At 49.4% G+C, this 140922-nt stretch overlaps 4 protein-coding genes and 1 long non-coding RNA gene across 9 annotated transcripts; 3 read left to right on the top strand and 2 right to left on the bottom strand.

The window, feature by feature from the left end:
• The first annotated feature begins 12978 nt into the window (after positions 1 to 12978).
• Positions 12979 to 17032, top strand: PYCR2 (pyrroline-5-carboxylate reductase 2). Its single transcript, XM_043924214.1, has 7 exons — positions 12979 to 13199; positions 13480 to 13550; positions 14606 to 14785; positions 14881 to 15102; positions 15292 to 15384; positions 15570 to 15733; positions 16300 to 17032. The coding sequence occupies exons 1-7, from the start codon at positions 13133 to 13135 to the stop codon at positions 16463 to 16465; spliced, it is 963 nt and encodes a 320-aa protein (XP_043780149.1). The 5' UTR covers positions 12979 to 13132; the 3' UTR covers positions 16466 to 17032.
• Positions 17033 to 48313: 31281 nt separating this feature from the next.
• Positions 48314 to 51457, top strand: LOC122707525 (left-right determination factor 2-like). The gene is made up of 3 exons (XM_043923050.1): positions 48314 to 48563; positions 49841 to 50528; positions 50829 to 51457. Exons 1-3 carry the CDS (start codon positions 48314 to 48316, stop codon positions 51190 to 51192), a joined length of 1302 nt encoding a protein of 433 aa, XP_043778985.1. The 3' UTR covers positions 51193 to 51457.
• Positions 50807 to 54651, bottom strand: LOC122707526. Its single transcript, XR_006344836.1, has 3 exons — positions 54515 to 54651; positions 51453 to 51615; positions 50807 to 50904 (listed from the first exon to the last, which is right to left on the bottom strand). It is a non-coding gene; the product is annotated as an uncharacterized LOC122707526 (long non-coding RNA).
• TMEM63A (transmembrane protein 63A) lies at positions 53840 to 89925 on the top strand. Of its 2 annotated transcripts, none has more exons than XM_043923044.1 (24): positions 53840 to 53992; positions 57306 to 57474; positions 59308 to 59507; positions 61934 to 62013; positions 64339 to 64402; positions 65363 to 65400; positions 70428 to 70570; positions 71528 to 71579; positions 71962 to 72070; positions 73068 to 73138; positions 75721 to 75801; positions 76047 to 76170; positions 76263 to 76396; positions 77671 to 77808; positions 79240 to 79393; positions 81920 to 82026; positions 82169 to 82255; positions 82746 to 82808; positions 83772 to 83934; positions 84855 to 84960; positions 86116 to 86283; positions 86992 to 87107; positions 87467 to 87529; positions 88956 to 89925. In XM_043923044.1, the coding sequence occupies exons 3-24, from the start codon at positions 59322 to 59324 to the stop codon at positions 89118 to 89120; spliced, it is 2412 nt and encodes an 803-aa protein (XP_043778979.1). In that variant the 5' UTR covers positions 53840 to 53992; positions 57306 to 57474; positions 59308 to 59321; the 3' UTR covers positions 89121 to 89925. The 2 variants fall into 2 exon arrangements, with proteins under 2 accessions (XP_043778979.1, XP_043778980.1); XM_043923045.1 differs by lacking the exon at positions 53840 to 53992 and adding an exon at positions 56882 to 57016.
• A 542-nt stretch (positions 89926 to 90467) lies between these two features.
• On the bottom strand, positions 90468 to 127687 carry EPHX1 (epoxide hydrolase 1). 4 transcript variants are annotated; one of them, XM_043923048.1, is made up of 10 exons: positions 110682 to 110827; positions 109638 to 109781; positions 107610 to 107797; positions 105056 to 105236; positions 99503 to 99730; positions 98815 to 98944; positions 98109 to 98314; positions 95805 to 95913; positions 91791 to 91907; positions 90468 to 90971 (listed from the first exon to the last, which is right to left on the bottom strand). In XM_043923048.1, the coding sequence occupies exons 3-10, from the start codon at positions 107790 to 107792 to the stop codon at positions 90770 to 90772; spliced, it is 1356 nt and encodes a 451-aa protein (XP_043778983.1). In that variant the 5' UTR covers positions 107793 to 107797; positions 109638 to 109781; positions 110682 to 110827; the 3' UTR covers positions 90468 to 90769. The 4 variants fall into 4 exon arrangements, with proteins under 4 accessions (XP_043778983.1, XP_043778981.1, XP_043778982.1 ...); XM_043923046.1 differs by lacking the exons at positions 109638 to 109781; positions 110682 to 110827 and adding an exon at positions 127535 to 127687; XM_043923047.1 differs by lacking the exon at positions 109638 to 109781 and having other exon boundaries at positions 110682 to 110831.
• Positions 127688 to 140922: the final 13235 nt, after the last annotated feature.

Raw genomic sequence — 140922 nt, 5'->3', positions numbered from 1 at the left:
GCCTAACAAATGTAGGTGAATTCTTCCCTTTTTAAGGTCTCAAAAATTCCTTGAGATTTTTGTACCTGTTAGTGAGATAACCTTCCTATCTCATTTGATACATTTACTGGAAACCTAAGAGTTTCAAATCTTTGGAGGAGTCAGATAGAAAACATAATTGTTTTGTTTATAATGTATAATTTTACCAAATTATTGTCATAATTAGTTTGAGAGGAAGGTTTTCCCTACTCCCGGAAAACACAAGATTCAAACCTGTAATTTTTCAGATAGAAACCATAAAAGTTACAAACATATTCGCTGGTTCATTCAGTTCTTTGTTAACTTTTGTGACATCATCAGGTTTTCCATTACAATACCAGGACATATCAGAATGTTAAGAACTCCATATAATTTCTAGGGTATCTGTATTAGTAATTTTACCCTACATTATAACATGAGCAGATTTATTACTCATTTGATAATCTTTTTCATGCAATTTAACCAACCAAATAAACACAGTTTAATATCTATCTTTGGGATGTTTCAGGGGCCCTCTGAAGCACCCAAAGTTGGCTAGAGGTCAAAAGAACTTCAAAAGAATTCGATTTAGGAAGTTTTAATGAAAAGATCAATTAAAAGGGTTTAGAACATTTGGTCAGCTTTAGTTAATGTTGATGGGTGTATCATTTAGCTTGTTGATACCTCACAATGGGCGTAAATACCAAGGGTCAAGGTCTAGTGAAAGTCAGTTCCGCCATCTTGGACCTAGTTGGCTCTAACCAGTTTTCTTATGGCTGTGTCATTTCTAACAAAATCCATTTATCTAACTAATTGTAATCCAATTCTAGAAAATACTGATCATGCATTGTGAAATGTGAAACCCAAAAGACTCCATTCTAGGATAGCACCGCCATTTTGAGTAAAACCCCCTCCCAAGGAGAGAAAATGAAATTTAAAGAGAAAGAAACTCAACGAGCCAATCAGGGGAGGACAGGAAAGTCCCTCACCCCCCCTTACTCTAACCCACCAATCAGTAGCTAACAAGACATCCTTACTTGAAGAATTAACCAATCCCCTTAAGCTTCCCTTCCCACTTCCCCTGCTGCACAGTATGAATTAGCCAATCCCCTTAAGCTTCCCTTCCCGCTTCCCCTGCTATACAGTATAAAAATGATTTGCAGCTTTCACTGGGGGCTCCTTCACTGTTGTGTGAAGAGAGTCCCTGCTTGAGCTTGTAATAAAGTTCCTCACTGTTTTTGCATCGATCCGCGGCTCCTGTGGTGTTTGGTGGGATTCCGCGATCCAGGTACAACATTTTGGGGGCTCGTCCGGGATCCCCTGGACCCTCCAGAACCCGCGCTTCGGAGGACGAACGGCCGGTAAGCAGTAGCAGCAGCTGCATCTGTATCTGTAAGGGGCCCCGCTCTGTAGCTGGACTTAAACCTAGGCGGACGCGCCGGTACGGTCTCCAGCAGGGAGCAGGAAGAGACGTCTTCCAGCTCCCACTCAGTAGTCCCATATATATATATAGTCCCATATATATATCTGATATACATCTGATATACTCTGTACCTTTTGTTCTCGGAATTGCGCGCTCTGTTATTTGTCTGGTGTAGCGTCTTGTTTGTTCATTGTGTGACTGACCGACGATGGGACAGACCCAATCTGGATGCTCTCCGCTTACCTTAATAACTGACCATTTCAAAGAAGTTAGAGCTCCAGCTCATAATCTGAGTGTAGAAATTAAAAAATCTCGGATGGTTACTTTTGCAGTGCTGAATGGCCCAGCTTTAACATAGGCTGGCCTCCTGAAGGGACTTTCAACTTAAGGACTGTCCGGAGAGTCTGAGAAATCATCCTCAGACCTCAAAGCGGACACCCAGACCAGGTCCCATATATCCTGGTTTGGGAAGATCTAATAGTCAGCCCAACCCCATGGATCCAACCCTTTTTACCTCCACAGGCAGCAGCAGCCATGGAGATCCTAGTGGCTGAAGAAAAGAAAAAGCCTCCGGCTGCCCCCTCTGCCCCTGTTTTACAGGAAGATTCGACTCTTCTTGACCTCCTTATCACACCTCCACCATATTCTCTCCCTCCTCCTATTCAGCCCCAACCCCTACTTCCCCAACCTTCTCCAGAAGCGGCTGGGGGAGGACCTGTAATGAACACTCGAAATTGTAGGGCCGCCTCCCCCGGGGGGCCTGCCGACTCTACTTCAGCAGCTATTCTTCCTCTCAGGGCTCTGGGTCCCCCTGATGCTGATGGAAATCAGCCCCTTCAATATTGGCCCTTTTCTACTAGTGATTTATACAATTGGAGGGCCCAGAACGCCCCATTTTCAGAGAGACCTAAAGAGCTTATTAACTTGTTAGGAACTGTTCTGTTTACTCATCAACCTACGTGGGACGATTGTCAGCAGCTACTCCAGATATTATTCACCACAGAAGAAAGAGAAAGGATCCAGCTAGAGGCGCGGAAACTGGTGCCAGGAGATAATGGGCAGCCCACGGCTAACCCTGCAACGATTAACTCTTCCTTCCCTTTGTCTAGGCCACAGTGGGACTATAACACGGCGGAAGGTAAGGAGCGGCTCCAGGTCTACCGCCAGACTCTGTTGGGGGTCTCAAAGCGGCCGCTCGCAGGCCCACTAATTTGGCTAATGTAGGTAATGTACAGCAAGGGAGAGAAGAGAGTCCTGCGGCGTTCCTGGAGAGACTGATGGACGCATTCCGTCAGTACACTCCCATGGACCCTGAGGCAGAGGATACTAGGTCAGCCTTAATGATGCATTTTATTCATCAGTCAGCCCCAGGTATAAGGAAGAAGTTACAGAAGATAGATAGATTAGGTGAAAAATCTGTTCAAGATCTGATGGCAGTAGCAGAGAAAGTTTATAATAACCGAGAGACACCTGAAGAGAAGCAGACTAGAGCCGCCAACCAGCAGACCCGAAATATGGCTCGCATTCTCCTGGCTGCCACCAGTGCCCAGCTGAACGAACGAGAGAAGAAATTGAGACAACTGGCAGAAGGTAAGCCAAAACCTAACCCCCAGGGAAAACCAAAGTTAGGACAGAACCAGTGTGCATATTGTAAAAAAGAAGGACATTGGGTTAAGGATTGCCCTAAAAAGTTCAAACAAGGAACCAACGTTTTGGCTCTGGGGGACCTGAGCGACTAGGGGAGATGGGACCCGGAACCCCTCCCCAAGCCCAGGGTAACCTTAAAAGTGGAGGGGATCCCAATTGAGTTTTTAGTGGACACTGGGGCCGAACATTCTGTCCTGCTTGACCCACGGGGAAAACTCTCTTCAAAGACTTCATGGGTGTAGGGGGCCACTGGTATAAAAAAATATTCATGGACTACCTGAAGAAACCTAGATCTGAGCACGGGCCGGGTATCCCACTCTTTCATGGTCATACCAGACTGCCCCTACCCACTGCTTGGCCGAGACTTGCTAACCAAAATAGGAGCCCAGATCCATTTCTCACCTGAGGGGGTGAATGTTACTGACCCGGCCGGTAAGCCGGTACAAGTTCTAACCATGCAAATAGAAGATGAGTACAGATTACACCAAGGTCCCTCCAAAGTAGCCCCTGAGGCTGACATGCAACAGTGGCTTAATGAATACCCACAAGCCTGGGCAGAAACCGGAGGATCAGGCTTAGCCAAACATTGGCCCCCAATCTATATTGAATTAAAACCAGGAGCAGAGGCCGTCAGAGTCAAGCAATATCAGATGCCACAAGAGGCACAAAGGGGTATTTGCCCTCACATACGCAGGCTGTTGGCTCAGGGCATCTTACGCCCATGCCAATCCAACTGGAATACCCCCCTTCTCCCAGTCAGAAAGCCGGGGTCCAATGACTACAGGCCAGTGCAGGATTTGAGACAAGTTAACCAACGGGTGATGGACATCCACCCCACAGTACCAAACCCCTATACTCTTTTGAGCTCTTTGAACCCCAATCACCAGTGGTATACGGTACTGGACTTAAAAAATGCTTTTTTTAGCCTCCCCCTGGCACCCAAAAGCCAGAATATTTTCGCCTTCGAATGGTCAGATCCAGAGGAAGGCATTCATGGGCAACTAACTTGGATGAGACTACCACAAGGATTCAAGAACTCGCCCACGATCTTCGACAAAGCATTACATGAGGACCTGGGTGAGTACCGTATCCAACACCCACGGGTTACCTTGCTATAGTATGTGGAACTACCTTTTATTGGCCACAGAATCCCAACAAACTTGTCTGAAGGCAACCAGAGACTTCCTGTATACTTTAGGTGAGCTGGGATATCGGGCCTCTGCAAAGAAAGCACAAATTGGCAGACAAGAGGTTCATTACCTGGGATACATATTAAAGGAAGGACAGCGGTGGCTGTCCAAAGCTAGAAAAGAGACTGTGTTAAAGATCCCTAAGCCCCAGAGTCAACGCGGAATTAGAGAATTTCTGGGGTCCGCTGGATTCTGTAGATTATGGATCCCAGGTTTTGCTGAAATGGCAAAACCACTATACCAGGCAACAAAAGAGACTATACCATTTGCCTGGACAGAGGAAATGGATAAAGCCTTCCAGGACATTAAGGCAGCCCTCCTGTCAGCCCCTGCCCTAGGTCTACCTGAAGTCACTAAGCCCTTCCTTCTCTATGTAGATGAGAACAGAGGGGTAGCCAAAGGGGTGTTACTCCAGAAACTGGGACCCTGGAAAAGACCAGTGGCATGTCTTTCAAAAAAACTGGACCCAGTGGCTAGTGGATGGCCCCCCTGCTTGCGTATGGTGGCTGCTGTGGCCTTGTTAGTAAAAGACGCTGGCAAATTAACCCTGGGACAAGAACTGCAAATAACAACCCCACATGCCATAGAGGGTATATTGAGACAACCTCCAGATCGATGGATCAGTAACGCTAGACTGACCCATTACCAGGGACTACTACTAAAGCCTACCAAGATCATTTTTCAGCCGCCAACTACTTTGAACCCAGCCTCACTCCTGCCGGATCCAGACCTGGACGCTCCACTACATGACTGTGCTGACATCCTGGCTCAGGTATGTGGGATCCGAGCTGATCTGAAAGACGTCCCCCTTCTGGATGCTGAACTGACTTGGTATGCGGATGGGAGCAGCTTCGTACAAAATGGACAAAGGTATGTGGGTGCGGCTGTGACCACTGAGACAGAAGTCATATGGGCTGCCCCTTTGGCCCATGGGACTTCGGCCCAAAAAGCCGAACTTATAGCATTGACTGAAGCACTCAAAAGAAGTAGAGAAAAAAAACTGACCGTTTATACTGACAGCAGATACGCCTTTGCCACAGCGCACATACACGGGGCCATCTATAGAGAGAGAGGACTCCTGACGGCTGAAGGAAAGACTGTAAAAAATAAAGAGACAATTCTTGAGCTTCTACAAGCCCTTTGGCTGCCCAAGAAACTGGCCATAGTCCACTGCCCAGGCCACCAAAGAGGCGACTCCCCTGTGGCAAGGGGCAATCGACTGGCTGATCTTTCAGCCAAGGAAGCTGCTCTAGCATCTGTTACCCCGGTTTTGGCAGTTTGACTCCCTGATCCAGGGACCATGACTCTACCTGATAACCCCGAATACAGTGAAACAGATATAGAATGGATTAACTCCTTACCTATGACACAATTTAAAAATGGTTGGTGGAAAGACGCTAAGTCAGCGCCTATCCTACCAGAACAACTGGGGACAGAACTGCTCAGGAAAATTCATAATGCAACCCATTTAGGGGCGAAAAAAATGCAGAATCTCGTCAGAACTGCAAAGATTGTCATCAAAGACTACCGGTTGAAAATAGAAAAAATTGCCTCAGACTGTAAGGCTTGCCTGCTAACAAACCCAACAAAGACTTCAGGAGCAACTAAAGAAGCCAGAGAAAGGGGAACATGCCCTGGAGCCTACTGGGAAGTAGACTTTACTGAGGTAAAACCTGGACAATACGGATATAGATACCTGCTAGTCTTCATTGATACTTTTTCTGGATGGGTAGAGGCCTATCCAACAAAAAAGGAGACAGCCCAGGTAGTAACAAAAAAACTCTTAGAAGAGATCCTGCCGCGGTTCGGATTCCCTGCACAGGACATTTGGAAACAGCTAGAAGCCCTATACCTCACCAAGCCACCGCCTGAACCGCATCGTTTTCGGCCAGGAGATTGGGTCTATGTGCGGAGACACCACTCAGGCACCCACGAACCACGCTGGAAAGGACCCTACTCTGTCATCCTAGACACACCAACGGCCCTCAAGGTAAATGGTATCTCAACATGGGTCCACTTCTCGCATGTGAGGCCTGCTGATCCTTTCACCAACCTCCACGAGGTTCTGCCACAATGGAGAGTCTCCAAACATCCGGGCAATCCACTCAAGCTAAAACTCTGGAAATGCCCCAAAGAAGCATCTCCCTCTTAAGGTACTTTGTACTCTGGGCAGCCTTCCAGGGGATTACCTCAGCCAATCCTCATCATCCGGTTAACATGACCTGGATGGTCTACAACCCTGAGACTGGAGAAATACTTAATTTGAGTTCCAACGTAGCCCCCAAAGGGACATGGTGGCCCGTATTGACCTTTGATTTGTACGTCCTGGCGGCCAACAATAACGGCTTCCATGGTCCCAGCCAACTGACCAACTTTTTTGCTCATGGCTCCTATGGTTTATTCACCCGTAACTGTGAGGGTAAGGGCCCACAGTATTTAGAACAAGTGCCTGTCTATGTCTGCCCAGGGGGAGGAAGGGATCGGAACCAAATTGAAAAATGTGGGGGAGTTGACTCTTTTTATTGCCCCGCTTGGGGATGTGAAACCTCGGGAACGGTCCTTTGGCCCATCAATCCTGGCAACGACCTCATTCAGATAAAATTACCCCAGAATACCCCAAAATGCAGGTCTCAGGGAATATCGTCTAAACCTGGACAATGTTTTCCATTACAGATTAAGTTCACAGATAAAGGGAAAAAGTTTACCAGGTGGGATGTAGGCTGAGCCTGGGGCTTATGTCTTTATAAGACTGGGTTTGACAATGGAGTCCGATTTGAACTTAAATTAAAGATGGGACCACTCTACTTGACCCCCAAGGTAGCTTTGGGACCAAACCAGGTGATAGCCCCAAAACCTTCCTCCCAGGTGGTAACCCCAAAACCTCCCTCCCAGAACCAAAGTCGGGATACTGGGCCTACTCCACACACTCCTCCCATAGCCGACATGTCTCCACCTACAGACCCCCTTATAAAGATGATCTCTTCAGCATATCTTACCCTTAATGCCTCTCGTCTGGACTTAACAAATGGTTGCTGGCTCTGCTATAATGTAAGGCCTCCTTACTATGAGGCAGTTGCTTTTTCTTCAGGATTCAATGTGGCTGCCGATATCTCAGCCTGTAGATGGCAGCAACAACCTGGTACGGGCTGCCTGACAGTAAGCTCCATTACGGGTATAGGCACCTGCATAGGGGCCATTCCTGAGACTTATCAACACCTATGTAATCACACAGTCCCTATGACCAACCTCATTAATTCCACCCACCAGTGGATCACCCCACCAGAAAATGGATGGTGGGCTTGCTCCGCTGGACTAACCCCGTGTGCCCACCAGGCGGCACTAAAAACCTCTCAAAATTTCTGTGTCCTAGTCCATCTAATCCCCCAGCTAAACTATTGTTCAGAAGAACTGCAACCAAGGTTAGAGACACCAGATCAGTATAGGCTAAAAAGAGAACCAGTCACTGCCCTAACTTTAGCTGTCCTGGTGGGATTAGGGGCTATAGGAACTGGAAGTGGAATTGCAGCCTTAACGCTCCAAAATAAGCAGTATAATCAACTGAGGGCTGCCATAGATGAAGATATTGAACAGCTTGAAAAATCCATTTCCCACCTCCAAGAATCCTTAAGTTCTCTGGCTGAGGTAGTGTTACAAAATAGAAGAGGTTTAGATTTGCTATTCTTACAACAAGGAGGACTATGTGCAGCCCTAGGAGAAGAATGCTGTTTTTATATTGACCATTCAGGAGTAGTACAGAAATCTCTACAGAAAGTTAGAGAAGGCCTAAGTAGGCGAAAACAAGAAAGAGAAAATGAACAATCATGGTTCGAGTCTTGGTTTAATACTTCCCCTTGGTTGACCACCCTGATTTCTTCTCTATTAGGACCCCTCATTCTACTGTTATTAATCTTAACTGTAGGTCCCTGTATATTAAATAGAATTATGTCCTTTGTAAAAGATAGATTTAATACTGTCCACCTAATGTTACTCAGATCTCAATATTTGACTGTCTCCACAGATGATATAGTTGACTCTGTAGAAGACCCATGATTGGGCCTTCCATAGGAACTAGAAGAGGGGGAAATGTGAAATGTGAAACCCAAATGACTCCATTCTAGGATAGCACCGCCATTTTGAGTAAAACCCCCTCCCGAGGAGAGAAAATGAAATTTAAGGAGAAACTCAACGAGCCAATCAGGGGAGGACAGGAAAGTCCCTCACCCCCCCTTACTCTAACCCACGACATCCTTAGTTGAAGAATTAACCAATCCCCTTAAGTTTCCCTTCCCGCTTCCCCTGCTGCACAGTATGAATTAGCCAATCCCCTTAAGCTTCCCTTCCCGCTTCCCCTGCTATAGAGTATAAAAATGATTCGCAGCTTTCACTGGGGGCTCCTTCGCCGTTGTGTGAAGAGAGTCCCTGCTCGAGCTTGTAATAAAGTTCCTCACTGTTTTTGCATCAATCCGCGGCTCCTGTGGTGTTTGGTGGGATTCCGCGATCCGGGTACAACAGCATAACTCTTTTTAGTATTTTTTCATACTTTTTTTTTTTAACTGAAAACACACTTCCTACTTTCCTTTAGCAACCAAGAACTAATTTTATATTAGCATTTTATAGATTGGTGAGCATAAATATCGGTGATAATTTTTAAAACCCTTGCTTTCTTAGAACATTTTAGGATGACACCAAATATAATTCATTTATAGTTCCAAACCTCTTTGTTTCTCTGTAAAAGGAAATTAGTGTTTAGTAGTAAATGTTTCAAAATCTTATTTTATTTGAAAATGACCTAACTATTCAACAGACTTCCAACACTTTGCTTAGGACAACCCTTAGAAATTCAAGTTATGACCATCTGGAGAGACTGTTTTAGATAGATATTTCTAAAGAATAATTATTCTTAATAGAGTTTATCCAAAAGTTCATATCTCATTTACATTTTTTTTTAGAAGTTTCTTCACTCGAGGTAATTTCCTTGTTGACAAACTTGCAACAGATATGATAATATTTAACTTATATTAAACCTAGGTACAATGAGAATATTCCACTTAATGTTAATTACTCTAAGACATGTTTACATTAGATAGGTCAACAAATAAACATTAATATCAGGTATTTAATACTAAATATTTCCCAGTTCACATGAACTTGGAATTTATTGTTTAATTTAGAATTATTTGATTTGTAAGCACTTACTTTTCTTTAAGCCATTTAAATAGAGCTCATTTACAAATTAACCTCAAAAATATTAGCCAGAGACAAAGACATACCAAGACATCTTTAGACAGACACAATGCAAGATCTAGCTTCATTTTTTAAGCTTAGTCATGAATTAGATATTACAATATAAAATTTACTAGTTTAGAAAAAACAGTTGGAATAAATAAAATTTTTAAAGCCTTTTTCCCATTTTCCCTCAGTCTCAGGGGTTAGAGATGGTCTAGATAAGTGTTTCTGAGGACAGAGCCAGAGCCCTGGTCTCAAGGCACAGGGAAAGAAAATCAAGTTCTAACAAAATGGCAGCAGGTGTAAACCAAATGTTGGCCAGACAAAGCAAAATGGCCATCAAAAATCAGAACACAGAGTTAAAACACACATATAGACCTGGCAGTCCTCATCAGACACTCCCTTAAATACAAGAATACAGTCTCTCAGAAAACCTTCTATTAGGACACAGAACTTTAGATCCAAGTACTAACAAAGTAATGGAAAATATCTCAGGTCTTCAAACATTTCAAAGGGAGGAAAGGAAACCAGGTTGAAAGAACAAGGGGGAGGAGGCGGGGGGGGGGGATGGCAAAAACGGTGGCCTTACAGATGTTTCCTGCCACCTGAAGATACCCAGGCGTTATGGGACTTTACCCTGGGCCTCCAGAGAAGGGAGGATTGTAACTCGGCCCTACCAGAAATCAGACCAGAATAGAATCAGAATTTGAGTTCTCTGCTAAGAGGAGGTCATCCTCAGCTCAGGCTGAGGCCCTTCAACCAGATTCCTGCAACCAGGACTGGGGGACTAGGAAAAAGGGAAAGGATAGGAAGGGTTAAGCAGAGGAAAGAGAGAGGGCAGGGGAGAAGGTCAATAAAGTCTCTTGTTCCTTACCCGGTTGGGGCACTCTGGTCAGTTGTCCCCATCAGGAGGAGACCAGGGACAAAAGAGTCCCAGTTGTGGCCGCTGGGTCTGGTCCATTGGCAGGCAAGCTGGCCCCTGAGTACCCCGAGGGGTCAGGATACCAGTTGCAGAGAAGAGTCCTGCCAGAGTCACCATTTGTTGCAAGAAGGGGGACCCCTTCCGGGGCCCAAAACTGGGCTCTTGTCTAACAGTTGGAAATGAATTGTTCAAGGAGACACATGTGCTGACAAAGCAAGTTTTACTGGGAAAGGGCACCTGTGTGGAGAGCAGGAGGGTAAGGGAACTCAGGAGAACAGCTCTGGCTCGAAGCTCGGTTTTACGGTGATGGGATTAGTTTCCGGGTTGTCTTTAGCCAATCATTCTGACTCAGAGTCCGTCCTGGTGGTGCACCCTTGTTCAGCCAAGATGGATGCCAGAGAGAAGGATTCTGGGAGGTAGTTGGACATGTGGTGTCTCCTTTTGACCTTTCCCGAACTCTTCAGGTTGGTGGTGGCTTATTAGTTCCGTGTTCCTTACCAGGACCTCCTGTCGTAAAACAACTCATGCCAATAGTTACTATGGTGCCTGGCCAGGGTGGGAGGTTTCAATCAGTGTGCTTCCCCTAACATTAGGACAGATGACCCTACTATCCAGAGACAGACCAGGAAGGCCTTGAGACTGAAAAATGAAGCACGGTTCGCTTTTTTGGGACAGCTAGAGGGGAACAGGGGGGTAGGACTGTGGGGGGTGAGAAGGGAGGAAGGGAAGGAACAGCTGAACCCACCTGACTGGTAGATGAGAGGATCAGAGGAGAGAAGTGAGGTGGGCGGTCCTGGAATCTTAGTGAACTCCCTGCTTTCTTTCTGGGCTTCTCTGTCCCTTCAGATGGAGTAAAGGAGTAGAGTAGGTACCCAAGAAGACAGGTGCCAGACAAGGAGCGTGTATGTCTGTGGTTGAATAGAAGCATCAGCCTGTGACCTTTCCTGAGGGTGTGTCCTAAGTGGCTGGGTTGGTGAGGAGGTCCTGTTCTGTTCCGTCCCATCCTGTCCCATCCCATCCCATCCCATCTCATCTATTCAACACTTACGCCCAGGGCTTCTGGGGCGGCTCAGCTGGTAAAAGAATCTGTCTGCAATGTGGGAGACCTCCCTGGGTTAGGAATATCCCCTGGAGAAGGGAACAGCTACCCACTCCAGTATTCTGGCCTGGAGAATTCCATGACTGTATGGTCCACGGAGTCGCAAAGAGTTGGACAGAACTGACTGACTTTCACTTGTTACTTGTTTTTATACATATAAACACTTGCCTCCAAAGGAAATTCACAGGCACCAGACATAATGGTCATGAGAGCCACATCAGGGGCCACTGCACAAACAAAATGGATCTTTAGTCAGCAAGGTCATCATAAGAAAATAAAATCTAAGTGACTGAGCATCTGTATAATGGAATATTAAGTAGTCACCAAATGTTATTTTAAGTAACTTTACAGTAACTTTGGAAAATATTTATTGTATATATAGCATAGAAATTTCAAAACCATATGTGATTCATTTTATTTCCAATGATGGAAAAGGTCTGTATGCACAGAAAATAATGTGTAAGGAGATATACCAAAAATGCCTGCAAGAAACGATCCTTAGGAAGTATGACTATGGGTGATTTTGACTTCTTACTTTTATTTTTTTGTATTTTCCAAATTTTTCTCAATATGTATATATTACTTCCTAATCAGAGAAAGTTACCAATGAGGCAGTTCTTCGCATCAGGTGGCCAAAGTATTAGAGTTTCAGCTTCAGCATCAGTCCTTCCAATGAATATTCAGGACTGACTTCCTTTAGGATGGACTGGTCTCCTTGCAGTCCAAAGGGACTCTCAAGTGTCTTCTCCAACACCACAGTTCAAAAGCATCAATTCTCTTAAATTTATTAGTGATGAAAAAGTAAACTCACATTTATGAAACTTTTGAAAGCAAGTAGCATGGTCGGGGGACACCTTAGTCAGGTCTTAAGGAGCCCATCATTTTCTAAACTGAGGAACTGGTTCTGTTTGCATAACTAGTTAAAAAACACCAATCGCGTAAACTATGTAAGTTCAAGTAAATAACCGGGGCTTCCCCACCGCCTCCCCGCGCGCGCGGAGAGGGTGAGGGCGGTAATGAGGGAATTCCCAGCTCCAACCTAGATAATCCCCGGGTGCACGGAGGAGCCTGCAGCCCACGGGCCTCCACGCTCCAGTCTAAAGCCTCACCAGGAGCGTCACATTCGCCCCCTCAAATCAGCAACCTGGAGAGTTTCTCTAGCTTTCGAGAGGCGGCTGATGGCCAGCGCCACAAATAATATGAGCCAGACCTCGCCGCCGGCCTGAACCTAGTGCCGCGCCGGGTTGCCAGCGGCAACCTCCGTTCGCAGGTAGGGGCGGGTCTCTGGGGGCACCCAGGGAGGGGGCGTCCCTGACGCGGAGATCCGTGCTTCGCGCGCTGTGACGGAGCTTCCGCCCACCAATCCCGTGTCAGAAGGCGGGCACACGGCCCCGTCCCGGCCGCGGATTGGTCTCTCTGGCAGGGCGGGGCCGTTTGGAACCCTGCGGCATGGTTGGGTGAGCGTGAGAGAGGCGGGGTTGTGGAATCGAGGCCGGAAGCTGCGCGCGTTTCCCCGGATCTGGCGCCTCGTCTCCGGGCCGACTACGTTCTCGGTTCTCCACGTTTCTCTCAGGGCTGCTCTGAGCGGACTCCTGCGGCGGCCGGGCAGACGCAGAGCCCGGATAACCATGAGCGTGGGTTTCATCGGCGCCGGCCAGCTGGCCTGCGCCTTGGCGCGGGGCTTCACGGCAGCAGGTAAGCGCCTGAGGGCGGGAGGCGGGTGCGCGGAAGGTCCCCAGCTTAGCTTGTGACCGCCCCCCGCCGCACGAACGTGAGGGAATGAAGAAAGGGGAACTTGCGTTTGCTAGGGAATTAAGGATTCCCAAATCCCTAATAAGGGATTAAAGGGCAGGGGGGCACCAGCGACCGCCTCCACAACGGTCGGAGTGGCGTGGATTTTGACTCTGCTCTCCCAAGGAAAACATGGGAACCGGGTGGGCCATGATCCCCAGTTGAAAAGCCCTGTCTTCTGTAGGCATCCTGTCGGCTCACAAAATAATAGCCAGCTCCCCGGAAATGGACCTGCCTACGGTGTCCGCTCTCAGGGTAGGTGGGGCATGAGGGTGTGGGGAAGGCGGCGGAGACCCAGGAGAAGGGTGGCCTGATTAGCTGAACCCCTGTGCTGTTCCGTGGCCGGCGTTGACCTCACCACCATAAGCATCACTATCCTCCATCTTTTCTGGGGCAGCTCAGGGTGGTGCGAGCAGCCAGGCAGACCGACTTGGGTTCCAATCCAGACACTGGGGTGATTAGGTTAGTTGAGGTTTTGATGTGTGGAAAGCACCTAGCACATAGTAGGTACCCAATAAAATAGTCACTTTGCTTCATCCACTAGCTCAGTTAAGGTACTTAGCTGAGGTACTTAGCTTAAGCAGTTAAGGTACTTAGCTGCTCTGAGCCTCAGTTTCCGCATTTATAAAATGAAGCCCACAGTAGTCACTTTGCTGAGCTATTCTGAGGTGTAAATGAGCATGTTGGGAAAGAACCTGGCAAGTTAGTTGTTGCTCTTTTTAAACAAAGAATATCCCAAGTCTTCACCCAAAACCTGAGCAGTGTGGGAGAGGATGGATTATGAGGCAGGCGGCAGGTAACAGGCAGTGTCTGGGCCTGGGATGGTAGGTGTTGCCATCACTGGAGGGCCTTGTTTTTTAGTGTGAAGTCTTAGAGGGGTGTCCTCCATTACACCTCTGGACCACACAGAGACCAGGCACCCTGATGCACACGTGTCCAGGGTTGGGATAGAGCCCTGCTTCTGACCATTGGGCACTTTCACCTTTCACTTTACCTGTGCCACTTTTCAGCCATGGAGACGTCTTACCCGGCAGAGGGGTGCCTTGGGTGCCAGAGAACTGGTGGGGATGGGAGACAGCGATTTCCTGTTTGCCATGAGGAAGCTTGTCCATGTCCAGCACTCACTTGCCCAGTAGCAACACTGGAAAACGTCGAGGCAATGGGGGTAGGGGCAAACTCTGAGGGGAGCAGGGCAGGGAATTCCAGGCTGCCCTTGGCCATGTGAGCTTGGAGGGGTTCAGCTGCTCCTTGAGAGGGCCGTGGCTCATGAGGCTGCCACACACTGTAAGCCTGGTGGTCTTCTCCTGCAGAAGATGGGTGTGAACCTGACCCGGAGCAACAAGGAGACGGTCAGGCACAGTGACGTCCTGTTCCTGGCCGTGAAGCCACACATCATCCCCTTCATCCTGGACGAGATCGGGGCCGACGTCCAGGCCAGGCACATCGTGGTGTCCTGTGCGGCCGGCGTCACCATCAGCTCTGTGGAAAAGGTGTCCAACTCAGCCCCGGCACCCCTGTGTGATGGGAGGCGGGGGTGGGTGCTGGTGGGATTGGCAGTTCACTCGGCCCTCTGCCTTCACCCCAGAAGCTGATGGCGTTCCAGCCGGCCCCCAAGGTGATCCGCTGCATGACCAACACACCTGTGGTGGTGCGGGAGGGCGCGACAGTGTACGCCACGGGCACCCACGCCCTGGTGGAGGACGGGCAGCTCCTGGAGCAGCTCATGAGCAGCGTGGGCTTCTGCACGGAGGTGGAGGAGGACCTGATCGACGCCGTCACAGGGCTCAGCGGCAGCGGGCCTGCCTACGTGAGGCCCTTTGGGGACTCTGGGATGCATGATGGGCTGGCGAGCAAGCCTGGGCTGGGGGTGTCGCCCACCTCTTGGGTGAGGCTGTCTAGTGGAGGAGGTTGACCCTTGGAGCTAGTTGTCAGGAAAAGACCTTTGCGCGTGCCCCTGAGTGCCTGCAGCCCTGGGGCTCAGTGATTGTCTTCACAGGCATTCATGGCCCTGGATGCGTTGGCTGACGGTGGGGTGAAGATGGGCCTGCCGCGGCGCCTGGCCGTCCGACTGGGGGCCCAGGCCTTGCTGGTTAGTATCGTCTCCCTGCGTGTTCTGGACCCTGGTGTGGGGTGGGTTGGGATTCTTAGGGCTCTCTGAGCCAGGACAGGGCTTGGTGGGGAAGCTGGGATAGGGATTGGGGAGGAGTGGGTGTGGAGAAGCTTATCCCAAGGGGCACCAGCAGTTTTCTCCTCTGATGGCCCTTCCTGCCCTAGGGAGCTGCCAAGATGCTGCTGGACTCAGAACAGCATCCAGGCCAGCTCAAGGACAATGTGTGCTCCCCTGGGGGGGCCACCATCCACGCCCTGCACTTCCTAGAGAGCGGGGGCTTCCGCTCCCTGCTCATCAACGCGGTTGAGGCCTCCTGTATCCGAACACGGTGGGTCTCTCTCCTTTTCTGCCCAGGCCCTCCACTTGGAGCCAGTCTCGTGTGGGCTGTCAGTGTCTTACAGAATCTGCCTTCTGTGTCCCATTAGCACTGCTGGAGTCTGTGCTGTGTTAATAACCCACTTATTAGACTCTGTTAGCCTAAGGGTTTGCAGGCCTTACTTCATGTAATTCTTACACAGTTCTGATAACTGGGGTTAGCTTTGATTTCCAGATGAGGAAGTTGAGGTTTAGAGATAACAGCTTTCCCAAAGTCAAACAGATAGTAAGTGATGGAGGTAGGATTAGACTTCAAGTCTTTGACCCCCAATTCTGTGATTTTTTTTTTCCCCCACTCTCTCTCCCTCTAGCTGATCACAGATACCACTTGAAGCTCTGCCTGTGTGTAGTAAGCCATACTTAGTTAAATAGCACTTCTGAGAAGCTTAGGACAGTGTTTGGTTTGGGGTTCTAAGTTCGGGTGGTATCAAGTCAGCAAGGGTTGGGGTTAAGTGGATGGGGAGATCTTGTGTATCTAGCTCTAGCTCCTCCTTCAACCTCTTGGGACTTTGCCTGCAGAGAGCTGCAGTCCATGGCTGACCAAGAGAAGATCTCCCCAGCTGCCCTCAAGAAGACCCTCCTGGACAGAGTGAAGCTGGAATCCCCCACAGTGACCACACTGACCCCAACCAGCTCAGGGAAGCTCCTCACGAGAAGCCCAGTCCCAGGAGGCAAGAAGGACTAAGGCAGCCTGGGTCTGCCCTCCCCTGTGTCCAGAGCCCTTGGCTGCGGGGGCCATGCAGGGCGAGCTGACAGAGGCTCAATCAGCTTCAGGTCCTCATGATAAACCATCTTCCGTCTGTTAGACCCAGCAGCACTGGTTTCCCCTCCTGTCTCGTGTTAGAAGATGCTCTGAAGGGGTGGCTGACACTGGAAACCAGATGCAGACCTCACACAGTTGGAGGAGAGGGAGACTGGGACTCCATTCAGAGCCCCAGCTCCGTAGGCAGGCCTGGAGACCCTCAGTGGATGACCTCTTCAACTGGGGTCCTCCCACTGGAGCCCACAGCAGGGTCAGTTTGTTGCTGAGTCAAGGTGTATGAAACATGACAAGGACTTTTCGAATTGGGGAAAAGAAGTGAGTGACTTAGAATTATCACAATCAGAAATGCACATCTTAGACTGTGTTATATATATATATATTTTATTAGACTGTGTTATATTTAACTCTTGCTTCATAGGTGTACCATTGAAAATGTGTTATTCAATGTTGCTAAGTTTGGCTGCTTTAATAAAGTTTTATTTTTTATTACCTTGCTTTTCTTACGCTTAATCTCAAATCATCATCTTAGAGAACTCGAGGCCCTTGCCAGGTGTTCCTGGCTTCAGCAGGAGGGCACTGAAGTAGGGATGAGAAGAAATAAGGGGCCAGGCCCTGACAGCAATGACACTCTGCTCCAGCCCAGCCCCTAGGGTCAAGTGGGCCAATGCTCATTTCCACTTTGTGGGGTTGGGGAGCGGGCAGCATCCTAGATGGAGGAAGCTGCCTGCCTTGCAGTGGGCCAAGCACTGCATCAGACTCAGACAAGTGCTCTCCGAGGGAGGAACTATTCTTTCCCTCACTTTACAGAAGATACTGAGGCCTAGAGGGGATCAGCAACTTCGCCCAGTTGGGTTGCTGGTTACTCCTGCGGTTTCCCTGTGCAGGCTGTGTGCCTGGTGCTCTTCCCCAGCAGCTCCTGCCTGTGGCTTTGGCTGCAACAGCAGCTCTGAGTTCACACCTTAATTTCCACCAGTTTTAACTAGGTGACCATGGAGAAGTTACTAAGTATCTCTGACCACAGGAGTTCATCCCTGTAAATAGAGGTCATCCTTCATCAAAAGGTTCTGGTGAGTATGAAATGATGAAATGAGACTGTGTGGAATGGCTCAGTAGAAACATCTAGAACATGTGGACCCTGGTGCTGGTGGAGCCTGTCCTAAGAGTAAGACGTTAAATAAGTGGCCCCTAAAGATGTTAATAGATATTTCACCAAAGGAGATTTACAGATGCCAAATAAGTTCATGAAGAGATGCTCAACACCATTAGTTACGAAAGTCAAGTGTTAATTGCTCAGTCATGCTCAACTCTGACCCCACGGACTGTAGCCCGCCATTCTATGGACAGAAGAGTATGGCGGGCTACAGTCCGTGGGGTTACAGAGTTGAGCAAGCAAACTGGTCCAGACAAGCAAACTGGAGTGGGTTGCCATTTTCAATCAAAGCCCAGTGAGATAGTACTTCACACCCACTAGTGTCGTGCTTCACTAAAAAGGATGATGACGAATGTTGTCAAGGATATGAAGTTAGAACTCTTAGTATCTCTGGTAGGGATGTAAAATGGTGCAGCAATTTTGGAAGACAGTTTGGTAGTTCCTCAAAAAGTTAAGCATAGAGTAGCCAGGCAATTCCACTTGCAGGTACCAATCTGAGAGAAGAACATGTATCCAAGACAAAAACTTGCACGTGGATATTATGGCAGCATTACTCAAAATAGCCAAGAATCGAAAATAACCCAAATGTTGAAAAACTGATGAAAGGATAAAATGTGTAATACACACAATGGATATTATTCAATAATAAATGGGAAATACACATGCTACAGGCCTTCCCAGGTGGCTCAGTGGTAAAGAATCCACCTGCCAATGCAGGATACACAGATTCGATCCCTGGGTGGGAAAGATCCCTGGAGGAGAGCATGGCAACCCACTCCAGTATTCTTGCCTGGGAAATCCCATGGACAGAGGAGTCTGGAGGGCTACAGTCCATGGGATCGCAAAGCGTCAGACACAACTGAACCACTAAGAATGCAAGTAAAATCAGATTATGGCGATTGTTGCACTAACCTGTACATTGTCAAATTGTACACTTAAAGTGATGAATTTTATGGTATGTAAGTTATACTTCATAAAGCTTTAAAAAAAGGAAATACGTTGCCCTAGTTTAATTAGCTAGGAAGTAGTTCAGTTCAGTCTCTCAAGTCGTGTCCGACCCTTTGTGACCCCATGAATCACAGTACGCCAGGCCTCCCTGTCCATCACCAACCCCCGGAGTTTACTCAAACTCATGCCCATCGAGTTGGTGATGCCATCCAGCCATCTCATCTGTCGTCCCCTTCTCCTCCTGCCCCCAATCCCTCCCAGCATCAGGGTCTTTTCCAACAAGTCAACTCTTCGCATCAGGTGGCCAAAGTACTGGAGTTTCAGCTTCAGCATCAGTCTTTCCAATGAACACCCAGGACTGATCTCCTTTAGGATGGACTGGCTGGATCTCCTTGCAGTCCAAGGGACTCTCAAGAGTCTTTTCCAACACCACAGTTCAAAAGCATCAATTCTTTGGCGCTCAGCTTTCTTCACAGTCCAGCTCTTACATCCATACATGACCACTGGAAAAACCATAGCCTTGACCAGATGGACCTTTGTTGGCAAAGTAATGTCTCTGCTTTTTAATATGCTATCTAGGTTGGTCGTAATTTTCCTTCCAAGGAGTAAGCGTCTTTTAATTTCATGGCTGCAGTCAGCATCTGCAGTGATTTTGGAGCCCAAAAAAATAAAGTCTGACACTGTTTCCACTGTCTCCCCATCTATTTCCCATGAGGTGATGGGACCAGATGCCATGATCTTAGTTTTCTGAATGTTAAGCTTTAAGCCAACTTTTTCACTCTCCTCTTTCACTTTCATCAAGAAGCTTTTTAGTTCCTCTTCACTTTCTGCCATAAGGGTGGTGTCATCTGCATATCTGAGGTACCAGGACTCAAATCCATGTCTGATACCAAGTTCTGTCCTTTCTGCACTAAGCCTGCTGACAAGCTGTCTAAGGTGATAGGATGCTGTCCCCTTATCTCCTCCACCCCCTTCCCAGGCCTAAACCCACCAACATACATTTACTAAGGACCTCCTAACTGCCAGGCCTCGGTCATGCCTTGGTATGAGTCCACCTGGCTCAGGTGAGTCCTCACCTGTTCAGGACCTCCCTGCCCTTTGCTTCTGAGCTTTGACCAGGTATGTACGGTCAGGACTAGGTTTCACCCAAGATGGCTGCAGCCCCAGTCCTCCAGGGCATGATTAAAGAGGGCCTCTCAAGAAAAACTGTTCCGGTCACCTTTCCACAGGGCCTCAGGCCTGCCCCCTCAGCCATCCGCCTTCTTACAGGGCTGACCGGCCAGGGGCGGGAGACACAGGCAGGCAGAGCCAGGGGCCGGCAGCTCCCAGTGGACACCCTGTCCGGAAGGTCTGGAGCGTGTGGCCTGAGCCAACAGGAGAACACCCAAATGCCCCCTGCAAGCCTTTAGGAGTAAGAGCTGGCGTTGGAGGTCAGGGCAGCCTTTCAAGAAGCGTGCTGAACGCCCTCTGTGCTGAGTGCCCTGTGAGGCCGGCATGTGCCCTAGTCAGTGAGACTCAGTTCTTGTTCTGAATTGCACAAGGGCCAAGGACAGATGTGGACACAGAGAGGAGAAGTGGAAAACACGAGAAGGCAGAGGAAAAGGCAGCATGGAGACAGGTAGAGTGAGGAAGGAGCCAACCAACCCTCTGCCTGCACTGAGCCCTCCCTGTTCCCCCAACTAAACTCTGGGAGCAGCGGGGCCTAGAGCAGGTGCAACCCCCAGTTCATAACTGGCTTCTCTCAGGACACCAACCCCCAAGCACTCCCGCATCTATTGCCTCAGTTTCGCTCTCCTGTGAAATGGGGGCATGAACCTCTGGCCCAGATGTTAGCAATAGTTACTTTGGGGAAGTGGGATTGAGGTTACTTTCTTGCTTGATTTCTTTATTTATTTTGCTTTAGATTGTTGCTTATGATAAGCAGGCAGGATCTCCATGGTTGAAAGACTTACAAATGTTTTTACCAATCCCCACCGGCAGGCCGTTTGTGGGACACAAACATACCCTCCTTCATCCTTGTCCCCATGTGACCATAAGTTACTAAGCAACTCTCTGGAGAGCCTGACTGGGCCTCTTCCCTCAGCATTCCCGTGGTGTAGACAGGCCCTCCTGTGTATCTAAATAAGTTCTTAAAGCCTTGACTTGTGCTTGCTTTCACCAATAAACCAGAACGTAGGCAGAACGGATATCGTGTCAATGTGAGATCAGGAGTGCTCTGAAAATAAAATGCACCTCTTTTCAAGGTCCAACCCAGAGTGGATGGTGTGCTACCTTGTGTAAGAGATGGGGAGGGAACTTTGCTGGTGGTCCAGTGGCTAAGCCTCTGAGCTCCCAAGCAGGGGGCTGGGTTCAATCCCTGGTCAGGGAACCAGATCCCATGTGCCATAACTAAGAGTTTGCATGCTGCAACTAAGACTTGTGCAGTCAAATAGTTTTAAGTTTTAAAAGTTTTAAAATAAGTTTTAAAAGTGAAATAAGTTTTAAAAGTGAAAGTGGGGATACAAAATTGGGTGAGGAAACTCTCAAAGGCTACACAAGACACCAAGAAGAGGGGTACAGGGGGGACAGAGGGAAGACGGCAGATGGGGGCAGGGGTGGGAGTAAGATATCTCATTATAATCCTTTTTGTACTGTACTGATTTAGGAATCATATGAAGGTGTCACCTAGTCACCAAATACATCCTGCAAACCTTCAGGGGCTGCCAGGCTGCTCTGGCTGTGCAGTGCTCTAGCATGACACATCTCCCCGAGGTGGTCAGTCAGGGCTGGCACTACCTAAGTGCCCCACTCTGGTCTTAAACTGCATTCAGGAACACTCTGGGCATGAGCGTGTCCTCCTTGGCAAAGGTAGACAGATGGTCTTCTGGGCATCAGTCTCTTTCCTCCACCTCGCCACCTTCTGGGTCACGAGACCCCAGGATGGGCTGGAGCCTGGCTCTGGGCTCCTATGAAAACTCTGACTCCTCTCTAATGACACCATGTCTGTCGTATGATGATCATCTGTTTTCCTGTCTGGTTCCCCCACCAGTTTGGGTGCTTCCTGTGGTTGGGGGCGGGCTGGGTTGTAGAACATCCCTCCTGGTCCTAGTGCTTGACACCCAGTAAATGCAGCTGAATGAATGCCTGCAGTCGTGAATGAATTAATGATATCTATCTTGCTTCAGTGTCAGTTTTGGCCGTATAGTACAGGGAACTATAGTCAATATCTTGTAATAACTTACAATGGAAAATAATTTTTAAATAATATACATGTATGTGTATAACTGCATCACCTTGCTGTGCATCTGAAACACTGTAAGTCAACTATACTTCAGTAAAATATATATATTTTTAAAAATGTCAGTTTGGGCTATTTCTTGCTGTGCCTCCTGAGGCATCTGCTTTACTGAGGTGAAAGCCCCGTGCAGCTCCCAGCCTGTCTTTGGACCTGGTAATCCACTGTTTGTTGGGTTACCACTTGCTCTTATTCGATCAGTGAGTGTTTACTGAGCACGTGTGAGATGCTCTGCTTGTGCTTGATTGGCTGGGATGTGAGGGACACAGTGAATTTCTATCCTTGCCACTCTGTCTTGAGGGCACCTCAGTTACTGCACCCTGTCCCTCCCCCAGGGCTACCTGAGAGCTTTTTCAGCACGAGGACACCTCAAAGGTATCAGCCATTTCATACGGCTTTGGAGTCCTTTAAGTAAGGTCAGTCCTCGGGAATGTTTAAGTAAAAAGGGACAGGAATGGAAATCAATTTTCTAACAGTTTTCAATAGGACTTCCCTGGTAGCTTAGACGGTAGAGAGTCCTCCTGCAATACAGGAGACGCAAGTGACGTTGGTTTGATCCCTGGGTCGGGATGGTTCCCTGGAGAAGGGAATGGAAACCCCCTTCAGTATTCTTGCTGGAGAACTACATGGACAGCGGAGCCTGGCAGGCTACAGTTCACGGGGTCACAAACAGTCGGACACGACTGAGCGACTAACACACTTTCTACATGGAGAAATGCTCTCTCTTCCTTGAAAATAAAACCAGAAATGCACTTGGTGGGCTGCAGCAGCAATATTTTTTATCAGACATCAGAGACTTTTCCTGTCAATCAAGATACGTTGGTAGTGGTGACCCGGAGATGCTGAGAAACCTCTGTACCTCTCAGTTACTGGTCACCCTGAATCAAAGGTCTGCATTCTAATCTTCACTGGCCAGATGAGTTCATGTAGGTCATTCATCTGCTTTGATTTCAATTGATCATTATTCCATTAAAATGGAAAAATAACACTAATTGTCTGCGCTTCTCCCACGGTGGTCTCTGCTTCGGGTAAAGCCTCAGTGAAGCCTGAGTCACAGAGCAGTCTGGTGGCACCTCGGCAGATGACAGCATTGCCCTGACACGGAGGTCTGTGTCCCGCCCCCCACCTCTCACCCCCAACTTCCTCCTCTCCCTCCCACCTCACCCCTTTCTGCAACCCCACGAGGCAAGGTTTCCCCTTCCCTGAGAAGGGAAGCCTGGCCAACATTTCTTGTCAAGCAACATTTTATTTATAACTTAAAACAGAAACTTCCTTAATAAACTAACACATATTTTCTTCCTAAGTGCCAGGCTCTCTATTATATGTGCAATACATGTGATCTCATTTAATCTTTAAATGAATAATTATGATGTAGTTACTATTTCCCCATCCTACTTATGGGAACACTGAGGTTTAGAGCTGGTAGGAACAAAGTCAATGAAGGGAAAAGCCTGGATGCTAGAAACCAAGATCCTTTTTCTGAAACACTGAATTGTCCTGCCTTAGCCAGGCACAGCTGCCCTCACTGACTGACCTAAATGAGGGGTGTTCCTGCCGGAACACAAGGAATGACCAGAAAACTAGGCTGGATAGGGATGCAGGCAGGGGATAAAGTGCAGGGGTCCCTGGCAGGTGCCTGGGAAGGGAACCCAGAACACAGGGGGGGTCAGGACTGGCCTCATTACAGCCTTCACTGGGGATGGGGATCTTGTTTTGAGGGTACCAAGCCATTGGGAGACCCACTCAGAGAAGTAAACATTTTAATTTTTCATTTTAGTATGGAAACTAATCTGTCATTTTGAATTAAGAGAAAAGAAAGGAGAAATTAATTATTTATGGTTTCCTTTTCCAAAGCCATTGCCCACCTCTCCCCCACAAGGCTCCCCTTGCCCAACACACGTGGGCCTGTCCCCATGAACCCCCTGCCCCTGTTCACACCACCTCCTCTGTGCAGGTGCCTCCCGTCCCCCAGGCTCTTCTGCTCCATCTCCTTCCCGTGCTCCCAGCCCTTCACTGGTCCTTAGCATCCTGGACCCCACTCTGTTAGTACTTCTCTTATGAACACACTACTTGGCTTATTAGTGGTGCTATTGAGCTGGCAAGGTGCTGTCACCCATCAGATCCAATAGGATTCTCACAGGATCTTGGGAGGCAGGTGGGGAGGGTATGGGCATCCCCATCTCAAACAGGAAGAGCTAAGGCAAAGGGGGGAGCCGAGGCCAGAATTGCAGCTATTGGATTCCAAGTCCTCTTTCCAGTTTTCCCCCACTCATTTCATAGACGGGTTCTCAGCGATAGTAAGTAGGTGGCTCCTAAAGGTACCCTTTACAAGGTAGGCCCAGGAGGAAGCTTGTCCTGGCTGCCCAGACCCGACCTGACCACTCAGCTGCCGAGGAAAGGCTCCCCAGTGCCACTAGAGGGTGCTAGGTGCCAGCCGCTGAGCCCTGGGGAAAAACCAGCCAGAGGCACGGATTCAGCTTGGTGCGTTGCGTGCTGGCTGCAGTACATGACTTCATGTATTCACGTAACAAAGCAGCTTAGTATTGGGACAGAGGGAAACACTTGCATCTTCTGCTGGGCAGCCTTAGCCCTCTTCCCCTCAGCATCATCTTCCCTGGTGGGAAAAGCGAGAAACCTGGATGCCCACACCTGGGTTCCTCCCTTGGGCGTCCCAGGCACTTTCTCAAGGGCCCCAGGATGCAGGCTTCTCAGAGGTCATCTCAGTCAATACACACCATACACACCAGTCTTGCTCAAGAAGAAGCCTTGAATAAATAAGTACTTGGCCGACTGATGTAAAAAGCCAACCCATTGGAAAATACCATAATGCTGGAGAAAATTGAGGGCAAGAGAAGAAGGAGATGACAGAGTGTGAGATGGTTGGGTAGCATCATTGACTCAATGGACATGAGTTTGAGCAAATTTTGCGAGATGGTGAAGAACAAGGAAGCCTAGCATGCTGCAGTTCATGGGGTAACAAACAGTCGGAAATGACTTAGCAACTGAACAACAGGGGATGTAGTGTACAACATGATGAAGGTAATTAACACAGTTGTACCATTATAAATGAAAGTTAAGAGAGTCCTAAGAGTTATCATCACAAGGAAAAAAATGTTTCCCTATTTCTTTAATATCTTATGAGATAATGGATGTTCACTAAGCCTATTTCATAATGTGTGCTGTGCTCAGTCATGTCCAATTCTTTGGGACCCCATGGGCTGTAGACTGCCAGGCTCCTCTGTCCACGGAATTTTTTCAGGTGATAATACTGGAGCAGGTTGCTGTTTCCTACTTCAGGGGATCTTCTTGGCCCAGGGATTGAACCAGCATTTCTTGCATCTCCTGCATCGGCAAGTGGATCCTTAACCACTGTGCCACCTGGGAACCCCATTTCATGATGTATGTAAGTCAAATCATTATATTGTTCATCTTAAATTTACACAGTGCTCTATGTCAATTATATCTCAATAAAACTGGGGAGAAAAAAGTGGCTTTGAGAGTCAGATTTCTCAGTGGTCCTGTGGCCTTGGGCAAGTTACTTACCTTCCAGGCTCCTATCTGCTGCATAAGGATGATAACAGTTCCCACCTTGGAGGGCTGAGATGAGGATTAGATGAGATAAAGGGCTGGGCTTGGCGTCTGGCAGGAGGTGAGCACTAATGACTGGAGGCTGCTGTTATTTTTACTACAATCGTGCAGGAATCTGAAACTCAGGGAAATTCAGCAGGACAGATCCAGAGCCAGGGCCTGGTGGAGCTCAGGCCCAGGTGTGCACATGGCCCCTTTCCCTGGGCACCGTTGGCTCCAGACCTGGTTCTCAAACCAGCCTGTCACCTGCCTTTTTTTTAACTAAGGGAAATGTAGAGGAAACTAGCATTTCCGTTTCCAATCTTATTACCCTTGACTCTCTAAAATCTGGGCCCCAGACCTATCCTTAGCCATATGCCCCTCCCTGTTTGTGCTCACCCCATCTCCGCCACTGGAAATGGCTTCTCCCTGTCTTTTCCACTTCTGTAAATGTGGCAGCTCCTCATCTCCAACTTAAAACCTCAGAATCAGCGATACCAAGCTCAGCAGTGTGGGAGTCACTGCCCAGGACTCGAGAAACAGTTGTTGAATTGAGCTGATTGTGGTCACAGCCAACATTCCCAGGTATCCACGGAGACAGACCAGAAAAAAGATGAAGACCAGAGAAGAATACCTGCATGATGACCAGTCAATGCATGTTCATTTAGAGCTTATTATGGACACAGAAAACGCAAATTGTCCAGGTAGGGGAACTCTCTGTGGTTTGGTGTCAGTATCCCAAGCCACTCAGGGCAGAGAGGGTGGCTGGCTCTCCTGTTAGCTTGCGCTCCCTCAGCTGTGTGAGGAGTCAGTGGCAGGAGGCATAAGAGGCACCTGGCTTAGTCCGAACCGCCTGCTTTTATTCTGTCATTCACTTATTCAGTCTGCTCATCAGGGACACCACTGTGTACCCAGCCCTGGAGCAGCAAATGTTATCAGACCTGGTCTCTTCCTCCCCTGATGGGGTTCCTGATCTAGTAGGGAAATAGACACAAAGAAATCACTGCAAACTCCAGATTACAAGGTGATAAATGCTCTGATGGGGGCAATGAAGCACCTTGGGAGCAGAGAGGTGTTTGGAAATCTGATGAAGGAAGGGATGTTGGCGATGGTTCTTAAAGAATAACAGGAGTTCTCCAGACAGAAAGAGGTTGCTAAGAGCAAAGGTGGACCAAGGAGTGACACCAGGGTGAGAAGCACTGCCTGTGTCCAGGTCTGGAGGTGGACGGAGGCCCGGCGACTCTCACTTGGCAAGTGTGAAGGGTGCAGGACTGGACGATAGGTGGGAAGACCGTCCACGCGCTGCACTGTGTGGACGCGGGCCCACTGAAAGCAGGAGCAGCCAGGGGAGATTTTAAGCAGGAAGGGATCGGGTCTATTTTTGCTAAAGAAAGGAAATTCTGTAAGCCTTGGGGAGCTGTGACTTGAGTCTTGCGGCTATCTGGGGGAAAGACGAGAGGCCGGCTGAAGAGGGTGATCCACCGGCTTAAGGATCCCTCCCTCACTTCCACCAACACACCCCCTTCTCCAGTAGCTGATTGTTTAAAAATCAATTTGTTTAATGAAGGTGCAGATAAGCTGAAGCTCCTTCCTGCCCACAGGCTTCCTCCAGGCCGTGTGTTCAATGAGCAGAGCATAATGGCTGTTGTTTAGTAGGTGCTGGATAAGCATTGTTGAGCTAATGAAGCAAACACAGGTCAGCTCCAGGAGTGGGGGAGGCACGTGGCGGGAGCAGGTGTGGAGGCCCCTCCAAGACTCCCGGCTTGGTGGCTCCTGGGAAAAACTGGGTCAAGTTTAAGAGAAATAATAAAAATGACAGCTGCCATTCAGTGAGCCCAAGTAAGGGTCAAACCCAGGGCTAGGTTTCTTCCCAGATTGTTGCATGCACCTCTGTTGAGTGGGCATTCTGATCCCCACTTTTACAAGGAGGAAATCGAGGCTCACCCATTTGCCCTGGAGCTGCTATAGAGGCCCCTCTCTGCTGTCAGGAGTTCCACTTGCGGTGAGGCAAGAGTGAGGTGGAGACCTCTGAAGAGCAACCTCAGAAGAAGCTTCTAGAACCAGATGTGGATTTGCAACCCAGCGCCATACATTAGAGCTAAAGAGAATTAGAGCTTTGAGGGCATCTGTGTGGGAAAAGCAAAATATTAGCTTGCTAGGGCCGCTCTAACTAACCACCGCAGACTGGATGGCTTAAGCAACAGGTGTTTATTGTCTCATAATTTTGGAGGCTGGAAGCTCCAGATTGAGGTGTCAGCAAGGTCTGTTTCATCCTAGGCATGTAGACACTTGCCTTCTTGCTGTGTCCTCACAGGGTCTTCTCTGCATCTGTGTCCTATGGGGTTGGCTAAAATGTTTGTTCATCCTTTTCTTGTAAGATAGCTGTAATAGCGCTTGTGTGCGTGCTAAGTCGCTTCAGTCATGTCCAACTCTTTGTGACCCCATGGACTGTAGCCCGCCAGGCTCCTCTGTCCATGGGATTCTCCAGGCAAGAACACTGGGTGGGTTGCCATGCCCTTCTCCAGGGCGATTTTCCTGACCCAGGGATCGAACCTGCGTCTCTTATGTCTATTGGCAAACTATTGGCAAGCGGGTTCTTTACCACTAGCGTCACCTGGGAAGCCCCTAGTAGCACTTGGTTGTCTTTAACTTCATTTGAAACAATTTTGTAACATTGTATTGTGACAGCTGTCCTACCAGCATGCATTAAAAAAAAAAAAAATTGGTGCATTTTTGTGTAGCCATTTTAATATTGAAGATGGAAGAAAAAAGCAACATTTTCAGCATATTACGCTTTATTATTTCAAGAAATGTAAAAATGCAACTGAAATGCAAAAAAAGATTTGTGCAGCATATGGAGAAGGTCCTGTGACTGATTGAACATGTCGAAAGGGGTTTGTGAAATTTCATACTAGAGATTTCTTGCTGGAGGATGTGCCACTGGTAGACCAGTTAAAGTTGATAGCGATGCAATTGAGACATTGAGAACAACAATTTATATGATGCAGGAGATAGCTGATGTACTCAAAATATCCAAATCGAGCATTGAAAATCAGTTGCACCAGCTTGGTTATGTTAATCACTTTGATGTCTGGGTTCCACATAAGCAAAAGAAACCTTCTTGACCGTATTTCTGTGTGTGAATCTCTACTTAAACGTAGTGAAAATATTCCATTTTTAAAACAAATTGTGATGGGTGATGAAAAAGTGGATACTGTATAACAATGTGGAATGTAAGAGATCATGGGGCAAGCAAAATGAATCACCACCAACCATACCAAGACCAGTCTTCATCCAGAGAAGATGATGTTGTATATATGGTGGGATTGCAAAGGGAGCCCTCTATTATGAGCTCCTTCTAGAAAACCAAATGATTACTTCCAACAAGTACTGCTCCCAATTAGGCCAACTGAAAGCAGCACTCAACAGAAAGTGTGCGGAATTAGTCAACAGAAAAAGCATGATCTCCCGTCAGGATAACACAAGACCTCACGTTCTTTGATGACCAGGCAAAACCTGTTACAGCTTACCTGGAAAGTTCTGATTCATCTGCCGTACTCACCATATACTGCACCCTCAGATTTCCATTTATTTTGGTCTTTACAAAATTCTCTTAATAGAAAAAAATTTCAATTCCCTGGAATACTTTAAAAGGCACTTGGAACAACTGTTTGCTCAGAAAGATAAAATGTCTTAAGAAGATGGAATTATGAAGTTGCCTGAAAAATGGCAGAAGGTAGGTGGAACATAATGGTGCATAGTTTTTCAATAAAGTTCTTGGTGAAAAATGTGTCTTATTTTTACTTTAAAACCAAAGGAACTTTTTGGCCAATACTTTCCCTTCTTATAAGGACACCCGTCAGGTTGGATTGGGGCCATGCTACTGGATTGGGGCCTCATTTAAGCGTAATTCCCTGCTCAAAGGACCTGTCTCCAAACACAGTCACATTCTGAGGCACTGGGAGGGAGGGCTCCAGCGTGGGGATTTGGGGGCACAATTCAGCCCATCACAGGTAGAGTGTGGGGGCCATGGAGGAAAGAAGGACCAGAGAGAGCCTAGGAGACGGGAGAGGATGGTCTGGCAGTGCAGTGGCAGCTCATAGGGCAAGGATTAAGCAGAAGCCTTGAGGCTGGCAAATGATGGAGGCTTCACGTAATCCAGTGAGAGGGAATTGGGGTGACGGGGGCTATGTTCCTGAACACAAAACTTTGGGAAATGGTAGAGTGCTCAAGAGGAGGAGGAAGTGGCTGGAGCGGCCACCTCCAGCTGCTAAAGCATCAGTCAGACCTGCTTCAGACAAAGGTCAACGCAGTCATGGAGGCACTTCCGGTCATCATCAGCAGGGGCTGTGGTGTCTTCATGAGAGGGGGTGAAGGCCACTCCCCAGAGCTATGGGAAGGGGTGCCTGCTGCACTGACCACTCCCCTGGTGGCATGACAGCTGCAGAGCCAGGCCACAGGGAAGCAGGCTCTGGCCAGGTGTGTCCACCCCCATCAGCTCATAGTCCTCCTCAAGCCCAGCCCAAGCCTGGGGCAAAGGTGGTCTGAGCATCACTGAGCCACTGAGCCACTGACTACTGGACCTAGAACACCAGCCCAACCCAGAGATGGCGTGTGAGCCATTTCCAAAGGGGCCAGTTTGGTTTCTTTTCTTTCCCCCTCCTGTCCATGTCCAGAATCTACCTCTAATTGCTCCCATGTGGAGCCTGAGGGACCCTGGTCCTCTTATTGAACACATTTTGGGGGAATTCAGGGGCACCTGGCAGGAGCAACCAGTTTTCCCACTAAAACACACACAAAAAACGAACACATGTTTTCCTGGAACCACCATGAGCTGCTCTATGGTGGTAGTGAAATCACAGAGTCTGAGGCCTGCCCTTGGTCAGGCTGTCATCAGGAAGGGGATTGCATGCCCATGCACACACTCACACACACAGGCACACCCCGATGGTGCCCCTGTTTTACTCGACTGCTGCTGACACTGAACTAACACGTCTCAGGATCTTCTTAGGGAAAACAGTACAATGGAGTGGAAATAAAACATAGGCACATCTGGGGTGATTCTGATCTGAAGGAGACAGCCGTGGTGGAGAAGCAGTCTCTGGAGGGATGTGAAGATTATGCAGGTCTAATCCCTCATTGTCTAGAGAGGGTCCTGGGCTGCCCAAGATCACACAGCACAGGCCTGTGCTGAGTCCACTCCCCCTTGCAGGCTCCCTTGGTTTGAGTTCAAGCCACAAAACCCAGCCCCCGGGGCCAACCTATGTCAACGTTGACCCACACACAGGCACTGGGGGTGCTCCCACCTGGCGCCTTGATTTGAGGTGAGCCTCCAACCACCTGCACAGCTTCCATCCTTCGGGAGGCCCTGGGTGGAGTCAAAGCTCCATGTGAGAAATGAGAGGCTGGTCCCATGGCAGCCCTGGGGACCAGCTCCCGCCTCGCGTCACATGTTATTTCATTTTTAATTACAGAGCTGAGGCCTCAGAGCCTCCCAGGCTGAGTCAGACATAGTGTCCTTTTTAATTTTATTTTTGTTCTCCTGAAGGAAAGCCTTTGAGGCCCACTGCATGGAACATGGGGTGAGAGAGGGGCTCCCTGGGGCCTGGAGCTTGGGGATAGCGGGTATCCTATGACCAGGCTGGGGACACCCACCTCCTCAGGCCCTGGTTTCCCCATCTGTGAAGTGAGGTGCGTGCGTGCGTGCTAAGTCGCTTCAGTCATGTCGAACTCTGTGCGACTCTGTGGACTCTAGCCAGTCAGTTTCCTCCGTCCATGGGATTCTCTGGGCAAGAATACTGGAGTGGGTTGCCATGGCCTCCTCCAGAGGATCTTCCTGACCCAGGGATCGAACCTGTGTCTCTTATGTCTCCTGCATCGGCAGGCAGGTTCTTTACCATTAGCGTCACCCGGGAAGCCCATGAAGTGAGGGGATGGACCAAAGCTTCCTCTCAGGTCCCTTTCAGCACCAAAAATCTGTAAAGCCTGAACAGCCCTTCACACTGTACACGCACAGCTTTGCAGGGCTCTGACCTCTCCTCCATTTCTGGGCTTTCATCTTTTATTGTCCCTCCAGCATTCTTGCCTGGGAAATCCCATGGACAGAGGAGCCTGGCAAGTTGTAGTCCACAGGGTCGCAGAGTTCGATGCAACTGAGTGACTGAGCAAAACACGAACGTCTTCTCCTTATCTCCCTCTCCACAAGCCTGTGGCTCTCTGGAGTTAGGGGGGGGCGGTGGGGGTGTCTCCTGCGTCTCTGCCAGTGCTTTTCTGACCCGTTTGCTGGCTTCCTCCTTCTCCCACACCCTCAGCCACTAGTTATTTCTCAGAGTTTGCCCTTGGCCCCTGTGTTCAGCACAGCCCTTATCCTTCCATGCAAGCACCTGGCCACTTTTCTCTCCTGCTGTTCCTGCCTATGGCCAAGGAACCCACTCCTGACCTCCAGCAGGTGACTGGTTGTGGCCGCTGGGCTTCCACCTGACGTCTCAAATGGACTCAGTCCACTCTCCTCCCCTACATTCCCCACCTGCGTGGTCTTATTCCTCCCCTGCCTCGCTGAATGGAGCCCCCACCCCCACCGCGTGGTCTGTGCCGTTGGATCCCGGGCAGTGCAGAAGGACGGGGCCTTGCCGCAGAGGGGGAGGGACCCTCATCTCAGATCTCCCCATTGGAGCTTGACCGTCCTCCTTTCTCTATGCCCACAGCAGGTTTCTTACTTTAAAAGTTGGGAACAGATACTTATTTTTTAAACAAACTTTCTTTAATGTTCTTTCTTTCTTTAGTTTTGGTTGTGCTAGGTCTTCATTGCCTTGCAGGGTTTTCTCTAGCTGTGGGGAGTGGGGCTCCTCTCCAGCTGCGGTGCCCAGCGTTCTCACTGCAGCAGCTCCTCTTGCAGCACAGGCTGTGGGCACTCAGGCATCGGTAGTTGTGGCTCTGGGGCTCTAGAGTGTAGGCTCAGCAGCGGTGGCACCTGAGCTTAGTTGCTCTGCGGCATGTGGAAACTTCCTGGAGCAGGGATCGAACCCTTGTTGTCTGCATTAGCAGATGGATTCTTTTTTTTTTTTGGAACAATGAATAGCTTCTTTATTAACCTGTAAATCACTTAATTAACCTGTTAACACTGTGAGTGACAGCTATTTTCTTTTAAAATTTTATTTATTTTTAATTGGAGGATAACTGCTTTACAATACTGTATTGGTTTCTGTCATACAACAACATGAATCAACCATAAATATACATATGTCCCCTCCCTGGTGGCTCAGATGGTGAAGAATCCACCTACAGTGCAGACTTTCAAGAGATACAGATTTGATCCCTGTGCTGGGAAGATCCCCTGAGAAGGAAATGGCAACCCACTCCAGTATTCCTGCCAGGTAAGTCCTATGAACAGAGGAGCCTGGCGGGCTATAGTTCACGGGGTCCCCAGGAGTCAGACACCACTGACCAACTAACACACACACACACACACACACACATACACACACACTCCATCCCACCCATCTGGGTTCTCATGGAGCACTGACTTGAGCTGTCTGAGTCATTCAGCAAATTCCCACTGGCTATCTATCTTACAGATGGTAATGTATATGGTTTTCCCAGTGGTCATGTATGGATGTGAGAGTTGGACTATAAAGAAAGCTGAGCACAGAAGAATTGATGCTTTTGAACTGTGGTGTTGGAGAAGACTCTTGACAGTCCCTTGGACTGCAAGGAGATCCAACCAGTCCATCCTAAAGGAAATCAGTCCTGAATGTTCATTGGAAGGACTGATGTTGAAGCTGAAACTCCAATACTTTGGCCACCTGATGCAAAGACCTGACTTATTTGAAAAGACCCTGATGCTGGGAAAGATTGAAGGCAAGAGGAGAAGGGGATGACAGAGGATGAGATGGTTGGATGGCATCGCCGACTCAATGGACATGAGTCTGAGTAAACTCTGGGAATTGGTGATGGACAGGGAGGCCTGGCGTGCTGCAGTCCATGGGGTTGCAAAGAGTTGGACATGACTGAGTGACTGAACTGAACTGAACTGAATATATATGTTGGGTTTCCAAGTGGTGTTAGTAGTTAAAAAAAAACAAAAACAAAAAAAAAAAAACCTCGCCTGCCAATCAGGAGATGCCAGAGACATGAGTTCGTTCCCTGGGTTGGGAAGATCCCCTGGAGAAGGACACGGCAACCCACTCCAGTATTCTTGCCTGGAGAATCCCATGAGGATTCTGGTGGGCTACAGTCCATAGGGTCGCAAAGAGTCAGACATGACTGAAGCGACTTAGCACGCACAGTGTATATGTTTCATTGCTACTCTCTGAATTCGTCTAACTCTCCTTCCCCAGTTGTGTGGAGACCTGGTTTTGACCCAACTCTGTCACCAACTCATAATGAAGAATCCACCTGCCCCCAAGTCTGTCCTCAGGGCAGGCGGATTCTTTACCACTGAACCACCAGGGAAGCCTGACAGACAGATGCTTAGCTTCGAAATTCCAGCAGATCTGTCCCTCAGGCCCAGAGTGCAGAGACGTTTTCCTTATGAGCTGGTGACATAGTTGGGTCAAAGCCAGGTCTCCAGACTCCTGCCCCCGGGGTGTCCCTGGGCTGTGCTGCACGCCAGACCCTGTCCCCAGCACACCACCATCTTGGGCCCTGGGTGCTCCCAGACTGTAGCACCTGCTGGTTTCAGTAGGACCTGCTGCCCTGGGGCTGAGGGAGGCCAAGCCCCTGATGCTGTCTCCCTCACCAAGCGAGGCCCCCACAAGAGGCACAGGGTACCTGCCTGTCAGGAGATGTCTTGGGGAGGGGCAGGGAGGTCCGGGGTGGCCAGAGCCCTTCTGGCCCAGGGAGACCAACACTTAGATTAAGAGCTTATTTTCTCAAGTATACAGTCAGGTCCACCTCACCAGACACATCCTGCAAGGGCTGGGTCAGCCCTGCAGCATAGAGCCAGCTGGGTCTGCTGTGTGGAGCCAGCACCCTGTTCCTTGCTGGAGCTGAGCGTGGACAGGTGTGAAAACTTCCCCGTCAGCACCTGGGCTTGCTGCTTGAGGAACAGTCCTGCCCGTGGGCATGGGCCTGGCGCTCAGAGGGCCTCTGGGCAGAGGCCCACAGCTGGGAAATGGTCAGCTCTTCCTGGTCCTAGGGAGACCAGCATTGGCAGGAGTCTGGCAGCATTTTACACTGGTGGCCATTTGTCCAGGGAGAAGTCCAATCCACCCTTGTTTTCTCTTCTGGTGTTTTGGAGCCAGAAGAAAATTCTGGTTTATCTCCCTCATTTTACAAAGAAATTGAGATCCAGAGAAACTTGCATGGCTAAACCCCCCAGTGTTTGTTTGACTTCATGGCGTGGCATGTGGGCTCTCAGTTCCCTAACCAGCGATCAAATCTGTGCCCCCTAAGCTAAGAAGCATAGAGTCTTAACCACTGGACCACCAGGGAAGTCCCTAAAACTCCTATTTTTTAAAAATTAACTCATTCATCCAATAAGTATTGAAGCACCCAGCAGGAGGGTTGGACATTGTTCTCAGAACAGGCATGCAGTAGTAAATGGTAGACAAAGTCACTGAGTTCCTGGAATCTACATTCTAACTCGGAAACAGTCCATAAAGAGTTAAGCAAATGGATGAAGAAAGTAACTGAGGATAGTACTAAGTGCCATGAAAGAAATAAGCCAGTGCGATAAGAGAGAGACTGGAAGAGACAGGGAGGGTTGAACAGATATCAATGAATATCCAGGAGAGGGGCCTTCCGAGGAGGTGCCATTTGATCTAAATCCTGAATGATGGCTATCCCTGCAGAGGTCTGCATGAAGGGCCTTGCAAGCAGAAGGAACAGCTAGTGCAAAGGTCCTGAGGTGGAACCCAGCATGGCATGTTTGGGGACAGTAAGATGGCCCCGTGTGGCGGGATCTTATGGAGCACCTGATCAGTGGTGGGACCTGAGGTGGGAAGGTGACGCTGGCACCAGTTAGCATAGGCTTTAATGACATGGCAAGAAATTTTAGTTTTATTCAAAGCGTGTTTGCTTGTTTGTTTTTTGAAATAGACTTTAGTATTAGGTTCAGAGCTAAAATTGAGTGGAAAACATAGAATTCCCTTATACCTCCCTGACCCCTATGTGCACAGCCTCCCTTTTTATCAACATGCCACACCAGAGGGGTATATTTGTTACACTGATGAACCTACCCTTATATATCATAATCACCTAAAGTCTATAGTTCACATTAGGGTTCGCTGTTGGTCTATATTCAATGGGTTTAGACACATGTGGAATGACACGTATCTGACATTACAGTATCATACCAAGCAGTTTCACTGCCCTAGAAATCCTCTGTGCTGTCCCATTCATGCCCCCACCAACCCCTGGCAACCTCTGATCTTTGTATTATCCCCATAGCTTTGCCTTTCCAAGAATCCCATATAGTAGAATCATATAGCATGTAGCTTTTTCAGAGTGGCTATTTTCACTTGGTAATATGCATTTAGGTTTCCTTCGTGTCTTTTCATGACTTGATAGCTCATTTCTTTTTTTTTTTTTTTAGCTCATTTCTTTTGAGTGCTGAATAATATTGCATTGTCTGGAGGCACCATATTTTATTCATTTACCTATTGATAAGCATCTTGGTTGCTTCCAAGTTTTGGCAATTATAAATAAAGCTGCTGTAACATCCACATGCAAGCTTTTGCGTGGACACAAGTTTTCACCTTCTCTGGGTAAATACCAAGAAGCACAAATGCTGGATCATATGGCACAAGTATATTTATTATTGAAAGAAACTGCCAAAGTATTTTCCAAAGTTTCTGCACTATTTTGCATTCCCACCAACAATGAAGAATTCCTGTTGCTCCACATGTTCCCTAGTATTTGGTGTTCAAGATCTTAGCCCTTCTAATAGCTGAGCAGTGGTATTTCATTTTTATTTAATTTGCATTTCTCTGATGACAAATTATGCTGAGCACCTCACATACTTATTTGCCATCTGTTTATCTTCTTTGGTGAGGTGTCTGGATCATTTGCCTATTTTTAAACTTAAGCTGTTCATTTTCTTTTTGTTGTTGTTGTTCATTTTCTTATTATTGAGTTTCAAGGGGTCTTTGTATAGTTTGAATAACAGTCTTTTATTAGATGTTTCTTTTGCACATGTTTTCACCCAAACTGTGTGGCTTATGGTGGTGTTCTCTTGACAAGATCTTTTGTAGAGCCGAAGATTTCAATTTTAATGAAGTCCAGCTGATAGATTCTTTTTTTTTTATGGATCTTCCCTTTGGTGTTGTGTCCAAAACATCACTGTCGAATTCAAGTTCATCTAGATTTTCTTTTATGTTATCTTCCAGGAGTTTTATAGTTTGAGGTTTTATTTTTTGGCCTCTGACCCATTTTGAGTTAATTTTTTGGAGGGTTTTGGAAATTCCCTGGCCTTCCGGTGGTTAGCACTCTGGGCTTCCAAAGCAGGGGGCATGGGTTCGATCCCTGGTTGGGGAACTAAGATCCAGTAAGCCATGCAGCACAACAAAAAATAAAATAAAATAGGTAATTTTTGTATCCCATGGACAGAGGAGCCTGATGGGCTACAGTCCATAGGGTCCCAAAGAGTTGGACATGATTGAAGAAACTGAGCACACACACATGTAGGGTTTTAATGGATAGAGTTCATGCGATTACACTTTGCCTAGGATGACTACTGATTATGGGGGTGGGGAACAGGAGCAGAGACAGGGCAGTGGCAGTTGCCCAGGTAAGTGATGGAAGGTCACAAACAGGATTTACTTTGCAGGTGAAACCAATGGGGCTTCCTGGGAACTGACTCCAAAGGATGTGGGATAGGAATCAAGCATGACCCTTAGGGGCTTCCCCAGTGGTCCAGTGGCTAAGAATCTGCCTGCCAATGCAGGGGATGTAGATTCAAGTCCTGGTACAGGAAGATCCCACATGCCGCTGAGCAACTAGGCCTGTGGGCCAGCCCTCTAGAGCCCGCGAGCCGAAACTCCTGAAGCCGGCAGGCCTAGAGCCTGCGGGCCTCAGCAAGGGAAGTCACTGCAGCAAGAAAACTGCACACAATAGAGAGTAGCCCCTGCTCGCCACAAGTGGAGAAAGCCCCTGAGCACCAACAAAGGCCTTGTGCAGTAAAAAATAAATCTTTTTTTAAAGTAAATAAAATAAAAGTCATTTGTTGAAAAAAAAGAATGACCCCTAGGTCTGGAGGTCCAGCTGGGTGTAGGGTGGAGCCATTCATTTACTGAGATGGGAACAGGTAGGGGTGGAAGGGTAGCTGGGTATATGGTTCTGGCACTCAGCGAAGCGGTCAGGCTAGAAGTGTGAGCCCAGAGCCATCAGGGATTGGATAGCCAGGGAAGCCAGGAAGCTGGACCACATCACTTAACGAGGAAAGAGCAGCAGGTTCCTTCCATGACCTCAGGTTGTTTGCAACAGCAGGTCAGCCCCCAGGGCCCTTCTGGCATGGGGTCAGAGAGATGATGAGACACCATTAACACAGGGGACTGATTGAGTGTGGGCCTGGCAAGGGGATCAGTAGGGGCAGACGCTGGGCAAATCCCCCAGACCTGTTATCCCTCTGCAAACACAGGCCCCTTTCCTGAATGTGGATTCCACATGGGTTCAAGAGTTTTGCTGGGGAAATAAAATAATTGGGCAATCAGCCAGAAGAAAGCCAATGTGGATTGGGAGGCTCCTTACAATGGGCTGTTAGCCCTCAGGGGGTAATCTTTGTCATGCAGAGGAAGGAGCCTGGCTTCCGGCTGAGGATCTGGGAAGAGCCTGGCCTTCTGCGATTGGATTTGTCCTGAAAGGCCCAGAGGGGACTTCCCTGGTGGTCCAGTGGTTAAGACTCCCTGTTCCAATGAGGGGGCGGGGCAGGGGGGGGGGTGTTGTTCTGATCCCTGGTCAAGGAGCTACAACCCGGCACGCCTCATGGCCAAAAAACCAAAACATAAAATGGAAGCAGTATTTTAACAAATCCGATAAAGAGTTTAAAAATGGTCCACACCAAAACAATCTTTTTTTTTTTTTTTTAAATAAAAGGTAGTAAAGTCAGATCTGCTGTCCTGGAGGACAGGAAGTGAGAGCGAGAGGTGAGGATGGGGTAACAGCACCCCTGATGGAGGGCCTGGCCGTGGGCCTGAGGTTGAGGCCACCGTAGGGGAGATGGGTGGTGGGAGCCATGATCACCCTCCTGTCCCTAGAGGCCAGGATCTGACCTCCAACCAGAATCCAAGCTGCTAGCTGAGGCCTAGTAAGAAGACATGAGGGTCAGAGGTCATCCCAGGGGCTTGGTCAATGGGACTGAGCTGGACCTGGACTCAGAACCAAAGAGGACTTAGCTCAGTGAAGGCTGGAGCCCAGGAGTGGGTTCCCTCCTAGATTAGAGCCCAGCATCTGGGGGCTCCAGGAGGGATTCCCAGCCTGGGGCAGACACTCTGTGTGACCCAGAGACATCCCTAGGCCCAGGTGCACTGGCTGCCCCAATCCTGGACCCATCAGCCTACTGATCCCAGACCTGAGGCCCATGTAGCTCCTTGGGGGTCTCCAAACACACCCCTGGGTGGGCAATGGGCCCTCTTTGTCCTCCAAAGCAACGTGGCCTTGGTGTCAGCTGGGCCAGCACTTCCCAGGGGTTCCCTGGGCTAAGGAGGGGTGGGGACAGGGAAGGACTAAGGAGCCAGGTTTCAGTTCATCCACGCTTCCAGCTGAGGGTGGATCCTGGGTTCAGTCCTTACTGTGTCACTCATCAACTGTGTGGCCTTAGATGGGTTTTCTACCCACTTCAATATAAGTCTCGCTCTACAACATGGGGATAATGTACTTTTCTTAGTCCTGCTGCACCGCACGGCTTGTGGGATCTTAGTTCCCTGACCAGGCATTGAGCCCAGGCCCTTGGCAGTGAAAGTGCCAAGTCCTAACTACTGGACCTCCGGGGAATCCCAATACTGAAATATGCTCTTTTTTTTTTTTTTTTTGACAAAAAGCTTATCAGTATTAAAGGAGAGGTCATCAGAGTGCCTTGCACAGAAGCTTCCCCTACACATACACACACACACACACACACAAACACACAATAGGTGCTCAGTAAATTGTAGGGGTCTTTCAACTGATACTAACTTACAATGTTTAACTTTTTAAAATTTTAAGTTATCAATGTTTCTGCATTATTTTATTGTTAATACACACAATATAAAAGTCAAAAGATACAAAGGTGTTAGTGGAAAATGTTAGCCAGTGGGCCCTCCCTGTCTTCTAGAACAGCTTGGCCTTGGCATCACACGGCTGGCCCTTTTCTGAGGCTCCCTGAGCTGAAGCAGGGGTTGAGGGGGTGGGGGGTAAAGACCCACGTTCAGTTTCATCCACACCTTCCAGCTGAGGGTGGGTCCTGGCTTCAGTGCTCGCTGAACCCACTCCCTGGCTGTGAGACCTCAGGAGAATCACTGCGCCCCCCTCTGACAGCTGTCTGTGGTCAGCTGGGTGAGGCAGAGAGAGGCTCGACTTCTGCAAGGAGAGCCAGGAAGGACACCTCTGCAACCAGATAATAATAGCTGGTCTTAACTGTTTACGCTGAGCCATACTTCACTGAAGTCTCATTATGAGCTTGCGCAGTGCCTATTATTAGTGTTCCTATCTCACAGATAAGGAAACCAAGGTGCAGGCAAGGTGATGAACTTGTCCAAGGTCACTGGCCAGGACTGGCTCCCCCCAGTGCTCTCATTAGCAACCTGTGGCCTTGACCAGGGTCTTAACTGCTCTGAGCCTCTGGTGTTCAGTGTCAACAATGTCTTCCTCCCAGGGTGTGAAGGGGTGTGAGGGAGAAACGGGAAGGGAATGAAGCAAAGGGAGATCCCAGACCTGGTGAGGCAAGGCTTTGGAACCACCCAAAACACAGCATTTAGGGAACCCTTGGGCTGCCCCGACTCCCCCACCTTTCTGGCACTGAACTCAAGCTTCCTCTTGAATCAACTGTCCCTTTGGGTCCTTAGCTGTCCCCAGGATACAGAAAAGGGGCAGAGTCATCAGTAAAAAAAATCAGTCATTTTTTTTTCAGTTCTATCAGTTTATTTTTTTCAGTTCTATCAGTTTATTGCTACCAACCCATCTCCCTCCACCCTCATGCACGCATGCTCAGTCATGTGACCCCATGGACTGCAGCCTGCTAGGCTCCTTTGTCCATGGACTTTTCCAGGCAAGAATACTGGAGTAGGTTGTCATTTCCTTCTCCAAGTAAACATTTCTCAATTAATAGAAGAGAGGGAGGCAGGAAGAGGAACGTATGGAGACAAACCGCTTCTAGAAGTTCCTTCTTCAGGGCAAGATTTGAGGATAGAGACTAGTTTATGTGGGTGTTTTTCTTTCTGGACATTTTTTATTTGGGTTGGGGGTTGCAAATAAGAGACTAATACTGATAACAACTCTTTCAGGGGAAAAAAAAGAAAGGAAGAGGGTAAGGAAGAAAATAACTTGTGTTACAATCACAGCTGTGCTTTTCTGAAGCCAGGAAACTCTTGTCTTTTTTTTTTTTTTCTTAATTTTTCTTTTCCTTTTGGCCATACCACATGACATGCGGGATCTTAGTTCCGAGACCAGGGATCAAACCCACACCCCCTGCGTTGGAGTTTTACCACCGCACCAGCAGGTAAGTCCCCAGGAAAGTCTTGCCTTTATAATGGAGAGGGATGTTTGGACTCCACTGCTGGGCAGGGGTGCGAGGTGAGGAGGAGTTAGAGGGGAGCTTGCTGCTATTGATGGAGAAAGACAGGCGATAGCTCACCATCAGCAAACTCACTTTTGTCCCCCGGACAAAGCCTGCCTACTGTGTGGTGTGGATGACCACAGACAAGGATGGGGGGAAGTTGCCCTCACCATGTACTCTCCAGGTGTTTTCTCCAACAAAAAATGTTCATTGACAGATGGAGCCTTAAGCCATTAAGAAGGAAAAAACAAACAAATACACAGAACCAAACAAAACCAAGCCTGTTTGGATCTCTGTCTAGAGGCTTCTCTGTGTAGGTAAACATGACTGTTCTGCACACATAACCGATCCCATTACCTCCCAAGTCTTCTGCACTCTTGTTCTGGACAAAGTTAGAGCTCCCCCAGTAAGGCCCACGACAAAGGAAGGAAAAGATGAACTCTTGGGTACATCTTTAATGTTGGAGGGAAACGGCAGGGCTGCTCCCTGCAGTGGGAGCAGCAGTAGGCAGTGGAGGAGATGCTGTCGCTTTGATCTGGGCCTGGACAGCCTTCTGCGGCACAGCTACCCCGACCCCTCCAGCTGCCCAGCCTGCCCCGGCCAAGACCCGGCCCTGCAAAATGGGTGGGCAGCTCACCGTGCAACCGCGTCTCCTCTGAGCCCCACTCACTCAGTCTGGTGTAGATCCCCTTGCCCTCTCAGATGGCAGAGAGAAGGGACACTAGGGAGCTGGTGGTCTCAGCTCACGGCAAGACCCTCAATGGCTCTGGCAGCTCCCTATACCCTGGGAGACCCCAACCCAGGGCCTGGGGGAGCCCGTGGGGGCCACATTTCTTCTGCCGGAGGCCCATGGGCTTGGCAGCACAGGTGGTGGAGGAGCCTGGGGCGGGCGCACTCACTCAGGCAGGAGACAGCGCTCTGTGTGTTAGGGGAGGCACACTGATGGAAACCGCCCACCCTGGCCAGGGACCATGGTAACCATCTGCGTGAGTTATTTTACGACAGGAGCTCCCAGTAAGGAACACAGAACTAACACGCCACCACCAACCAAAACAGTTTGGGAACGGTCAAAAGAAGACACCATGCGTCTGACCGCCTCCCAGAATCCTCTCGCTGTCGTCCATCTTGGCTGAGCAACGCGTGGGCCGCCAGGCAGGACTCTGAGTCAGAACGATTGGCCAAAGACAACCCGGAAACCAATCTCATCACCACAGAACCTGAGACTGAACGGTGAGGCAGAGCAGCTCTCCTGGGTTCCCTCACCCTAACTGCTCTCCACCCGGGTGCCCCTTCCCAATAAAGTCTGTTGCTCTGTCAGCACGTGTGGTTCCTTGGACATTCCTTTCTGAGTGTTAGATAAGAACCCACTTTCAGGCCCTGGAAGTGGTCCCCTTTCCTGCAACATCTGGAGCTCCGAGGGCAGAGTGCTGGTGGGATGGCTCGGGGATTGTAGCCTCCCTGGGACTCTCATGGGCTTTGAATATGGGGACATAGGTGGTCTGATAACCCCTCCCCACCTGCCCCCACTTCCTCTTCCTGTCAGCAAGCTAAGTAAAGCTCTCATCCAGGAGACAGAAGGGCCAAACGAGGCTCTGTGGGCTGGGAAGTCTCCCTTCCTCCTGCCACTGCTGTCCAGTCACCCCATGCTGCTCTCCCTTCCCTCTGAATACACCCCTTCCCCCACGGCCAGCCCCCTCCCAGAAAGCCTCCCGGCTGGAGCGAGCATCCACCCACCGCCCTGTGGGTCAGGGTACAGCACTTCACTCAGTGAGGGCCTGGGTCCCGAGCCTGGACACCCTTCCTCCAGGCCTCCATGGTTGGCTTCTGGTGAAAGGGCTGTGGAAAGGCAGTTGCCAGGCCAAAGCTATGAAGCTACAGACAGACTTTGTTCTGGGCCTGTGGCTGGGAAAGAGTTCTCCCAGGGTGGACTCCCACACCACTGACTGACCTTGGCCTGCACCAGAAACTGCAGGAAAGCCTCTTCTTCCTGAAGGATAAACCCCTCTCCCCAGCTCAGTGCCCTCTCTCAGGTAAGCTTAATATCACCCTCCCTCTCAAGGAACTTCTTTTTTTTTTTGGCTGCTCCAAATGGCATGTGGGATCTTGGTTCCCTGACCAGAGATCAAACCTGCACCACCTGCATCAGGAGGGTGGACTCTTAACCACTGGACCGCCAGGGAAGTCCTCAAAGAAACTTCTTACCGAAATTCCTTTGTTCATCACAGAGCATCTATTGAAGGATGCACCCAGCGCTGAGGTGATAAATCAATGACTCACACGGTCCACTACTTATAACTCAGCTTCTGTGTCTTCCCTTCTACACATCGGAACGGCCTGACCACAAGAACATGACTGTATGTCTCTACTGAACAGGAGACAGTTGTCCTTCCTACCTGTGCAGCAATTCTTTCTCGGCTCCAAAGATTAGAAGACTCATCATCCCAATGGTTATTGTATCCATCACAGGCTGTATTAGTTCCTCCTCAAGTTTGGTCATGGTCTCACTGAAAATTTTGTTTCCTAAAGTTGACCTTCAATAACTCATGTATAGGGACCTCCCTGGTAGTCTAGTGGCTAAGACTCTGCAACTAAAAAATTCTGAGTGCAAAAAAAAAAAAAAAAAAAATTCTAAGTACAGCAACTAAGACCCAGTGCAGTGAAATACTTTTTAAAAAGAAAAACAATAACTCATGTATATAATTTTTTAAAGACGGGTAAAGGAGAGAGGAGAATGATTACTTTATACAAAACAATACACTCAGACTTCCTTTTGGGCCAGTGGCTAAAACTCCATGCTTCCACTGCAGTAGGCACATGTTCCATCTCTGATCTCTGGTCAGGGAAGTTCCATAGGTCATGCAGTATGGCCAAAAAAAAAAAAAAAAAGCCAAACCAAACCAAACAAAAAACAATGCGTGCGTGGAACAAGCATAGAGAGACTGTGCAAAGCTGTCACTGAACCCACCCTTTTAAAGGGATGATTGCACTTAATGAGGCCCCTAGGGTGGGCTCTGACTCAATCTGACTGGTGTCCTTCTAAGGAGAGGAAATTTGTACACACGGAGAGACACCGGGGATGTATGGGCACAGAGGAAAGACCATGTGAGGACACACCGAGGAGGCTGCCATCTGCAAGCCAAGGAGCGAGGCCTCGGAAGAAACCAAATTTGCTGGCACCTTGATCTTGGGCTTCCAGCCTCCAGACTGTGAAGAAACAAATTTCTGCCGATTTAAGGCCTCCCCTCCCCTCCCCTCCCCCCACACAACATTTTGTTATAGCAGCCAGAGCAGCAGCCTGAGACAACTTTCCTCAGAAGGTGGTCTCACAAAAGTGTTCCAACCGCCCCTGGCTGACAGGGATTGAGATGCATCCCGATTTCACAGAGGCAAGTGTGTGAGAACACTAAGCTCCTTTGAATCAATTGAACTAACAACACTGGTGCCTCTGGGTGGGTGGGGGGCTGTGGATAGGGAGATGATGGGGGCAGTGGTGTGTGCCAGGAAGAGACTTTTTACTGTACCCTTTAAAAAATAGGTTTCCCTTGTGGCTCAGCCGGTAAAGAATCCGCCTGCAATGTGGGAGACCTGGGTTCCATCCCTGGGTTGGGAAGATCCCCTGGAGAAGGGAAAGCCTACCCACTCCAGTATTCTGGCCTAGAGAATTCCATGGACTGCATAGTCCAAGGGGTCGCAAAGAGTCAGATATGACTGAGCGACTTTCACTTCACTTGCAAAATAGAGGACTTCCCTGGTGGTCTGGTGGTTAAGAATCTGCCGACCAATGCAGGGGACACGGGTTTGATCCCTGGTCCGGGAGGATTCCACATGCCATGGATCAACAAAGCCTGTGCAGCACAACTACTGAGCCCACACATTGCAACTACTGAAGCCCACTCACCTGGAGCCCGTGGTCCGCAACAAGAGAAGCCACCACAATAATAAGCCTGCGTGCTGCGACTGGAGAGTAGTCCCCAGCTCACCGCAACTGGAGGAAGCCCGTGTGCAGCAATGAAGACCCAGCACGGCCAAAAAACAAATAATTAAAAATTACTATTTTCAATTATGGAATTCTATTTAATTATAAGAATTCTAATAATAAAATTTTAATTTGAAAAGGGGATATGGGTCACAATGATAGATTAGTAAGATTCATGTGGTGGGGAAAATATCTGAGTTTCTTGGTGAGCAGACTGTCTCTGGGGAGGTGAAGTGGGAGACAGCAAAGTGGGAGCAGCAAAGTCACAGAGGCTGACATTTTTCACAAACACCTTTCATCTTTTGACTTTTGTACTATGTGTATTAACAATATACTAATGCAGAAATATTGTTAACTTAAATTTTTAAAAGGTTTAACATCATAAGTTAGTATCAGTTGAAAGATCCTTACCATTTATTGAGCACCTATTGTGTGTGTGTGTGTGTGTGTGTGTGTGTGTGTGTGTGTGTGTAGGGGAGTGCTGTGCAAGGCACTCTGATGACCTCTCCATTAATACTGACAAGTTTTTGGTCAAAAAATTAAAAAAAAAAGAAAAGCATATTTCAGTATTGGGAATTCCCTGGAGGTCCAGTAGTTAGGACTTGGCACTTTACTGCCGAGGGCCTGGGCTCAATCCCTGGTCAGGGAACTAAGATCCCACAAGCCGTGCAGTGCAGCAAGAATAAGAAAAGTACATTATCCCCATGTTGTAGAGCAAGACATTGAAGTGGGTAGAAAACCCATCTAAGGCCACACAGTTGATGAGTGGCACAGCAAGGACTGAACCCAGGACCCATCCTCAGCTGGAAGGCGTGGATGAACTGAAACCTGGGTCCTTAGTCCTTCCCTGTCCCCACCCCTCCTTAGCCCAGGGAACCCCTGGGAAGTGCTGGCCCAGCTGACACCAAGGCCACGTTGCTTTGGAGGACAAGGAGGGCCCATTGCCCACCCAGGGTCATGTCTGGAGATCCCAAGGAGCCACATGGGCTCCCAGTTCTTGGGTTGGTAGGCTGATGGGTGCAGGATTGGGGCAGCCCAGGGCACCTGGGACTGGGGCTTGGCTTGTTTCTGGAGCACCACAGCAGTGCCTCCCTATCAGGAAGGGGATAGGAGTCCCTTCCCCCTCAGATGCTGGGCTCTAATCCAGAAGTGAACCCGCTGTCAGACTCCAGTCTTCACCAACCTCGCAGCTCCCTTGGTTCCAAGCCTAGGCTCTGGTCCAGTTTGTCCCCATCCACAGAGTCTGCAGGATGACCTCTGACCTCACATTTTCTCACAGCCTTCAGCTGGCAGTCTGGACTCCGGCTGGGATCAAAACCAGCCTGTAAGAGATACAAGGGTGGTCATGGGCACCTGGCCCTGCTCCTTACCTGCCCTCCTGCCTCAGTCCCTGTCACCCATCTTTCCAGGACTCTCTGGGGCCAGGTCTGCGGCCCACACCTCAAGACAGCCGGCCCATTGCCCTCCATGCTACCCTTAGCTCTGGGCAAGGTCCAAATTGGTCCTTCACGGGGTGAAAGTAAAAGTGTTAGTTGCTCAGTTGTAACCAACTCTTGCAACTCCATGGACTCTAGCCCATCAAGTTCCCCTGTGCATGGAATTCTCCATGCAAGAATACTGGAGTATGCCCTTCTCCAGGGAATCTTCCTGACCGTTCCTGACCCAGGGATTGGACCTGGGTCTCCCCCATTGCAGGCAGATTCTTTACCACCGTCTGAGCCACCAGGAAAACCCAAACCCTCTATTTTCTTGACCCCTTTCCTCCCTCCAGACAGAAGATCTAACTCAGGGGCCACTGAAGCATCTCCAGCCAACCTGACCTGGCAGGGTGTTGGGCCAGACACAGGTGAGGGTGGAAGTGGGGAAAGCCTGGCTCCTTCTTCTGCATGACAAAGGGTGGGGGCTGCCTTCCCCGCCTGACAGCTAATTAGCCCATTGTCAGAAGTCTCCCAATCCACACTGGCTTTTTCTCTTTGGCCTCTGGCTAGGGTTGCCAGATTTAGCAATTAAAAATATAGGACTCCTGGTGAAAGGTGAAATTTGAATTTCAGATAAACAACAAATGATGTGCTAAAGTATGTCCCAAGTTGTGTTCTGTATTTTATCTAGCAGCCCTACCCCTGGCTGATTGCCCAATTGTTTTACTTCCCCACTAAAACTCCTCTACCATGCAAATCCACATTCACTTGGTGAAGCTCAGGAAATTGAAGGACATGCCCCCTACCCACACCGAGCCCCCGGTCACCTGGGTTGAGTCCACTTGGCTGCCTCAGGGGATTGAACAAGGACTCTGGCTGGAAACAGTTGGAGGTTGTGGAAAGAGCTGTGGGTTAGGAATCAGACTTGACTTCATGCAGGCATCCACCATTAACTGTTGTGAGTTAGGGGTACTGTTGCCTCTCTGAGCCTTGGTTTTCTTAGCTCAAAAATTGGTGGAGGGAATGGGCTGGATGGTTTTTTCAACTCCAATCTCTGCATCCGTGAACAGCCAGGGAGAAGGAGAGGATGAGGTTCCTTATTGGACAAACTCCCATTCGTACTAAACTACCCCAGGCTCCCTTGTCTAGGAAGGTCGCAACTTCCCCACCAAGCACTGGGAAAAACATTGGGTTTTCCAACTGTGGACATCCCAGGAGCTCAGCAGCCCCAGGAGTCCTTTGAGCCCCAGGCTCAGATGCTCATCTTTGTAGGCAGAATCCGTCCTTAGCCAGAGAGCTCTGGTGTTGGGTGTGCACACACAGTAGCTATTGCAAGAATCAGGACTCTAAATCCACACCAGGGACCGGAGTTTGCTCTGTGACTGAAGGACAAGGAAGTGAGCAGATAGAGATCCTTGACTCTTCTTCAGGGAACAAGCTTTTTAATTTAACTGGTGCGGCAACCCCAGCCAAGGTAGAGGCACCTGACCACAATAATACCATCTGTCCATAGTCTAGACAGCCCCCTCCTCGGGCTCAGGGACCTGTCTGGATGCTGAGCTCCCAGGAGGTCTGAGGGGTGTGACCTCCCTTCCTCCGGGCCTCTCCTCCCTCCCACCACCCTGGCCCAGCCCAGGGCTGCTATAAAGCTGGCCCAGCCTGGCTCTCAGCACACCCCGCTGCTGGGACCCTCCTGGAGCCTCCTCCGGGGACACGTCCACTCTGCCCCTCCTTCTCCCGAGCAGTGCCATGCGGCCCCTGTGGCTCTGCTGGGCCCTCTGGGCGCTGCCCCTGGCCGGCCCCGGGGCGGCCCTGACCGAGGAGCGGATCCTGGACAGCCTGCTGCAGCAGCTGCACCTCAGCGAGGTTCCCATCGTGGACAAGGCCGCCGTGGAGGGGCTCGTCATCCCGGCCCACGTGAGGGCCCAGTACGTGGCCCTGCTGCAGCGCGGCCACGGGGCGCGCTCCCGGGGGAAGAGGTTCAGCCAGAACTTCCGAGGTGAGGCCCGCCCTCCTGCCGCAGCCTGGTCCTCGTGGTGGTGGGGGTTGGGGGGGGGTTGGGGGGCTGTCTGGGGTGCAGGGTCCACGGGGCTGTGAGGGGGGACCATAGCCTGTGAGGATGGCAGGCCTGGGCCCCTGGTCTCTGTCTGCACTGAGGACCCCGCCTCTCAGGGCCAGGAGGAGCTGGGCCGGGCTGGACCGGCTGCCAAAGACAAGGCAAGAACAGGGAATTATGGGGCAGGGAAGCAAAGAGGAAAGAATAGAGACTAGGGAAGACAGATGTCAAGGTGCCTTTGTGCTGGGGGACAAAGAGGCTGGCCTCCGCAGAGCGTTGCCTTAGAGAGAAAGGACCTCTGCGTTCAGTTATCAGCTCTGGTATTTGTTTTCGGACAAGTCACGCAACAACTCGAGCCTATCTGTGTTTCTTGAAATGAGATTAAATTAGCTTTGACTACTTCCCAGAGTTGTGGGTATTCTATGAGATGGAAGGTACCAGGTCTGAGTCCTATGGCAGCCTCTCACCTCCCCAGGGCTGGGGCTCACCTCCTCGACACCCACAGATAGACCAGGCCAGGCACCTGGGGAGACGAGGAGGCTGGTGCTGGACACCTCAGCAGGGGTGACTGCTGGCGGCCATGGGGCTGGCTGATCAGGTGATCGCGCTGCCAACCTGGGGCCTCAGGTGCTGGGGACGGATTGCTGGGGCCTCTGAAGAGGGTGTTGTGCCTGACCTCACCATTTCCCTCAGGGCTCAGTAATTCCACAAAAATTGCCCCTGTTCGTCTTCCTCCTTTTCACCAGGCAAGAATCCCCTCACCAGGCAGGGAAATGAAAGTAAATTCACACCTCTTTCTCTGCCTCTTAGGAAAAGTTGGTTTCAGCTGGTGACCATAGATTTTCACTGACTGGTCCTCTGCCTCCCATCCTCCATCTGCTCTCCTGCCCCTTTTGCCTAAAGAAGCCTGCAGGTCTGCAGTCTTCACTCAGAGCCCCAGCCCTTGCTCAGTATCCCAAAGCTGCCCCTCCCAGATGAGGGGGGTCACCACTAGTAGATAAGCCCCAACCCCAGATGATGGTTTTGGAGAGCCTGCTTGACCCTAACAGTTTTTCTAGGAGTGGAGGTGCTCTGTTAATGGCCTGGCCCTTCACCTTCCCAGCCCCCAAACTCTCCCTGGGGATTCCTGGGGAAACCCTGTTCGCTTTGCCCTGAGCCCTGCACCCTCAGAGCTCGCCTGGTGCCCCGAGGGGCCCCGCTGACCCCGCTCCTGTCCCCAGAGGTGGTCGGCAGGTTCCTGGCGTCCGAGGCGTCCTCGCATTTGCTGGTGTTCGACATGGAGCAGCGGCTGCCGCCGCACAGCGAGCTGGTGCAGGCCGTGCTGCGCCTCTTCCAGGAGCCGGTGCCCAGGGCCGCGCTCCGCAGACACGAGCGCCTCTTCCCACGCAGCGACCGCGCCCGGGTCACCGTCCAGTGGCTGCACGCCCGCGACGACGGCTCCAACCGCACCGCCCTCATCGACTCCAGGTGCGGAGGTCGCGGCTGCGGCGGCGTGGGGCTCGGGGGAGGGAAGAGGGGCTGGGCCCGGGGCGGGAGGAGGGGCGGCTCGGTCCCGGCGGGGACACCCGGGAGCGGGAGGGAGAGGTGGCCCCCGGGGCCACCCCGGGCAGTCCCAGTCCCCACCCCTGAGCGCGGGCCTGTGTCTCCCTCCGTGCGGTGTCGCAGGCTGGTGTCCATCCACGAGAGCGGCTGGAAGGCCCTGGACGTGACCGAGGCGGTGAACTTCTGGCAGCAGCTGCGCAGCCCCCGGCCGCCGCTGCTCCTGCAGGTGTCGGTGCAGCGGGAGCACCTGGGCCCGCTGGCCTCCAGCGCCCACAGGCTGGTCCGCTTCGCCCCCCAGGGGCCGTCGGGCGGCCAGCAGGGGGAGCCCCAGCTGGAGCTGCACACCCTGGACCTCAGGGATTACGGGTAGGTGCTGTGGGTCACTGCGGGTGAACCTGTTTTGAAATGGGCAATTTTACAGGGTGCTGTGGGAATGAATGAATATATAAAATATCTCCTTCCACTCTTGGGAGTAATGTCAGCTCTAATGATCATTTGGGGGGTTATTTCTAGTTATTTATCCTTATCACAAATATCCAACATTTTGAACATAATGAGAGATGGATCATAAATCTTTTCAGGTGTCCCACTAGGTCCCACCCTGGGCCCCATGACCCCTGCCCTCCCAGCTGACCTCTGACTCTGCCTCTCTTTGCCCCCCCGCAGAGCTCAGGGAAACTGTGATCCTAAGGCACCGGTGACAGAGGGTGCCCGCTGCTGCCGCCAGGAGATGTACATTGACCTGCAGGGGATGAAGTGGGCTGAGAACTGGGTCCTGGAGCCCCCAGGCTTCCTGGCCTATGAGTGTGTGGGCACCTGCCAGCAGCCCCCAGAGTCCCTGAACTTCAAGTGGCCGTTTCTGGGGCCTCGACAGTGCATCGCCTCGGAGACGACCTCGCTGCCCATGATTGTCAGCATCCAGGAGGGAGGCCAACTCCAGCCCCAGGTGGTCAGCCTGCCCAACATGAGGGTGCAGACGTGCAGCTGTGCCTGGGACGGGGTGCTTGTGCCAAGGAAGTTGGAGCCATAGGTGTGGGGTGTAGTCATCGAGGACTTGGCTTATGTGTGTGTTGAAAGTGTTCCGGGCACCAGAAGAGATGGGGATGACTGAACTGATGATGGCACATGCTGCTCGTGCTGAGTTCTGACCAGCGCTTCATACTGAGTTCTGACCAGTCAGCTCGCCTTCTGATTTTTGTTTCTCAGGAACAAGACTCCCTGGACACTGGGAGCCCCTGCCCAGTCTTCTCTCTTCAACATTTTTCACTGCACTGTATCCTAAGCACTTACCTGTGTAGATTTTGTAACCCAAGAAGAGAAACCCCAATTTGCCATTGTTTCCTTGTCCTCTTATTGGACCTGGGCTGAGCTCCATGGTATGGCTGGGAGATACAGTTGCTGCTCTGGGCTTAAGCAGAGGCTGTGCATTCCTAACTCAAATAATAAGTGCATTCTGCAAGAAACAAACAAAATACATTTTATTCTGTTTTTCCCAGAACCCTGCAAATTGTGATAGAACTGAAAGTTCTATAGGAATTAGGTCAACCAGATTAGAAAATGAAGGAAAAGACTTTAAAAGACTTGTTCAAGGTCTCAGTTAAGTGATACAGGATGCTAGGATTGGAATGCATTGATTCTAATGTGCCTGTCTTCTTAAGATTGAGGCAGAACACTTTTTGTCATTGCTGTTGATATTTTTACTTTTCTGGGCACAGGGAGTGGGGCTTTATTTCAATTCTAATTGATACAAAAATCTTAAAATCTGTGATCAAAATCATCATCTACAAGAATGTGAATCACTCCTTTAGATTTGAGGGCAGATAAAGGGAGCAAATGATAAAATGCTGATGTAAGATTTTAGAATGCCAAGATTACACTGGCTTTAAACTGAGTTTGATATGGGGTTCAGGCCTGGGGCATGGTTGTCTTGGATTCGTTGCTTATCTTTACAGCTCAAATTAACTGTAAATTCTACATCCTCTAAATTTCCATTTTCTTCTCTATCAGATACGAACAATCCTTGACTTCTCTGTACTTCTACTTGAAATTTAAGGAAATAGTGTTTTTACAAGCACTCCACATGCTGCCTGACACATAGTGGGGCTATGGTTATCTTACCTCACATGCTGATCTGTCTAACCTTCTCTTGATTTTGAAACAACCTACTGAAAGTCAATTTAGAAATCCCTTCCCTCTCTGAAATCAAGGATCCTAACTTTTCCTTTCGTCAGTGTTTCCACCAATGTAATCACTGGGGTTAGAACCTTGCACTTCCCTGCACAGGTTAGAACCTGTGTACAGCCCAGACCACGGGTGACTCCATTCATTGAGGCAGGGGAGGAATAAGGACAGAAGGTGGAGGATATGGGGGGAAGAGAGTGGACAGAGTCCGTCTGAGGCGCCGGGGGAAGCCCAGTGGCCGCACACAGGCACCTGCTGGAGGTCAGTTGTGGGTTCCTTGACCGCTGGAGGGAACTGCAGGAGGAGAGATGGCCAGGGCTTGCGGGGGTAGGATAAGGGCTGCGCTGAGCGCAGAGGTCAAGGGCAAACTCTGGAAATAACTAGTGACTGGGGGCTGGGGAGAAGGAGGAAGCCAGCAAATGGGTCAGAAAAGCACTGCTAGAAAAGCAGGAGACACCCCCGCCCGGCTCCCTCCAGAGATCCCCAGGCTGGCTAGGGAGGGAGGTAAGGTGAATACTTTTACCATGACAACAAAAGATGAAAGCCCAGAAATGGAAGAGAGGTCAGGGCCCTGCAAAGCTGTGCATGTACAGACTGCGAAGCAGTTCAGGATTCACAGATTTTTAGTGCTGGAAGGGACCTGAGAGAAAGCTTTGGTCCAAACCCCCGCGGAAACGGAGGCCTGCGGAGGAGGGCAGTTTGCTGCAGCCGGTGGGCTGTGCTCTTCGGTTTCATTGGGGGCGAGGTCCTCATTGAACGCCGACCTGTGTGTTGCGCAGAGCACACCTGGCGCCTCGGGGAGCTTACAGTCCAGCTGCGGGGGCTGCTGCTCATAGGGAACTCCCTGGGACCCAGAGGTCAGCGAGCTAGATCGGTGACCCTGGCGGCCCGGTATTGGCAGTTCCGGCTTTGGCTCCAGGGCACCAAAACACCGAAAACACTGCGACTTCTATTTGGGGCTAAATGTAGGAACCCCGCGGCCCCCCAGCCCCAGGGCTTTCACTGTCAGGCTATTCAGAGCGATAGCGAAGCCGCAGTCTCCCGCACCGGGACCAGGTGAAGACGGACTACGTGGAGCCGAGGTGCGGGCTGAGCTCACCCGATTTCCCTATCCCCCCCTACCCCGCCCCGATACAGGCGGGCCTAAGAGCTGGTCTAGGAAATTCAGTGCACTACAGAAAAATCAAGAACTTTCGCCAATGCGCTGCCTCCGCCTCCCACAGATGCGACCACCCTGTACTAGGCCTGGGGCTCCCCAAGGTGTCTGTCGGGGGAAGGGGGACGCGCCGAGGGGCCGGGGAGAGGAATCAGCCTTGGCGGCACTCTCCTCGGTCCCAGGACGCGAGCCGGCCGGGCCGGGGCCTGCAGACGGCAGGGAGGAGCTGCGCGCTCTGAGCAGGGGCCCCGCGGCCGCGCCTGGACTGAGGATCGCCGAGGGGCGCACGGCGTCGGGGGCGGGAGGCGGCGGCTGAGCTGACGCCCACTCGGGCGTAGCTGCAAATTGGGCAAGCCGAGGACGCGGCTCTGCGCATGTGCAGGAGAGCGGGAGTTTCACTTTGTAACTTTTAAGTGGTCAGGACGCAGCCCCGCCCGACCAGGTGGAGCCACACAACTTCTGGTCTGCCCGGGTCGCTGCGCCGCCGCCGCAGGTAAAGGGGAAGGGGCGTTGAGAGGGGGGATGTCGCCTTCTTCCCGAGACGGGCAGGACCCGGGGTCTACGCCAGGGTGCCACGTCTAGTGTCTGGTTCCGGGGTTCGGCCCCCCTGCCTCCGCAGCAGGGGTGACCGAGTGGCTGGGAGGACAGGGTCTGTCCCCGGGCCGCTCAGACCTCGCACCCCGCTTCCAGCGCCGCGCCTGATGGCTTTACGCTACTTCCCAATCCAAGGCTCCAACTTTTCGCTTTTATGGCTGATCCCTTTCTCTTCCCACCCTCTCTCTGGAGATTGGTCAGCTGGAATCGACCTCCCAGCCTAGCCCAGGGATCTCAGCCCGGGGGCGCTTTCTTCTCTAAGCGAGATATGCGAAGCAGGTCTGGGTTCCCTGAGTCCCCTGCCCCAGGGAAGGTAGAAACCACCCTCTGTGGAGTCCTGAGGAGGGAAGCTAGGGGTTTTGGAGGATAGGGGGAAGAGGAGAGCTCTGCTAAGAAACCAAAAACGTAGAGGTTCCAGTACCTGATAAGCCTGGCTACCTGAGCCTCTGGGGTGGCCTCTTTCAGCTCAGTCGGTGTTCTTTCTGAAAAACAGGAGACCACAGGGGTATGCAGAATGACACCCTTTCCCCCTTTGCTTCCTTCTGTGCTGAAGTTGTGTGGGCGTATCCGGCCCCTAGAGTGTGGAAGGTTTGAGGTTAAGCCAGTGGATTGTGCTCACCAGTCCAGGCCTAGTATGTACAAAGGGGCTGTGGGTGGGGGCATCCTGAGGACCTTCTTGGGCCCTGGCTCAAGCAGAGTTGTGGACTGTTGTTGGGGATGAGGAAAGACTTCAGGTCATCTCTTACTGGAGAAACAACCCGTATTCCCCCTCTCCTCCTCCATGCTTGTCTTTCTACTTCCTTCCTCTGACGCCTGTCAGAGAGTCCTGAGTCTGCTGCTGTCTTGAGGTGGAGTGTACAGAAGGAGAGGCTTCTTTCTGCCTTCACACACCTCTTGTCTGGGCTTCCCTGGTAGCTCAGATGGTAAAGAATCCACCTGCAGTGCGGGAGACCTGGGTTCGATCCCTGGGTTGGGAAGATCCCCTGGAGAAGGGAAAGGCTACCCACTCCAGTATTCTGGCCTGGAGACTCCCATGGACAGAGGAGCTTGGCAGGCTATATAGCCCATGGGGTCACAAAGAGTCAGACTCGACTGAGCAACTTTCACTTCACGTCACCTCTTGTTTGTTTAGTTTATGGGCAAAGATCTCCCTTGGGTGTTCATTGTGCTCTAACAGGAAAAATGTCAGATGGGGTTTTGCTATCATGTTTCCCATTGTCTGGAGAGGTGACTTAAAAGCAGATTTGGAGTGCCCATGAGGGCTCAATGCTTTATGGGCATTGCCCCCCACTCACCCTGCAGGAAGAACATCATTGTCTCCATTTTACAGAGAAGGAAGCCAAGGCACAGAGTGGTGAAGCCAGGTGGTGCTGGGAGCCTCACTCCAGAGCCTGCTCAGGGGACTGCTGGCTGCCCTGCTTCCACTGCAGCAGGCTTCTGTGCCACTTCCCTAGTGTTCCCCTGCTGGTGTCTGTGGAGGTGAAGGGTTGTCCAGGGTCCTGGACCCTGTTTGGTGGGGCTTTAAGGAGAAGTTTGCAACCTGCCATCTAGAACATCAGAGTCTTCTCTTATAGCAGAGGGCCTGGAACTGTTTGTCGTCCTGCCATTGTAGTAACAAAGTCAGAAGATTTGGTGATGATAAAAATACCCTGAATTTGCAAGAGCTGATGATGCTCACACATTCTGCTCCTGTTTGTGGCAGGGAGGCACAGAGATCTTCTGGTGTGCTACAGGGGCCAGATGCTGCCAGCTTGAGTGGGCAGGGGGTTAGTTAGCATGGGTGGCTGACTTCTTTGGCTGTTTGGGGAATGGCCATTGCATTGAGCCCTCTGTCCCCTGGCCACAACCAGTCTCTGGGATGTATGTGGGTTGAACTTTGAGTTGGGTCCTGAGTCACCTGCTGCTCACCTGACCCCAGGGCCTCAGCAGTATATCTTGGCTTTCCTGAATGAGATGATGAGCACAGAGCTCCCTAGAAAAGGGATGGATAAGACCCAGCATTCACAATGTGTGTCTGACAAATAAGGGGTGACTGAACATGACCAGGCAGGGCACCCGTGGCCACAGGGCCTAATTGCTGGTTTGGCCCCTGCCCATCGCCATCAGTCTTTCAGCCACTGAGCCAGCTCTCTCCGAGTCGCCACCAGCTGAGTCTCCTTCTCTCCCCATCCTGCTCCTCCTGAGCCTGGGGGTGGGGGTGGGGGTGGGGGCTGCCCTGTGGTCCATATGTTGCCAGCTGCCCTCTCAGCATGCCCGTTGGGGAGGATGCAGGTGGCTGGCCCTGGAGGGACTGTGATGGTTCCGCAGTCTTGCAGACTTGTAACAGGCGGAGACAGACCTCAACTACGCAGAAAGGTCTGAGAGACACTGCGGGCCCCCAAAGCCATGCCCGCACCTGGAGGGCACAGACGGGACAGGCCACCTCTGAAGAGTCCTGGGGTTTCATCCCAGGCTGGCTGGCTGGCTGACCTCACTGAATCCTTCTTATCAAACCTTGTTAAACCACCCAGGGGAGCCTGTTTGACTTAGAGGCATGACTGGGGCGGGAAAGATGGGGAGGAGCCTAGGTCCCTGCCTCCCATTAGGCCTCTGCTCTCTCAAAGCTCCACACAAAGCGGAATTGGTGAGGCCCACACCCCTCTCCCCACCACCGCAGCAGCACCCCTTGCTCTTGACAGTGCTCCCTCTGTGACCATTTTATGGGGATTTTTTTCCCCCCACTTCACTGTTCAGGCCTTCCTTGTTAGTTCTCTTGCTTTTCTTTTTTTTCTTCCTGAGTCTAGTCTTTGGGGGACCTGGAGAAGCCTTCCCAGCTACCCTTGGGGCCTTTGTGAGGTCCTGGACTCCGTTTTCCCAGAGCCTACAGCTGCCAGTGCTTCTGTGGGGGGAGTCCCACTGCCCTGGGCTCACCAGGGCCTTAAGGGTAAGAGGGGAGAGACTGGAGCTTTAGGTGATGCTGGGGAAGAGAGAGGAGAGGAACAGGGCGCACAGAGGAGGGTGGCCCCTTCATAGCACTAGGTGCCTGGAAAGAGAGCCAGGACAGGAGGGACCCCGTTGGGAAGAACCAGAGGCTCTGGACGAGCGTTTGAGTTCCAAGACACCAGGCAAGCATGAGTGCAGGGATTGTGTGCTGAAGGGTTTCATGCCAGAACCCCCGGCCTGGGAAAAGGACAGCTCCCACGTGACTCTGGTTATCTCCTGTGTTCCTTCAGGGAAGTCTTCAAAGGTTGGTGCCCCATGACCCCCATCAGGAAAGCCCAGCAGGAAATGAGCAGCGGACCTGAGGCAGCTTGGGAGGTGGCCAGGGCCATCGCTGCCTTTGCCAGCGCCAACTGAGGCCCTCTCCAGGGGACACATCCACACTTCCTTCCCCAGCATCTGGTAAGTGTGGGGACAGGAAGGAGGGGCAGGCCTTTGCCAGCCAGCCTCTGACTGGGTGTTGCACTGGGGCGGTGCCACTGAGTTTAAAGGAGGGAAACTAAAACCATCTGTTTGCCAGAGGCAGCTTTTGTGACTCTGCGCAGGGCCAGCAACTCCATGGCTCTGCCATCACACCCTCCAGCCACTACCAAATCTCTAATAGGGATGACAGAATGACTTGGCCTCTTGGGGAGTCCTCCCATGCCCCCCCCCCCCCCGACCTACTGCCCCCCCCACCCCTCCTGTACTTCCTGCCATGTGTGCGTGAGATTGTCCCAGAAGAGCCGTCCCAGCGGCCAGAATTGGAAATCACTGGCTCCCCAACACACACCCAGACTGTATTACTGCATAGTCCAAATATCTGTCTGTTCTCTATACTATTTCTTCTCTCCCAGATTTTTGCCCCTCTTACAGGTAGGAAGACCAGACTTAGCCGAGGTCCCCTGAGAATCTGGTCTAACTAGATTTAAGAAGATGGGATCTTGAGAGGAAGGGATGCTGGGCATTTTTCCAGGCTCTTCAGCTGCACACAGTGTGAAGGCAGACCAGAACCTGGGCACTAATGCTGGGGCCTTAGGAGTTTGGAGATTTCCATTAGTTTCACCTGCGGTTACCAGGCATCTCTGCAAGGAAAGGTCAACAACCAGCCTGGAGCAATATTTGCTTTGGAAATGCTGGACCTTCCAGAAAGGCCAGGAGTGTAAGAATGAGAGGGCAGAGCCTGGGGAGCGCTCCAGTGATGCACAGTGGGTGACTCAGGGGTCCCTGAGGAGGCTTGGGGCCCTGTCCTCCGCCCGTAGTCTACCTCCTCCCCCTTTGCCTTCTCTGTCTCCTCCTCTCTGCTGCTCTTCCCCTGGCTTTTTTTTTTTTTTTTAAATCTTTCTCTCTTTTTAAAAAATATATATTTGGCTGCATTGGGTCTTAGTTGCATCATGTGGGATGTTCGTTCTGGTACACGGATTCTCTGGGTGTGGCTCACGGGTTTAGGTGCTCCAGGGCATATGGGATCTTAGTTTCCTGCCCAGGGATGAAGCTCACATCCCCTGCATTGTAAGGTGGATTCATATCTACTGGGCCACCAGGGAAGTCTCCTCTGCTTTTTAATCTCTCACCAAACAGGTGTGGGTAGTCAGCTGCAGAGGGAATGTGGCATAGCAGAAAGGGAACTGGCATCTGAGACCCAGGAGACTGGGTCTGAGACTCGATTCTGCCCTGACCAGCTCTTTAATCTTAATGGAACTCTTAAGGCCCTGAGCCTCAGTTTCCAAGTGTAAGGAGTGGGCATATCTCTGAGGTCCCAGCCTGACATCTCATGAGCTCTTGTCCATGGCTCAGATGATCAGCAGTTGTTGCATTGGTACACTCTTCCTCCTCTGTTGATTCCTCTGCCCCATCCTGTCCCCTGCCTGCACTCCAGACCTCCCAGAGACACCCCCACCCCCCACCCCGCAGGAATGACTTCCTGACAGTCATCCCTGAGGCTGGAGGAACTTGGCACTCCTTAGGCAGACTCCTGTCCTTCCCTTTCCTCCTGTTCATCCCCGCCCTTGGGGAGGTGGCCAGCTGTGTCCTCGATGAGCCATCTGCCCCGTCCATCTGACCCTTGGGCTGCATGCACAATGGAGCTATTCTCTGTAGACGCTGCCGGGCACTCAGGGCCGGTGTCCGCCTCTCCCGGATCCCTGTGCGCCAGCAGCCCCTGGTGGAGACAACTGCCCTTGGCTCTGCCAGCGCTGGCTGCAGAAACCCCGGGGGAGTTGGTGCCCTGATCCTCTGTTGGGTCTCCTTCTCCAGGGAGGACCAGCGTGATGACCAACTCCCCTCTCCTGGAGCTGTGGCAGTACAGAGCAGTGGCCTCCCATGAGCGGCTGGGCATCGGGGACCAGCCCAATGATTCCTACTGCTACAACTCGGCCAAAAACAGCACCGTGCTCCAGGGCGTCACCTTCGGGGGCATCCCCACTGTCCTGTTCATAGACGTCAGCTGCTTCCTGGTGAGACCCCCGGGGATCACGTCAGTTACTTGTTTAACACCAACCCCCTCCCCCACCACAGGGCTTTCTGGGAAACTCAGGTGAGGAGCCAGACTTCCCTGGGTTTAAGTCCCAGTTCTGCTGCTTCCTGGCTCTGTAACCTTGGGCATATTACATAGCTTATTGGGGCCTCAGGTTTTTGCTCTGTGAAAGGGAGGTAATAATTCTTATCTTGGAGGTTCTTGGAGAAGGTTAAATAAGGCAAAGCATGTAAGGAATGTACATTACTGCTCTTTTGTTTATTACCATTGTTACCAAGTTGTCAGCCCATCATGTGTCTAAGGCCCTTAGGAAGGGTCAGTCTGCTGGGATGAGAGATGTGACTGGAGAATGTGGATGAGAATTAGAGCAGCTGCCATTCCCAATTTATAGATGCCACCCCTGTTCCCCACTGGGATCCCTGGGCCTTTAGAGGGTCAGACGTGGAGAAAAGGTGAGAACTGGGAGAAGAGTACACTTTATTAGCAGTGCTCCTCACAGTGGACTTTTGTTAATTCAGACCTCCTTGTTTCCAAAGACCCCCACCACCATCACCCAATTTGAAATATGCCATCTTCCCCCCTAGACTGGCTCAAACTTGCTAGGTGTGATTTACTGGGGTGCTAGGGCACCTTCTTTTCAAAAGTGTCCATGGGATGGTTGGTCCCTCTTGTCACCTTCTCTTCACATGTAGTGGAGACCATCTGGGTAACCGGGGTAAGAAGGGGCGGAGGGAGTGGACCCCTTGGACTGCTTTGGACCAGAGGCTAGGCTTTGGTGGGAACCTGGGAGAGGGGAGTTAGGGTAGCCTAAGGTGCATGCTAAGTCACTTGAGGGCCCCATGCCCCAAAGGAGGTGGCTATGCAACCCAAGTTTATTTGCAGGAAAAATGTTCATAGGAAGAGAGGAAGGGAGTTTTCACTCCTGTTTCCATTTTCCTCCCTAGAATTAAGGTCTAAATTGTTGCCTTAGAGTTTTGATACGTTGTTGATCTTCTATTGGCAGATATGGAAACCTGTGTGCTACTCAGGTTTCTTTTACCATAAAGGGCTCTTTGAGTGTCAAGTAACCTACCTCTTGGAGCCAAAACCCATTGATAGGTTGAGAACAGTCCTCTCTACCAGGCTTGGTTGGGCTGGGGGAGGGGGGTGTAGGCGGGAGTGTGGTGATGGATTTCAGGGTTGGTGAGGTTAATGGAGGAGGGTAGTTCTGGAGCTGTTATCCAGCGTCTTCAGGGAGGGGAGAGTCTAGGCCAGGGAGAGAAGTCAGGAGACACAGGCTGGGTGGGTCTGTCTTGAACAGGGTTTGATGAGAAGAGAGTCACTCTCTGGTGGAGTGTGCTGTTGTGGTAGATTTTTATTGCAAGAAGATTTGGGGATTGGAGCCAGAGCAGCCTGAAAGACATCGAGGCATGGGAAACATCCACAGCCCTTGAGCCAAGGCAGCAGCCAGGGCAGAGGGCTGGCGCTCATTGAGTAGCTTTCGTATTTTTCTGATGGCGAGACTCACCTGCCCTTGAAACTATGTCACAACTTCCACCTTCACCTTGAGAAAATTCTGCTGGAACTTAGCCACTCTGGGGTCCAAAGCCCACATTTAAAAACTGCAGTCCCTGACCAGGGCACTCAGGGATATGCTGATTAAAATGTGTCTTTCTACCTCCCTGGATTTTGAAGAGAGGGAGCCTGCCCAGGGTGGGGAGAGAGGCAGGAGTAGGGCAGAGGACCTGCAAAGGAGGGGAGGAGAAAGTCTAGAATCCATGGGTTTTTAGAGTGTAAACGGGGTTAGACTTGAGTCCAACCCCTTCCATTGCCATTGGGCATGCAGGGCTGCAGATGGCCCCGGCTTGTGGAAGCCAAGCCAGCCAGCACTAGGTCTTTGGTGGGCATTGCCCCCACATGCTCTGTACCAGGCATCCCCAGGGCTTGCCTCCTGGAGAACCAAACTCAAAGTAAAGATCTGACCACTTCTAGCTCAGTCTGTGGGTGGGGGGCTCTGCTATCGTGGTTCTGTGATTAAAAATGCAACCTGATGTGGAGGCGGGAGCTGGTCCCCAGGGATGCTGTGAGGGCCTTCCTGCTCAGGGGCCCCTGCAGGCAGACCAGGGCTGAGGAAGGTTGTGGCTGATATGGAAAGGAGCTGCCTTGAGAGCAAAGGATAGGCCCTGGGAGCTTGACTGGGAGGCCACCAGGGCAAGCTCAGTGTCAGCATTGATGGGGACGGGAGCTGGTGAAGGGGGTGAACGCAATGTTGAGCTCTTGAGCTGTGTGGCCTCGGGCAGTTCAGTGCCCTCTCTGGTCTTCTTGCCCTCCTGAGTCTAGGCGGGTGGCCTGTGCCCCGAAGACAGCTGTCTCTTCTAACTAAAAGCCATCTGATCAGATTTTACTTGGTTTCTTTTCTACTTTTAGTTTTTAATAGCAGTATTTACCATCATAAGAAGAAAATTCTGGGATTATGGCCGCATTGCCCTGGTGTCAGAAGGAAACAGGTAAAAAGACTCATTATTTCAAGTGTGTGTGTGTGTGTGTGTGTGTGTGTAGGTGGCGGGATGGGGAGAGAAAGCGCGAGAGGCTGGGAAGGGCTTGTGAAGCCCACCACGCGTAGCCCACACATGTTGCCAGTGTTAGATTGTGCTCATTAGTATGTCTGCCAGGCCTGTACCAGAAACTGTTGTCTCTGCTCTTTACCACAGAGCCGTGAGGTTAGCCTCGGTACCTTCTTTGTGGTGGTGAGAAAACCAAGGCCTGCACTCCCAGCTCTCCCTTGGGGCTTGGGGCTGGCCATGGCCATGAACCTTCTGCGTCAGACTACGGAAGGAATCTAGTTGCTTCAGATGCTTAAGGCTTTCATCATCAAAGAAGGATGCCTGCTTTCTTCCTTGCCTTGAACATTTCCAAGTGTATTTTCTTTGAGATTGATTAGTTCGGGGCCGGGGACAAGGAGAGGTGGGTTGGGAAGGGCAGCAGGGCTGCAGGTGAACTGCTCCCATCCCCGGAGCAGGGTCCGCCTGTGTCCCGAATCCACCAGCTTCAGAGGGCCTGTGTCAGAGCACAGACTGCTTTGGCCAGGACTCAGGTCCTTACACCTCCACCCTGGGCTCTGCTGGCTCTCTGCGCATGTCACCTGAAGGGGGAGAAAGAGTTCTAGGTCTGCACAACTGGAATTTCCAGCTCCAGCTGCTCCCCCTCACCCCAGGATTTTGTGTCAGATGCCGAAATAGGAAGTGAGTGGGGAAACAAGGACAGGCCCCAGCTCCCTGCCCTCAGCCTCCCCAGGGGTTCCCCAGGCAGGCCCCCACTCTTGCTCCACAGGCGGCTCCTCTGTTGAAATGTGGTCTGTGCAGGAGGGTCGACGGGGGTTGTCTAGCGATGCATCTTCTTTCCCCACAGTCTCCACTCTAGTTTTGCAGAAGCCCGAGGGTTAGGCTGTGGGGCCTCTTGCTTCAGCTGTATGTGAGCCTTGGACCATTTAGGGGAACTTTTGAAACACCTGGTACATTTTTGGCACATTCACCCTCAGGAGGACTGAGTGCCTGCATGCGTGTGTGCCTACTTGCTCGGTTGTGTCCAACTCTTTGCGATCCCATGGACTATATAGCCCACCGGGCTTCTCTGTCCATGGGATTCTCCAGGTAAGAATACTGGGGTGGGTTGCCATTCCCTTCTCCGGGGGATCTTCCCGACCCAGGGATCAAACCTGGGTCTTCTGCACTGCAGGCAGATTCTTTACCACTGAGCCACCAGTACTGCTGAGTGCTACAGCAGAATAGAGCACCTGGAAATCAGCAGACACCCCCACTTCCATGGCTGTGTCATCTTGGTCGGGACCCTGAACTTGAGCTCATTGGATTGTTTCCTCTGGCCCTTTCTTGCCTGGAGGGTTACTGGGAAGGTCATACAAAGCAGTTCTCTGGAAAGGCTTTGACAGTTGAGTTTCACCAGGCCTTGTGCTATTAGAAGTGGGATAGTGAAGCCAGGAGCAGGAAAACAGAAACAAAACAGCATGTTGCAAGCACCTCAAATCCTCAGTGCCTGGAAAGCTTTTATGGGTTACTCAGAAGAAAGGATATGCCCAAATTAACAGTGTAAAATGCCCCAGTTTGTCAAGTCCAAAATATGTGTTTTGGACATTTTCTCATCTATGAAATTAGGTGCAACCTATTATCAATGGTGGTCATAATTTAACTGACAGCATCCTTTCCTTCTTAGGCATTCAAAAAATAATTGTGCCATTTACAACCAGAGCTGTCTTAGATTTGATAAGACAGTATTTATTCCAAGTTTTACTTGCTATATTGGAACATACATTGTAAACAGGCAATGCTTTGAAGTCACTTTCCATATATCAGTCATGGGGCTGAGGTTCAAGGGTGCGGAACGCAGGATGGTCCATTGACACCCTGGGCCCCTGTTATTCATCACACATAACAGAGTTTCTATTCTCACGATCCCTTGGAGTGGTCAGTGTCTTTGCCTATATTTTTATGAAGGCTAGTAACTTTGGTCCTGAGCTCCAAGAGGGAGCAAGATACTAGACACAAGTTTTTATTTATTTATTTTTTAAACATTTATTTGCATTTATTTGGATACACTGCGTCTTTCTTAGTTGCAGCATGTGGGATTTCTTAGTTGAGTTCCATGCAAACTCTTAGTTGCAGCATGTGAGATCCAGTTCCCCAACCCGGGATCGAACCTGTGCCCCCTGCCTTGGGAGCACAGAGTCTTAGCCACTGGACCACCAGGGAAGTCCCTAGACACAAGTTTTTAAACGTTTTAAAATAATGATCTGTCATTTTTCCCTCTTGTGTTTCTAGTGAGTCCAGATTCCGGAGACTGTCATCTTCCTCTTCAGGGCAGCAGGACTTTGAAAGCGAGCTGGTTGGTGTTTAAGGGGCTGGTGTGGTTGTGGCTGGGAGGCAGGGCTTTGCATGGGTGGGCAGGACTGAACTGTCAGTGAGAGGGCAGTTGTACTCCTGATGCGCTGCTAACTTCGCACCCTTGACCTTGAGTGGCAAATGCTGGTGACAGTGCTTCTCTGCTTTGACAAAGGCACCTGAACTTGAGGATTACTAAGGCACAAATGGCGGCTGAGTGACCCAGGATCGGGAGACTTGACTGATTCTCAGGCACAAGGCTACAGCACTTGTCTGTGTTATCGTATTTATGACTTTGTGTGACAGTTAATTATTAACTTGCCTGCTGGTTTATGAGTCAGCTGCAGGAAGGAACCAAGTCTTATTCAGCTCTGTTCCCCATCTCCTGACACCCAGTAGGTCCTAAGTAACTGTCGAATGAATGACGAGCAAATATTTGTCTTTCCCAGCTGGGTGACAATCCAACTTTAAGGCAAGCTAAGTTTAAGAGATGTGTTGGACAATAAAACCCATGACACCCTGTCCCTCTCTAAACCCCCCTCCAGGGAACCGTCCAGTTAAGCAGGCTTGTTTCCTTGGCTTTGCCTTGCATCTCATTCAGTCACTTTGAAATGAACAGAAGCCCTTATCAACTTCTCCAAAGTGGCGCTGAACTTTCACCAGCTCTTGATTTGCATTTCACCATTTGACCCAGCAGCCTGCATAATTCCACAAACTGTCAACACTTGAGAGGTTTTCCCAAGATTTTCAGGCCTAGGATGCACGTTACAAAGGACTGGGAGCACGCAGACGCTGTCGTATTTGGACAAGAGTGTTGCTTGCTGAACTGGGGACAGAAGCAGTTTGTTGTTTGCTTTTATATAAAACGGGAGGTTAGATGGTTGTTCAGTGTCAAAGCTGATGATTATATCTGACTCCAAAACACAGAGATTATTGGAAGCTAACCCCTGTTCTCCATTCCCAGGGATGTTGCCCCTGGCTGACCGCAATCTTCCGCCTGCAGTGAGTACAGCGTGGGTGGCTGGGGATGGCTTGTTTGGGTGGGTTTGTTTGGGTGTTTGGCTAATCAGGAGGAGAGAGCCAAGGTGCTGATCCTGAGCTGGAGTCTCTTAGATACTTTTCAGGCCCAAAACAGTGTGTGGGGGCAGAGAATTAAAGTGGCCCAGGCAGCCTCTATGCAAGCTAATTAAAACTAATTTTTTGCTTTTCTGTCTACTTACTATTTATCACTGAAATCTTTGCATGGAAGCTCTTCTAGGCAGCATCATATGTGTTTGAATTGTGAACAACGGAGAAATAATGATTGTTTAATATATTCGGCTCATTTGGTTAAAGGCTTGCTGTTTTTCAAAACTTGGGCCCCTTGGAGAGAAAGAGGTGCGTGGGGGCCATTTAGTCACCTAGCATGTGATTGGCAGAGTCATGATATGAGGCTCGGCTCTGCTGCCTGTGGTGTGTTCTATCCTATCTGAGAGATCAGTGTTGTAAGATGCACACTCTTTTACACAGCCCCGAGAATGAGAAAATGCTTTCTATTATGCTGTGATCAGCTATGATCCCACCCCATTTCAGAGATGTTGAAATATGAAAAGGTTATCCTAGAGCTGATGAAATGTGGTAGTTCCAGGACATTGGGTAAATCCTCTCTGGCCTACGGTTTTCTCAACTATAAAAGCAGGCTGAGAAACACAACATAAAGCATTTGTACTCTCTCCGCCCTCACAAAAAAAAAAAAAAGAGTGAGCGCAACAGCTGCTCTGCCTAATTCAGGGGCATTCATATGTGTGAGACCATGTTATAAAGAGCCGAGGTTGGTGAGGGTTGTTCCCAGGGGAACTGGCAGGAGGCAGTCTGTGCAGAATAAAGCAAGGAAGTCTGTTCTGAAGCCAGAGGAAGCAGGAGAAGAGATTTCTGGTGGGGAGGAGAGGACTGAGGTCAGGAAGGGTGGATTTGCTTGCCTCTCCCATCCCTGCCCATTATGAAATCATGTCAGTGTTTCCTCTTTGCATTGGAAGTTGTCACACTTTGTGTAGTAAGTCTGTTACAGACAGAAAAGAATCAGCGAGAAGAAATTTAAGTCACCCCCTAGCCCTGCCTCTGAAAGGTACCTACCTCTGGTGCGTTTTCTTCTGCTCCTCCACCCTCCATATCACTGCTGGTTGGGGCTCAGGTGATCCCTACCCTGGACTGTGGCCCCAACTCTCTGCCTGGATCGGGTGGAGCAGAACAGAAATTTTGACTCATTATCTTCTTGGTGACTAGAAAAGACTGCTTACAGTTAGCCCTGTAGTCCACACCTACGGTTTCCATCTTTCCACGTCCCCTTTCAGCGTAGACCTCGCCTCTCACTGAGTGGGGCAGTAACTTATACAACTGTGTATTCTGCTTTGCCATATTAATGCTATTTGTTGTTCAGTTGCTAAGTTGTGTCCGACTCTGACCCTGTGGACTGCAGCACACCAGGCTCCTCTGTCCTCCACCATCTCCTGGAGTTTGCTCTAATTTGTGTCCATTGAGTCAGTTATGCTATCTAACCATCTCGTCCTCTATCCCTGCCTTCTCCTTTTGCTTTCAATTTCCCCCAGCATCAGGGTCTTCTTCAATAAGTCGGCTCTTTTAATGCTATATCAGACATATTTTTCTCTTTCAACTCCCACTGCTTTTTTTCTCTTTTCTTCCTGTGTCAGAAAGGACTACCCTTTGACTTTTTTTAAAGGCTGCAATTAAATTTTAACAGCTGCTCATGCCCAAACATTACAACTGATGTTTAAAGAGGCCTTTCAGTTTCCTTCCAAATTGCCTTTCCCCAGCAAGACAGGGAAATCAGAGGTGCAGCTCAAGAAAAAAAAAAGAGTGATGAAAATTGCTTATTTATTAGTTGTAATCATTTCCACCAGTATTTGTTGAGTTGTTGTTCTGTTGCTCAGTCATGTCTGACTTTTTGTAACCCCATGGACTGCAGCACACCAGGCTTCGCTGTCCTTTATTATCTTTTGGAGGTTGCTCAAACTCATGTCCATTGAGTCAATGATACCATCCAACCATCTCGTCCTCTGTCACCCCCTTCTCCTCCTGCCGTCAGTCTTTCCCAGCATCAGGTCTTTTCCAATGAGTTGGCTCTTCCAATCAGGTGGCCAAAGTATTTGTTGAGTAAGCACATGTTATGGCAAAGTATATGCATTTTGGTAGTTTATTTAGAAGTGAACACAGTGTAATCAGTTGCAATATTTTTCCTCCAGCTAGGCAGTAAAAAGGAGGGATCTTAGCAAGCATCCCCACCCAATGCCAGGCAGGCATAAAGCCTGGATCCTCAATGCCCCTTGTGTGCCTGCTGAGTGGCCAGTTAGCCAGCAGGTAGCAGCCTCTCTGCTTTAGGTCCCAGCCTCCTGTGGATCCTGTGACCCTCTCTGGAGGCGGTGTAGCTGGATTCTACTGTGGTCTGTCTGTGTGGCTGCAGAGCCCACTCACCATACCTTTCAGACCTGCCTTTTTATGCTGTTCAGTTCAGTTGCTCAGTCGTGTCTGACTCTTTGCAACCCCATGGACTGTAGCATGTCAGGCCTCCCTGTCCATCACCATTTCCCAGAGCTTGCTCAAATTCATGTCCATCGAGTTGATGATGCCATCCAGCCATCTTATACTTTAATGTCCCCTTCTCCTCCTGCCTTCAATGTTTCCCAGCATCAGGGTCTTTTCTTTTTTTTCCATTTATTTTTATTAGTTGGAGGCTAATTACTTTACACTATCGTAGTGGTTTTTGCCATACATTGACATGAATCAGCCATGGATTTACATGTGTTCCCCATCCCGATCCCCCCTCCCGCCTCCCTCTCCATCCCATCCCTCTGGGTCTTCCCAGTGCACCAGCCCTGAGCACTTGTCTCATGCATCCAACCTGGGCTGGTGATCTGTTTCACCGTTGAGGGTCTTTTCTAATGAGTCAGTTCTTCGCATCAGGTGGTCAAATTATTGGAGCTTCAGTTTTAGCATCAGTCCTTCCAATGAATATTCAGGACTGATTTCCTTTAGGATGGACTGGTTGGATCTCCTTGCAGTCCAAGGGACTCTCAAGAGTCTTCTCCAACACCACAGTTCAAAAGCATCAATTCTTTGGCACTCAGCTTTCCTTATGGTCCAACTCTCACATCCATGCATGACTACTGGAAAAACCACAGCTTTGACTAGACCTTTGTCATCAAAGTAATGTCTCTGCTTTTTAATATGCCGTCTAGGTTATTCATAGCTTTTCTTCCAAGGAGTAAGCATCTTTTAATTTCACGGCTGCAGTTACCATCTGCAGTGATTTTGTAGCCCAAGAAAATAAAGTCTGTCACTGTTTCCATTGTTTCCCCATCTATTTGCTATGAAGTGTTGGGACCAGATGCCATGATCTTCATTTTAAGCCAGCTTTTTCACTCTCCTCTTTCACTTTCATCAAGAGGCTCTTTAGTTCCTCTTCACTTTCTGCATAAGGGTGGTGTCATCTACATATCTGAGGTTATTGATATTTCTCCCAGTAATCTTGATTCCAGCTTGTGCTTTATCCAGCCTGGCATTTCTCATGGTATACTTTGCCTATAAGTTAAATAAGCAGGGTGACAATGTACAGCCTTGACGCACTCCTTTCCCAATTTGGAACCAGTCTGTTGTTCCATGTCCAGTTCTTACTGTTGCTTCTTGACCTGCATACAGGTTTCTCAGGAGGCAGGTCAGGTGCTCTGGTATTCCCACCTCTTGAATAATTTTCTACAGTTTGTTGTGATCCACCCAGTCAAAGGCTTTGGTGTAGTCAATAAAGCAGAAGTGGATGTTTTTCTGGAACTCTCGTGCCTTTTCTATGATCCAGCGGATGTTGGCAATTTGCTGTAGCCCTTCTTACTGCGCTGTTTCTTTTGTTTTGGCTGCACTGGGTCTTCGTGGTGGTGCCCAGGCTTCTCTTGTTTCAGTGTGCGGGCTTCTCTAGTTGTAGCTTGTTCCACAGCCTGTGGGATCTTAGTTCCCCTAACAGGGATCGCACTCACAGTCCCCTGCATCGGAGGGCAGATTCTTAACCTCTGGACCCCCAGGGTAGTCCCTCCTTGAGTTCCTTCTTCCCAGTGCAGTGCTTTCCTGGCCTTCTGAGACCAAGACCCTCAGGATACCTTCATGAAATAGCCCCCATGCCTTCTTCCTCTGTAGCAGGAAAGTCTGGCTGTGAGAAACCAGAATTTTAATTTTCTGAGTCCCCAGGTGACCCAGAGCCTCCAGATACAGCACTGAGGGTGGGAAGGGGCGAAGCAGGTTGCCATCCCCACCACCCCCCTCAACCTCTGGGGCCACAGCAGGGACACGAGGAGGAGGCAGGACTGGTCAGGTGGACAGAGTCTTGCAGTGTTTAAAGCAGTGGCCTCACCTCTCTTTCCCAGTTTGTCTGAAGGAGACAGGAGAAAGGGTGAGGGCGGTGAGCCTGACACAGACAGCTTTGCTCAGAAGGTTCCCAGCAGCCCTCTTATCAGTGGCTCTGCTTATTCATGGATGCAGGAAAGGGCTGAGGGATAATTGTACTTACACACCTCACTCCCATACAAATGTAGGCACAGATGTTTCTAGAGACAGTAAGTGGAGTGGTGGCAGGTTCTTTCATCCAGGAGAACGGGGTGGGGGCTGAGAGGCAGGCTCTGGAGTTCACGTCATAGCTCTGCTATTACAGGCTGGGTGACTGTAAAAGGTTTATTTTTTTAAAATGTTTATTTATTATTTATTTGACTGTGTTGGGCCTTGGCTGTGGCATCTAGTTCCCTGACCAGGGATCAAACCTGGCCCCCCTGCATTAGGAGTTTGGAGTCTTAGCCACTGTACCACCAGGGAAGTCCCAGATTGTAGAAGTTAATGTGATTTTTCTGTTCCTGTTTCCTCACATGTAATATGGGGGTCAGATTGGGACCTACCTCCTGGACGGTCATGAGGATTCAATGAGATAATCCGCGAGAGGCCCCAAGGGCCTGGCCCAGTACCACTACTCATTAGGATTCTGTGTGTGTCTTGGCCAGCGATGACCAGATCCTGGAGTGGTGCGGGGAGGATGCCTTCCACTACTTGTCCTTCCAGAGACACATCATCTTCCTGCTGGTGGTGGTCAGCTGCTTGTCACTGTGCATCATCCTGCCTGTCAACCTTTCAGGGGACTTGCTGGGTAAGGACTCCTCGTCTTGCCTGCATTGGGCCCCAGGCAGAGCATCAGCCCTGGGGAAAGGGCCTCATGGTGCTAGGTCAGAGCTCTGGGATTCCTGCTGAACACTCAGATGTGAGAAGGTCTCAGGGTGACTTTCTGAGCTGGCCCATTTGATTAAAGGTCTGGTGGAGAATCCACCCCAAACCTGGGCCAAGAGTTGGGGACTCTAATAGCTAAGTAGGAGGAAGACCTCAAGATTTGTAAGATCGGAGCTTTCAGAGTGTGTTTTATAGCTTCCTGCCGCCACCCAAATCAGGTGGCCACAGTTAGTGGATCTGGAAGATGGCTGTGATGCTCAGAGTGAAAATCAGAACGTGGAATTCTATTTCCAGTCACCCGCAGGAATCCAGCATCCAAAACACCATCATGAATCCACTTCTTTTTTTTTTAAGGGTTTTTGATGTGGACCTTTTTTTAAAAAATCTGTATTGAATTTGTTTACAGTATTTCTTCTGTTTTATGTTTCTTTTTTTTTGGTTGTGAGGCATGTGGGATCTTATTAATAACTCCCCAACAAGGGATCAGATCCACACCCCATGCATTCGAAGGTGGATTCCTAACCACTGAACCACCAGGGAAGTCCCATGAACCCACTTCTTATACCCAGTGATTCCCAGCTTTGGTTTTGGGAACAGCTTAGGATGTTTCTAGATTTCCAAAGGGATGCCATGAGGATCTCAAAGCAAGATGAAGTCAAATTTTGACTTCAGGTAGCTTGAGAAGATGTTGTCAGGAGCATCTTGGAGTAAAGCAAAGGCCTTGGGTGGTGTAGGTCTGAAGACTGGACAAGCGTCACCATCCTTGGACTGGTCTGGATGTCTTATCCTTCCCCTTCTCAGAGCTCCACAAACCAAGGTTGCCTCCCCCTACCCCCCGCATGTCTCTAGTGTGACCCTGAGTATCTGTGCTTCTCTGCAGTCAAAGACCCTTACAGCTTTGGGAGGACAACAATTGCAAACCTGGAGACTGAGTGAGTCCAGGGGGGCCGGGCGGACATGAGGGTACTGATGGGTGAGACCGAGGAGAAGGTGGCCAGAGAGGTCAGAGCGAGAGGGTTAATGTCCTAAAGCTCCTCTGCTGCTAGCACCTCACTGGGCTATGGGCGTGGACATGCCCCAGGCTGCTGTTGTTTTGCAGTGGGTCTTAGGAGACCCGGGGATGTCACATGGGGCTGGGGTTCATTTGCCAGCACAGTGCCCTCTATAAAGGGGCACTGGCCATGCCACCTCCGTCGGAGGAATCTGCTTTGATGAAGCCTTTGGCCTTCAGCTCAGGGCCATGAAGTTAACCAAGCCCAGCCCCTGCCTGGGGGCCCAGCCTTGATGACAGATGGTGTTACCCTCTCCCCACAGCGACAACCTCCTTTGGCTGCATACTGTCTTTGCTATCCTTTACCTCATCCTCACTGTGGTCTTCATGAGACACCACACCCAGTCCATCAAGTACAAGGAGGAGAGCCTGGTGAGTAGGGGGTGGTCTGGGCATGTGCTGGGGAAGGTCTGGTGTGGGAGCCAGAGAGGAGTGGCACAATGCTTATTCCCCAGCCCCACAGTGGCAGTGAGTGCAAGGGGGCCTCCGGCTTGCATGTGTGTGCTCAAAATTTTGGCATTTAGAATTTTTTTTTTGGATAGATTGTTTTAGGATTTGGCTATTACCCACCATTTTGCCAACTAGCCTTTAGATTTGTGGGCTTTGGGCTTGTAGTTACTGATTCTAAGTAACTTTCAAGAAGTTTGAATTGAGAGCAGCTCCTTCTCTCTTTGCAGCCCACAACTTGATGGGGGTAGGGGAAATTTCTGTTGTTATTGAGTCACTCAGTCATGTCTGACCCTTTGTGACCCCATGAACTGCAGACTACAGCATACCAGGCTTCCTTGTCCTTCATCATCTCCTGGAGTTTGCTCAAACTCATGTCCACTGAGTTGATGTTGCCATCCAACCATCTCATCCTCTGTTGGCCCCCTTCTTCTACCCTCAATCTTTCCAAGCATCAGGGTCTTTTCCAATGAGTTGGCTCTTGGGTCTTACTCTGATCTGCTGTGTGACCTCTTTTGAGTCACCTCCCCTCTCAGGGTTCTTTCTCAGTCTCTTGTCCTGCAAAGGAGGTTCATAGAAATTGCTTTGGAAATGTATTCTTCTTGGTTGTGCCACTATGTGACATGCGGGATTTTAGTTCCTCAACCAGGGATTGAACTCATGCCCCTGCAGTGGAAACACAGAGCCCTAACCTCTGTACCACCAGGGAATCCCCTGGAAATGTATTTTTGACTGCCTAGAAAAGATGCTATGTAAATAACAGACTTCAAGGCTCTGTCAGGCTTGGAAGATGAGCCTCTAAGCCCCTAAGCCCCCATTGTTTTCCTTGGGGAGGAAAACAGGGTGAACAGATTGAACAGGGTGTCCTCCTGCAGACTGGCTTGCCCTGGTGATTTTTCTCACTAGTGTGTTTCTCTGGCAGGTGAGGAGGACCCTGTTTGTCACGGGACTCCCCAGAGATGCCAAGAAGGAGACGGTGGAGAGCCACTTCCGGTGAGCAGAGCCATTTCCGCTGGGAGGGAAGGGGAGTGGGGTCACCCTCTGGGTGGGACGGGCACCTTAGATGAGCTTGGGCACCCACAGAAACCCTCGGAGTGCCTGCCCCAGCCTCAGAGCCTTGGATGCTACTGTGGGCAAGCTCTGCTGGGGCTGCAAGGGCCTGGGCTGGGGTAGTGCAACCTCTGCCAGAAGCCACATGACTGCAGTAGCCAGAGTACAGGCCAGCGTGTGGGAATAGAGAAACATCTTGAGAGCCAGTGGGGAAAGAAAAGGATTCATAGGAAACCCTCCCTCCCCACCAAAAAAAAAAGGGATTCACCCTGGGCTTCTCCGTGTCAACTTTGCAGAAGATGAGATACCTGAGAGAGAGAAGTCTTGGAGGGGAGGGACCTGGACCTGCATTTCATGGTCCATTCTTCCGATCAGTGTGTGTTTCCTGAGTGAGCACTTTGTGTCCAGAGCTCTGTCCAGAGCTCTGTCCTCACAGAGCTCACTCACAGCCCTCCCACCAGAAACTCCTTTCCAGCAGCCTCCTCTGAGCACCTGCACAGGGATTCCTGCAGAGGGAGGCTGGAGAAGGGCTTTCCTGTGAGAAGGAAATTATGTGTGTCCAGTGCTGTGAATGCAGAGCATCATATGGCACACCAGGAAAGGCGGTGGTGCGGGCAGAGCAGGCCCGAAGGCTCCCAGCCAGGGAGCTGAGGTTTCAGTCTATGTTCCTTCCTCATCAGCAGTCAATAATTGGTAGTATGGATTAGGGGTTGGCTGTGGCTTAGCTTGGGCTTCCCTGGTGGCTCAGTGGTAAAGAATCTGCCTGCAATGCAGGAGACCCAGGTATGATCCCTGGGTTGGGAAGATCCCTTGGTTAGGAAGATCCCCTGGAGGAGGGCATGGCAACCCACTCCAGTATTCCTGCCTGGAGAATCCCGTGGACAGAGGAGCCTGGTGGGCTAAAGTCCATAGTGTCACACAGAACACAACTGTGTGTTCTTCGAATGCAACTAAACAACAGCATGGCTTAGCTTTGCCTTATTTATGAAGAACAATTTCTAAACAAATTGCTCAAGTTCAAGTTCACTCACTCAGTCGTGTCCGACTCTTTGTAACCCTATGAACCACAGCACGCCAGGCCTCAAATTACTAGTGTAAACAGAATTGTAAAATTAGATGTTTAAAATTTATTGACTAACCTCTCTTTCAGAAACTCAAAGCATTTTAGAAATATTTTTCTCTATGTAAACACTGGATACTGGAATCATTTTTCCTGATTCCTTGAAACAGCTCCCCGAAGTGTCGGGTTAGGCAACATCTGGAAACAGTGCATGTGGACGTGCCCAGTCGTGTCCGACTCTTTGTGACCCCATGGACTGTAGCCTGCCAGGCTCCTCTGTCCGTGGGATTTCCCAGGCAAGAATACTGGAGTGAGTCGCCCTTTCCTCCTCCAGGGTGTCTTCTCAACCCAGGGATCTAACTCGCATGTCCTACATCAGCAGGCGGGTTCTTTACCACTGAGCCACCAGGGAAGCTCTTCGGAAACAGTAGCTCCATTTAATGTATTACCTAAAAGAGAATTAAAAAAAAAGTCCTTGCATTCCCATTACAAACACTGAGTCACGCTTTCTCCTCTTTTAGGGAGCCCTTCTAGTGCACACTGATGCAATCCGTGGGGATTGATGTGTGAATCAGCCTTGTAGCAGGGATGCTTTCACTGTTGTTCTCTTCCTCAAACCTCCTATTGGGACCTGAAATTGTGACAATTTCAGGCTGTCTCTCTCTCACTAAAATGTAAACTTTTCCAGGCTCCACGCCCAGGACCTGGTGCCTGGTGTGAAGCAGATAGGGATTTACATGGTTCAGAAATGCCCAGGAGTTGTACATATGATTATGTGTATATGGTGAGGGAGCATCGTATGGTGGATACAGGTGTGGGTCCTGGACCTGGGCCACCTGAATTCCCTTCCTGGCTTAGACTTGCACTAGTTGTGTGATCTTGATCACAAGTCATTTTACCTCTCTGGCATTTATTTTCTTCATCTGTAAAGTGGGCCCCAAAACCTCACAGGTCATGGTGAGGATCAGATAAGTTAATGTTCTAACAGTTTACCTGGCCAAGAATAAGTATACATACAGTATTTTACTATGATTTGTGAATGCATTTACTGGGCTAAGGGTCCTTTGCTTTCATTAGACCTGTGATCTTCAAAAGGGTCACAAACTGAATAGGATTTCAGTGATGGTCTAAGGTAGATATGACCTGGAGCAAACAACAAATTTATTCCCTTGTGTGGGTAGAGGAGGCAATGGATAGTGTTATTTTTTTCTCCAGGAGAAGTGCTGATTTAAAGCTAAGTAGATGTAAACTTGTCAGTTTCAGGCAGTTACTTTCTTGCGATTAAAAAGGACCTTTTTGTATTATATTTCAAAATTTCCCTGTTTGGTAAAAGACAAAGAGGAAAGAGGTCTCCACTGGTGCAGAAATGAAAATGTAGGTGCTCTGACACCCCAGAGTCTTCGGGGTCTCCCCTGCCAGGGGCAGGGGTTCTGTTTCCCAATGGTCTTTTGCTTCTGGGTCACAGGGATGCGTATCCCACGTGTGAAGTGGTGGAGGTCCAGTTGTGCTACAATGTGGCCAAGCTGATTCACCTGTGCAGAGAGAGGTAAGGGAGGGCTGGCGGGGCGGTGGACATGGGCAGAGCTGGCCTGCAGCTTTCTGACCCCTTCCCTCTGAGATGCCCACCTGCCTTCCTTGCTGGCCTCGGCTCCCCCAGCGAGGATGGGAGGAGGGTGGCTCTGCCCTTTTCTTGCTTAGAAAGCTGGTGGTGACCAGTGGGTGATGACGGGTGTGGAGGCTGTGCGTCACACCACAGGATTGCAAGTCTGACATGTGTCCCTCCCATTACAGAAAAAAGACTGAGAAGAGCCTGACCTACTACACAAACCTGCAGGTGAAGACAGGCCAGCAGACCTTCATCAACCCCAAGGCTTGTGGCCAGTTCTGCTGCTGTGAAGTGCGGGGTTGTGAGTGGGTGAGGGCCCACACCCCACCAGGGCATGGGTGCTGGGCCCCCTGACACCCGCACAAGGCCACGTCATCACAAGGGGTTGTGTCCTCTGATAGGAGGACGCCATCTCCTACTACACACGCATGAAGGACAGGCTGATGGAGAGGATCACAGAGGAGGAATGCAGGGTCCAGGACCAGCCCCTGGGAATGGCCTTCGTCACCTTCCAGGAGAAGTCCATGGCCACCTAGTGAGTGCATGTGTGTTCTTTGCTTCCAGACAATTTGCTGTTCCTCTCGGGTTGAGATGGTCCTGCTGGACCACCATCGCTGGGGTTTGTTTGTGGCATCTGCATCTCCTCCTCCGGGTGTGGCTGGCGTTGGGGGGGCAGCCACCCACTGCACTCACTCCCTCGGTGAGCCTAGCCTGTGTTGGTGTGACGGCTGGGCTCGAGTGTTTGCAGCCGAGCCCCTCTCTGGTTGCCGTAGCCTCGCCCCCCTGCCGGCTCTCACCAGGTGCCCAGGGATCCTCTTGCCCCTGTGGCCTAGCATTTTCCCTGGTGGCGTGTACCCCCACCTCCTTTATATTTCCACTCTGGAATCAGACTCTCCTTCCATGTGTGTCCTTCCCAGCTCCCTCCAGAGGCACCGCTGGGGGCGGAATGCTCATTGTGGACAGGAGCCTGGCCCACGGCAGTGGGTTTTCACCTCGGCATGGGCTCTAGCTCCTAAAACGCTCTCATGCCTGGGATCCCCATGTCACCCTGGGCTGCGGGCAGCAGGGGATGAGGGCCGGAGAGGGACGCGGAAGGGAGGTGACCCAGCAAATGCCCCTCCCCCTGCCTTCCCTGCCCCGGGCAGCGTGAACCCTGGGGACAAACCCCCTGGATGTGCCCTGCAGACCCTGAAGTGAGGCGGAGTAGGGGGAAGGCCAGTGAGAAGGGGAAGGGTGTTCTGAGATGGGAGTAGTGGGGCTGGTGGGTTCTTTAGGGAGACGAAAGGGGGAAAGAGGGGTGAAGGTGGAGGTGGGAGTCCTAGGGAGGGGTATCTTGGGGTCGTAAGTAATGCAGTCTAATGCTTCTAGGGGGCCTGGGGGGAGGTGAGGGAGTGAAAGGGTGAGGCCGTGGCCCCGGCAGGGGGTTGCAACCAGAACCCAGCTTAACAGGCAGCGTGTATCAGGGGGGCAGCACGCAAGGAGGCGCCCCCTGTGTTGGGTGATGGGAACAGTACAGGAGCTGTAGTCAGACAGCTGGGACGCAAACCTCACTCTCAGCGCCTGCATTTCCTAGGCTGTAAAGTAGTCACAGTAACCCCTGACTAGCAGGCTTGTTCTAAGGATTGAACAAAGTTCTGCACACAGCGTGCTGAGAATGGCGTCTCTTTCATAGCGTTAATTATAGTAAGAGAATGATAAAGCAGAAGTCCGGTGCCACAGGGTTTCCACTCTCGCATGGTTCTATTTGCCACATGTGGACATGGTACCCTGAGGGGTCTGGACCCTGGCCACTTCTGCATTTCCTGGCAGCATCCTGAAGGACTTCAACGCCTGGAAGTGTCAGGGCCTGCAGTGCAAAGGTGAGCCACAGCCGTCGTCCCATGGCAGAGAGCTCGGCATCTCCAGGTGGACGGTCACCTTCGCCGCTTACCCCGAGGACATCTGCTGGTGAGCCCACAGCCAGGAAGGGGTGAGAAAGAGGCCGGGGTGTCCTGTGGGGCCGCCCAAGTCACCTGGAAGCACAGGTGTGACCTAGCACTCAGGGAGACGCACGCTCTCCTGCACCCCTCTGGGCCGGGGGTGGGGGGCATGATGGGGGCGCCTATCCACATCCAGGGCTTCACTCCAGTGTTTCTCCCTGGCATCAGCGGTGTCCAGTAGGATTATAATAGGAGCTGTGTGTGTGATTTTACGTTTCCTTTTAGCCACATTATAAAAAGTAAAAGAAACTGGGGAGGTGTCTGCTGGCCTAATGGTTAGGATTCCAGGCTTTCGCTACCGTGGCCTGGTTTCAGTCCCTTGTCAGGGAACTGAGATCCTGCAAGCCATGTGGTGTGGCCAAAAAAACCCAAAAAATAAAATTAAAGAACAGGTCTAAAAAAAATGTTAAAATTAACTCTCATAAGAATTCTTCCTATCTATCTATCTATCTATCTATCTATCTGTCTATCTATCTATAATGTTATCATGTCAACATGTAATCAATTTTTAAATATTGAAAGGTTTTACAGTCTCCTTTTCATATGCTGTGGTCTTTGAAATCCAGCATGTATTTAACATTTCTGGCACATCTCTGTCCAGACCAGCCGCATGTCAGCACTCAGCAGCCACCTGTGACTTGACGCTACTGTTAACAGACGGGGCAGCCTTGCATTTAGTGCCAGCTGCCTCTGGCCTGGGGCACAAGCTGGTGACCTGAGCTGTGTCCACGGGAGCCTGAGGCACGATGCCCAGGGCGAGGACGGCCCGGCAGAGGCCCCAGCTCGACTCGCCGTCCAGCCTGACCTCAGTTCCTTGTCCAGGGCAAGCTTTGGGCCCTCACCCCTGCCGGCTGTGCGTCAGCCCCAGCAGCTCTGCTCTTGGGTTGCTGACCTTTCTAAACTCGGGACTGGTTATCACTCTGCTCTTGGTGGGGGCAAGAAGCCAGGGAATTTCCAGATGGGCCTTTCGCCTTTGTCCCCTGCCTCTTTCCTCCTCACACCCCAGCTCATGGGCCCCTCGGGAGTCATGTGTCTCTTGTGTGTGTGAGAAATGCCACGTTGAAGCCTTGTTTGGTCTGCTTGGGGGCTCATGGCGTCTCTTCAGGTAGGTTCTGGCCCCAGACTTTAGCTGAGGAGCCATGTTAGCAGCAAATAACTTGTTTCCCCCCCTGAGCTCACAGGGACCCCAAGTTTGACCTTCTTGGAGCTGAAGGTCAGTGCAGGATGCTTGCCTGTGCTCCTGAGGTCAGAACGAGCCCTCAGCTGGAGCCCTCGGTCTTGTCACTTGCCTTGCCTGAATCTGACCTTCTGATCCACCTTAGCCAAGTGCACTGTTGGTGTCTTAGGTGACCAGAGCCTGAGAGATAAGCCTCCAGGGCCCGTGTCCTCCTCTTTGCAGGAAGAACCTCTCCATTCAGGGCTTTCGCTGGTGGTTCCAATGGCTGGGCATCAACTTCGTCCTCTTCGTGGGGCTGTTTTTCCTGACCACACCCTCCATCATCCTGTCCACCATGGACAAGTTCAACGTCACCAAACCCATCCACGCCCTGAACGTGAGTGACCGTTCTGCAAGGCCCCTCCTGGGGGGCTGGCGATAAGAGCGGGGAGTGGGAGGCGGAGGGATGAAGCCAAGGGCTGAGGCGGCAGGGTGGGGGTCAAACTGAACCAGGAGTTTAGTTTCAAACTGAACCACTTGACTCATGTCTGTGTTTTTCAGCCCTGGGCATATATGCCAGCATTTATTACAATGTGTTTATAGTAATGTTATGTGTATATATATGTGTGTGTGTGCATGCATGTATATGTATGTGTATGTGTGTTACTATAAAAGCATAGATAAAACTCTAATGGACTCAATCTAAACGTTCAACAATAGGGGAAATTTGAGTTGAATGAGGTGTATTCAGTCTGATAGACCGTTAAGCATTCATTAAAAAATTATATAGACTTTGTGGCAGACATGGGGAGCTTATGATAAAAGCAGGATATAACATTGTCTCTCAGCAGTGGTCATAGTGATGGCCAGTGAAGTGTGCTGCTGTGGGGTGTGGCTAGCAAAGAATGAAAAGTCTTTTGCTCTCTGGGATTGCAGGATCATGAATCAATTATTATTGTTGTTTTTTTTTACATTTTAGTTTCTGGTAGTCTTGTAAAGTTATTTACTCTAGATAGCTAATGAATGGTTTTTTAAAAAATTTTACATGAATTGATAACAACTAAACATTCCCTAGAATGGCATCTACTTGGTTTCCCATAATTGGCTTTGCTGAAATATCATCCTCAGCCTTGTTTTTTTCAGTTCCACTTAGCATTTGGTTAATCATACCCTGGGAGACACACAGTGGACAGAGGGCCTGAGGGCCTGGTCCTAACTCTGCCATTCCCTAACCGATGAATTCTGAGCCTTGCTTTTTCCTCTAAAGACTGGTTTTTCTTCTATAACATGCTGCCATGATATACTCATGGGGCTATTATGATAAATGGCTCAATAGATAATAAAAAAAAGGCATAAGTTTTGTTGAGATTTTCAGCATGTCATTGAAGAATTGATGCTTTTTGAACTGTGGTGTTGGAGAAGACTGTTGAGAGTTCCTTGGACAGCAAGGAGATCAGACCAGTCAATCCTAAAGGAAATCAGTCCTGAATATTCATTGGAAGGACTGATGCTGAAGCTGAAGGTCCAATACTTTGACCACCTGATGTGAAGAACTGACTCATTAGAAAAGACCCTGATGCTGGGAAAGATTGAAGGCAGGAGGAGAAGGGGATGACAGAGGATGAGATGGTTGGATGGCATCACCAACTCCATGGACATGAGTTTGAGCAAGCTCTGGGAGTTGGTGATGGACAGGGAAGCCTGGTGTGCTGCTGTCCATGGGGTCACAAAGAGTCGGAAATGACTTAGCGACTGAACGGACTGAATGTATGGTTGGGCTTTCCAGGTGGCTCAGTGGTAAAGTATCCGCCTACCAATGCAGGAGATGCAGGTTCGATCCCTCAGTTGGGAAGATCCCCTGGAGTAGGAAATGGCAACCCACTCCAGTATTCTTGCCTGGGAAATACCATGGACAGAGGAACCTGGTGGGCTACAGTCCATGTGGTCCCAAAAGAGTTGGACTTGACTTAATAACTAAACAACAATAGTGTATGGTCAAGGCCTGTTCTTTTGAGGAAGGATCTGCTGATTAGAAATCTCCTTTGTCTATTTTACATAAAACACACCCTTATTTCATTGTTTGTGATTCTAGTTTTGGTTTCTTACAGTAAAGCAAGAACTTAAAGATACTTGCAGAAAGTGATTCACAGTACAGAATCCTAGATTTCATTTTCCTTGCTCTTTTTCAGTTAATTTACTCTTAAGTTCAACAGGAGAAATTCACCTTTTCAGAAATTCACCTTTATCAAGTCTTTCCAAAGTGTCCAACCTAGTTTTCAAAGAAATCTTCTATTGTTACAAGGCTCATTTTGTCAGAGAAGGTAATAAGTTAATTGAACCATGAAACTGCAGTAACAACAGGCATAGACCAGATTGGGAACTAACATGGAACAGTTTTGGGGAGCTATGAGTGGACCAGTGGGAGCTGAGTGGGCAGGAGGCCGGGGGGGGGGGTGGGGGGCGGCCATCAGTGCTACATCTTCCTTTGGTGTCTGCTGTTGGCTTTTTATAGGGAACAGAAGAGGTTCTCTATCTGGCCAGGAAGATAAGTGGAGTTCAGTTGTATGTGAAGTTGCTTTTGCCCCTCTAAACGCTATACAGGGGCTTGCCTGGAGGTCCAGGGGTTAAGACTTGGCGCTTTCACTGTAGGGGCGTGGGTTCAATCCCTGGTCAGGGAACTAAGATGCCACATGCTATGTGGCATGGACAAAATTAAAAAAAAAAAAAAGAGGTGTACAAATGTCGGGTGCTGTTATCATCTGTTCAGCCAACGTTATGGAATATCTCCCCTGTACCAGGCACAGCATTGGTTCTCGGGGACAAGTATGACCAAAACCCCCGCGTTCACTGAGTCACCATGCCAACAGGTCATGACCCAGATCGCCCAGGCTCACAGCTCTCTCTGCTATGGACTGTTTTCTAGGATCCCATCATCAGCCAGTTCTTCCCAACCCTCCTCCTGTGGTCCTTCTCTGCCCTGCTCCCCACCATCGTCTACTACTCTACGCTGCTGGAATCTCACTGGACCAAGTGAGTTCTCCGAGACTCACCCCTGAGGGAGGGGGTGTCTGGCCCCTCAGCCTACCAGCGTGATGGGCACACAGCAGGGGCCTTCCTGGGAATACCTGGGGCGTCTGAGGGACTGCAAGGGCTCACGTCTGACTTCCTGCAGGTCAGGAGAGAACCGGATCATGATGACCAAGGTCTACATATTCTTGATCTTCATGGTGCTGATCCTGCCCTCCCTTGGCCTCACCAGGTACACATTACCACCTCCTGCTCTAAGTTCAGAACCAAGATCACATCCAGAGAACGCTGTCTCCCAGAAAGTGCAAATGGTTTGGAAGTGGATGCAAATTCCTTAACAACATTTAAACCTGTCACACCCTCTTGGAATGCAGTTGTGCTGGCCCACTGATACTTCCAGAGATAGGCTCTTTCTGCCTTAAAAACAAAAAAGCTTGAAAATGAAACGTATCATGGACCTTCCACTTAGGGAGTGAGTCTAATCATGGCTTTGGTTATTCTGTGGAAGGAAGCTTTTGTGAAATCAGGCCCTGATAAGTTATGGTGTAATAAGTAACCAGTGTGCATGCAATGTAGAAAGCCAATGTAGATCTTGAGATTAGGCCTTTTACAAAACAAACAACAATCAAAAAAAGCAGAAAGCAAAAAAAAGAAAAAAGAATATAGGTATGATCACATGGAGTATTGGAAATAAATTCTTACAGGATTTATTTTTCTTTCAGTTTGGACTTTTTCTTCCGGTGGCTCTTTGATAAAACGTCCTCAGAGGCCTCTATCAGATTGGAGTAAGTATCGGCTATGTTGAGTTCTGGCTCTAGGTCCCAGGTGAATGTCCCCCAGGGGCTGGGGCTCGGGCGACAGAGGGGGAGGGTAGTCTGTGCTTCAGCTTGCTTGTAGCCTCCCCATCACCCCTCCAGCTTCCTGGCTGGGCTGCACCCTGGGAACTGACCCACTTTGTGCTACATGTGCAGAAATGTGGTTAATCTTTTAGGTTAAAACTCAATTAGTGACAGTCTCCTTCATCCTTTGAAACGTACTTACTGAGAACAGAACTGCTTGGGGAGAGGGAACTGCTAGGTCTCAGGGGTGCCAGGGAAGGGAAAGGGGAATAGTAATTAACACTGCAACCAGAATAACTGTCTGGTCCCGAGTTATTTTTGCTATGAGAGTGGAGTTACATTTATTTCTAAATGTGTGTCCTTGTTAGTATTTTCAGCTTATACCACACCCTTTTAATAATAATTCCTGTTATTTAAGAAGATGCTCTGCTAAATGCTTTATTCTGTTTCTCATTGAATCTTCACAACAAGCTATGAGGCAGAAATGATGACTATTTCTATTTTACGGATGAGGAGACTGAGGCCCAGAGGTGTTGAAGAACTTGCCCAAAGCTACCCAGGCAGTTAAGAGACAGAGCTGGGATACAGCCCAGCCCCTCTTGTACTACACTGTAGGTCCTGACATAGACCCTAAGGTTCAAGATAAACTTTTCTAAGGGAGTGTTCACAGGGAGGCCTGGCCATGCCTATCTGAAAAGAGAGAGTGAATTTTCTTAAGTTCACGCTGGGTGAACTGAGGACTTGGGAGCTGGCAGCCACAGACAAACTCACACCCAACCAGCTCAGGTCTAGGTTGACAGTGATAGCCAGATGGCCAAATCCATGGTCAGTTCTCAGTCCCTCGTCTGCCCAGCTGCGGGCTCCTCTCCCTTCCTGGGTGCTCAGCTCGCACACCCGCTGGTTCCCCAGGTGCGTCTTCCTGCCCGACCAGGGCGCCTTCTTTGTGAACTATGTCATCGCCTCGGCCTTCATCGGCAACGGCATGGAGCTACTGCGGCTGCCCGGCCTCATTCTCTACACCTTCCGCATGGTCATGGCCAAGACCGCGGCCGACCGCAGGAACGTCAAGCAGGTACGGGGGGTAGATGTGGGTGCTGCCTTCTTCTAGAGCCTCCCCACCAACCATGTTTACCTAGCAGAGTGCCAGGCACCATGCTCAGGGCCTCTTAGTTTGGCCCAGGGCCCCACTGCGGGGAGTGGAGGTGTGAGGAACCTGTGTGAAGGTGGCCTGGCTACATCATCCTCCATCCACTCTGTCTCGGGCAGAGGAGAGAGTGGGGAGTTTTGCATTTTAACTGGCCTGATCACACACACACACACACACACACACACACACACATTCACACAACTAAGATCTATACATTCCTTTCCCATAGTCCTCCATTTGCATAAATTTTTAGGTTACCCCAGAAGTCAAAGGCATTTGGGACTGATGGCATTTGTTTTAAGACTCTAAATTGGGTGCGTGGGGTTCTCTTTTACTCTCCTTTGCTGTTGTGGGAACCATGAGAGGAGAGGCCCTGCATCCTGTCACTGAATCTTCAGAGCCCCTGTGAGATGGGCCCTACTGGAGCTCACCTTGCAGACGCAAGGACTGGGCCACATGGCGGCCGAATGCTTGGCTGAGGCACACGGCTCGAAGGGGCAGAGCTGACCTTGGGTCTGACACCAGAGTCTTGGAGGATCGTTCTACAGTCAGACATACCCCCTCTGTCTTTGGAGGCTCATAGGCCATTGGGTAGACACAGTTAGAACAAGAAAAACACTATGAAAACATGAGTCATCATGCCTTGAGAGCGCTGGGTGTGAGCTAAGTGAAGCTGGAGGAGGCTTGTGGAGGGGCAGAAAGGGCCTTCCTTGAGAGGTGGGGGTTGCTGTGAGTCTCCCATTTCCAAAGTCCTCCCCAGTGTGTTCTCCCTGACCACCTAAGAGAGCATGGAGGTGGGTTGGGGTGGACCAACCCCTGAGTTCCTCACCATCTCCCCCTCCCAGAACCAGGCCTTCGAGTTCGAGTTTGGAGCCATGTATGCGTGGATGCTGTGCGTCTTCACCGTCATCATGGCCTACAGCATCACCTGCCCCCTCATTGTGCCATTCGGTGAGCGGCCCTGGGGTGGGTCCCAGGGTAGGCGGGTGGCTGATTCCGCAGAGTTCCCCAGGATGTCATGGAGCGCCCCAGACAGAGGGCCTCTTGTAACCCTGAGAACCACAAGGAGCCACAGCCACACCAAATATAATTTCACTTCTCATGGACTGCCGCCACTGGCCTTCCAAACTGAGACCTCTCTGAGTCCTCCTCCACTCTGATGGCCTGGCTGAGTGCTTCCTTCTCGGCTGGTTCTCTGGCAGCGCTGGGGGAGGCCCTCGTATTTGTCACTGTGGCCGCCACTGTCGCCCTCCACGTGGATTACCACACTTCACTCTCTCACAATCCTTCAAAGCAGGTCTTGTTTCTGCACCCTTTCCACAGATGAAGCATTTAACACTGTGTTAGTGAGGCGTTGGAGGCAGGATTTGAACTTAGGACTTTGAAGGCCAAGGTCTCCTTGACTTAAAAGGCCAAGGTCTTGCAAATACACCCTCAGGAGCTGGCAACAAATGGAAGGCTCTGGAAGGAAACAGAACACCCAGGAGACTGTTGGCTGAGGTTTAGGGAGAGGAGGAAGTTTTCATTTTCTCTGTATAATCTCTTGTACTATTTTAAAGATCTACAGTAGTATTACTCTTTCAAAGCAACAACAAAAAAAATTTTTTTTTTAAGAACCTGACATAATAGAAAAAGCAGCACCTGCGTACCTTCTGTGCCATCCCTGGGTTTAGACCCTTGGGCATCTGTTGACACCGTCGTGCAGGGGGTCGGCTTGGGTGGGAAAAGGAGAGGAGAGTGGGAGCATTGAGGGGTAAGGGGAGGGGCTCAGCCTGGTGGGGGGGGTTGCTCAGTGTGGGAGGAAATTGAGGCCAGGCATCTGGGTGTAAAATCTCACCTTTCCCCAAAATGGCCCTAGAACTGCAGTGATCCTTGAGGATACACAGAAACCTCTATTCCCTGGGGTCAGAAAGAGGCTAGGGAAAGGGAAGAGGGGAGAGGAGAGAAGGGGAAGGCGGGGTCAGGGAGAGCCAGGAGATGCAGGTATGCATGGAGCCCAGCAGCAGCCTTGGCTCCAGCTCCGGCACCAAAAATGCCTCCAGGAGGAAGGGGGCAGAGCGGCCCCTGGGCCCAGCCGAGATCCGGCTCACAGCCTTGACTCTGCAGGCCTCATCTACATCCTGCTCAAGCACATGGTGGACCGGCACAACCTCTACTTCGCCTACCTGCCGGCCAAGCTGGAGAAGAGGATCCACTTCGCGGCCGTGAACCAGGCCCTGGCCGCTCCCATCCTGTGCCTCTTCTGGCTCTACTTCTTCTCCTTTCTGCGCCTGGGTAAGGGGCCCTGCCAACTAGGGCGGGGGTGGAGGGCCGGAGGCCACCCCCAGCCTCCCATCCCCACGCCAACACCAGCCAGTCAAATCTCTCACTGCCGTAAGAGCATCAGCTTGGTGTCCAATCAGAAGGTGGTACCCCAGGGTGATGGCTGATTGGGTGCAGCACTGACAACCCAGTTCCAAGCTCCTGAGGTCATCTGTAAGCTGGTGAAAGCCAGGTCCATTGCCCCAGACAGCCTTACAGGGAAGATGAAGGGACTGGACCAGAGGAGAGAGGGAAGTTTGCCCGCGTGATTCTTTTAGGGTGTGGATGGGTCCAGGTCCTCACACATCACAGTGTGGAGGAGGTAGGGGCAGGCAGGAAGGAAAACTGCTAATCTTGGGAAAAAGGAAAATGCAGAAGAGATGCCTGACTCGGCCCAGGGCACTGGAGACTGGAGGGAATCAACCCAGCAAGGAGGTTGGCCTCTAGCTATTGACTCAGTGCCCCAGTGTCCGAAATTGACTCGGGATAATGGCAGCAATTCAGCGCGTCACTCTGTGTGCCCCCTGGGGGTGAAGACAGCATCCCAGCTGCTGGAGATGGTGGGAAGGGGGCGGGGATGATGTCTTCTCTTTTATTTTTGGCCTGAGGGAGAAGCCACACAACAGTTCGTGCAGCAGGTATGACCTCCCTCCATCAAGGCTGGCATCCCTTTGTCCCCAGGTCTGAAGGCTCCCCTCACCCTGTTCACCTTCCTGGTGCTGCTGCTCACCATCCTGGTCTGCCTGGCATACACCTGCTTTGGATGCTTCAAGCACCTCAGCCCTCTCAACTACAAGGTAAAGGGCCCCTCCCTGATCGCTGCCCCGCCAGAGTCTGGCAGAAGGTGGTTGGGTTCATCCTCCAGCCCTCCTCCACCTCTTCCCATATCAACAGATCAGCAGCCCTCTCCAGATTTTATTTATCCACGGGGAAGGCGTGGGTAGTTGGCTATGATGTGTAGCTTCCCCTCCCTCCCCCTTCCCTGCTCCCTACGCTGCCTTCCCCTCCGCCACCCCATCCTCTCTTGGGCTGCTGCTGGTAGCTTTGTGCCAGCTGGTACTATTATTCTGGGTGTTAATAGTCTGTTTGTTTAGAGGGTGTTAGTTCAGAAAGATCAGTTTTGTTTATCATCGCAAGTTTTTGCTGTTATCTGCAGACAGAAGAATCGGCGAGTGACAAAGGCAATGAGGCGGGGGCCCACGTACCTTCACCGTTCATAGTAAGTGTCTTTCTTACCCGAGCGCTGAGCACCTGCACAGGCCCAGCCAGATGGGCCCTGCCAACACGCTTCGATCTTCTCTCTTAAGACAGAAGTCCCCTGATCATGTGGCAGGAGGGTTTCTGAATTAATGTCATTTGAGAAGGAATCCCAGGTCCCTCCGGATGTTTTCTCTCGCATGTGTGAAGCCACATCCATCACCGAGAAGATAATTAGTTTTACCATGATACACACCCATCCCCCTTGGTTTCAGTTCCCTGCTCACTTTCCTTCTCTGCATATTTAATGCTTGGTGAGTTTTTGTTGCTGCTGTTGTTTTTTCAACTGGAGGATCATTACTTTACAATGTTGTGTTAGTTTCTGCTGGACAACAGTGTGCATCAGCTATAAGTATATATATACCCCCACCCTCTGGAGCCGCCCTCCCACCCCTCATCTCTTTCCACCTCTGCGTGTTTAATGCTTGGGGAGTTTGGGCCTTTACCAAAGCCATTTTGCAAGGCCCTGTGGTTTGATGAAGGTTTATCAGAGCATTTCACCAGCACTTGCCTGTGGGAGCTGCTTCACGAGGCATTAAGAGGGTGTCACACTAACTCCTCTCTGAATTCAGTAGATGAGCATGGCACCTGCTTTGGAGGAGGGCACCGTGTTAGAAAGATACCAGGACTCCTATCCTTCCTGGTTCTCCCCATTTCTGGTCTCCAGGGTCCTGCTCCTATGGTGGGCTTGGGAAAGGAGAATGGAGCCCCAAGCTCCCAGAGCTGTGACCGCCGGCCTGACGGATCGGGCTGGGACTGACCGACAGGGCTAGGACAGTGCCGATCTGGGTCAGTAGCGCTGTTCTTTCCGGCAGCTCCCTCCACGTGTCAGGCACTCTTATCAGTGTCTGTCCTTGGACCAGCCCTGGTGGTTTCAGGAAAATTCATTGCCCAGAGGCACCACTCTGAGTGTGCCTGCCAGACACAGCAGGTGGCGGATGTAAACCCCTCATTCTCAGCCTGGTTTGGGGTCGGCAGCCGGAGTCTGGGATTGAGAGGAAGCACAGCCTACACGGATTCGCTCAGCTACTCAGAAATCCCACTGACAGCATTCTAAACCTGTCCTGTGTCGATAGACCTGATTCCTTCAAAAAGTTCCTCTAGAATTGAGGACGTTTTGTCTCCTCTGAGAAAGAGGTGTGCTTTCTTCTCTAGGACCGTGAGAACTATGTGGCTGTGCTTTCTGATTTGCTCTGGCTGCTGGGAGAATGTGCCAGTTGCTGCCCTTTAGGTCCTCATGTCCTAAGCTGATGTTGTTTCTTTTATGTGTTCTTCGTGAGAATTCTGTGTGTCTTCCTGCTGGAGGGAGTTGGGACAGTAGGGGGAGAATGGGGTCTGGAATCTTGTGCCCAGCCCTCCCAAGCACTAACACCCCCATTTGTTGGCAGCCCTACGTGCCCCGGATTCTGAACGGCTTGTCCTCGGAGAAAACAGCCCTGTCTCCGCAGCAGCAGACCTACGGCACCATCAACAACATCAGCAGGACTGTTGGGGGGCAGTGTCTGGCACAGAGCTCGGAGGACAGTGTGGCAGCCACCTACCAGGAGGACTGAGGGCTGGGGAACTGCCAGGCTGGTCCAGGCTCGGGGCCCTGGGGAGTCAGGAGGTGAAGAGACACAGGTGGAGAGGCGGCTGGCCCTCGAGCTCAACCAAATTCACGACTTCTTTCCACCTGTTTTAAGCACAGCCACTCTAAAGAGATGAAAGCAGAAAGGGGCTCTGGCCCTTGGCTGAGCAGGGAGGGTGGGACCGCCATCAGGTGGGGTTCTTTTGGGAGCAAGTGCAGCCCTGGACTCTCACTCGCTCGCCTGAGGCTCTATTTATTTCCAAGTCCCCTTTCTCCTGCACAAGCGCCCAGTTCTGTGGCTGGGATGATGTCCCCAGTGATTTTTAGCAGGACTGTGTGTTGGAACCATATCCCTCCAACCCATCAGTGTGGTGACAGAATCCAGCAAGAAGGGGCTGCACCGTTTGGAAGACTTTCTCCCTCTGAGCATTCAGACACTGCCCACCCCTCTCTGGGCCACACACATACCACCGATAACCAAAGAGGCTGCAGCAGCCACAGGCCTGAGATGGGTTCCTGATGGTGGTCCAGGTCCATCCCAGCTTCCCCTCGAGGGTACTGGGCCCTTCCCACCCCCGCCCCCACCCCGCCCCCACCCTGGGAGTGAGTTGCAGGAAGCAGGAGGGGTGTGGGCCAGCGCCAGGCTGCAGCAGGTTCCTCCACATCCCCACCAGGGTCGTTTTTTTTTTCTTTCATGTTGCCAGTGACATGGTGGCTGGGTCGGGGTCACCTGCAGTGGCAGGGACAATGAGGACCACTAATAAAGTGCCCACTCAGCCAGGCTGCAGAGATTCAGCCTTCCCCGCCTGTTCATGTCCAGTGAATGGGGCTCCATCTCCAGCCCTTGATTCCATCTGTCTGTTCCCTCCAGAGGGAACAGAGCTCGGGGCCTCTTTGAAGCCAAGAGAGAACTATAGCCACAGAAGGAGGAGCGCAGCCCTCTTGCCTTTTTTCTCCCAACTGGACCCCATGGCTGCAATGCTTCTTTGGGCACTTGTTGGAGAAGCTGCCTCCTGACTGCCTCCAGGGGGCGCCAGAGGCACAAGCCTGCATGATGGGTGCGTCTGGGCAGACCTGGGAGGCTGCCTCCAGTCGGCTGAAGCGAGGCAGTGAGGGTCCTCAGTAGTCACTTGGCCTCGCTGCCTCTCCTCCAAGCTGCCCCTGGCAGGGACCCGGATGGGCAGAGTGGCCTCTTGGTGCCCCCAACAGTCCAACTTCCCAGCAAGAGTGGAACAGGACACCGCCCCAACACAGGTGGCAGGCCTGCCAGCTTGGTGGGAAGGGGCACCCTACGTGGGATCAGGGCTCAGCATGTCACTTGTCCCAAACACTCTTAGAAGAAAAATCATTTATTATCAAAGCCGTGTTGCTTAGCAAGTGTGTGGGGAGTTCGGGTGGAAGGGTGAGCCCGGGGTCCGAGCACAGGCAGGGGATGGCAGCAAACACATTCCTGGGAAAAGAGGCATCTCTCCCCACAGAGGACCAGAGATGGGGGTGGTCTCCCTGCCAGCCCCACTGCTACTGGGAGCTGGGCTGCAAGACCAGGGGCTTCTCTGCAAAAGGGCGGGTGTCAGGAGGGAGCCTGCCATGCTAGGGCAGGGGCTGCCGGGAGGTGACAGCTAGTCCCCGCCGGGGTCACTGCCGCTCCTGCAGCCCCACGAACTTGCGGATGTCCTGGGCGAGCAGCTCTGGCTCCTCAAAGGCGGCAAAGTGGCCCCCACGGGGCATGTAGGAATAAGAGATGAGTTTCGGGTACTTGGACTTCACCCACTTTTCTGGAAAGTGTATCAGCTCACAGGGGAAGGCAGCAAAGCCCGTGGGCACATACACCTTCAACCTGGAAGAGACGGAGATCTCACTGAGGAGCGGGCAGGGCCAGCACTCCTGCACAGCAGGGGTTCAGGGAGCTGGGGTGGGGGGGTCAGATTCGCTCAGCCACATGGATCTATAAAAGGACAGACCTAGGTTTTAAGCACCCACCTCAGCTCCAACCCCATAAGGGCCCTCTTTTCTGGAAGGGCTGCCCCAGCTGGAAAGTGTGGTCGAGGTGGGAACAGTCTCCAACTCCCCCCTTTGCTCCCTTTTCTTTTTTTTTTTTCTTTCATTTATTTTTATTAGTTGGAGGCTAATTACTTTACAATATTGTAGTGGTTTTTGCCATACATTGACATGAATCAGGCATGGATTTACATGTGTTCCCCATCCCGATCCCCCCTCCTGCCTCCCTCCCCATCCCATCCCTCTGGGTCTTCCCAGTGCACCAGCTCTGGTTTGCTCCCTTTTATCTTTGCTGCTGCCTGAGGGTCTCCCTATGAGATCTGGAAAGGGGTCCAGGGAAGTTCCAGAACCATTGTGCCACCTAAGGCTAGCCTTGGCCCTCGGGGAGCCCCTGGGGATGTTTGGGGACTAGGCCTGGCAGCAAAGGGAGCTGCTGTCTCCCTTCATTAGCTTCTGTGAGCTAATTCTAAAGAGAGGCCCAACACCCCTGACCTCCTTTAAATTGTGTTCCTATTCTACACTCCTGGTGTGCACCCAAGGCTTGGCTGTACTTTTCCGTATCAAATGTCCTCCTTTGAGTCGAAGTAGGCCATCCCCCTGCTCTCTGTCTCAGAGGTACCCTCCCCAGAAGCCCCACTCCAGGCCCAGCTGGACTTACGTCTCATGCTTATTGACCTGTCCCAGGTTCTCCTTGTAGAAGCGCTGGGAGGAGGTGATGGTGCCCGTTGTCCAGTAGAGCATGATGCCCGTCAGCAGGTCGTCCAGGGAGAACTTCCTGGGAAAGCAGACCAGAAGGCCACTCTCAGTGCCTGGTGCACCTGAGAGCTGCCACTTTCAAGCTGTGTGCCGGGTACTGTCCCCACCTGGCACCCCTCCTCGGGCCTCACTGCCCACTCAGCAATCTTATTTCTCCCCGTGCCACAGGCAGGCCTGGCCCAGGGTCACCAGTTACCATGACAACAGGTAATGTAGCATGATGACCATGTACAAGGCAGGCAGTCATCCTGGGTGGTGTCAGCCTACCCCGTCCCTGACCTGCCTGCAAAGGTTCGGGCCAGATGGGAGGAAGCAGGTGTGGTCAACAAGCTAGGGGCTTGGCTGGTCACCGCTGGGTGGTCTGTGGGGAGGGTGCTGCAGCCTCTGCTCAGCCCACCCCTGCCCGGTCCTGAGCAGAACCTGGTCTCTGGGCAGCCTTTGGGACCCTGGCACCAGGAGAAGCGGGCAGGGTCAGCAGCTGCTGGGGCATTTGTATTCACCAGCCCCCAGCTTGCCTCTTGCCAAACCTGTGTCATCCCAGGAAGGAGCCGTGGGCCCTGCAGAGACCCTCCCCCACATGCTCAGCACAGGACACCCCTTTTCTTCTCCAGCCTGGGAACTGCTGAGCAGGTGAAGCCCACCCAGACTGTAGGGCCCCACACTCCGGGAGGAAATAATCATTTGGTACCTCACGTTGGAGCACGTGGCCTGTGGACTCTGGAAAGAGCAATACACCCTCCCGGCCCGCCCGCCCCTTGGGCCCTCACCCTCTCCTGTTGGTGCTCAGCCTGCATCCAGAGCCCAGAACCCTCCACAGCCTCCCCCTCTGCCCATGGCAGCAGCTGCCACCCATGGGCCGTGTCTCCTGGGCCTCCATTTCCTCACTGTTCTCCCCAACTCAGCTTCCACTCACCAGACTCTGTCCTTGTCTCCTGGAATAACCGCCCACCACCCCCCAGCCCCTCTAGCTTCCCTGACATGCCCTCACCCCTTCGGTGCCCTCATCCTGGGGGCCCTCTGCCACCTTGAGCCCCCCAACAGCCCACAGACCCAAGGGGACGCCAGCACTCCTGACAATCATGCTCGCCAACCTCAGCTGCCACGTCCTCAGGCGGTCCCGACAGCCGTGTGCCCACCCACAGCCTCCCGCCCACCCACCTTCCTCTGTGAGGAAGTCTAAGTTCATGGAGCAGCCGTCCAGTCCCGGCCCGTTCCCTGGTTGATTCCAGATTCGGGGCTCAGGGGGAGCTGTTGCCCCCTTGTCCTGAGTCCTAAATCCCTCCATCTGCCTCTTCAGGCCCAAAAGCCAGTCACCTCCCACATTGTCCCCAGGCCTTCCCTCCCTCCCTGCCCCTGCCTCCTCCCTCCCTCCCCTGCTCTCTCTCCCACGCCTCCTCACCCTGCACACCGAACTATCCTTGCCGCCCAGGCCTCGTGGGGAGGGTCTTCTCCCTAGGTCTGTCCTCCCAGACGCTCTCTTCTGGAGCCAGTAAGGCTCCTCCCAGCACCCCTGGACGCTGCTCTGCTGTGCTCTGTCTTGAGGAGATCCTCCCCGTGATTCCAACTACTAACTCACTGAGAACAGTGGAAAGAACTGCTCCAATTCGACCCCTCACATAAAGCTCCGTATCTGTGAGCCCAGCTACCAAGTGGACACCCCTGCCCAGGCATCCTGCCAGCATCTCCCACTCGGCCTGTCCGTGACAGAAACCAGCTCAGCCTCTTGGCATCCCTTCCAAGCCCACTGCCTTTGGTCCTGCATATCCACCCCATCCTCGATGCCTGGAGTAAAGAACATTTGCTGCTCCGTCTGCAAGGCTCCTCAGCTCCAGGCAATGAGCTGAGTTGATTCAGCAGAAGCCAATTTGCCAAAAACGGTCAAAGGTCAGTTGGCTAAATGTACTTGTTTACTTCAGCTATTTAGATGCAGTTGGTCAATCATATTTTTATCCTCAGAACTGCAATCTAAGGAATGTTCAATTCACCTCTGCCCTTCTCCCAACTAGTGCAGCCTGAGACAGGAACAGAGAAAGGAGAATCTGAGGGGCACAGGAGGGGGACAGAAGAAGGTATTAATGTTAAATATGAAAATACAGTAAGAAAAGAGCCTTCTCAGAGATAAAGAATATCTTCATAAGACACCTTCGTATTCAGGGATTATATTTCTCTTAGCCCTCAGTCCCTCATCTCTGAAATCCTAGATCTCCAGCCACAGCAGCATGGAGCAGGGATAGAGATAAAATAAACATTTTTAAAACGCAGTTTTGATAACAAAATTAAAACCTGTCAATGAAAGCGGAACAGTTACAAGAAGCACTTACACTTGGGAACTGGCTTTTAGCGAGTTGGCCAAGTGCTTCCACCTCCCCTGCAGCTCCAACCACAGCTTGAAAACTACCATAGCAACCATTTCTACCCTCCTGAGCTAGCGATCTTTCTAGAACACAGATCTGATCACATCTGTCCGCTGCTCAAAGCTTTGGTGCTCTAGGCATGCAAGTGGGCAGAAGCTGCAGGGGGCAGCCTGTGGGCCATCTGGTTGGCCTCACACCTGGTTCCAGGTATTTGTGTGCAAGGAACAGGGCCAGAGCCCTTGGCAAGGTGCTCTTAGTGGCATTCCATCAACCCTTGGGTGCTGCCCAGCGTGGGACTGGGGACAAAGATCCCATGAGAGGCTCTTCGAGGATCCATCTGTAGGTCTGGCCCCATTGTATTTGCTCCAGCCTGGGGACAAATTACCCCTTCCAAGTACACCATGCATTTTAATCAAGCCACCCTCTGCTTCTGCTTTTCTCTTTGCCTATATTCCCTTCTTCCATCCTTTCCATGGCAAACTCCTATTCATCCTTTAAGGCCCAGATCAAACAGATTCTCCCAGTCATTTCCTCTCCCTGTCTCTTAAACAAAGCGAATCCCCCTTTCTCTGTGCCCCCACAGTCCTTTGCATGGATCTTTAGAGCTCATTTCATCAGACAACTATTTGTGGAGCATCTACTCTATGCCCACCTTTACCACCTGGTGGCTGAAATGGTAAAGAACCTGCCTGCGATGCAGGAGACCTGGGTTTGATCCCTGGGTCAGCAAGATCCTTTGGAGAAGGAAATGGCAACCCACTCCAGTATTCTTGCCTGGAAATTTCCATGGGCAGAGGAACCTGGCAGGCTACAGTCCATGGAGTCTCAAAGAGTTGGACATGACTGGGTGACTTTCACTTCACTTCACCTCACTTAGTACATGCTCAGTGTTATTTTAGGTGCTGGGCATGGCTTAGACCAAGTCCCTACTTCCGGGGCCAGATCCATACACTCCTTCTCACATATTAGACACTGGTGCTCTGAGTATCTCTGAAGGAATAAAGAAAGGGCTGGGCCCTGGAGCAGGTGGGTCAGGGTCAACCTTGATGAAGCTCTAATCAGGCCAGGGACCTGGGAATCATGCGCTGTAGAGGCTGCAGACATTAACTTTCCAGGAGACAGGACAGCCTCCCCACACTTTCTGTAGCCAGCCTGTAGGGCCAGCTTCCAAAAACGATGCAGTCATACGGCCATGATGTCAGGCTCTTCCGGGAGTCGGGAGGGAGGGTCCGTGGGCTGCTCTCATGTCTTAGTGACAAAGAGGCTCTTGCCGCCCTCTGGGCTCCTTGATCCCAGAAGGAGGCTGTTTAGCAAACGGCAACGTCTTGAGCCCTGCATCCTATTTTTTATATCTCCACTGCGTGGCTAGACCTCTCTGGGCCTCAGCTTCCTCATCCAAAAACTGGGGCTAGGTTGGTCACAGGCTAAGGATCTGTGGGACATCCTATAAAAGATGGAACTTGCCGACCATTGCACTCAGAGCAACCAGAGATGAAGATGGCGAGGAGGGAGGTGGGTGAGGAAGGTGAGCCGACAGCAGGCAGGGGAGGATAGGGTCTTACCTCTCTAGGCCTCCATCCTCCAAGTCTCGGAATTCCGAATTGGTCCAGGTAGAAAACTTCTCTAGAATATAGGCGGCCAGTCCCACGGGAGAGTCATTCAGAGCACAGCCTGGTGTGGGAAGAAGCAAGGGCGTGACTCAGGCCTGGGACCAGGGAGCTGGCCAGCAAAAGAGGTGGTGCCGGCCCCACAGAACAGCTGTGTGGACAGGAAGCCCGTGTCGGAGCACAGCTCTGCCCTGACTCTTGGGGTGCTCCTGCACCTCACTTCCTTGACCCTGGGTCTTGGAATCCTTACCTGACAAAAAGGGATAACACCTTGCCCACTACTTCATTGACATCCGTATGCTATATGGGCAGCTTCCTTCAAACTAAAGAGGCTACGACTCCAGGTTTTGTAGGATCCAAATGAGAAATATATATGAATGCTGTTTTTAAAAAGTGGGTTTTTTTTTTTGTTTCTATTCTGTGATTAGTGAAAAATTAGAAACAACCTAAAAGTCCAAAATAGGGAATCAGTTATAAATAAATATTGGTCCACTCATAGGCCCAACAATAAAGCAAGCATTAAATGTGGGATGGATGGGGGCTTCCCTGGATGGTGAAGAATCTGCCTGCCAGTGCGGGAGACACGGGTTCCATCCTTGGTCCAGGAAGATCCCACATGCCAAGGAGCAGCTAAGCCTGTGCGCCACAACTACTGAGCCTGTGCTCTAGAGCCTGGAAGCTGCAGCTTCTGAGCCCACGAGTCACAGCTACGGAAGCCCACATGTCCTAGAGCCTGTGCTCCGTAATAAGAGGAGCCACCGGAACAAGCCTGCACACCGCAACTAGAGAGGAGCCCCCGCTTGCCGCAGCTAGAGAAAAGCCCTCACAGCAACGAGGACCCAGCACAGCCAAAAATAAATAAAATTGTTTTTAAAAAAGAAATCCTTTTTAAAAATGGCATGGATGGATCTCACAAGCAAAATATTCAGCTAAAGAAGCCAGACTCAAAAGAGCACCTATTGGAGGATTCTAATGCATATCAAGTATAAAAACCAGCAAAAGCAATCTATCTGTCAGGCCAGGAGGGTGGCTGCCCTGGGCATGCGGGGCAGTACCCAGAAGAGGGTGCAGGGGGCTTCTGGGCTGGTGGGTCACGCTCTGTTTCTTAAATGAATGCCGGTTGTATGGACTGCCATGGAAACTCTAAAAGACCATGGGCAAAACAATTCCTGGGTGTCCTTTGAGTGGGGTTCAAGGAGTTTCTAGTGGACCCTTCTGATGTCATATGACTGTAAAGGGGGCCTTTCTTCCCTTGTCTTACAGATATTTTACAGGTCTACAAATTGTTGAAAACTAATAGCAATGCAAGTGATTCTGGTTCATAGAGAAGCAAGTGAATTTTGTCCAGAGGGTAGATCCTACAGATTCTCTTCCCAAGGTTAAAGCATTTTTAAAGTTTTTTTAATCTATATGAGATGTTGGATGTTAACTTATTGTGGCAATCATTTTACAGCAGATGTAAGTCAAATCATTATGTTGTAAACCTTAAATGTATATAGTGTTGTATGTCAATTATATCTCAATAAACCTGGGTCCAGTGGGGATTTACTTGATTATTGCCCTGTAGATTTTTATAAGTTTTGTATCTATTAGCAAATTTATTTTAGTGTTCTTAAATGCCTTTGAACTGTTCTATTTTACATTTTACTAGTTGCTTTAGTTAATGTGTTAAATAAAATTTTGACATGTGTTCATTTTTTATTTTTATGATTTTATCTTTAAAAATGCTTTTTTTTTTTTAGAATTTGGAAATTACTTTATTGACAAAGATACATAGTATGCCCCTCCAAAAAAGTACAGCTATATGATTGATGCCTTAAAAAAAATATTATCCCTTAACAGGGCCCTGATGGCAGAAGCTCCATCCGTGCTGTCTTCCCTCACTGAATCGGGGAGCTCCCCCAGGCCCTGGGGCACCCCTCTCTTTCCACAGTCCCAGAACTGATAAACACTAGGCTTTGTCTTACCCCCTCCTCTGTCCATCTCTATGCTTCTCCCTGTGGGATTCATGGGTGGAGGGACCAGGGGTCAAAGTCACTAGGAACACTGACTCTGCTCAGTGGAGATGTTCAGGAATTTGATGGCCAGGCAGCGTAAGGGTGGAAAGAGCTCTGAGTCCCTCACAAGAGCTTTTCACCCCATGAGCAGTGTTCGCAGGGTAGGCGAGGCTTCCCCTGCTGGTTGGGAGCCTTGCTGAATGGACTGGATGTAACCTCACCCCCCACCGCTGAGCCAGGTGCCTTCCGTCTGAGCACTCACCCACGGTGTCCGGCTTGGTGCTCTGGATGTGCATGTAGCCGCTCTCCCTCAGTAAGCTGAAGAAGATTTTCTTAAAGGGGTATATCAGCTCCATGTCTCTCTCGGTATAACCGAAAAGCCCCCCGAAACGCCGTCCCAGAGGAAGGGTCATGGTGTAGAAATTTCTTAAAATCAAAGCCATGTTCAAGTGCAGGCCCTTGATGTGGCTGGGGGCAGAGAAGAGCCAGGTAAGCCTGGGTGCCATCAAGGGTGGGGAAGTCGGGGGGGCGGGGAGATGGAGGAGGAAGAGGGCCAGCCCCCATCAGCATCTGCCCCCTCGGGTGACTACATGAGGTGAAGGAGCAGGCTGGGGAGAAAATACAGGTTCTACAAAATTCTGGTCAGCTCTCTCCCAGGACTTGGTCCATCAGAAAGGTCTACTCCCTGACCTTGCCCCTCCTCTAGCTGGCCCTCCCTGCCTGGGCAATTGGCCCAGAGTCACCAGTCCAAAAGGGGGGAAGGATCCATGTCGAACTGCCCCAGGCAGAGCTGAGTGATAGGGACCCTCCCTTATCTCCCCTGGGCCCACAAACCTCCTGCCCGCGTGGCCCCTGTGCCAAGCCTCAGACACTATGCCCAACCTTCCTCCCTACGCAGACATTCACCTCGCACGGGCTGTGCACACACACCCGCACAGATACACACAGCGTCTGACAGCCGCCCTCACCTGGGCACCAGCTGGGCCATGTTGGTGCAGATCAGGGCCCCCCAGTCCCCGCCTTGAATATAGAATTTCTGGAAGCCCAACCGCAGCATCAGCTTATAAAAGATCCTGGCAGTGGCCACTGAGTTGAAGCCTGGTGGTTAAGGGGAGAGAAGAATCATAGGAGGTCACGCCTTTGGTCCTGCCAGGGATCCTTGCGATTTCTCATCCTGCCCCTGCCCCGCCCTAGGCTGAGGGGAGACCAGCTTGGAGTGGGTGAGAAGGAATCCTGGGGCCCGAGGGTGGGGTTCCCAGTGCCCAGAGGCAGTGCAGCTGGTGCAGGAGACAGTGAGGCCAGCCCTGCTGAGGGTCCGTGGGTCCACACTGTGCGCAGCGCTTAGTCAGCCTTGCTGGCCCAGAATAACAGAGAATAACAGAGTCCAGATGTGGACCCGCCCCGAGTGGGTAGTTCCCAAGGACACGGGAATCCAGGCCCTGAGCCCACTCTGGACAGTCATGACTCTGCCCGGTCCTCGCCCCACCATGCCCCTCAAATCCTGAGAAGACACACTGGCCCTTTGACAATCAAATCGTCCCCATTGCTTCTCTTTCTTCAGGTCTCAGACCCTCCCCGCCCCCTAGCTCCCTCAGGCTCTGAAGGAAGCCGGCTCCCCACCCTGGGGCAGGTGCCCGGCCCACAGCAGCCCCGCACCCTTCTTGGAGGATGCCTCAGAGAAGCCGTAGCCAGGAATGGATGGACAGATGACTTCAAAAACATGCTCATCACTCAGGCCGTGGTTCTTGGGGTCAGTCAGGAGCGGGATGATCTTATAAAACTCGTAGAAGGAGCCAGGCCAGCCGTGTACCATCAGCAAGGGCTTTGGGGTTTGGCCGGAGGGGAGGTTGGTGGGCTTCACGTGGATGAAGTGGATGTCCAGCCCTGGGGGGACAGAACACAGTCAGGGCTGGGGGAGAAGGCCCTGTGGTGGGAGAGGCCGAAGTCACAGCTCTCGAGGTAGCCAGTCAGGCTTTGCACCCATCTGAGCGGACCATGGTGCTGCCGCCCCGGGTGCCCCATGGTACTGACCACAGTCACCACCAGCAGCGCTGGCTAAGCGCTTACACCGAGCTCCAGATCCCCCCGGGGGCTTACGCCGCCTTCACAGCCACCTGCAAGCAATGGACTGCTGTGCCCCTGAAGGTGAGAACGTGAGCCATCTGTGAGGCTGGGCCAGGATGCTCTCAAACTGCTGTATTCCCAGAGCCCAGAACCGGTCCTAGCTCATGGCAACGCTCAACATATTCACTGTTTAATAATTTACAAACTGGGGGTGGGGGGTGGGGAAGCCATATATATCCAGCAGTAGAGAATGAAACAAATTATGGTTTAACTATAAGGGACTTCCCAGGTGACGCTAGTGATAAAGAATCTGCCTGCCAACGCAGGAGATGCAAGAGACATGGGTCAGGAAGATCCCCTGGAGGAGAAAATGGCACCCCACTCCAGTATTCTTGCCTGGAAAAATCCCATGGACAGAGGAGCCTGTGGGCCACAGTCCACGGGGTTGCAGAGAGCCAGACATGACTGAGCTATGATCACACAGTACACTGAAATACACTAGAGTCACCGTAATACAATAGAGTCATCTAAAACGACAGCGTCCATGTGCATTGAATATGGAAATCAGTCCTGTATATGCTGCTAAGTGGTAAAAGCAAACTATGAGGCCAGATCCATTGTATGACCCAATTTCTGTAAATAGTTACACGTAGGCATATATTTATATGGTGTGTATAGGAATTTTAAAGTCTGAAAAGATAAACTACGTCTACGGCCATGCCACCCTGAATGCGCCTGATCTCGTCTGATCTCGGAAGCTAAGCAGGGTCGGGCCTGGTTAGTACTTGGATAAGCTACAAAAATGTGAAAAGTAGTCCTTTCTGAGCAATAGAATTTCAAGCAAATTATTGTCTTTTTTGTGGTTGTATGAACTGTAAAATTTTACTATGATGGACATATGCATAACTATTTTTTAAAGTGGAGACAATTTTTTTAAGGTAGAGTGCTGGGCATTGAAACAGCACGCTGGCCAAGGATGGGTGAATGGATTCCAGGGCCCCCCGGAGTCCCTTTGAGAACAGTCTGTCAACCCAAGCAAGTAGGTGTTCATAGCAAACACGGCCAGGGAGGCTGTCACACCTCCACCATGAGGGCTGGCATTGACAGCAAGGTCTGTGGTTTATTCACTATACAAATAATACGTGTTTTCTGTAGAAAACAGAAAACAAAAGATAAATCAAAAGCCGGGGGGGTGGTGGGGAGGGAATCACATGTAATCTCATGATCTGAAGAAAACATTGTGTTACCCGTCCAACTTTTTAAAATAATTTTTTTATTTGGGGACAATTTTAGAAGTGCAGAAAAATAGTGGAGCTCGTACTGGAAGTTCCCATATACCCATACTTAGTCTCCTCCACTATTAACATCTCGTGTTAGGATGCACATTTATTATAATGCATGAACCAGCACTGATACATTAATAACTAAAAGTTCATACTTTATGTATTCAGATTTCCTTAGTTAAAAAAAAAAGTTTTAAGTTTTTAAATGCTATGGTGGAAAAAAAATAATAAATAAATAAATAAAAACATAAATGTTATGGTGGTAAGAACAGTTAACATGAGACCTATTGTCTTCACAAAGTTTTTTTTTGCCTTTTTTTCCCACAAAGTTTTAAGTGTGTTGTGCAGTGTACAGTATTGCTATCTATAGGTACAATTCAGTGGATCCTTATAGGTCATTCAGTGGATCCTGAGAACTTGTGTGTGTGTTGTGTGTGTGTGTGTTTCCAGTCACTGAGTTGTGTCCAACTCTTTTGAGACCCCATGGACTGTAGCCCGCCAGGTTCCTCTGTCCATGGGTTGCCATTTCCTTCTCCATCCTTAGAACTTACTCGTCTTGGATAACTGAAACTTTACACCCGGTAATTAGTGATTCTATAGTTCCCCACCTCCCAGCCCTTGGCAGCCACCATCCTACTCTCTGCTTCTATGAGCGCGACAATTTTAGATACTTCATATCAGTGGAATCGTGCAACCTTTGCCCCTTCTGTGATTGGCTTATTTCACTTATCGTAACGTCCTCGAGGTTCGTCCAAGTCATCACATCTTATAAGATTTCTTTCCTTTTAAAGACTGAATAATAGTGGTACATACACACGTACAATGGAATATTACTCAGATTTCCTTAGTTTTTACCCAGTGTCCTTTTCTATTCCAGGATCCTATCCAGGACACCACGTTCCACTTAGCTGTCATGTCTCCTCAGGCTCCTCTTTGGCTGTGACAGTTTCATACGTTTTTAAAAACAGAGAACATAACTTTCCTTTAACAAAAATAGAACCCTACATACATTCTATTTTGGAACCTGATTTTTTTTTTTTCCACTTAACAATATGTCCTGGGTGTCCTTCTATGCTGCTAAATTTACTCCTAAAGTTGATTTTAGTAGTTAATGTTAACTCCTTTGGAACACACAGCATGGTGTGAGATTATTTTTGATTCAAATTTTATCCCATTATCATGAGTTTAAAATTAGAAAAAACACACATATACATCCATTCTGTATAGCAGCGTATACGCAGGCAATCCCTGGAAGTACGTTATTTAACAGAAGCAGATGCTGTCCCTGGGAAGGGACGAGAGGGAGACTGTGTCTCCTTCTGCACTTTTCAAATTTTAAATACTGAAATTTTAAAAACTAAAAAAAGAAAAAAAAGTTAAAATTTGCCCTACGGGTCCTCCTTCTCTTCGCGGTGAGATGCTCTCCTGGTCGCCCGATGGATCTGTGGTGCCTGTAGGATCTCTGTGCCCAGGTGCTGGGTCAGAACTGAGGAGACAAATTGGGTTCAGAGGGCAGCCACGAGCTTGGTGAGGGGAGAGCGCAGTGGGGAGTGGTTGGTCACAGCCGAGGGCCAGTGCCGAAATAGTGGCCACAGGTGAAGGAGGAGGGGACAGGCCGGGAGACCAGACAGCTGGGTTCCAGCCCTGAACCTCCACTTCCCTGTGACTCAGGAGACTCCCTGCTCCCGCTGGGAGGTGCTGGGCTCCCTGGAGGCCTCTGTGCACACACGTGTGTGTGTGTGTGCGCACGCGCGCACACAAGGCACTTTGGTTGTGTCTGACTTTTTGCAACCCTATGGCTGTAGCCTGCCAGGCTTCTCTGTCCATGAGATTCTCCAGGCAAGAATACTGGAGTGGGTTGCCATGCCCTCCTCCAGGGGATCTTCCTGACCCAGGGATCAAACCCGAGTCTCTTATGCCTCCTGCATTGGCAGGTGGATTCTTTATCACTAGTACCACCTGGGAAGCCCCCAAATCCCCTGCATGTCTCAGACTCTCTGAGAACAAAGACTGATCTGTAGCAGGACGTCCCGGACATGGCCTGGAGTCAGAAGCTCATCACAGAACAGGGAAGTGGCGGGGACAAGAAGGCCGAATAAGGAGGCTAGTGGGGATGAGGAGAGAACGTCCAGGAAAGGTCACAGATTGAGCCATGAGCAGCCGGGAGCATAAGGGTCAGTGCGGGAGCAGAAAGGACCCTGAAAAGGCCTAAACGTGAGGGAGGAGGATGGTAGCAGAGAGAGTGAAAAGGGAGGTCCTCTTGGGCAAATTTCAGGCCAGGGAGCCAGGAACAGAGACATACTGACACACACACACATACATACAATACATATGCGAGCAGTTAGAATTTTCAATTTATATGTATTCCTGGGGTGGAAAATTAGGAACCTGGGCAATTTCGACCCTTTTCACCCTTGGGAAGGTAAATTTAACTTCTCCGAATATTTTTTTTTAAAGATAAACTTATATGGTACAACTGCTATGGAAAACAGTATTATAGTTCCCTCTAATATTAAGCATAGAATTACTAGTTGACTCAGCAACTTCACTTCTGGGCATATACCCAAAGAACAGAAAACAGGAACATAAATAGATATTTGTACATTCATAATCACAGCAATATTTTTCACAATAGCTAAAAAGCAGAAGCAACCGAAGTGTCCACTGATGGATAACAATGTGTGCCATTATTCAAAATGTACCATTATTCAGCCTTAGGAAATTCTGACACATGTTACAATACGGATGAACCTTGAGGACATTATGCTAAGTGCAATAAGCCAGTAAAAAGGAGAAATATCATATGATTCCATTCATACAAGGTCCTTAGATTCAGAATTCATATTTAAGTTTACAGAGACAGGAAGCAGAATGGTAGTTTCCAGAAGTTAGGGAGAGGGAGAGAAACATGAGTTAGAGTTGAATGACAGAGTTTCAGTTTTTGCAAAATAAAAAAAGTTCTGAAGATAGATGGAGGTGCTGGCTGGATAACAATATAAAAGCACTTAATCCACTGTGACTTATGTACACTTAATGCTTTCAATGGTCAACTTTATGTTATGTGTATTTTACTATGTGTGTATGCTCAGTTGAGTCTGGCTCTTTGTGACCCTATGGACAATAGCGTTCCAGGCTCCTCTGTCCATGGGATTTCCAGGCAAGAATACCAGAGTGGGTTGCCATTTCCCACTCCAGGGGAATATTTTACTATAATTAAAAACAAATAGATAAATTTGTACAAATTAACAGCATGAGCTTGATTTTCTTAAACATTTCTATATCTGATTCTAAATCTGTGTTGGGCTAAAAAAATACTTTTCCACTATGGAAACTAATATCCCAAATTAATTTAGGTTACCTTTCCAAGAACATTCTGAAGCTAGCTTCTCTTCCAGGTGAAGTTGGGTGACAACCTATGATACTGTTTGGACAGGAGGTCTAAAGCTGCAGAGACCAGACAGTTTTTATTTGAACCTTGACTGACAGCTTGAGCACCCTTGAGCAGTCACAATATCATAGACTCCAAAGCCTCAAGGAGGGGCTGAGTTGACTGAGGCCATGCCCAGATCTAGGTCTCATCTCCATCCTCTCAAAGATTGTTCCATCATTTAACTGAATTGTGCATTTCTTTGGTTTTTAATTTGTTTATGTTTTCCCATTTAGCTCAAAAGACCATTGGACTTGTTGGGAGTTTGCATTAATTTTGCATCCGAGTGGGGTTATATCTTCCAAATACATCTCATTGACCAATAATCGAATTCTGGGTCTCCCAGCTTTCTCTAAGTCCCAGCCTTATTTAAGTGTCTATGAAGGTCGTTTCTGTCATACACATCCCTCTCTAGCTGGTGCTTTGAAAACATACCTTCAATCTTAGTCTTGAAGTGAGGGTATTTGTTGAGAATCTCCACCTGCTTCCTCCAGTCAAATTCATTCCTCCAGTAGGAGATGATTTTCTTCAAATAGTTGGAGTTGAAACCATAGTGGAAACGACTGTCCTCCAAAGGTGAAGTTAAACGGACCCTGTCGATCCTCTGATGTAAGTCCTGGAGCAAAATGTGAGACCCCAAGGAGAGAAGGTGAGTGCCGCAGAGCACAAGAGAAAGTTTGTTTCCAGAAGGCAGAGAAAACCCTGCAGCCACCAGACCCCCTGCTACAGTAAAGGCAAAGCAAAGTTTCACCAGACGGGGTGAGGAGGCCCCTGGCCTGCAGACTCGTGCTCTGGGTCGTCAGGTTTATCCCAGAAGAAAGCTCCTGGCTTCCCAATGGTGGCTGTTCCCCAAACATACGTTTTTCACTTTCAACTTCAGATTACATCTCATTTTTATTTTTAAATGTATGAACAAAATGCGTCTTTAATTTCTTGAGGCTTATATTCAGCAAGGGATGCTTCCCAGGTGGCTCAGTGGTAAAGAATCTGACTGCCAATGCAGGAGACGCAGGAGATGAGGATTTGATCCCTGGGTTGGGAAGATCCCCTGGAGGAAGAAATAGCAACCCACTCCAGTATTATTGCTTGGAAAATCCCATGGACAGAGGAGCCTGGTCGGCTATCATCCCTGGGGTCACAAAGGGTGGGACACAGCTCAGCGACGAAGCACACAGCACACAGACGGCAGGGGGTGGCCAACGTCTTTGTTTTTGTTTTCATTTGGTCAACTTTTTTCAAAAGGGCCAGATCATAAGTAGCTTAGGTTTTCTGAGCTGCAGCTAACCTACTCAGTTCTTACAGGATGGAAAAAGTCGTAGATGGTACGTGGACAAATGGAAGTGACTGTGTTCCAATAAAACTTTACTTATGGGCACTGAAATTTGAATGCCAGGTAATTTCCATGTTACAAAGTATTATTCTTCTTTTGATTTTTTTCCCAACCATTTAAAGGTGTAAAAATTATTCTTAGCATGGGAGCTGTACAAAAGCAGGTGGCAGACTATTAATCATAAAATATATAACCAACAAGGACCTACACTACAGCACAGGGAACTCTATTCAATACTCTGTAATAACCTGTATGGAAAAGTGATAGTTGCTCAGTTGTGTCTGACTCTTTGCAACCCCATGGACTATACAGTCAATGGAATTCTCCAGGCCAGAATACTGGAGTGGGTAGCCTTTCCATTCTCCAGGGGATCTTCCCATCCCAGGGATCGAACCCAGGTCTCCCACATTGCAGGCAGGTTCCAATTTGAAAAAGAATGGATATATGTAATATTTATAACTGATTCATTTTGCTGTACATCTGAAACTAATACAGCATTGTAAATCAACTATACTCCAATGTAAAATAAAAATTAAATTTTAAAAAGAAGGTAGCAGAATAGGTTTGCTGACTCTGATACACAGTGTTAAGTGATACACTATATGTGAGTATGTGTGTGTTAGTCACTTAGTTATTTATGTCTGACTCTTTGTGACCCGATGGACTGTAGCCCACCAGGCTCCTCTGTCCATGGGACTCTCCAGGCAAGAACACTGCAGTGGGTTGCCATTTCCTTCTCCAGGGGATCTTCCCAGGGATCAAACCCGGGTCTCCTGCATTGCAAGGGGGATTCTTCACTGTCTGCTCCTCTTCTCAACTGCTGGACGAGAAGCTCTTTGAGGGAAGGCTCTCTCTCTTCTTCCAAGTACTCGGCACTAGGTCTGCACACAGTAGGTGCTCCCATACCCACAGAATGAAAGAAACAATGGGGAGGGATGTCCCAGGTCCACCCACCCTCCCGGTCCTGTTCAAGCCTTGCTTAGCCCACTCCAGGGTCACACCTATCCCCGTGATTCCAGCCGTGTGCACAGGATGGGGCCCAGGCTTTGGCATTAGACAGATCTGAGTCTAAATCCTCCAGCTTATTATCTCAGTCACTTGTGCATCAACTGCTTTGCCTCTCTAAGCTTCAGTTTCTACATGACCGCAGTCACTGCACATGATCACGAGGGGCTAAAGACACAGCAGGTGCCTGGCCACAGCTGGCCCTGAGCCAGGTTCTCTGTGCTGCTGCAGTTTATGTCACCACAGGCTTGTTTTCACTCATGATCTCCACCCAGGCTCCAAGAAGGGCCTCACTTCTGCCTTCAAGCTCATTCCCAGGGTTTCAGGTGGGGCACAGAGGAGGCAGAAACAGCTGCTCTCTGTGACCCTTAATGCAGGTAGCTGGATTCAGCTGGCATTCCTTTCCTCGTGCGGGCACTGCTGGGCCTTAAGAACCGGGAACGTGGAGACAGAGGAGGGGGAAGGCGCAGAAGGGATGGGTGGGCAGAGTAGGTGAGTCCAGTGGGAGAAAAGCAGGCAGAAAACAGCCCTAGAGGGACCACTTCGGAAGACCCTCCTTGGTGCCAGGGCTAGCCTGAGGCCCAACCCCAGATGGGGCCTCCCCGCCCTCACCGCCCTCCCCTCTGCTCAGCCACCGGGAAAGAGGTGCCTTACGTTGATCTCCTCATCTGATGTTTCCACCTTGAATGGGCGGATGCTCTTATCCTCCTCAGCTGTGGGCCTCACCCCAGGCCCCCACCATCCATCTTCAAGGGGCAAAGTCTCCTCCTTGCCCTTGGAGACAAACCAGTAGATGACAAAGCCCAGCACTGAGGCGAGGAGTATTTCCAGCCACATGACTCCTGCAAAAGCAACAGCCCATCAACAACAGTCTGCCAGATAGCCCTTGACCTCTGGCTGGAAATGCCAGAATCCTGACTTCTTTCCCACCCAACCCTCGATTTTGTGTACTTTTGACATGAAAAAAATATCAGCATTTGTTGTTGTTTAGTTGCTAAGTCCTGTCCAATTCCTGCCACCCCATGGACTGCAGCCCGCCAGGCCCCTCTGTCCATGGGATTTTCCAGACAAGAATACTGGAGAGGGTTGCCTTTTCCTTCTCCAGGGGACCTTCCGACTCAGGGATCAAACCGAGATCTCCTGCACTGGCAGGCGGATTCTTCACTGGTGAGCCACCAGGGAAGCCCAACATAAGCATAGTATGGAAAAATTGGAAAACAATAGGGAAAGCCACAAAAATCACCATAATCCTACCAAGCTATGGAATTCATTAATCAGATTTAGAAAAGATGAAGCTGGGTTGGCGTCTGCATAGCCTTGGGTGGTGGGCTCTGCATGTCTGAGGCCTCGTGGTTCTCTGAGGGGTCTCTTCCTCCAGACACTTCTGAGAAGCTTCTCTCCACTGTTGTGACGTCCCCTCCCTCACAGGACGAGCAGGGACATCTCTGAGCAATGGGCTCAGGAGAGGAGATGGAGTCATGCTTGCCCCTTGCTGTCTCTCCCTGAGAGGGGCCTCTCCTCAGGGTGTACATACAGGGCAAGGGGGGAGGTCTGAAGAGTTGGGAGTTTAAGTGCATCCGAGGTTGGTGGAGTGTTCAGTGGCCCAAATGTGGCCATATATCTCAGCTGGTTGTCAACAGTTTTATTGTGATTTAATTCACATACCATGTAATCTAGTGGTTTTCAGTATATTCACAGATACATGCAACCATATTCACAATTCTAGAACATTTTCATCACAACAAAAAGGAACCCTGTACCCTTTAACTATTACTGGCACTTGTCCCCCACACCACCCCGGCCCTAAGCAGCCACTAATCTACCTTCTGTCTACAGACTTGCCTATTACATTTCACATAAATTCAGATGTTTTAATCATTTGTCTGACTCCCCTACTTTTTTCGCAAAAGGGGAAGAAAGAAGAGCTTAGTGCCTGCAAACCAATACCAGGTGGACAATGGCTCGGCATTATTATCTAGCTATTCATTTTGCACATTTCCAAGGAAGTAACCCCCCTCCCCTGAAGGTTCACAGTCAGAGAAATGTGCGTGAATATGGGCGCCATCCTCAGGCCAGAGACCTCGGCAGAGCTACCTCCCAGGCCCAGCCCAACTCTCCCCTGGAAACCTGGGGCAGGGGGAGGATGCCGCTAGCAAACCCACCCCAGTGTGCCCTCGATCCACTGCTGGGGGCTTGCCAAGGCCCTGCGGTTTGCTCTGCCAAGAAAACATGCACAGGCTTCTCCCACTTCCCACAAAGAGATGCTCTGTCTCTGCCAGGGAAACCCCTCCCCTTTGAGAAGAGCCAGCTGCTAGTCTTTGTGGTATTCGAAGGCAGGGGCTGTGAGGTGCTGGGGAGCGTGTGGGAAAAGACAGAAAGCAGAGAGCAGAGCTGCCCTTGGCAGCAGGAAGAGACAGACATGGTTCACCTGTCGGGTGGGTCACAACGTAAGAGTCTGGAGCTGGGAAGACAAGAACTGTGTCTATCCTAGCCCCTGCCCTGACCACAGTGCCCAGCATAATGTCTGGCACAGAAAGGCACTTTGCCAGTATGTGTGCGATCAACATATACAGTGGATGCAAATAAGATGTTGCAGGATGTTGTCAAGGGAGCTGCAGTCATAATGAACAAGAGGGGTTAACTTTATTCTCCCAAGTGAATGATACACATCACCCTCCTTACCTGACTTCAGCACAGAGAGGTCAAGAGCATGGTTGCCATTTTCCACTGGGTTATAAATGCCCTACTGTCCCTTTTCTGTGTTGAATTATCCCAGGGCTTTCACTTGTCCATGTGAACTCTGAGTTCTCATCCTCTGAGCAGCTCCTTGGGAAGCAGCCAGGGAAACAGAGTTATGAAATACTGCACCCAGATCCATGCTAGGGGCCTGCAGTTGCCACCTTCACCCTCTACTGCCTTTTAACAATTGCTGGGTGCTACCAACCTAGCAGATCTGATATGTGTGCAGACAGTTATCTCCCCTGGACTTCGACAACAAACAGAACCATGAGCTACAGTGTTGAAATGATCAATATTCAAGCACTGTATCTAAACTCTGGGGACCTGGACAAGGGGCACCATGATGGGCCATGCTGGCTTGCACCGTAATTAAGATAATAAGAATATTAGTTCTTGGTTCAAGGATGGTGCTTTAGTGCTATTGATCTCAGATTACAAAGCAAGCTTTACTGCAGTGTGTTAATTTGCCACCTATTAACTACCCTTTTCACTTTCACGCATTGGAGAAGGAAATGGCAACCCACTCCAGTGGTCTTGCCTGGAGAATCCCAGGGACAGGGGAGCCTGGTGGGCTGACGTCTATGGGGTCACACAGAGTCGGACACGACTGAAGTGACTTAGCAGCAGCAACTACCCTTTATTTATTAGCAGGTATTAAATGCACATGAAGCAAGGCGCTCAAGGTTAGCCCGGTGTAACAGGTATTGACTGTCTGCTGGTGGGTTTTCAAGGGATGTGATAAACCATGGCCCATGCAAATCCACCCACTAAGGAGCCAAATTTCACTGACCTTTCTTTATCACTTAAGGTAAGAACCAGGGCAGGCAAGGGACTGGCCCCAAATCACATCGCACTTTGGAGGATTAGAATCTGTCGTCAAAGCATTCATTCCCGGTCTGTCGCTGGGTATGTTGCTCCTGCCTCCCCGACCTACCCACCCCATCTTATTTCCTCTCAGCATCTGTTTCCAGCCTCAAGCCTGCATACCTGCCCTTTGGGTCCCAGTCAGAGCACAGGCGAGCCACGACTGCACGGGAGGCCTCTCTCAGGTCAGAATATTTTTCCCCCCAAATTAGATAATAATAAACAAGCTCTTCCCCTTCCCCGTTCACTGGAGCTGCGGGTCCATAAGGAAAGAGGTGGTTGGTCCGAGAACTCCGAGAAGAGGCGGGACCTCTGAGTCAGACCAATCAGAGCTCAGCCCCTCCATCCTTAGGCTTAACTCCGCCCCCACGCTCTCAGGCCAGTCAGTGAAAGCCTAGACAGACGCTCACCGCCGGGGACGTGGAGGGTCTCGGAGTCCCGCGGCGGCTTTCAGACCTCCGGATCTCCCTGCTTAGGGCTGCTGCTTTATTTAGAGTATGAGGAAAGTGGAAGTCTGAGGCTCAGGAGAGACGGCGCCACTCTGCCTGCCCAATTCCTTGCACAAAGTAGGCGATGGCGTGGAGCCAGCTGATGGCTCTTCTCCCAAGAGCGGACTCTTTGGGGTTGGGCCGGTTGAAGCAACATCGCCCACAAGGGGGAAGAGCACTGTTCACCGGGAAATCCAAGGCCAACTGCACTCTGGCTGTCGCAGCCTAGGGTGGGGGAGGGGGTGGCTCCAGGCAGGTGGCACAGCTCCCTACTCCAACCCCCTATCCCCACCTCCAGGGGAAGAGAGGGGCTGCATCAGCCCAGCTTCTCTGGGCCGGCCAGTCGCTAGTTTGGAGCCATTGAACAGCCGAGCTGAAGAGGAACTCAGCAACCCGAGTCCAGCCCCTTTACTTCATAGCTGGGGAAACTGAGTCCAGAGGTGGCCATAACTCACCCAAAGCCATGAGGCCAGGGAGCAGCACATCCGGAAAAAAAAAAGGAGAAAAGGACCACTGCACTCCTGCGCTCTATTGTAACTGGTGCAGGGCAAGGTTTCTCCACCTTGGCACAATTGACATTTTGGATCAGATAATTCTTAGTGAAGAGTGAAAGTGAAGTCACTCAGTCGTGTCCGACTCTTTGCGACTCCATGAACTGTCAGCTACCAGGCTCCTCTGTCCGTGGAGTTTTTCAGGCAAGAGTACTGGAGTGGGTTGCCATTTCCTTCTCCAGGAGATCCAGGGATAGAACCCGGGTCTCCCGCATTGCAGGCAGATGCTTTACCATCTGAGCCACAGCCTGTGCAATGTAACAGCATCTCTGGCCTCTAGCCAGTAATACCACCTCCTTCCCAATGTGGGATGACATTACATGTCTCCAGATATTGCCAAGTGTTCCCTGGGGGAGAAATTGCCCTCAATAGAGTGGAGAACCCACACTGCAGGTCAGTGATTCAACTTTATCATGTGTTGGATCATCTGAGGAGCTTGTTGAACAATTCAAGGGATCTGGGGTATGGCCAGAGAATCTACATTTCTAACTAATTCCCAAGCAGTGCTGCTGCCTATGGTCCATGGACCACACTTTGAGAACCCCTGGATTCTAGACTGGATTATAAACTCGAAGAAGGCTGGCCATCTGTCTTGCTCCCCAAGGTATTCCAGTGAACACTGAACCCAGTTCTGGCAGATACAGGAATCTCACCAACAGTTACTGAATAAACACTTGGGTCTGACCAAGGTAGGAGGGACTGTGACCCTTCTACAGAATCAAGAAGCAAAGAGAAAATATCGTCTTGAAGGTAACAGGTGAGCATCGCAGAGCCTCTCTCTGTGCACAGACTGGTAAACTGGTCCCATGCAGAAAGCTGGATCCAAGTACCCTCCTGTTATGGAGGAAGGGTGGAACCATGACTCCACATCCACAGAGTCCAAGATCCCAGAAGAACTAAATGTAAACTAAATGTGACAGCTCCAGAGGACCCTGCTGCCCCCCAGCCAGACCCGTGAAAGTCTCAGCAGCCCAACTCTCATGTTTTACCAACTTTATTTTCCTGGTGGGGAGAAATTCCATAACCTCTCCTTCTTACAGTCTGCAACTATGGGGGCAGTGGGACCTCGGAAAGCTTGGAAAGAAGCTGGGGCAATGCTGGCATACTGTCCAAGTCACCTTCCTTGCAGGAGTCTTTCCTGTCTTCCCCCAGCCTCCAGCTTCTGTTTCTTCTGTCCCCTCCAAGTCAGTGCAAACACATGCTTGAAGCTGGGGGGTTTGGGGTTTCAGGCCCACTTCTGGCTGGTGGGCCTCAGTCTGACAACTGGACACAGATAAGACATTGACCTTGAAGGTGGAAGGGTAGGTGGAGGGTCCCATCAAAACTGGAATTGAGGTAACAGTCCTAGAGAGAAACTAGGATGAATTAAAATGGAACAGGAGGGACTTCCCTGGTGGTCCAGTGGTTAAGAATCCATCTTGCAATGCAGGGAACAAAGGTTCAATCCTTGGTTGTGGAACTAAGATCCTACATGCCTCGGAGCAACTAAGCCACAGTTACTGAGCCTATGTGTTATGGAGCTCACACCCCACAACTAGAGAAGTGGTGCACAGCAACAGAAGATCCTGAGTGCTACAACTAAGACCTGATGCAGCCAGAGAAATAAATATAAAAAAATAATAAAAATTGTTAATCACTATAAAAACATGTAACAAGAGACTCAAACAGTCACTCTGGAAGCCTGTTTAGCAGATCGACTAAAACTGGGCGGATACCAACTCTATGACTCAGCAATTCACTCCTAAGTATAGATCCAACCAAAATGTGTCCACGTGTTCACATGTTTACCAAAAATCACAACCTAGAATGTTCATAGCCACATGATCCAGGTCTGACCTGTAGAAGCCAAAACTGGAAATAATCCAAATGTCCTCCCACTGCAATTAATGGTCTATTGATACAATGGAACACCCTACAAGGAGAACAAATAATCTATAATTACACACAGTGGCATGGATCTGTCCCACAAACAGCACTGGGCCAAAGATGCCAGACACAAAAGAGAACTCACCATATGACTCTGTTTGTATAGAGGACAAAAACAAGCAAAACTGATCTATAATAAGAGACTTCAGCACGGTGCTTTTCTTTGGACTCAAGCACTATATTGTAAACTCTCCACTGAGTGCAGTGTATAGACAGGTCTAGAAAAGAAAGGCTTGAAGAGCAAGACTTGGGCAACTGCACTGATGCAATTCAGCGGGTGATCCTGCCGTCGTGTCCAACTCTTGCGACCTCATGGACTGTAGCCCGCCAGGCTCCTCTGTCCAAAGGATTTCCCAGGCAAGAATACTGGTAGGGTTGCTATTTCCTTCTCCAGGGAATCTTCCCAATCTAGGGTGACTGAGGACTCACCCCCAGGATGCCCTCTAATGAGTCTGGGGTGGCCATGGTCAGAGGCCTCCCCATAGCCTATATGCCACCCCTCAACTGTGGCACCCCAACCCAAGCTTTCTTTACTCAGTAAGACTAACTGACTCAGAAATCAGCCACTGGTAGCTTGATTCCTGGAAGAAGGTGGGACATTAGAGGGCAGACCTAGTCACTGGGTCCCTGGAAACGAAGTGTCGCTCAGTCCCACCATAACATAAGGAAAATGCAAACAACTTGCGAGTTTGGGGAGGCCCAGTGGCCCACTTTGGTGCTCCTATTTGAGGAGCCAGCCTGACTTTCTTGCAGAACCTTCATTCCACGGGAACCCCCTTGCCTCCAACAGCAACTCAGACTACCTTTAAGAACTGGAACATTTGGGAGTTTACAATAAGGGATCTTCTAGCATGCTTCCTTGTCTGAGTAATTCAAAGTCCAGCTCTGCCATTTACCAGTTGAAGGGCTTTGGCCAACTTCCCAAACCACCCTGAGCATCTGTGATGGTGGTGGTTTAGTTGCTAAGTCGTGTCCAACTCTTGCGACCTCATGGACTGTAGCCTGCCAGGCTCCTCTGTCCAAAGGATTTCCCAGGCAAGAATACTGGTGGGGTTGCTATTTCCTTCTCCAAGGAATCTTCCCAATCCAGGGATCGAACCCAGGTCTCCTGCATATTGCAGGTGGTCTCCTGCATTACAGGTGGATTCTTTACCAACTGAGTCACCATCTGTGGTCTCATCTGTAAAATGGGGATAGTGTCAACTTCACAGGCTCAAAGCAGGTACTCCACAAATGTGTGCTTTTATCACTACGTGGAATTTTCATGCCTCAAGAGACCCCAGAGGACCCCTGTCCCTACCCCTGTTAGACGACAGGCCTAGGACCCTGCTAAAGACTTGCATAAGCAGACTGGGAGTAGGAGAGTGCATGGCATGGTCATCTACTGGCCTCCTCTCACCGAAGACAAACTTGAAGGTTAAGGAAAGTGCAAGGTTATATACCGCTTGGCTACTAGTGTTTTGCAATAGATGTCTCTGGAGGGTAGTCCCCATTCTTTTCTGTTCTGAGAAGTTACATTAGGGTGTAGAATTCTGTTTACTAAGGCTTCCTGTTTCCAAGGAAAGCTATATTTATCTCATCTGTGTGGTCAGCTCCTGCTGGTGTAGAAAATAGTCTATCCACATAAAAACATCAATATTTAGGAAATACTATGAAAAATTCAGAAGTAATACAACACGAAATGAGAGTCTCTGCTTTATTAGGCTAGCATCTGAAATTGGAGGTTAATTCATCTACTCCAAAGCTTCCAAAAATATATTTAATCTAATAGGTTGTTGTTTTGTTTTGCTTGTAATGCACTTTTCCAGAATACTGGCAAAATACTTTGCTTAAAGAATTGGGGAAGTGAGGAGCCTTTCAGAATGAAAACATTTTTTTTTTTTTTTCCTGGAGTCACAGTACCCTTCCTTAAAAAATGATTAGTTGGTCTCAAAAGGAAAATGGAGTTTTTGTTGCAAAGCAGCCAGATATTTTTAAAGACACAATAACTGGAAGATGGTGGTCATTTAGTTCTAAGATGTTGAACTTGGAGGGAAATCTAAACAATTGACTACCCTGATAAGAAACGGGATTGTATGCAACTTAAGTCCCCAAATTCTGTACCAAAGCTTTGAGCATGAGCTTATGAAACTTGGGAAAAAATCAGGAATTAGTTCAAGTTGAAACAGTTAATTGCGCAATATCGTGATCTTTACCCCTAAAATATACAAACAGAGCAATTTATTATTTCATTTTTCTTTTGTTCTTCTGGGTTTGACTTGCAAAGGACAATTTTAAATATAGGAGGTCAAGTAAAAGCGGTGCTTAGTTCTCTTTAGCGTTGTTAAAAGTAAACTCAGGCTAAGAATTTCACTTAATGTAAAGTATTTCTGTTATGCTTGGGGCAGAAACACCAGTTTTAAAACAAACAGTTCACTATGAGATTGATGCTAAAAGTCAAAAGAAAACTCTGTTTGCAATTGGAATGTATAAAGTATCAAGAAGTCATTTTGCTCTTTTAAAGAAAATGAGAGAGCTGGATTGGTGCCTTGGAAAAGCAAGTATGGGTCAAAGGGCGGTTTGGCAAACACTGCCTGTGATGATGAGCTGGCTTCTTTGCAGGCATAAGGAACAAGACACAGTCTTGTGCCTGCTGAAGTTCATACTCTAGAAGGGCAAACAAATGAACAAATAACATCCCTCAAATGATAGATACAATAATATCTACACAGATGGAAGAGAAGTGTACAAAGGTAAGAGTGGTAAGCCTGCCACAAATGTTTCATGGAGTATGGGGGTCATTGAATAGGGTTTTTAGGGATGTATAGGAGTTTACCAGACAGAAAATAATGGTGGAATGGAGATACATCAAGGGAGAAAAGAGAGCATGGGCAAGGACTTCCCTGGTAGTCCAGTGACTAAGACTCTGCATTCCTAATGCAGGGGGCCCAGGTTCATTCCCTGGTCAGGGGACTAAATCCCACATACTGCAACTCAATCCTGCGTGCCACAACTAAGACCCAGTGAGGATAAATAAACAAATTCACTGGGCATTTAAAAATCCACAAGTGAAAAAAGAGAGAGAGCATGTGCAAAGACATGAAAGTAAGAAAGTGCATGGAATATAAGCAAAGATTCACAATAATCTACATCCATGTTCAGTGTAAGAGTTGATTACAAGCTTTGGAGTGCAGTCATTTAATTTCTTCCTATATTAACTGAAAGGAGTCCCTATCTTATCTCTTTTATAAATTGTCACTTCATCATGATGAAGTTGACTCAGGAGTTTTAACTTCGAAATCGTGTTTGCAATTCAGAGGACTCTGCTGTGAATTAGATCCCAAGGGGATCAAGGAAAGGAAATACACTTGGGAGGTAAGTCTTTCATGGTTGCGTGAGAAAAAGGTGGCCAAGGCAGGAGATTACTCAAACCCAGCATTCCACCCCAGTTGCCCTTAGTGATTTGGCTGCTCCAGCAGACATGCTCCCAGATTGAGATATTGTGGCAGACTGCCAGCTATGTTTTCCTCTTCCTTCTCAGCGTTGGAAGTTTTATGTTAGTCAGAGAAGCCCAGCTAAACGCTACATTTCTTGGCTCTCGGTATGACAGGGTGATTAGGTGCTGACAAAGAGCTGGAAGTGTGTTTGAGGCAGAGCCATCTGTGATCTAGACAGAACCTTCGTGTGAATTAGGAAAAGACATCCATTCCTCAAAATACTGTCAGAAAATGAACCTAATATACTGCTTTTGTTACAGGACACCTCACTGCCATCTGCTAGAAAGCACTTGGAAATAAAAATACAAATCCATGATGATGATGATATGAATGGTTTCCTTGTCCAGTGAACAACCTGCACAAGGGTACTGGTCTTGTATGTGTGTGGAAGACTATGTAGAGAGCTCTGACTCAGCTGGAAAGCTGCACATTCTGCCCTTCCCCTTCTTTTTCATGCTTCCTGGGACACAGACATGATGGCTGGACTCCAGTAGCCATTTTGGAACATGAAGTGATCTTGAGGATGGAAATCAGAGAAGATGGGGAAAGATGGAAGGATCTTGCATTCATCATGGAACCACCAGTCCAGCTCTGGACTACTTACTTCCAAACTTCCTTTGTATAACAGAAAAATAAACTTCTATATTGTCTGAGCTGTTGTTATTTTGAGTTTTCTATTACATAAAGCCTAAAGTAATCCTAACTGATTGAGAAAGTCAGGGGGAAAAGAAAATATATCAAGTCCTCCAGGGCACATACTCTTAAGAACAAATGCTCAGTTTTCAAAATTTTCAATGCTATATACAATCTCAATGCTATAGAACATGATAAATAAACACTTTCCTGCTGCCCCAGTCACAGAAAGGTATGTTCTCAAAAGACAGACACAACACAGTAGGTGGCTCCTCAAAGTGGTGTTGTCAAGAATGGGGCCATCATTCTTGAGAACAGAAAAGGATATTGTCCCACTTGACTCCAACTATGCAGACTCTTCTTTAAATAAAAACCTGGGTGAGAAGCAATTTTGTAATACCTGTCAAGATGTAAGATACAAATGACCTTTGACTCAGCAATTCTAGTTCTAGGAATTTCTGCCTCCAAAATACTGAATTTACCTTTAAGTAAAATGCCGTATGTAGAAAAATATTCACTACAGCTTTTTTTTTTTTTTTTGGTAAAAGCAGGAGACCGAAACAATATAAATACTCCATCTTCCGGGACTGTGAAATGGTCTGTGACATTCATACAGTGAATATGTGCAGAAGGTAAATCTATATGCTAAAATGAAAAGATCTCCATGATAGGTAAGTGAAAAAAGTAGGGTACAAAAAAGTGTGTACGATTACTGGGTGACATTGGTGTGGACCAAAGGACACACAGAGTCATGTGGAGACCGTCAGAGTTCATGCAGACCCTGGCAACAGTGGCCTCCGGCAAGGAGGAAACAAACTTTCACTGAATAGACTTCTGTATGTCGAAAAAATCTTTTTTACCACATGCCTGAACTATCTGCCCCCAAATAAAATAATGATGCATTTCCTAAAGTATAGAAGACCACAAGAGCGACCCTTCCCTGTGATCCTGCTCCAAGAGTAAGTCAGACGCCTCACAGCACTAGAGCTGCACAAACTCGCTGGTGTGACTTCCCAGTGGCCAAGAAGCCCTTGAGACAAAGGTGAATCTGGAAACCTGGAAACCCACCGGCATCTGAGAGCTGGGGGCCTGGCAAGCATATGAAATGGGGTAAAGAAATCTGCCTGGGCTGTGGGAGACCTGCTGTCCAAACGGGACTCCTTTCTGTGCACGCAGTTCCCACTGCCGCCTCTGGACAGAGGACACACACTTGAATCTCCAACCCAGACCTGCTCTGAGCAACAGACTCAGGCACCCACCTGCCAACTTGACAGTTCCTCAATGTCTCAAAGCCTCCTCCAATGCATCTGAGTTGCACTTGTCTCCTGAAACTTTGTCTTCTTCTGTGGTTCCCTCTCCCTGTAGCTGGAAGTACCCACTTCTAACTGCCAAAACCCCAGGCGATGGCCTTGAAACCCCCCATCCTCCATTTCATCCACATCCAATCTATAGGCGACTTCCGGAAGCTCCACCTCCCAATTATACCACAAATCCACCTCCACCACCGCCAGCCCGCCCGTGTGCCCAGGTGGTGCCCCTCTCTCCCTGGACTACAGCTGGGTCCACTCACCCCTGCTCTGCCTCCTCCAGTGTGCCCTGCGGCCAGAGCGATCTTCCGGAAACCCAAATCTGACCCCATCATGCCCCTGTTAAAACTCCTAAATAGCTTCCTGCTACTTTGGGGACAAAACTGGAAAGAAAACTGGAAAAGGTCACTTATCATTCCAATCCCAAATGATGCCAAAGAATGTTCAAACTACTGCACAATTGCACTCATTTCATATGCTGGTAAGGTCATGCTCAAAATCCTCCAAGCTAGGCTTCAGCTGGGCTTCCCTGGTGGCCCAGCTGGTAAAGAATCTGCCTGCAATGCAGGAGACCTGGGTTTGATCCCTGGGTTGGGAAGGGAAAAGGGAAGAGGGAGAAGGGAAAGGCTACCCACTCCAGTATTCTGGCCTGGAGAATCCCATGGACTGTATAGTCCACAGGGTCGCAAAAGAGTTGACAAGACTCTTTCACTTTTGGAAGCGACTTTTCACTTTTGGGCTTCAACAGTACATTAACCAAGACTCTCACTTTTTGGAGCGACTTTTCACTTTTGGGCTTCAACGTTACATTAACCAAGAGCTTCCAGACGTACAAGCTGGGTTTAGAAAAGGAAGAGGAACTAGAGATCAAATTGCCAACATCCAGTGGATCATGGAAAAAGCAAGAGAATTCCAGAAAAATATCTACTTCTGCTTCATTGATTACACTAAAGTTTTGGACTGTATGGATCACATCAAACTGTGGAAAATTCTGAAAGAGATGGGACTACTAGACCACCTTATCTGCCTCCTGAGAAACCTGTATGCAGGTCAAGAAGCAACAGTTAGAACTGGACATGGAACAACGGACTGGTTCCAAACTGGGAAAGGAGTACGTCAAGGCTATGTTGTCACCCTGCTTATTTAACTTCTATGCAGCATACATGGTGAGAAATGCCGGGCTGGATGCAGCACAAGCTGGAATCAAGATTGAGATCTAGAGGGTGAGGATCAGCCTCAGGATCCTGGCGATCACGGTGGGGAGGGGCACAGCCTGAACTGGGAGACTCTCCTTCCTCAAATCAGGCAGGTGGCGAGAACCTCGCAATTAGAAAATGCTCCCTAAACTATAGAAAGCTACCAGCTAACTCGAAGTCAGCGCTCACCATGTACCTGGCCCTCGGCCAGATGCCCCAATGTCCTTCACAAGAAGAGGCCGAGAAGGTGGCCACAGCCCTGAGCCTGTGGAGAAGGCCCAGCTCTGGCCTCCATGTGGGAGTTCCTCTCTCCACCCTAAGCCCCAGTGTCCTTCACAAGAAGAGCCCGAGAAGGTTGGCCACAGCCCTGAGCCTGTGGAGAAGGCCCAGCTCTGGCCTCCATGTGGGAATTCCTCACTCCACCCTGTGGTCCTAAGTCTTCCTGACAGGGATTCAGACATGAGAACCACACGCTCCTTCTGGGAGAAGCCAGCCACTGGCCAACAATGGCGTGGCAGAGGGGTACGCTGTGGGCCCCCAGACTCCGGGCCAGAGAAAGGTGGGGCTGGGGGTCTGTGTGCCTCAGCAGGCTTGGCCCCTCCCCACCCTACCCAGCCTTGCTCCTCTGTGGGGGGAGGCACAGCCTGCAGAATGGGGATAACAGACAGCCTCCCCTCCACCTCAGGCTGGCCTGCCAACACAAACCACGAACGTTCTTCCTCAAATGCAGGCCGACAGATGGCCACATCTGGGGCTCCCAGGGCTCCCCAACCACGACACCCGATGTGGCAGAGAGCACTCAGGCCCAGGGTAGGTGGGGGAAAGCCCTGGGTGCAGGTGCCTCCCCGACTCTGCACAGCCCAGCGCGTGACCAGACTGTCCACTCACAGCCCTCTCCCTGAGCCCCAGTGGCCGGCAGGGCCTCAGGTGGACGGGGTCCATGGGTTAGGTCATCTGGGCTGGGCTGATTAGAATCCTCTGCAGTAGGGTGAGGACTGTGTTTATCTCCCTGAAAGACCTGGAGCCAAAACTGGGAGAGCAGCCTGGAGCCGGCATCTGGGAGAAAGGAAAAAGTAGTTTATAGGCAAAAACAAAGGGATGTAAAAAAGTATAAACAGTGTGGGGGGCAGCCTTCTGATGGGGAAGCCCCTGTTCTGGGTCCTGAGGGAAGGAAGACACATCCCCGTCTGCCCTGGAGAGTCACCCTGCCCTCTGTCCCCAGCTATACATGCATACACACACCTGAATAGATAGAAAGGAAGAATACAATTAGTGACCACGGATCCGATGAAAATCACGGAGTAGGGTGCCAGCTCGGCTGGTGGTCAGGTACTAATGGCCTGCTTTGAATCCTGGCTCTACCACTTGCCAGCCATAGGCCAGGTAACCTTAGGCCAGTGACTTCATTCCTCCATGCCTCAGTCTCCCCGTCTGCAAGATGGGCAGAATAAAGTACATCTCCTACTGAGTGAACAAAGTGGTCACACAGGGAATTTTTGACTGTGAAAAAAAGAGGGCATTCACTTTTTGTTTTTCAATCCTGGGAACACTAAGGTAGGGGAGACAGACCTAGGCTGAAGCTGAGGGAACCTTCCCTGAGGAAGTGCTACCTGCACAAAGGTGGGAAGTTAAGGAGGTTTCTCTGTGAGAGGGAAGAGCAGGGGGCTCCAGGGTGGATATGTTGTTTAATCACTCAGTCATGTCCGACTCTTGTGGACTATAGACCGCCAGGTTCTTCGGTCCATGGAATTGTCCCAGCAAGAATACCAGAGTGGGCTTCTTTCCATTTCCTTCTCCAGGGGATATTCCTGGACCAGAGATTGAAGCCGTGTCTCCTGCATTGGCAGGAGGATTCAGCCTGGGATAAGGAGGGGGCAGCCTCAGTATCTGACAGGAAAGTCTGGAATGGTGAAGGGGGGCCATGTGGTGGGCTGGCTGGCCCAGAGCACCTCAGGGAGGGGACAGCAACCTCCACAGATTTTAAATACCCCTGGAGCAGGGGTGGCCACAAACTCATTCACTCAACCTTCAGCCAATACTTTTAGTTAAACAACACAAGTGGGGAGCAGGCTCTCTCTCTACCCCACAGGGTGCACACACTCACGCTCAGGGAGTTTTATTTGAACCCTTTCCATCTCACGTCTGCCAATTAAAATAAGACCTGTCAAGTTGTCCGTTGGTTCCAAATCACCAAAGGAAAAACCCAAGTGGAACACAGTTCACTGCCTATGAGGAAAAAGCATTACCTTCCTGGAATTTCAATACGTGGCATTTTCTATTTGAAGAGAGAAAGACTTCTATTCAGGAGATAATAGGTGTGGGCCATATAATACACCTGTTGGATTTCCTTCCCACCATTCACCACACTCTCTCCCTTCCTCCCATCCCCAGGGTGGCTTTCTCAGCAGTGTGCTCCGGGTCTGGGCGCTTCCTCAGTAGTGTGTAACACGATAGCACTGTAGGCTGGGCCACAGCGCGGTCACCTGAGCTGGCTCTCTTATCTAAAATGCACAGAAAGGCGTCCCTGTGCTCACGTACTGCAGCCCTAAGGACTCAGGTCGGAGTTTAGAGGAATATTCTGCATTGCTGCTGTCTTGGTGGGGTCAGTCTGCTTGTGGAAATGTCTAGGTTGCAAAAAGAAATACAAAAGCTAAAAATACTTCTGGTGTTCAACCAAAGGTTGAGCAGGCAACTCGGAAATTAAGATGTTCCACCTTGACAGTATCACCGTGACCCTGAGACCTGCCTGTGGGAAGGGGGCACATAACCGGGTGAGGGCAGGGGGCCACCTCTCCACAGCTGGCGACCAGGCTGCTCTCCTGCCTTCTCACAGGGACAGCCTGGTTCACAGGGAGAAAACTGGAAAGCGGGAAAGGCCATCCATTTCCCTCCAAAGAGCTGGTAAGAGAGTCAGACTTCCCTGAGCCCTTGGCACTCATGGGGTTAATCATGGAGTTTGGCGCTGGAACCTGTTTCTCTTATTTTCCAAAATGTCCAAGTCTCTCCACTTCTGACAAGAGTGATACAACAGGAAAGCCGCACCCAGTATCGCAAAGGTCACTCATTCCGCAGGAAAAGCCAAGCCCCAGGTTGAGCTGCTGGTGGACATTCCGAGGTGGTGGTCCTCGGGGAAGGGTGAGGCACAGGCCCAGCCAGCGAGGAGCGCAGTAGGGGGTCTCTGAGCCGGAGTCACCTGGCCTCCTGCTCACTCCTGATCAGCTTCCCATTGCCCTCACGGCTCACACTGCAGACCACAGCCCAGCTAGAGCCAGCCCAATGGGCCCATAGGGGGTAAGGGGGTGCTCAGAACCCTTCCAGAACATCACTATGCATCTGGGTGCCACCACCTCCCTGGACGAAGCCCAAAGAAGCCCTGGGCTGGGCCATAGGGGTAGGAAGACTCTAAGCACAACATCTCATGTTCTACAATAACCCCGAGAAGTAAGTCATGTTAATAGTTTTTGTTTTTCTGTTTTGAAGAGATTTAAAAATTAAGCTTCAACAAGTTAAATAGTTTGTCCAAGTTAACCCAGCTTGTAAGTGCCAAAACTGCATTTTAATGCAGTCTGTTTATGAATCTTCCCAAATGTTAAAGGCAGCCAAAACGCCTGCTCCTGACTTAGGACAAGCCCCATGGTCTCCGTTTGTGGGTTAGCTACAGAATCCTCCGGAAAGTCCTTAAACTCCCCAAACAGAAGAGTATTTTTTTTCCCCATAATGCAATCACTTTCAGTCGGGCGATGGAGAGCCTAGCAGATGTGGCTTTGTAGTAGCTGGACCGTGCCCTCAACTGGGTCCTTGTGACAAGTGTCCACTGCCTGACAGCAAAGCCAAGACACAGACAATGGGGTCCAGTGGACAGGAAGACTCCCCTGAAGGTCCTGGAGCCTGCCTGGAGATAAGCTCTCCGGCTAGACTTTAGAGAGTGAAAATAGCTGCTCTCTGGTGACAAAGGATAAACCACCCTTAGGAATGTAAACAGTTATTTCTTCAGTATCCATGGGGGACTGGTTCCAGGACCTCCAAATACCAAAATCCATGGATGCTCAGGTCCCTTATATAGTCAGCCCACTGTCTTGGCAGATTCCATATCCATGGCCTCAAAACCCAGGGTTACAGAGGGCTGGCTATATACCCTTGATGCCAAGAGACTGTTTCAGTTTGAACTTGGTTTGTATAATTGCCTGTTCAGTAATACAGTGTGCAAGGGCAGGACTGTACAGCTATCTTCTTGGCAAGGGAGCGTCCAGCACTCCCCACTCAGGGAGGGAGGTGGAGGCGACTGGCTCCCTGGCAAAGCTTCGGTTCCCTCTAGGACGAACTTCTGGGGTGCCTTCTCCCTGCTGCAACTCCCCTACCTGATCACAAGCCCCCGGATCCTCTGCTCCTAGAGTTCAGGTCAAGAGCTACCCATAGGCAGCCCACAGGTAACCCACAGGGCCAGCTGGGCTGGGAAGTGATCCTTCTGCCTTAACCCTTGGCCCTCAACCTCTGCCTGGGGTTTTGTCCCGGGCCCACACCCCGGGCCTGGCCCTTCACTCCATTTGACACTGCCCCCAGTGGATCTGGCATAGGCTGCAGGTCCACCCCAGTCCCTCAAAGCTGACCATTCCCCACTAACCCATTTCCTTTTCTGAAGATCCCTTTGGATTCTTATGCACAGAATCATCACATAATAGAGTTGTAAGAAGCTTTGCAGATTATAAAGTCCAACCTCATTTCATGGATGAGGTCCACAGAGGGGACCTGACTGGCACAGTAGAGACACCAGCCAGATCTTCTCTTCCACGGCACTGGATTACCTCTCAAAGGAAAAGATCACTCATGACGGGATGTAGGGTTTGATCAGAGGTGGGGTTTGAGCATGGGATCCTAGAGGCCCCTCAAGTCACCACAGGCTTGCTCTGTGCCCACTTCAGCCCAAGTGGGTCTGCACTGGGCTCTTTCTTTGGCAGCAGCGAGCAGCGCACACTTAGCCCTGCCTTGTTTTTTTAAACCCACTTGTGTTTCATATCTTTGAATATCTCAGCTCAAGGATGGAGAACTGGAACCTGGGCAGCCCCTCCCTTCTCATGTCTGGGCCAGGATAGGATGCTGGGAACAAAGTCAAGGTGCGAGTCCACAAAGACCAAGTCTGGGCATGTTGGGTTATGTCCATGGGTGGGTCACCGTGCAGTGATAACATAGGGGCTCCCTGTGACCTCCAGCTAATGCTGGATTTAGACCTCAGACACAAACAAGGACACCACAGGAGGGGGCTAGGGGAGGCATCCCACTTCTTCCAATGATCCGATGCCCTCTCGCTAAGGGTCCCTCTGCCCAAAGAGCCCCCAGTACGTCATGTCCCACAGACCTCCCACTCCTGTAAGTCTGTACCAGCCACGGTGCTTAAGGCATAGCTTGGGAGGCAGGTGGGATCACACAGGGAGCATGTGGGTTGGAGCAGATGGTGTTGAAGTTCATCCTGGCTGCCTTGCTGATCAGTTATTTTCCATGGAAGACTTTCTTTTTCTTGGAACTGGAGGTGGGGGAGCCTCTTGTTCTCAGGCTGGGCCAGTTCAGTTTATCCAGTAGATCACTCACACCAAAGGACGCAGGTGGCAGCTTGGCCCACACTCAGCAGACAGACATAAAGTTCACCCGTGCCAGGCACATGCCGGGCATGGGGCCTTTGCACGTCCTTGACCCGGTCTACCATCACTCCAGAGAGCAGCCTGCCACTCCCTCATTCCACCTCCCCCCCCACCCCCCACTTCTCCCTTCAGTGCTGTGTTTTTCTCCCCGGCACACATGGCTTTCTAACATACGTTATATTTTACAAATTTATCTTGCGTATTGTCCATCTTTCCCCCAACAAAACTAAAGACTCTATGAAGACATGGTCCCTGCTGAGCCCTCGTGGCCGGGGCAGAGCCTGCACACATGGTCAGTCCTCTGGATTTGCTCGGGAAACATGAGGAAGTCATCACAAAGCCCTTCTAGGTGTGGACATTTGGGAAAGAGAAACTGCTGAGCCTGCTCAGTGCTGTGCTAAGCCACTTCAGTCGTTTCTGACTCTTCGAGATCCTATGGACTGTAGCCCACCAGGCTCCTCTATCCATGAAACTCTCCAAGCAAGAATAGTGGAGTGAATTGCAATGCCCTTCTCCAGGGGATCTTCCCAACCTACGGATCGAACATACATCTCCTGCGTCCCCTGCACTGCAGGCAGATTCTTCACCCCTGATCCACCAGGGAAGCCCAGAGTTTCTTGCTAAATCAGACCTACTAGGGCTAGTGAAAGACCCCCACAAGGTCCTCAAGCCCCTACTCCCAGAAGGATGCAACCACCACACCAGAAGACAGTGTTAACTTTCCAGGCTGCGGCCGCTTCTTTTAAGTGTTAACTTTTAATGCTGAATTCAGAGGCGTCTGCAGAGTGTCACTAAAACAGGCATAAACCCCAATGTTCTCAACAATTTCCCGCAACAGCTCACATCCGATGTACCGGGTGCTGAGGTGCCGAATGCAGAGGTCCCCCCTCACCTTTCACTCCTGTTCTCTGTACAGAGCCCGCGGGGCGGGGACAGGGCTAAGAGAGGGCTGTCTGCCCATCCCCGCGTCAGGGGCCCACGCAGGCTCTGTGGAGCCTGAAGTTTATATAGTAGAGGAGAGTGAACGGGGTGGGAGGCGCGGCTTTAAAAGAAATCAAAATTAGAGTCACAACATCGTCAGAGCCCGCGCCCCGAAGGCTTCAGAAGGGCCGGGCAGGTGAGGGGCCAGAGGCTTAAGTTCCCCAGCATCCCTCCGGGGAGGGAGGCTTGCAGGAGTCTCGGGTCTCTGCTGCCCTTAGACTGGTCACATCCCTGGGCTCCTACTGCGCGGTGAACTCTCTTTCCCGGACCCACGTTTCCTCTCCTGGGCTCTGAGCTGGGCGGGGTTGGCCTTCTCTCCAGAGAGAAGAGCCGGGAGCGGGAGAGAAAAACTGGGACCGCGGTTAGAGATGGTGAGAGGACTTCTCAGCTAAAAGACTTGAGGTCGGTTTTAGGACTCCGGGAACAAAGTGCAGTTTCACTGCATGAGCCCGACGCCCCCTGGAAGCTGTACTCCCCGGGAGAGCCAGGCAAGGGGGGCCCCGCTGCGCTCCCCCGCCCGCCCGAGTCCTTTGGCAGAGTGCGTGCGGGCCTCTTCTCGGAATCCCGAGCGCCTGCGGACCGCACGCGGCGAGGCCTCGGTTGGGACCCAGCTGCGGGCGGCGGGGCAGGGGCGGCGGCGGAGGCCTGTGTGGAAGTCTCCCCAGAGCCCTGGCCATACGGCGCCCGCCGCCAGCGTCCCCCAGCCCTCGGGATCGCGTTGCGCCCCTGCACCCTGGGAGCGCCCGGGCCCCGGGAAACTGCGCACGACGCCCCGGAGCGCTTACGGTCGTCGGCTCCCTGGCTCCTGGGCTTGGCGGTCCCTCTGGCTCCGGCTCTCCGGGTTCCCCTGCTCCCGATCCGCGCGTTCCGTGACTACCCTGCGCTGACCCCGCCCGGGCTCGGCCCCCCAGCGGGCGGGCGGGGCCACCGGGGTTCAGTCCCGCTCCGCCCCTGTTACCTGGGCCACCCGGATGACTCTGCACCTTCCTAAGCCCGCCTCTGCTTTTGAAGAGGGCTCTCAAAGTGCGGCCCGCGGTCAGAAACGGTGCCGAAGTTCTCAGAAACTCACTGAATCGATAAACAAACAAACCCCAAGCTTAAGCCTTGTGTAACTTGTTTCATATTTTCACCAGTTCATTGTTATTGTATTTTACACGTGTGTTGTGTCCAGGACAAATTGGGAAATTTTAAAGCAAACAAACCTGTCTCCCCCCCCCCCCCCCATTTATTTTTATTAGTTGGAGGCTAATTACTTTACAATATTGTAGTGGTTTTTGTCATACACTGACATGAATCAGCCATGGAGTTACATGTATTCCCCATCCCGATCCCCCCTCCCACTTCCCTCTCTACCCAATCCCTCTGGGTCTTCCCAGTGCACCAGGCCCGAGCCCTTGTCTCACGCATCCAACCTGGGCTGGTGATCTACAAACCTGTCTTTCAACACACAGTCTGAGAAACACTAGTTTGAGTGAAATTTGAACCCGCATAAAGAGGTCTTCATGGTGAGGACTGAGATTTACTAAGTGGAGCTCCATGCCTGGAGGGTAGCTCGTTCCTGGCTAATAAAAACATTCAACTCAGTCCCCTCTCCAAACCTTTGCTTATGTAGTATACCTGGAAAGGATGCTCTCCTGCATCCAAATATGAAATCCTACTGTTCTTTAATCCCACACCTTCCTAGTGAAGCCTGATCTCATCCCTGCAGTCTCTGACATCTCTGTACTCCAAAACTTGCAGTCTGTGAGATTCCTCCATCCCTCACCAAATCTTTCAAACAGAAGCCATTACCAAGGGACTCAAATTTGTTACACTTCAAACTCAGTGATGATGAAAACATCCTAAAATCAGATATTGGTGATGACTGCTGCTGCTGCTGCTAAGTTGCTCAGTCGTGTCCGACTCTGTGCGACCCCATGGACTTCAGCCTGCCAGGCTCCTCCGCCCATGGGATTTTCCAAGCGAGAGTTCTGGAGTGTGTTGCCTCACCATAACTCTGTGAATACACTAAAAACTACTGAATTGTACACTTTAAAAGGATGAATTTTATAGTATGTGAATTACATCTCAGTAAAACTGTCATTTTTGTATTAAAAAAACTGCACTGAGGTGGTAACCTCACTCCTCACTCCTGTTTCCTAATATCCTCGTCCTTGGTTAGATCATTCACCCAGTGTTAGAAGATGAAATCTAAGCTAGTGCTAGATATTTCAACAATCTACCTAGACATAGTAAATAAGGCACTGAGTTCAACTCAGCAGGGCAAAATTTAGACAGATTTCAGATTTCAGCTTTCAGTCAAAAGCTATTGAAAGGTTTATAGACTGAAAGAATGGGTATAATGTGATCTCTAGAATAAATTATGTGCTTTTAAAAAGTCAAAACAAAGGCTGTTCTTCTGCACAAATGTCTGGAGAGTTTCCAGGTACATCGGGGAGAATTAAAAATAATGTGTGTGGGGGGACAGTTTTGGATGAAAACTGTAGATCAATTCCTGAGTCACTGGAAGGAAACAACATCTTTTATGCCAAAAATGCATAATATGAATCTAATCATGAGGAAACCTCAGGAAAAAACCCAATTAAAGTAATATTCTGCAAAATAACTTGCCTATACTTTTCAAAAATGTCAGGATCATGAAAGGCAAGGAAAGGCAAGTAAAAACATTCATGGTGAAAGGAGACTGAAGAGTCATGAAAACACATATGATACTCTTAGACTAGATTCTGAACTAGAAACCGTTTCTATGAAGAATATAATTGATATGATTGGGGACATTTGAAGAAAGTCTATAAATGATAGCGTTATATTAGTGCAAAATATTTTGATTTTGAGAATGAATTTTTTTCTAAGTGACTATCCTTGATCTTAGAAAATACACACTGAAGGATTTGAGGAGTCACATCCGAAATGTTCATTCCATTTCATATACTATACATACATCTCATATGTATATATGTATATATATACATGTATATATAATATATATAAATGGAGAGAGAGAATTACAAAGAAATGCAGTGAAATATTAGCAATTAGTAACTCTGGGTAGAGAGTTTATGGGAGTTCCTTGTACTATTCTTGCAACAACTTTACTATAAATTTTAAATTATTTTGAAATTAAAAGTTTTAAAAATTATGGATCAAATAAACATATATCTTTATCTCAGCTCCTACTGAAAACGCCATGAAAATCACTACCGAGGTGCAGAAAAGCTATAAACTCCAAAAGGACAAGGTGATTGGGAGAAAAGATAACAGCAGAGGAGGGATGTCACGAATTTTTTAAGATGAAAATCAGTCAACTAATATAGCAGAACAGATAAAGCTAAAAACCTTTCTACAACCAGAAGCAGGCAGATTCTTGCCCTAGATTTGTAGAGATCATTAAACTATAGCCCTCGGGCCAAATTGGGCCCACAACTTATTTTTGTAAATAAAGTTTTTCTGGAGCACAGTCACACTCATTTGTTTACATACCATCTGTGGCTGCTTTCATATTACAGCGGCAGAGGTGAGTAGTTACCTGTAAAGCCTAAAATATTTAGTATCTGGCCCTTATACAGAAAAGGTTTGCCAGTCCCTGCCTTAGAGCCCTGCAAAATCTTAGGAGATAGAGGTATGGGGAGTCTCTGAAGGTAGGAATTTGGGTGGATGTGGGAAATGGTAGATCTTGAGTGTCCCTGCATGTTCAAGCTGAGTCTGCCAAGAATGTAAGGAAAAGACTCAATAATGGGGAGTTATTGTGTAAAGGGTATAGAAGTTCAGTCTTGCAAGATGGAAAGAGTTCTGGAAATGGGTAGTGGTAATGACTGCATGACAATATAAATGAATGTACTTAATACTACTCAAACTGTACACTTAAAATGGTTCAGATGGCAAATTTGGTGTTATGTATATTTTACCTCCCAACCTGCCCCCCACCACACACACACACATACAGATTGGAAGGAAAACAAAACAAAACCTTAGGAGAACTAATTTAAACTTTGTATAAGGAGAATTTGTGCCTTCTGTTGCCTGTTCTCACTCCAAGCCAGTGACCAGCCGTCCCTCACTGGCCGACCAGGGATTTATTTTCTGGAAACTGAACTGAGACTCTTTCCACCTCAGGGGCACTAACTGGGCCCAGGTACAACAGGGATGAGGCACCTGCCTGAAAACAGTAGAACCGAGTGAAAGTCTGCACTTTAACCTGGGAGTCCCTTCTCAGCGCCTTCCCACTTGAGTTCACAGAACACCATTCCCAGGTACTAATCCCCAGGCAGGAAGAAGAGGATCTGCTGCTTAACTAAATGAGCCATCCGGCAGAAGAGCTGCAGATAGTGACGCCTGGGGGCCTCGTAACAAAACAGCTGGCTCACCGTCTAACCACCATCCACTGGGGTCAGTTAGGGTACTGCCCACCACGTGCACAGACTTCCAACTGGTGCTTTAATGCCTCACTTCTAAACAGTAAAAGATCACCAGATACTGGGGAAAGCCTCCCACTTAAAAGGCAGAGCCACAGTTGAGAGAGAACGTACTCACAGGCGACAGAGGAAACTATAGTATTCTCATAAGAAATGGTTTGTATCTATGAAGAAGGGACAAGATACGATTAAAAATGAAGCAATTCAGAGAATTAGAAAGCACTTTTTAAAGTTAAAAATTTAAGCGAAATGTCCAAAGATAGAATTGAGGAGTTCTCCCAGAAAAATGGAACACAAATCAAAGAGATAGACAGTTGGAAGGAAAAAGAAAGAAAGAAAATCCAGTCAATCCAGGAAGGCACCAGACATATAAGCTCCTCCATAGAAGAGAAAAGAGAATATAGAGAGAAGGACATTATTAAAGAAATAATCCAAGAATTTTCCCCAAACACAGCATAGGAATTTTCAGACTAAAAAGACACCATGGGGAAAAAAAAAAACAAACAGAAGAACAACAGTGCAGGTCATGTCATTGTGATATTTTAGAATACTAAAGAAAAAGGTCTAAAAGCTTCTAGAGTGGGGGGAAAGCCCCAAAACCAAAAATAGTCAACACAAAGACTTAATAATCAGAATATCCTCAGACTGCTTAGCAGTAACACTGGAGACCATAGAATAGTGAAGCAAGGCCTTCAAAAGTTGTCGGGAAACTATTTCCAATGAAGAATTATATAATAAAGTGTCAGGGCAAATTAATAAAGGACATCCTCACACATGTAAGGACTAAAACGCTTTTTACTTCTCATGTACCCATTTCTAGACATATTACTAGAGGATGTACTCCAGCAAAACAAGGGGGTAAAAATGAAAGGAGAAGACATGGTATTTGGGAAACAGGGAGTCTAACAGAGGAACAGCAATAGAAGTCCTAGGTTGACAGCTGAGCAGCAGGCTTAGAAAGCAAAGGGTCCAGATGGAAAGAGGAAGACAATGGCTGGGAGGCAGGTCTCCAGAGAGAAAGTGAAATTACACATTAACTGAACTAACTTTTTGGAAAATAACATGAACAGATATTTGTCAAATCTGATGGCATATTTGGGGGGGAAAAACTAAGGAAAGGAAGATAGAAAAATAAAGTGAAGGAAGAAAATGATTAACAACAGAAAAACAGAAAGTTGTTCAAGAAAGGAAATGTAATCATGGTATACTGCTTGGCTGTGTAGTGAGCAATATTTACCTCATCATTATGTAAGTACTATTGATTTAACACAAAATTATTATTGTTCCTATCTTGAGAGGATCAGTGGAAGCAGCAGTGGTGGGTATATAATACATTGTCTTTATCTATTATAACAGAAAATCAATAGATAATGTCTAAAATTGACAAACCAAGAAATATGCATTATAAGCATATTATTTAGATATCTAGCGATAAATGCCAAAAGACTTAAAAGTAGATTGAGAAAAATGAGGGAAGGGGGTTGTTATATTTTACTGTAAGCCTTGATTATTTATCAAAAAACATATACAGATAAAAATACAAATTCATTAAAAAATCTTACTTTCTAGATTTCTAGGTCATTGGACACTCCAGATTCATTGCTTTTCTCCCTAGATTTCTAAAGCATGTATTGCACTGCTCGTATTTCTAGGCTTTTATCAGTTCCAGTAAACTGCTATTTCCTGCTGCTTCCACTCAAGCTTTTTCTTCATGTTTATTCACCACTGGGCTCTTGCCCTACACTTGCTACTCTCTGGATGCTTATCAATAAATTGCTTTTCAGATGCTAATTGAAAGATTATTGATTGCACCAGACCCTGTATGTAGTTTACTAGAATTAGAGTCTCATATCACCTGCTGCTCATCACAGAAGTGTTACCTACTTCAAAATAAACGGATTACAGATCCCCTGGGACATTAAAGAAGTGGGGATGGTGATAGCAAGTGACTGTTTTACAAAACACCCTAAAAAGACAGCATTTTATAAGAACATCAGTTATACAGAATTGTTTCATAGCTATATTTTCTCATCATTTTTATAATCAACTATATTTAACAGTCATCTATTAGCATATGGTGCTACCAATGATGGAAGAGATTTTCACATAGTAAGGTATGAGAAGTTATTCTGGCTTCTACATGGTTTACTATAAGTATTATAGTATATTTAGCATACATGATTTAGACGCTAAAGAGATCAAGAGATGGAAAGAACACATGGAAGAACTGTACAAAAAAGACCTTAATGAACTGGATTACTACAGTGGTGTGGTCAGTCACCCAGAGCCAGACATTCTGGAAAGCAAAGTCAAGTGGACCTTAGGAAGCACTGCTGTTAACAAAGATAGTGGATGTGATGGAATTCCAGTAGAACTATTCAAAACCCTAAAGGATGATGCCATCTAGGTGTTGCATTCAATATGCCAGCAAATCTGGAAGACCCAGCAGGGGCCACAGGACTGGAAAAGGTCAATCCTCAACCCAATTCCCAAGAAGGGTAGTACTAAGGAAAGTGCTAACCATCAGACAGTTGTACTCATCTCCCATGCTAGTAAGGTCATGTTTAAAAATCTGCATGCTAGGCTTCAGCTTTATGTGAATCAAGAACTTCCAGATGTCCAAGCTGGGTTTAGAAAAGGCAGAGAAACCAGAGATCAAATTGCCAACCTTTGCTGGATCACAGAGAAAGCTAGGGAATTCCAGAAAAACATCTATCTCTGTTTCATCGGCTACGCCAAAGCCTTTGTGTGGATCATGACAAACTGTGACAAGCTCTTAAAGAGATGGGAACACTAGACCATCTTACCTGTCTCCTGAGAAACCTGTATGTGGGTCAAGAAGCAACAGTTAGAACCCTGTATCGAACAACTGCTTGTTCAAGATCGAGAAAAGAGTATGACAGGGCTGTCTGCTGTCACCCTGTTTGTTTAACCTATGCGCTGAGCACATCATGAGAAATGCCTGCCTGGGTGAGTTACAAACTGGAATCAAGACAGGAGGGAGAAATATCAACAACCTCAGATATGCAGATGATATCACTCTAATGGCAGAAAGCAAACAGGAACAAAGAGCCACTTGATGAGGGTGAAGGAGGAGAGTGAAAGAGCCGGCTTAAAACTAAACATTAAAAAAACTAAGATCATGATATCCAGGCCCATTACTGCATGGCAAAAATAAGGGGGAAAGGTGGAAGCAGTGACAGATTTCCTCTTCTTGGGCTCTAAAATCACTGCAGATGGTGACTGTGGCCATGAAATCAGAAGACGTTTGCTTCTAGGAAGGCTATGACAAACCTAGATAGTGTGTTGAAAAGCAGAGACGTTACTCTGCCGACAAAGGTCCATATAGTCAAGGCTATGGCCTTCCCAATTGTTACATCTGCTTTAATCATTAACGAAAAGATTGCATTAAAAAAATCTAAATGAAGTTACTGTGGTTCAAGGCTTCCAAATGGAGCTGAGTGGTCATTTTGGACATGGTTTCAGACATGTTCCTGAATTACTAAGAACTTACATTTTTTGTATCAGACTCAAGGACACAATTGTCTATTCCCAAAACAATAAAACTGACACCTGCAACTTCGTGGCCTTGTAGCTATGCAACCATCTCACACTGCAATCAGTCCTTGCTCAGCAAGCAACATTACTTTTCGCCAGCTCCCATTACAATCCTTGACAAAGAGCTAATGTAATTTTGTGGTTTTTGCCCTTATAAACCTTCTCCATTTTATAGTCTGGCGGAACACAATTCAAGTGCTTCTTGAATCTGTGTCTCCTGAGCTGTAATCTTCAGTTTCTGGCATAAAACTCTTTTCTATTCTTACTACAGATTGGTTTATTGGTTATTTCCACCAGTACAACAAAGCAATCAATGAAAAAAACACAAACAAAACCCTCAGTTTCTAGGAACTTGGCCTTGTACAATGGATAAGATAATTTACAAAGATTATCTTTTGGGAGATTATCAAGAATGACAAAATAATATGTCCTATCATGGCGCAACCACAAATAGAAAATAATTTTAGATTTTAAATAGATTTCATAGTTTTATAAAAAGATGCAAATGAAGAGAAAAGATGCAAAATGTCGAGCTTTTTAAGCACTTTTCCTATGTCCACAGAAAGGCAGAAAAATACGTTATTACTCAACAATCCTGATTTCTTTTGTATGATTTCACAATGACCACTTTCTCCCAGGTTTCTTGAGATCATCAACTATACTACATTCCCAGGACTTCAAGGTCAATGATCAACAGTACTATTGCAGGAAGATCAAAAGTCAACAGAAGAATTTAGTAAAGAAGCCAGTTGTAAACACAGCTTATGCACAAAGGTCAAATGCAGTCAAGGCCCTCTTGAGCCCTCTATGGGCCTACATTGGACACTGCATTGTGACCATGCCTTAAGGATGAGTCATTTCACTTTTAAAAATTTATTATAAATTTTATTGGAGTATAATTGATTTACAATGTGTTAGTTTCAGGGGTGCAGCAAGGTGAATCAGTTGTGCACATACACATATCTACTCTTTTCAGATTCTATTCCCAGATAGGTTGCTACAGAGTATTGAGTTTGGAATTCCCTGTGCTATACAGTAGGTCCTTGTTAGCTGTCTATTTTATATATAGCAGGGTCTACTAGGTATTTTGATAGAGGCAAGAAGTCAGTGAAAACAAGTTTTTGCAAAAATAGTTTTTCACAAGAATAGTCCTTTATAGCAGGGATCTAATGCCTGATGATCTGAGATGATTGTTGCTATTTAGTCACTAAGTCATGTCTGACTTTGCGACCAGACAGGGTCTTTGTGACCCTGTGGACTGTAGCATGCCAGGCTCCTCTGTCCATGGGATTTTCCAGGCAAAAATACTGGAGTGGATTGCCATTTCCTCCTCCATCATTCTTGTTTTGCCCAGGATGGGGGGACTGTTGTTTAAACTTGGTATTTTCAGTTCAGTTCAGTTCAGTCGCTCAGTCGTGTCCGACTCTTTGCGACCCCATGAATCGCAGCACGCCAGGCCCCCCTGTCCATCACAAACTCCCGGAGTTTACCCAGACTCACGCCCATCGAGTCGGTGATGCCATCCAGCCATCTCATCCTCTGTCGTCCCCTTCTCCTCCTGCCCCCAATCCCTCCCAGCATCAGGGTCTTTTCCAATGAGTCAGCTCTTTGCATCAGGTGGCCAAAGTACTGGAGTTTCAGCTTCAGCATCAGTCCTTCCAATGAATACCCAGGACTGATCTCCTTTAGGATGGACTGGTTAGATCTCCTTGCAGTCCAAGGGACTCTCAAGAGTCTTCTCCAACACCACAGTTCAAAAGCATCAATTTTTCGGCACTCAGCTTTCTTCACAGTCCAACTCTCACATCCATACATGACCACTGGAAAAACCATAGCCTTGACCAGACGGACCTTTGTTGGCAAAGTAATGTCTCTGCTTTTTAATATGCTATCTAGGTTGGTCATAACTTTCCTTCCAAGGAGTGTCTTTTAATTTCATGGCTGCAGTCACCATCTGCAGTGATTTTGGAGGCCCAAAAAATGAAGTCTGACACTGTTTCCACTGTCTCCCCATCTATTTCCCATGAAGTGATGGGACCAGATGCCATAATCTTAGTTTTCTGAATGTTAAGCTTTAAGCCAACTTTTTCACTCTCCTCTTGCACTTTTATCAAGAGGCTTTTTAGCTCCTCTTCACTCTCTGCCATCTTTGGTATTTTAACCAGTGTTTTGAAACCTCGGTTGTCTCTCCTCAGTTTTAAGACAACAGCAATTTCAGCATTTTTCCCCACCCCATCCCTACTCTCCTTGAAGAGCAAAAACCAGGTTTCACCCTTCTAACTGATTTTTTAAAATATTATTTATTTAAGTGTTTTTCTTTTTAACCTCATCTTGGGCACTACCTGTTGGAAGACTTCAACAGATAAGGAAATTAGCTCAACTGACTTCACTAGGTGAATATCCTTCCTGCCCCACATTTCCCACCCCACAAATTTGAGTTTCGAATATTCAAGTGTTTTCATTATTATGAAGGCGATTCAGGGCCACGTTATCATCACTATGATTTTCTTTTCTGGTATAACATGTTTTCCCTAGACTTAATAATTTTTAAATTTGCTTGGTTTTCTATGTGCCAACCACTACTATACCACAGACCTCCTTATGTTATCTACATCCTTTCCTAGTAAATTTATTCACATCAGATTTTCTTCATTTTCTTAAAGAAGTGCCTCAGGAGCCCTCTGGTCTGTCTCTGATCTGATCCGGTTGCTCTATCCCTGGGGCATCTGAGGGCTGCCTCCATGGTGCCTTGGGGGTTCCTTTCTGTTCTCCCGTGTTAGGTATCCACTTCCTGTATCCCATGCCCGCCTCTGTCTAGGTTCATTCCATTTTAGAGAAGCATTTCCTTGAGTGACTTCCTGAAAAGGTGTATGTGGGAGGTTAGTTTCTGAGGAAACAAATTACTGTGTCCAGGAATTTGCTGGATCTATATTCCTATATTCCTGCCCTTTGTTAGGTGACCTCCAATGCTTCCCTACCGATGAATATAAATCCCCATGTCAATGATACCAGGCTTGGGCATGTCATTTGCTCTGACCAATAGAATATGAGGTGACATCTGAACAGAAGCTTTATAAGCTATCTCTCTTTAGTTTCTGCTCTTTCATCCTGGATCCTAGAATGAGGACCTTGGAGCAGAGGAGGAACTGTGGAGTCACAGCTATCTGTAAATTGAGCAAAAAACAAACTTTTTTCAAGGTACTGAGATTGGAGGGTTCCCTCAGTAAAACTTAATCTAAATGTGTCTGGGAAATGTCTTTATTCAATGTTTTCCTTTAATTGTTTGAATACATATTCCAGGATGGAAATAGTTTTCTTTCAGAAATTTGAGGGCGTTGCTCCACGATCTTCTAGTATTGCCCTTGAGAAGTCCAAAGCCACTCTGATGCCTGATTGTTTTAAAGAACCCCTCCTTTGCCTCTGGAAGCATATAGGAGCTTCTCTTTGTGGCCATTATTCTGAAATTCTGAGATCATAGGCCTTGATATTTCATCTACTTTCACCCTTTTGCAAGGCACTAAGCAGGCCCTTTCAGTCTGGAAATACATGTTTTTTAATTTTGCAAAAATTTCTTAAATAATCTTATGGATGATTTCTTCCACTCCATGTTCTTTTTTCTGAAATTCCTATATCCAAATCTTTAACTGTTTTTCTGTCTCTTTTTTCTTTTTGACTCTATTTTCTGAGATATTCTGTAATTTTTTTTTTCTTTTCAAGCTTCTTTTTCACTTCAGTTGTTCTTAATTTCCAGGAGTCTTTTTGTTGTTGTTGTTGTTTTAATCTAGTTTCCCCTGAAAGCTGAGCCTGAGACAAAGGCTTGCTTATGGTAGCTTATTTGGGAAGTCATCCCAGGGATAAGAGGTACGGGCTGGGAGGTGAAAATGTAAAGGAGGAAAAAGACAATACAAGGATCTCTTTCTAACTTGGCCACTACTTGGGATAACTGGTGTTTGATTCTGCGCAGTCTTTTGAGAAGGTTTATAAAATGAGTTTCAGAACTGTTCACCCAGGGAGCAAAAAGTAGGAGCATTAGCTCCATCCCTCTTTGGTCAAGGGCAAACCTCACAGACTTAGAATTTCCTGTGTTTCCAGGTTGCATATACATGATTGCCAAGAAGACTGGTGTCCAATAGAAACCACAAAGGAATGGACTAAGAGAGTAAGTGACAATATCAAAATCTGAAACTTCTGTTTGGCCAAAGGTATCAGCGGTGGGCTGAACAATGATTCCCCCAAAGACAGCCCCGAGGTAACCCCCAGAACCTGTGACTGGTACCTTATATGGCAAAAGAGACTTTGCAGGTGTGATTAAAATGTGAGGATTATCCTGAGTTATCTGGGTGGGAACAAAATGTAATCGCCAGGGTCCTTATAAGAGGAAGTCAAGGAACTTCCCTGGTGGTCCAGTGACTAAGACTCTGTGCTCCCAGTGCAGGGGGCCCAGGTTTGATCCCTGGTCAGGGAATTAGATCCCACATGCCACAGCTAAAGATCTCATGTGGCACAACTAAGATCCAGGGCAGTCAAATACATGACTTTTTTTTTTTTTTTTTAAAGAAGGAGTCAAGAAGGTCAAAGGAGGTGATGTGGTGACAGAGGAGAGGTAGGAAAGGCAATGCCGTGTGGAGCCGTGAGCCAAGTAATGAGAACAGCCTCCAGAGCCTGGGAAAGACAAAGAAACAGCGTCTCTGCTGGAGTCCTTAGGTAGAATGAACCTGCTTGATTTTAGCCCTTTAAGAGTCATTTTGGACTTCTAATCCTATAAGAGAATAAATTTGTGGGGTTTTTTTTAGCCACTAAATTTGTGAAAATTTGTTATGGCAGCAATAAGAAACAAATTAGTTTCCATGGGATCAAAACAGTATCCATACAACAGAGATAAAATATGAGTGACAGGATGGGAAAAATGCTTGAGGCTTATTTAACAAAGGACATTCTGAAAACAAAGAGGATTCTTTCTTTTTTTTAATTCAATGAACACATAGAAATTACTTTGTGCCAGGCACTAAATGCTTCACCAATGCTAATTCATTTCATCCTCATAACAACTTTGAAAGTGAAATTGCTCAGTTGTGTCCGACTCTTTGCAACCCCATGGACTGTAACCCGCCAAGCTCCTCTGTTCATGGGATTCTCCAGGCAAGAATACTGGAGTGGATTGTCATTTCCTTCTCCAGGGGATCTTCTCTACCCAGGGATCGAACCCAGGTCTCCCGCATTGCAGGCAGACTCTTTACCCTCTGAGCCACCAGGGAAGCTCATAACAACTTTATGAGATCCTTATTATTTACCATTTACATCAGAGGAAACTGAAGCACAGAGGTCAGGTAACTTGTCCAAGGTCCCAAGAACCCTTAAAGAAATGACAGCAACCCAGCAGAAAATTAGCAAAAAATTGTAAACTCAGACAGCGCACATTTGAAGATACCATGTCAACTCAAGCCTCCGGAAAGCACATACCAAGATGGAATAAGAAGTGTAGTGGTCTCCTGGCAGAGATGCCTGTGAACAGGAAAGGGAGCAGTAGTAAGAGCCTTGGGCTCCCCAGGTGGTCCAGTGATTAAGAATCCGCCTGCCAACGCAGGGGACATGGGTTCTACCCCTGGTCCAGGAAGATTCCACACGCCATCCAGCAGCTAAACCCATGTGCCACAACAATTGAGCCCGAGTGCCTAGAGGCCATGCTCAGCAACAAGAGAAACCGCTGCAATGAGAAGCCCACCCACCACAACTGGAGAGTAGCCCCCGCTTGCCAGAACTAGGGAAAGCCTGTGTGCAGCAACAAAGACTCAGTACAGCCAAAAATAAATATAAATAAGTAAAATTACGAAAAAAAAAAAAAAAAGCCTCAGACCATAGTGCAGGTCTGACACTGGCATCAGGAGAGCAGGGAGGAAGGCAGAGCCTCGGCTGGCAGTGCAGCGCTGTCTTGGCCAGACACGGGGCAGGACTGGCCCGGTGCTGGTGTCCCGGCCACGCTCAGCTACAGGCTGGGAACAGCTCAGGAAGAGCGACACGTCAGTGTGAACCTGCAGCAAACCTCACACATGTGGCGACTGCGATTGGAGGCTGTCAGCTAACTGCAGTTTTTTGCAGGAGGTTCTTTTTTTTTTTTTTTCCAAAATACTGTATTGAGCTATAATTGGAATATAACAAACTGCAAATATTCAGAATATACAGCTTTTCAAAGTTTGGTATATGTA

Source organism: Cervus elaphus, chromosome 14 (assembly GCF_910594005.1).
Source record: "Cervus elaphus chromosome 14, mCerEla1.1, whole genome shotgun sequence".
In the NCBI taxonomy this organism is placed as follows: domain Eukaryota; kingdom Metazoa; phylum Chordata; class Mammalia; order Artiodactyla; family Cervidae; genus Cervus; species Cervus elaphus.
The sequence above is the reverse complement of the archived record's forward strand: the minus strand, read 5'-3'. Positions and strand labels throughout refer to the sequence as shown.

Bases quoted from the DNA above. Each gene is read 5' to 3' on its own strand.
- PYCR2 (XM_043924214.1), top strand. From the start codon at position 13,133: ATGAGCGTGGGTTTCATCGGCGCCGGCCAGCTGGCCTGCGCCTTGGCG. The intron at 14,786-14,880 runs GTGTCCAACTCA...CCTTCACCCCAG, and splicing joins CCATCAGCTCTGTGGAAAAG to AAGCTGATGGCGTTCCAGCC. The intron at 15,734-16,299 runs GTGGGTCTCTCT...CTTTGCCTGCAG, and splicing joins GCCTCCTGTATCCGAACACG to AGAGCTGCAGTCCATGGCTG.
- LOC122707525 (XM_043923050.1), top strand. From the start codon at position 48,314: ATGCGGCCCCTGTGGCTCTGCTGGGCCCTCTGGGCGCTGCCCCTGGCC. The intron at 48,564-49,840 runs GTGAGGCCCGCC...TCCTGTCCCCAG, and splicing joins GTTCAGCCAGAACTTCCGAG to AGGTGGTCGGCAGGTTCCTG. The intron at 50,529-50,828 runs GTAGGTGCTGTG...GCCCCCCCGCAG, and splicing joins CTGGACCTCAGGGATTACGG to AGCTCAGGGAAACTGTGATC.
- TMEM63A (XM_043923044.1), top strand. From the start codon at position 59,322: ATGACCAACTCCCCTCTCCTGGAGCTGTGGCAGTACAGAGCAGTGGCC. The intron at 76,171-76,262 runs GTGAGGGCCCAC...GTCCTCTGATAG, and splicing joins AAGTGCGGGGTTGTGAGTGG to GAGGACGCCATCTCCTACTA. The intron at 82,809-83,771 runs GTAAGTATCGGC...CTGGTTCCCCAG, and splicing joins GAGGCCTCTATCAGATTGGA to GTGCGTCTTCCTGCCCGACC.
- EPHX1 (XM_043923046.1), bottom strand. From the start codon at position 107,792: ATGTGGCTGGAAATACTCCTCGCCTCAGTGCTGGGCTTTGTCATCTAC. The intron at 98,315-98,814 runs GTGAGGGCGGCT...CTCTGCCCCCAG, and splicing joins ATGGCCCAGCTGGTGCCCAG to CCACATCAAGGGCCTGCACT. The intron at 95,914-98,108 runs GTGAGTGCTCAG...TTCCCACACCAG, and splicing joins CACCAAGCCGGACACCGTGG to GCTGTGCTCTGAATGACTCT.